The sequence below is a fragment of the Xyrauchen texanus genome, chromosome 4 (genome assembly GCF_025860055.1).
Source record: "Xyrauchen texanus isolate HMW12.3.18 chromosome 4, RBS_HiC_50CHRs, whole genome shotgun sequence".
NCBI lineage: Eukaryota > Metazoa > Chordata > Actinopteri > Cypriniformes > Catostomidae > Xyrauchen > Xyrauchen texanus.
Genome location: NC_068279.1, coordinates 18809641 through 18912089, shown reverse-complemented (window position 1 = coordinate 18912089; position 102449 = coordinate 18809641). Strand labels below are relative to the sequence as shown.

Sequence of the window (102449 nt, the reverse complement as noted above, 5' to 3'; positions counted from 1 at the left end):
AATGTTCGCTTAAAATGAATAAAAATCCTTTTAAGGCAACACAGAGAATAGTTTGTGGGATACAAATAATAAACGTTTTACTGTTATGCTGTTTTAGTGTTATAAGGGTTTATTGTGCTTGGCGGTGATGGTTTCATGTGCCACTGAGTTTTGATGCTTCAGTAAGGTTGAATATTCTCAGCAGAACAAAATATATGTATATGGCTAACAGAGTGTAAAATGTAGGACAAGGGAGAGAAAGAGGGGACAGGTCGCATATAGAACAACTTTGAAGGAGTTTACAAGCACATTACTGAAATACTAGCCACATATACCATTTATGAGGCATAAGTAAGGCCACTTTACATTAAAGTGCATTTTTGTAAAATGTTACGACATATTTGGGCAGTAGATTTTAAATATAAACATAAAAAAGAGGTAAAATCCATTATGTTAATAGAAAATAAAAATAATTGGGATTAAGTATAGAACTGTTTATCATTTTGAGGCATACAGTGGTGTCCAAATGTCCAAGACTACAAGTGAAAATGCTTTCATTCTGCATTTTTCATATTTAACACAAGTTTTCCCATCACAAATTATATCCTCAGCATAATGAGTGAAAAGTTGAAAACAATTCAACAGAAATTTTAATATTTGCTTTACTGTCAGCATGTACTTGAGCTGACATGGACTCAACTGGTTTGTGCAAAACTTGATGATCCACATAATCCCAACTTGATTTGAGAATGTTCCAGTGAGCATCTTGTGTGCTTTAAATGAAATCTTTTGCACAAAATAATGTGACCTAGAAATTGTGCAGAATCTTCTCCTTTATTTTATATCATAACATTTTGTTTTGAAATTGACAACATCCTCATGTTTTTTTTACTTTATTTCCTGGTTAAAATAGTATTTTAGATGTTCAGTCTAGTCTCTTACATTTGGACACCATGCAGTAACTCTTTGGTGTTTTGGTCTTTTGTCACAGAAACACTTATCTACATTACATTTACATTTAGCAGATGCTTTTATCCAAAGCGACTTACAGTGCAATTATTACACTGTAACAACCTGGAGTTAAGTGCCTTGCTCAAGGACACAATGGTGGTGGCCGTGGGGTTAGAACCTGTGACCTTCTGATTAACAGCCCTGTGCTTTAGCCACTAAACTTATCAAGTGTAACATTAAGATATGACATCATATACACTTTCCACTCCTTGAAATATTTATGTTAATGTATCAAACAATTCACACGTCATTCTCATGTATTCAGTTGTAGCCTATACCTGAGCGTGATGTTAAGTTCCTGACCTGAAGTGATGATTTCACGTCGGAGCTTGTCGATCCGTCTCTTAAAGTTGACCACATTTATATTCACATCAGCGATTTAGGTAATTATCTGGTTAAGACTTAATTCAGAAAAAAGTTAAAATGCTCCATAAAGGTTTAAATGCTCCATAGAGTAGGCCTATTCATCTATTAGGAATATTCCTCCTTATGTAAAACGAAGAAACGTAAACATGTTTCGTCTTTTTCTTCTTCTTTAAACTGTGCTGCCTCTGGTAAGGCGCTATATAAATGTAACATTATTATTATTAATATTATTATATTTTGTTTATATTTCATCTTATCGTAAAAATTCCTGATAGATTTACAGGACTTTCACCTGTTTGCAGGCTATATTGATTTTATTTTCACTTCTTTTAATGTTTGAATTTGTATTTATCATTCACTGCAAAATGTGTGCTTGACATTTCACATTTTGCTTGACACCTTCCGCCTTTAGAATAATGTTGATATACATGCAGACAAACGAACATTCTGTTTCATCCAGATATTGATATCAGAAATCTCCTGACAGTTTAAACGGCCTGGATCGCCTGCTTGGATTGTCACAGACTGACCGTCATGATTTGTGAATCAGAACTTTTGATCCTGATACTGAAGTTTCGATACTGGCTGATCAGTTCTATCGATATTTAGAAGATGTTTTTATCATTAGACAAGACAGTTAAATGTTACAGGGAACTGATGAGGAGAGAGAGAGAATGAATGAAACAGGCAAGCACTTTAGCATAATGAGCTCAAACGCGTCTGCTGCGGCTCTGATATGTGGACCGTTTTCATGAGACTGTGTTGCACACCAGTCTATTATTGTAGTAACACGATGGCCCGTAACATCAAAAAAATTGTGACTGGTCATTTATATGTCTCAGTCGCTTCACATGCAAGCAGGTGATTCTCAGAGCCCTCAAGAAACAAATCGGCCAAACAGGAAAATGTATCGGCCGATGACGATTATAAAAAAATTGTGAGGTAATGGTTTGATCAGTTGTTTTTTCCAATTTAAGCAGATTAATAGATCTGTGTTAAATATGTAAAGCTTTTTTTAACCTCTGTGTTGGTGTGCAGTCAACAAACTGTAGGGTAAAGATAGATCTGCTGTATTCTTAAAACACTCAGGCATTTTACTGAAGTGAATAGACATGTAGACACGCTTTTGTATACATGAAAATGTACGGATGTTATTGAAACTCATAATTATAATAAGAATATTATTGTCTTTTGATAAAAGTCATGCTCAGCAGCTCATAAACTGTAGAGAAATTATAGATTTGCTTTGTTCTTATAATGCTTAAAACCTCTACTAAATCTCTTTGTAGGTCAGTAGACATACACATTTTAAAAGGATTAAAAATGTCTTTTGATTGTTGATTCATTGACTAACTAATTTCACACAAGACACTCATTTTTCACTACCTTCTGGGATTACCCGAAATAGTTGCTGAATCATTAAATGGATCTGAATGAATTTTGGTGAACTTAATCAAAACTCTTAAGCCACTTGGATACATTTAAATATCACAATGCACAATTGTCATTATTGTCGTTATTGTAATTGATTAAATGGCTTATTCAGGAACAGTTTGCGCTCAGTCTTTTATTGTCATGTGTAAAACAGAAGCAAGTGCTCCACAAGATGTCCTTTAATTTGCAGCTAATTTAGCAAAATTATGCAATTATTTTGCAATACATTAATCTTTAAAATATTACAAATATTAAAAGTAAATAATACGTATATATTAATATAATACTTACATCATACTTGTATATTAATATATACTGTAATATATTAATACGGCACTGTAAGTGTTGGGTCTGTGCGAGCCACTTACTGACAGCTGTGTCCCCCCCTCTTTTAAAGTGACTGCTATGCCCCTGATTTTAATGTTTGCATTCCATAACAAACTACATTTACATGCTTGTTTGGATGCAGTCAAATTGCACAGTAGCTGAACTGATAGAGCATTGAACTTGCAATGCTAAGGACCACTGTACGAATCCTAAAGACTAAACAAGTCGACATGTGATCCGAAAGTGTCATAAAAGCACCATAAAATGGCTTGATTGCTTCAAAAATTGTGTTTCTCTTTACACATATGCTTTTTCTGACACTGTTACTTAATTCTAAGGTTTAGGTAGGTTGATTCAAAAATCAATACAGCCTTAACATTAAAAATGTAAAAAAAATTAGGAGACATTTCTGTCTTTCATTGCCACTTAGTGGGCATTTCACCTTAGTACTGCTGTGATAGGTCTTAGGAAACCCATGATAACATTTAGCAAAAATGTTGCCATAGTCATGTCATTTTCATAAGTCTATTTATAAGGGTCTTAAGACTTGTAAAATCCATTGCAATGGTCTTGACCCAGGTTTCAGCACCATTCGCAATTTCATTAGAATGTGCCTTTGTTCAGAAAACAACCTTACATCCCCACTTAGCAAATTGTGTAGTGACATATTTTCGAGACATTAGCAGAAGAGCTTATTCATTTCTTCACTTAAAATTGACCTCCAATGCTGACCACATAATTCATAGGTCTTGCTGTATCACAGATCCTTAGCAAACACTAATTTGTATTCTGGGATGGCTCTCTGGTGCTTTATGTAGGCATAAATTGGGCTGTACATTACGATTCTTTTCTGTAATTGAAGTGCAGATGTCAGTGGATTTACGGCTATGCCAATAGCAGGTGTTTGGAGGTAGATCAGAGCTGGTGGCCCCCAGTAAATTATGTTGGTCTCAATGAAAGGGCCATTTATTATATGATGATCACAGGTCTAGTTCTCAAAAGGGTTTAGAGTAAAATGTGAGCAATGTGGACACAGTAAAAATATTTCATAAAGAGAGTCAGTGCTTAGGAATGATTTAGGGAGACTTTTAAGGTACTATTGCCAGATAGTTCATTAGTGGGTCCCACTAAGGTCCTCTTTGGTAAACATTTGTCCTGGGCCCTGTGAATTCTTGTGAACACCCTTATGACATCCCAACATACATGCACACTACAGGTGCAATGTGACCAATGTGAAAACTGAAGGCTTGAATATGTTGTGGACAGTTTTTTTAGCACTAAGTGTTGCCCTGTGATCAGATCTAAATTAACAGTGAGGAGAGAGGGGGAAAAGAGAGCAGGAATCTGGGTCAGTGATAAGAAAATGGACAGTGGCACTCAAAGAAAGAGGATCAGTGCATGAATGGAACTCTACTATTTATGCATTGAAAATGTGCCAGGTCAAGATGGAGGATAGTCGGACGAAGGACACAGAAATAGATTGATCAAGAATCATGAAAGTTCCGTCTCTGTCACGACACTCATTGTATGCTCTTGTTTATAAGTTGAGGATGCAATAGGCCAAGGCCGGAGCTAAAATAACCAGTACCCCCCAGAGAGAATGTGATGAAGACTAGGACAGCAATCTTTCTTAGCACTGATACCCAAAAATTCACACAGGAAAGGTACACTTCCAGATTCTCTCAGTTCTTTAAGAGCTTGTGGGGGTGTTGATAAGAGGTTCCGGCTGTTTTTGTTGTAGTCATGCTTTTAACACCAAAATCAATTTAACATAAGGTCTCAGGGCTCCAAAAGCATCGGAAAGCTTCAGAATTTCACATGACATCTTTTGCAACACTCACTTTACAAGCACATTCAGTTTAAATTTAGTTTTTGATAGACAAAAGAGATGGTTTGTGTTTAGTTATCCCACTTTTCTCCTTCTTAATAATAAAAGCGGAAGAGTGTCACTTCTGTGCCACTAGTGTCACCAAACAGAATTGCAAAAGAAATTGTAAGTACATTTTTTAAAAACAAATACGAGTGGTCCTTGCAGTGGCAAATCTCGCTGCCACAATATCTTACCAAGAGCCTCAGTACACTCTCCAAGTCAAAAGAGCCCACCCCCATGTCTCCATTATGTTTTGGTGCTAAGATATAGTTGTGGCCCCTAGAGGCCCTCAAGGGCCTCATTACACTGCCCAAAGTCCAAAAAGCTCATGCCATGTCTTTACAATCTTATGGTACAGAGATATGGTGATCTTGGTGGTTGCAAGGGCATTGCTAGGTGGTTGAAAGAAAGCAGATTGTCCCAGTTCAAAATCACTCCATTGGTTGAGCCAATGTTGGTGTTTCAGGCTGGTCAGGATGCTCAAACCAACTGCATAACGTTTTGATTGTGCCACAGAGACACATTTTTTACACTTTTTAGCAAAATGTACCTATGAATATAGCTTACTTATAGTTTTGTCTGCATATGAAGATGGGATAAGAGAAAGTATTTTTACATAAACTTTATGTAAAATTTTTCTTTTAATGTTTTTCCTACAAAATATTTAACACTTCAGCTTCAAAGGGGTCATGGCACGAGGAATAAAATTATCCTTGATCTTTCGGCATATTAGAGGTCATTGTTCTATAAATACATACTGTACGTTTCAGAACTGAAAACTTTGTTTGATAGTTGCTGTTCTTAAGTGAACATTTTGAAACATTCGGATGAAATGTGTTGGCTGTACATTGTTAACCCTGAAATATAGTTTTATAAATTGTAATGAAAAGTTTATTCATTTTTTTTTTCATTTCACTTAACCAATCAGAACAGTGGGCATTTACGTTTAAGGGTCAGATACCTTTAAACCGAACTTTTAAAACATTAACTAGCATAGATCAAGAAAGTCTCATTGGACCAAAGAAATGGATGAAAAATTGTGGAACATTAGTAGGAGCACCAGTGCCTATTTGATGTTTCATCTGAACTGTACCACAACCAGGTGGGGAAAGAGAAGAGTTGAAGAGAAATTGCCAATTCTCTTGGACAGTCAGGTAAGCAAATAGGTAGATTTTTCAGTAGGAGGTACTTTTTCATATTGTAACCAATAAAATATATGATGCCTTTAGGCGATAGCTAAGCGGGAACGTGATCGTGGCTGAGCAAAAACTAGAGTGAAAATCGGCAGGGCATTTGATTCCTGGAGAGAACTTAGTTCGGTTTTGGGGATCAAAACTGACCCTGAATTAGAATTCTTCTTATTGGACAGGTAAGCTTACATAACTGCAAAGCATGTGAAATATAGTGCAATAAAAATGTATCTGTGTAATTTTAGCTAACTTGATTTCGCCTTCTAATGCTGATGAATTGCAAGCTACCTTGCTTCGTAACTTTCAAATAATTTCAACAATGTTCTCTTCATACAAAAAGTCAGGTATACAGGATAAATTTAAGCAAATACTCTGGTTTCTTATTCGTAGTACAACATATGACATTCAAAACATACAATAGTGCAACAGTAAACTATCTGGTATTGTTTGGTAGTATGTAGCTGTACAGTATGTGTGTATCAGTATGCTATGTTAGCTTATAAGTAGTTTTAGTTCATCTGACAGCAGGATGCTGGTGAATCTCGTTCAGCCTCTTTGTACGTTACGTTATTGTTTTGGTCGATGCTTGCTCGCATCGCTATGGAGTGTGTGCACGAGCAACAGGTAGCTGGCTGCAGTTCACTTAACGTCCACAGGTATCATTAATAACAAGAGTTTCTGAATCTTACATACCGCACCTTTAATTTAACTGATCTATTTATACTTTATCCTTACTTTTAACTGTAAAGAATTTGTATAGCTTTATGCCCAAGGCTGTTTCCCAGTAATGTTGCAATTTTATGATTTAAAGATCATCTTACATTATAGGCTACATTATTTTACGATACAGTGTTTAGACCTGAAACCAGAAGATCAATGAATGAATGAAGTATCTCAATATGGAGATATGTAGTTCAATACAATGTCGAGGCCTGTCGTAGTATAGGCTATCTGTGTGCATCTGTTTTCAACCAAAGGAGTGGTTCCTGAAGTGCCAAGTCAAGTCATTTATATTTGAATAACGCTTTTCACAACACACATCGTTTCAAAGCAGCATTACAGAAAATTATGCTGTAACACAAAATTAAGCTGTAATGTTTGTAATGTCTTAAAGTCTTCATTCTGCGATTTGATAAAAAAAGAGCCCACTATAATAATAAAATCATTACACTCTAAATGCATTCATCTCGGGCCACTTTTATAAATCCCTAAGAAGCTGAGCATCAGTACTTCTGAAACCTGTTCTTCACAAAGCCATAATTTTTTCCCTTATTAAATAAATGTTCTATAACTTTAATAGATGTGTAGACAAGATGACATGCAATTTTCACATTTGCCAGCATTTTTCATATTATTTTTGTGTTAAAAGATTTGTCTGTATTTCAGCACCTGTACGGTCGCACCAGGCCCCGTGCTGCGGTGGGGCCCCGTGGCGATCGGTTCTACCTCCCTCACCCCCCGCTAACTGGTGCGGTCCCACTGGAGATCATTACTGACATGGAGATGGCTATCACGGGGTACCCCGGCCCACGAACACTACCGACAGGGACAAGACATTTTACCTCGTTATTAGTAGAAAATGTCTAATTTTTACCGGATCAGCAAAAAATATAAAACATGAGGATAATCTCGTTGTTTTTTTACTCGAAAATATTGTTATTTATTACATATTTTGTTATTACCAGAAAGGATCAAATGTTTTGGTCAAAAATAAGTCATTTTTACCATATAATAGTAACAACACAAATGAGTGAAAGTATGTGGCAGCACTGTTTAAAATCTGCTGTTTAAAAAGAGGACGTGGCTCAGCACATTTGTGAAAAAATCATTAATGCATTTTTTAGAAAATCAGGATTGTGGTTCAGAAAATTGTGCCAAAAGTCACGTGACTCACTCGTGGTATGTATATCTTCACATCGGTTTTTGTATTTGTTCAACAATCCTGAAGCATCTGTAGAATGGATTGGATTTATTTGTGAAATATGATGTAGGCTCATATGAAACAAATTTTTCATATTTGTAAAACACAGTGAATTTGTTTGTTAAGCCAGTGGTACATGACAACTACTCATCATTTTCTCTCAAATGGCCTTTTGTATTTGCAAATCACTTTCTGTTTGTTTGAGAGTCGAGTTTTTCTTTGCAATACAGTTTGTGTTTGTTTGAAAAACGTTCTATTTGTTTGTTTACGTTTGGCAGAAATCTGGCTCCATAGGGCTCCACATGCTAATTATATATTTATCTCATAAAAACACAGCTTTTGCTGTTAAATAATCTCACTAGGACATGTCATAATATTATTTTAATTTGTGTGCTGAATGTTTACAAAGTGACATTTGAATGTCCAGTGGTATTGGTTTTTGGGGTTGGAGCATTTTTATGAGCACATTTTTGCAAGTACATGAGTGCGGTATCAGACCTGATTCCGATACCAGTATCGGGACATCCCTAATTAGGCCTATGTTTTTGTTGTTGTTTTTTACATTTACCATGGTACTTAATTTTGACAGTATCATGGTAATGCTTAGTATGTGTGTAACATGTTATTTAATTTTTTTACATGGTATTTTTAGCTGAAGTATGTAATTTCTGCACCACTAAAGCAGCATTCTGAATACACCCCTCAGCTCGATTGAACAAACAAACAGCCCCGCCCCAACTAAAGCCAAAGTTATGTTGTTTGGGGCAGATCTAAGCTGGTCAGTCAACAAACTCAGGATTTGTTATAATGCCACAGAGATAATTAACCTATAAATGGCTTACTTATAATTGTCTCTGCACATGAAGCTTTAAATAACTTGGGGCACCATGTAAATACCATGGTAAATTAATTTCAGTACCATGGTAAATGTCAGAGTATCATGTTATTATTATCTGCATAATTGCACCATCATACTGTAACATAACTTTTTTTTGCAGGAGGAATTACCCAGAGTTCCATTACTCTTTAAATTGATTCTTCGAAATACATATCCGCTGCCAACAAACCTGTATAATCCTCAAAGGAGAGAAATAATTTGTCACTGATGGAATGACTCATGAAGCTAGCCAGCCAGCAAAGTGCAGACATCTCTCCATAATAGCTCTACAATACTGTGTCTTGACCTTTCACCAGAAGGCCAGGCGAATTCTTGTCCTGGTGTTCTATTACCCTTGTAGTGTTCAGAAAAACAGTCACTGTCATGCTTTATTAGTCTTCCAATAGAGAAAAGCTACAGGCATACATAACCCTAAAGATTTTAGATTTATAAGATTACAAAACACCTCATTTTGCTCCAATCTGCTAATTAAATTGAGTTTGACAGCTAAGCTCAGGCATTGACAATCACAGTCATCTGTGGCAAGAGCTGAAACAGCTTGATACAAAGTGGCCTAGAACAGATGTGAGCATGCAACTTCTCTTCTCTCTCCTGATTCTTTGCCCATGGGGACTCAAATTAGGTTCCTTGAACAAACTGAGAATGAGTGGAGACTATCACTCAAAAACAATAAATAGATCATGTATTAAACAGCACAACCCATTTACAGTAAATGCATATCTGTAGCAACTCTTAAGTATTGGAAGGCTGATTTCAGTTTACACTTCATCAATGATATTGAGAGGGAAAATTCATTAATAATCATGCAGCAGTTAAAGCTGGATAGCTTTGCTTGAATAAGATGGATCGTCCTCTAATTGCCAAAAAAAATCTTATCAACAGTGCGCATTAGATACTGTGAATAAACCTGTTGATAAGAAATGAGAGAGGTAAGAAGTGAGACAGACACACAAAGAAAGGAAGAGAGGGAGTCAGAGAATAGACCTACCATTTGAGAAAGGGCATGCCGTCTGGGCAAATACTGGACTTGTATTCATTGAGACAGGCACAGGCTTTCACCCTTTTTGACAGGCCATGTCTGGGTCAAGATATCCAGGCCTTTCTTTTCCTGGCATTCAGCGGAACGAATACCACTAGCAGTCAGAACTGTGACATGTCTGCTACACTTTAAGACACAATAGCCACATACACACTAAAAAGTGTGTCTAAATTGTCTTTGGAGAGAAACAATCACAATTAAATATGGGAGTAAATCCTCTAAATTATAGTTCCATGGATGTAAAAAACACAGGAGTCACTCCTACTACTCCAAACTTTTGATGGATTACATAGTGATACTATGTCAATATTTTGGCATATTGCAGTTGTTAACACAAGACAGGAATGCAGTTTGGTGTTAGCTATTTTTAACAAAAGACATATTTGCAATCAGAGACGTAATGTCCAGCAATTATTTTTAGCAAACAGCCGTCAACAGAGACGCCATGTTTTGTTCAAGTTTTTTAAGCTGCTGTTTTTAAACAGCATGCACTATTTGGACTGTAATGTTTGAGTTACTCCTTACAGTTGAGTCTTGTCACTTATCTCCATCTTTGTAATTTACATAATGAGAATCAGAATGGGATTTGGATATCAAATCACTTTATTGTCACGCGACCTTATGCACAAGTGCAACAGTGGGTGAAAGTCTTGTGTGCAGTTCCGAGCAACATAGCAGTCATGACAGTGGCAAGACATATACCAATTTACAATAAACAACATATTTATACAACACAATAATAATATACAATGTACAGTAAACAATACACACAATATAGAATGCACATACAATAAAAAATAAAGAGTATATGAAAAATATATATACAGTAGTTATATTGTGGAGAATATATTTGACAGTCCAGTGTAAGATATAAAATAAATAAAGTGCAGTGCTGATTATTGATCGTGAGAGATCAAGAGTTCAAAAGTCTGATTGCTTGGGGGAAGAAGCTGTCATGTAGTCGGCTGGTGCGGGTCCTGATGCTGCGATACCGCCTGCCTGATGGTAGCAGTGAGAGTAGCCCATGACTCGGGTGGCTGGAGTCTCTGATGATCCTCTGAGCTTTTTTCACACACCGCCTGTTATATATGTCTGGAGGGAGGGAAGCTCACCTCCGATGATGTGTCTGGCAGTTTGCACCACCCTTTGCAGGGCTTTGCGGTTGTTGGCGTTGCTATTGCTGTACCAGGCGGTGATGCAGCCAGTCAGGATGCTCTCTCCAGTGCTGGTGTAGAACCGTGTTAGGATGTGGTGGTTCATTCCAAATACTTCACTCCTCAGAATATTGACAACCGTATTTAGCCTACATGATCACACAGTAGTCGCATGTTTTTTTACTAGAGTTCTGGTACTCTAGGATGTGCCACATTATGCCGACTCACAAACAAGCAGCATCTCCTATCAGACATTTTTGCATTGGCTCCACTGTGTTTATCTCTGGCACAACTGTAAGCATGTTGCGTCAGCAGCGTGGGAGACCACAGTTTGGATCCCTTGTTGAAACAAGAAAGTAATCATGTTTGTTTAATCAGTGACAAGCATAATTCAGAGGTTGCATTTTTCCCTTAAATCTAAATGTTTTACTCCACTAATGGCTACATTAAGGTTTGGGGTGAAGGGTACAGTTTAGAAAATATGCATTTCTCTTCACTGAATTACAGCCTGCACAGCTCAAAACAACTTTTGTTTTCTCACTTTTGGTGCCTCTCTGTAGACATTATATCTGGAAAATGGAGCTAACGTGTGCCCATATGCCCAACAACACTTAGCACTTTGGCAACAGGGCCACAGTATCTCACATTTTGTTAAGTGTATGTATCTAATAGGTGGTCCGCGTTCTAAATCACTAAATCAACATTGTATAGTTTGTCTTTTTATGTTAATGATGAGAGGATTGTTTTTTCTTCTGCAATAATTAAAGGAATAAAGCATCCAAAAAAAATTAAAAATCTTTACTTACTCCCCCCATGCCTTTGCAACCCCACATACTTTTCTTTCTCACAGAGGACTTGAGAGTATGAGAATAATATATAGTTCCCTGTTCTTAGCCTTGTCCTACGGTTCAGTGTTTGGATTTTTGTTGGAACTGCCAGATCGTGCCGAAAGAAGATGATGGCAATGAAGAGTAGCTTCCCCTTATGGCTAGACGGGATCTAAACTGGTGGTGATGGGGTGGTGAGGGTGAAAATAACTGTGGTATAAGGAAGCGATGAAGGACAGCTGTTCAGAGCTTCTAAGGTAGATGCTGGATTGTGATTGGATGAGATGGCTGAATTGAATAAAAGGATGCGATAGTGCTTACTATGATCCATCTGCCAGAACTACTGCATAGGTTTCCATTTCTTCCATTAAACCAAAGAAGGAGATTCTGAGCAGCTATTTTCTATGCAATGCAAGTGTAAAGTGATTTTAAATCCCAAGCACCATAAAATTATGATCAAAGTATTAGGGTTAGGTTAGGGTTAGAAAGTAGTCTGTATGACTAGTGCACTCTATTCCAGGTCTTCTGAACCTTAACCAGTTAATTCATAGATAAAAGTCCCTTCTGCCATTGTTCATTATCATTTATCATCATTTTTAAAAGTTGTGTTTGGTCATGTGACATGCTAGCAATTGCATTTGTTGTCAATGCATCAAACCTGGAGCAGCACGAATGATATGAGAAAAATGGCTTGGAATATAATGCACAAGTCAAGTAGACTACTCTTTATATAGGCTACTTTTATGTTGCCTTTTGCCATGTAGAATCTTATATATCACTACATAAAATAATGCTGGATTGGAATGAGTGAAGGTGAGTAAATTATGACAAAATAATCATTTTTGGGTGAACTATTCCTTTAGTAGTACAGGTTTCTTGGAACGTGCCCACTTCTAAATAATAGATGCCCTGCCAAAAGCTGCCAGACAGTCTTTATTTCAAGTGATGAAAGTTTCTGTAAACATTCATCTCTTGACAGCAAGTCCAACTGCATTAAAAACACTCCCACTGTCAGGGTCACTCGCATTCGCCATGGCCTGATGAGAAGAGACGAGGCATAACCACGAGACAAGCGCAGGTTTGCAAGGTGATGAAAATAAACCTGAGCACAGCAGTCAGGACATGACGTCCTCGCTAGTCAGGGCTCTTTCTTTAGCATGCTGTTACTTGTTCAGGCAGACAGTAGCATGAGGCCACATCGAATAACGTGTTACACAACACCCACGCTAGATGACCAGGTTCAGAATAAGTATGTGCGCTGCGGGTACACAAAACAGCATAAACAGTGATATTTAGTACAAATACCACTTATGCAACATACTGTGCTGATTCCACTGGCATGCCTCTGTTCAACTATCCTCATTCATTTCTGACTCATTCCTGTTGTTGCCGTCAACATCTGTTTTCACATCTGGTGAGCAGCAGCATTACTTGAAAGCCCATTTGTGATAAGTGCATGAGTGTTCATTAAATCTTTTTATTTTGTTTTACTGCTGAATGCACAACGGTTTAACAAAGTGACATTTATCCAACTTGACAACCCTGACAACTCTTAGTATTTACACTTGATCCTATCACAAGTGGTCAGGTGAAACAGATCATCATTTACACCTGGTAGTAATGAAGCAGTAGTCTCCTGATACCACTTGTGATTGTATTTTGACTACACTCACTACTTCAGTGTTTTACTGTATGCTGATGAACAAGTTAACATAAAAACATCAAATTTCAGCACACATTTGCTTCCAAATACACTTCAAAAATTGTATCTCACTGCAAATGTGAATTTGTGAAATGTTTTGAATAAAATGCTCTTTTTTATTTAAATTTTAATTGAGCAACAGTATTTATTGAACTTTGAATGCGCTTCACATGATCTAAGTCACAGCATTTAGAAAAAATTCAAGTTAAGGTATGTACAGTATATGCAGGGTTTTTTTTTTCAACGGACGGCTATGTATCAGTTATCAGCTCTTTTAAATCTGCACGTAACTGGTTTAAACCCCTTGTTTTTGAGCAATGGTTGATTGGCGGCCTATAGCTGTTGTCCGGGAGAGAGCAGGACGCATTAACATTCATTTTACTTACGTTGCATTCACGCCTAACATCAGTTTGTTCTCTGGGAATTATTGGACCCACGCCCTTTGGAACTGCTAGTGCTATGCTTTCTAGTTGAGCTACAGGAACAGTAGCAGTTCTGAAAACAGAAAAGAGAGAAACACATGCAGTAAAAGTAACGCTATGAATTCAGAGAACAGCTGAGTGTGGAACACCTAAAGTGCTAAGCGCTCTTTGATGTTGAGGCTATATCCACAGATAAATGAGAAGACAGCCTCTCTAAATTGAGAGCCATTACCACACTGTGATTGCCGTAAATAAAGTAGGCCAATTATGTTGATTCTGACAAAAAAATACATTTTGACTCAGGTTACAGTGAGGCACTTAAAATGGAAGTGAATGTGGACAATTAAATTGAATGTGTCCAATTTTTGGAGGGTTTAAACACAGAAATGTGAAGCTTATAATTAAAAAAAAAAAAGCAATTGCATTAACTCTTCTGTTAAAACTTGTGTATTATTTGAAAACTTGTGTATTATTTGAGCTGTAAAGTTGTTAAAATCGTAATTTTTACAGTCGTTTTAGGGTTTGTTGACATCATCTTGGTAACCAAGTTGTAAAATTGACTAGAACTTTACACAGAAAAGGTTAGTATGTGATTTTATCACACTAAAATCATGTTGTTGCATATTAATAAAATGGCATATTGTTTATGTCTTGTGGCTATACATCTGAAACAGTGAGTATTTTACATTAATAATTTGGCCCCCATTCACTTCCATTGTAAATGCCTCACTGTAACAAAAGATTTTTGCTTTTTTTTTTAAAGAAAAGGAGGGATAAAATTCATGTTTGTGGTAATCAATATTATTCCTCAAATGCTGTCGATTGAGCTTAACATGTATTTAACCCAGATTATTCCTTTGTAAACAGCTAAATAAATACATTTAAATATAGGAAAAGGAAAAATATGTCCTGTGTGTTTTAGGAGTATTGTGGTTCATGCACAAGTAATAAGTGCTTTTTCAACACCAGGCCGAACAGTTCTGAGCACAGTGAATAACGGTTCTAGTATCATTTGCACTTCATGGTTTAGTATGGTTTGATTACAAACTCTTCCCAGCACAAAAGTCTCAGCACAGTTATCTAACTGTACCCTGTTCTAATCCTGATTTTATTGCACCACAGTGGAAACATACCCTAACCATGCCAATGAGCTCAGATTGGTACGGAACAGCACTTCTCTGCAGGCAGTTTATGATTGTCCCCTAGACTGCCAATGTAAGTATATTTCTGTCAATGCCTTTTTTTATTGTTCTCATAATCTGTGGTATGAGTTGAAATATTTTTTTCTGGTAATCGACAGCATCGTGCTGTCGATTCCCACAAAAAAATTATTTCAACTAGCAAATAGAGCTTAGCTTGTATTTAATCCAAAATATTAATTAAAAAATATTTTCCATTATTAGTATGCAGAGACTTGCGCTTACAGTAACCGCTTGGTTACCCTTACCGCTGTTTATTCTTTTATGACACATGGTACACATGGATGCGAAAATGCATTACATAACAGCAATATGTGGAAAGTCTCAGTGGAGCTTTTCTATCCATACTCCAACCTCCACATTCACCATGTGGCCTCATGGCATTAATATCACTCAGTGAAGCAGAGCGGGATGGAGAATTCCCCTGTTCCATGTAATAATGATGGATGTACTTGGGCAATGCACATAGTAGCACTTTTCTCCCATCAGCACACATTCCCCTAATCACTTCAGACACCAGGATGCTCCAGCTTGTCATGCCTAATAACCTAACTAGATATAGATGATGCAATGTTACCTCTCTTCTGTGAGTGTTAGTCAGACGTCCAGGCAGTGATTACTGTATACATCATAAATCTCAGTTTAGAGTCAGTCACCCTCTTATTTCATCCATTGGCACGATAGGTTATAGAGTATTGGCAGGTTTGCAGGATCACTTTGCTGCAGAATGTCAATATCAAAATCCAGCTGCCCCCTCTTGTCTACACTCATGCATCTGCAGCGCTCTCTCATCCTGGATTATTGATCTGATCTTTATAGTCTATATCCAAATTAAATCCAATTAACCTTTAAAAACTGCAGCAGAGAGGCAAGCAGGCAAATTAAGATGGACTTTCCATTAACCCTCATGCTGGTGTGCAGACACTTGAGGTGTAAAAATAAAAAGGGAACCCGTCCCCCCATTCCCCCAAACACAATATTTGAAGCCCCTGAAAAGAGATGTGTCAATTAAATAAAATAATCATCACTCATAATGTTTAAAATTTGTTTAGTTTCAATGTTGTATGCCTACATTATGATTATGTCCCTCTTGGAAGTTTGCTAAGACCCCCTGGTTAAGAACCACTGATCTATCACATGTTTACATAGAAAAACATGTAAAAAACATTGCATATGGACATTAATCTGATGGCTGCTCTATTTGCTAACCCAGTTTCTCTAAGTATTATCTTTGCCCTAAACCTCACACTGTGCTTGACCACTACAGATATTTTTAACTGTTATTGATTTGACCTTTTGCTCTTGCTTAATATGGCATTACAGAACATTCAAGCTACTCAAAGAGAATATAATCAGTACCCAATGCATTGCCAAGCAGCATCAGCTATTTTTAAATTTAATACACTTTTCAAACAATATGTTTTAGAAGACACAGTGCCGTATAGATACCACATACAGGAAGGTAATTGGTTTTACAGTGTATTGCATTTTTGTGTAATGATAAGACAATGACAGTGAAGCGGTGTTGTGACCTTGGTTTATGTGGGGCAAATGCCAACAGAGCACACATTCTGTTTATTTCTGGCAGTCTATATTTGTGTTGGTAGAAGATTGATCACTCCCCTCTCTCTTCCTCCTCCATGCACCCTCACACTGAAACAAACTGCTTGGCTAGCATACAGTCTATCTCCATTTTTCTCCATGTGAAACCAATGCTAACTTTTTAATGGCAAATGGTTATATATATATTTTTTTATTTATTATTGTGTTTATAATTCCTGATTGGACAATAGAATGTTATGTTGTGGTACTGACAAGCTTGTCTGACTCATTATTTTTAATGAACCATAAGTCTCCCACGACCATACATTTCACAACCTCAACAATACAGCACCAATTAAACACTGCACTTCAGGTCACTATTGGAAACATACATATATGTGTATATATATATATATATATATATATATATATATATATATATATATATATATATATATATATTTGTTTTAAACAAAATTTGAGAAAAACACTCCCAATATCTTTTAAGCATAACACAGCAATTATCAAAATTTAAAATGACATTTAAAGTGACAAATTTAAATTTAAACAGTAGAGAGCTGTATTATTGAACATGACTACAGACTGGCCAATTATCTAAAATATTTTGGCAGAACATTTATGTTCCCTTTACAAAAAGCTTCACTATGATGCTGTGCTTTTGCTAAGTGCTTTGGGAACACCTCTCAGTGTGACCAGCTGTGAATATGTATGCAACACGGCAATGAACATTGACTGGAATTTATAGCCTCTGCCGATGTAATCATTGGACGCACCTGGCGCAGTGGCTATAAATAGATGCATCAACGGTGAATCATCACACATTTCGTCTTCAGAGCCATTCTGTGTTGTGTGCTATCACAAACTGTCAAACTTTCTTTCCTCTGTTAGGAGTTAGATTCTGTTAAGCAGTGTGCAGTGAACCTTTTCCCCTTTCTGTTTCCTCTGAAAAGAAAAAAATATCTATCTGTCGTTTTAAGACAAAATGACTGAAAATCAAGGCAAACGATTTTTCCCTGTCTCTGGTCTATGACTGAGACGGACACGCATCAGTTTTGTTTTGTTTGTTTGGGGGAAGAGCATGCTGCTCTCGCGCTGGGGCGGGGCAGGTGCGAGCATTTCGATCTGTTTTTGGGCGAAATGCTTCACGCTCGCCTCGCTTACTTCCGGGAGTCAGCACCCACACTTTCATCGTGTTACTCAGGCATGTGTCTGGCTAAGGAGCAAGAGACGGGTCTACCCCTTTCGCTCGCTCTCTTCCCAGATCCAGCTGATCCTTCTCGTGAGCCTGAAGCGCGCCTCGGCGTCTCTTCATTTCACGAGGAGGGTGCTGAACCTCTCTACATTCCACAATAATAAAGTTGAGTTCATAGGCGGAAATCGGGGGTCAGGAAAATAATAAAAATGCAAACGGGGCAACAACAAAAAACCCTTGGTGTCCCCTTCAAAAATTGCTCTTGAGAATTGTTATTTTTATTGTCCCCCCAACATTTTTATGAAATTTTCGCCCCTGGTTGAGACATTACTTGAGGTGGTTACTCGGGCTGTGGCCAGACTACAGCTAGACTGGCCACGTGAATAAGAGACCCGCCCCCCCCCCTAAACGGCCAAATTATAAGGAGCGATTTCTGTCTGGTGGCCAAAAAAAAAAAGAAAAAGGAAAGGAACGCTGTATTAGTCCCTTCCTTTCTTTGATGACCTCCATGACGAGTCTTTTTCATTCATGGAGGAATCTTTTTACTTTCTGTGTCTTCATGCCCTCGATGTTCGACTATTGTAGGTGCTGAGATACGGGGCTATTATTTGATGCTGCCGGTAGAAGAGACACTTGTGGGTTATCGCTCGCCTGGCTCGACATCATCACTAAGAGACCCACTCTCCCCACAAAGCCATGCAGGACTACCTCCATACTAGTGGTGACGGCTTATCAAGCAGCGGGTCAGGCTGGTGCTGCTCTGCACACAATGGATATATTACAGGCTTACCAGGCTGACCTGATGCAGGACCTGAGTGCGGGAACTGCGCTCTACGAGCAAGCCTTTTCTGAGCTTCGTCGAGCCACGGACCTATCTCTACGCGCGACCAAACAGACAGCCCATGCTATTGGCCGGTCTATGTCCGCTTTGGTCAGCAAAGGAAGACATCTGTGGTTCAACCTATTGGGCATCAAGGACAAAGATTAAACTTTCCTCCCTGTTGCCCCGGTTTTGCCTTCTGGATTTTTCGGAGACGCCATGACTACGGTTATCTCCAGGTTCCAGGAGGCAAAAAGCCATGAGGAAGCTTTCGGACAATTCTTTCCTCGCTGCATTCAGGGGGCGGGGCTGTTGGCCACCCAATCCCGCCCCGGTCCTGCTAGAAGGGAGGCTCAAAAACAGAGCGTGGCGAGTCGTGCTCTTCCTCATAACGACTGGGGACAGGCTCGTCGCCCCCGACAGCCTCCAAAGCAAGACCTCAGGGCAGTTATTTCAAAAGGAAAAAACCCTGAGGGTCTTGCGCTCAACCCGGTGGGGGTAGCTCCCCTCGGGACGGGGTGCGTGTACCATCCACTTCGCCCCTCCCAGTACCTTCACTAATCCTCTCCTTTCCTGCCGCCTCTGGTGTTTCAGGAGGCAGAGGCTTCCAACTAAAAGTTGGGTGTACCGCTGTTTCCTGCCTTATTACAGGACGCGGAACACCCAACATCCCCTCAACAGGAAGTTTCGCAATTAGTATCCATTCTAAAAAACCTGGCAGCGTGGAAACTTCTGTCCGGTATTTCTATGTGGGCTCTAAGAACAGTAGAAAGAGGCTACAGAATTAAATTATCTCGCCATCCTCCGCGTTTCAATGGCGTGGTCGCCACTTCCGAGAAACCGGATCAGTCATGTCTACTGTAAGAAAAAACAAAAACAAAACTCCTGGTTAAAGGGGCCATAGAACATGTTCCCCTTCCTGAGAGAGAGTCAGGTTATTACACCATATACTTCCTGGTTCCCAAGGAGGGTGAGGGGTTGCGTCTGGCATTAGATCTTAAATCCTGAACAACCCAGTCTGGGTGTTCAAGTCCAAGATGCTGCCTATCAAGACGATCGTGTCACAAGCCCAACATCACCTTTGGCTGGTCACCATCGATCTTATGATGCACTTCTTCAATTAGAAGTTCTGCCGCAACACAGGAAGCTCCTGAGGTTCGCTTTCGGGGGTGAAGCCTTCCAGTATCGGGTTCTTCCATTCGGCCTAGCCCTCTTAACTCGCACATTCACAAATGCATGATGCAGCACCGGCTCCTTTGTGACTCCGGGGCATCCGCATTCTGAATTACATAGACGGCTGGCTGATCCTAGTGCAGTTCCAGCAACTGGCAGTTCAGCACAGTGATACCGTCTTAACTCATCTAGTTTCTCTGGGGTTGAGGCTCAACGCCATGAAAAGCATCCTCTCTCCCACTCAGAACACTGTCCATTGGGTATGGAGTTCGATCACTATGCGGGCACAACTGTCTCCCGCTAGAATAGAGTCCATTCAGTATACCCTGAGCAAAGTCAGGCTAGGTCAAGGTTCTACTAGGTCTCAGGGCGACTGCGTCCTCGGTGATCCCTCTGGACCTTCTGCACATGAGACCGTTTTTGTTGTGGTTCAAAGGGGATTTCTAATAAGGATTACGCACCTCAGGCTTCGTTCCCTTTCTATGTGGTTCAGACCCCGGTTTTCTACCTTGGGTCCCACTCTAGGTGCGTCTTGTTGTCGCAGGCTGCTAACGACAGACGCCTCCCTGACACGCTGGGTAGCGGCCTTAAGTGGTCGTCCAGCTTAAGGGGATAGGAGGGTTGTCAGCTCGGTTCTCACAGTCACAGTCTCAAGTTGATGGCTGTATTTCTGGCCCTGAAATACTTCCTCTTGAGGCTGCCATGTCTTGGTGATCGTGGTGGCGCATACATGGCACAAATGCACCTGTATGCGTTTCCCTCTACTAAGTTCATATTACAGAACCAGCTAACTGCCAGTTTGCTTCAGTTCTGGATTTTCTGTAGGAAGAACGGTCAGAGGGCACTTGCCTCGCCACTGCCAGGTTCTATGTGGCCTCCACTTTGGTTTGCCACACCTTGGTGGGCGGGGTGCCCTCTAAGAGGAATCCTCTGCTAGGATTAGGACCTCTTCATAGGACTGAGCAAGTAGTCCTTGAGGGTTTGATTAAGACCCCCCTTTTTAAACCTCTAGAGTTAGAGTTTTTTCTTATGGCAATTACGTCTCTAAGGAGACTTGGGTACCTACAGGCTCTGTCTCTTTTTGCCGGCCTGTTTAGAGTTAGCCCCAGGTATGACCAAAATCATTCTTTGCACCCTCACCCTGACTACCTGCCCAAGGTGCCTTTCGCGGCCCTTGACCGGTTATTCTCTAAGCCTTCTGCTCCCTGCCGTTTGTAACGCCGGAGCAGCTAAGACTTCTCAGGCTTTGTCCAGTCTGTAGCCCTCAGACTTATGTCCACCGCACTAGCCAGTGGCGTAAGTCAGGGCAACATTTTTTTGCCATGGGAGCTGCAACCGAAGGGCGGCCACCTACAAGCAGACTATGTCGCATTGGGTGAGGGACGCTACTGCCCTGGCCTTCGAGGCGCGATCAAGCTTTGCCAGTAGGTATCAGGGCTCACTCCACCAGAGGGCTCGCCTCCTCTAAAGCCTTGGCTACAGGTCTTCATCTGCAGCAAGTTTGTGATGCGGCAGGTTGGTCCTCTCCACACACATTCATTAGACTTTTACAGTTTGGATATTCTTGCCACTCCGGGCTCTTATGCCCTTAAGTTGACATCTCGAGCTTATGTCTGAACAAGTTTGTGATGCAACAGGCTGGTCCTCTCTGCACACATTCATCAAATTTTATGGTTTAGATGTTTATGCTACTCCGGGCTCTTACGCCCTTGAGTCGACATCTCAAGCTCATGTCTGAGACCTCTCACGTTCCTTTGAGCACACTTCACAACCGTAGGGTTCCGGACAGCCCCAGTGCGGCGGCGTGGGTATTGCGTTCCGAAAGCGCTTAGCAAAAGCGCAGCATCATAGTGAAGCTTTTTGTAAAGGGAACGTCTCAGGTTACATGTGTAACCCTTGTTCCCTGAAAAAAGCGGAACGAGATGCTGCGCTTCTTTGCCGCACTGGGATGTCCCAGGACTACTCTTCAGACGAAATATCTGATGATGCACCGGTGACGCATCTATTTATAACCACTGCGCCAGGTGCATCCAATGATTACATTGGCAGAGGCTATACATTCCAGTCAATGTTCATTGACGTGTTGCATACATATTCACAGCTGGTCACACTGAGACATGTTCCCAAAGCGCTTGGCAAAAGCGCAGCATCTCGTTCCGCTTTTTTCAGGGAACAAGAGTTACACATGTTAACCCGAGACGTTATATTGTGTGCATTATTTACATTTCATTTTATAGATAATTAAATATATACACACTGGCTGGAATAATGAACAAATAACGTACAAGGAAATTGGTACTTAATTCACTAAAGTTGCATTCAACTGATCACAAAGTATAGTCTGGACATTACTGATGTAAAAAACATCATCACTATTTGAAAAAAAATTCATTTTTTATCAAAGACAAGCCCCATTTCCAGCAGTCATAACTCCAACACCTTATCCTTGAGTAACCATGCTAAATTGCTAGTTTGGTACTAGAAAACTACTAGCCATTATATCAAACATTGCTGAAAGCTATTTATTTCATCAAATTAAGCTTAACATTGTCTTAGTGTTTGTTTTTGATTTGCAACAGTATGCATTTACACATTTGGCAGATGCCAAATCCAAAGCGACTTACATTGCATTTATTACAGGGACAATCCACCCAGAGCAACCTGGAGTTCAGTGCCTTGCTCAAGGACACAATGGTGGTGGCTGTGGGGATTGAACCGGCAACCTTCTGCTTACCAGTTCTGTGCTTTAGCCCACTACGCCGCCACCACCACTCCATGCAATGAATGACACACAAAAAAAGAAACAGCTTTCTCTAGAAAATAATCAGTCAATCATTGTTTTGAGGAATGAAGGTGATAAAACGCTTGAAATTGCCAAGAAACTGAAGATTTCATACAGAGGTGTACACTACAGTCCTCAAAGACAAAGAACAACTGTTTGTAACGGTGGCAGCCCCTGTACTAAATCTAAATACATTTTAATTTCAAAATTAGGGTGCCAGACAGGTTTAGGCCTTTCAAAATTAATACCTTGCCCCAGATAGCTCTAAAAGCCACCAATTACATGAAATAAAACGATAACAAAATAGTGTAACAAAGCATAAGTGTATTTAAATAAAGAAAACAGTAAACAAAAAGGCAAGGAGTCAAAGACTCAAACAAAATACCAACAATAGTCAAATACATAAAACCCAACAGAACACATAATATAAATACAACCCAACAATAATTATTACAGAGTGTGTGTGTGTGTGTGTGTGTGTGTGTGTGTGTGTGTGTGTGTGTGTGTGTGTGTGTGTAAGTAAATGCATGAGAGAGAGTTAAGGCAGGAGTTTGTGGATGGTGCACGCTGGTTTACGGAGAGTTTTGCATGCACCTGTTTGGTGACTGTGGGCAATGCTGCAGGACACAGAGCGAGAGTCCAACACAAGGGAATAAATGTAAGTCTGAAGAAATCAAGGTATTTCCTGGCGCTTCCACTATAGACCTTTATTTTACCATCACACCATGAACGTGGCTCTTCGGCAGTTGCAGATCCTACGAACCCATGCCACTCCACTTTCACTGATGAAGTGCAAACAACGGCTATGAAGTCCAGGCCTCACTCTCTGGTGATAAGCACTGTCAGATTTCTCCCCTTATGGTTTCTTCCTCTCTTCTCCGATCGTGTTCCTACTCCACATCCCAGTACACAAAACAAACTTTCTCCTTCCTCAGCTTGGCACACCTCAACTTCACATTAAACCAGTCTCAAATCTCTCTTTCTTTTTGACCTCCTCAACCATCTTCCTGGTTACCTTTTATAGTTGCCTTATTGTTGTCACCTGTTAATATGATGAGCAGCCATTTTAGTTTGTTGTGGTGGATCCTTAAAGGGGCAGTGCTCAGTTCTGCTCTGCCACATGTTATTATATATAAGTATGCACATTTTCATGTGAGCATGGGTGTTTTCATCAAACAGCGTTTGGAGATCATAATGGACAGATGCCAAAAACAATGCTGAATCTAATAAATGCCACTCATTTTTATTTCTCCTTTGTTTTCTCTTGGATGTGGCTGGCCATGTGCCTTCACATACCTGATTTTTCCCTGTAATTTACAACTTTGTTTTTATTTCAGATTTATTTTAATTTAAGGAGGAAAATCATGTTCAAGGTGAGAAAAGAAGACCAGAGACTTGATTCACTTAAATCTGGGCACATTTTACTGTAAAACAGATTATGAAACATTTTCAGTGTTCATTGCTGTGAAGAGGCTGTACAAGGAAAAACAAACCTTTTCATGAAGTACAGTTTTACAGCAAACTAACTTTTAGCAAATACTGCAAACACTGAGCTAATATAGAGATAGAAACTATGAGTTTGCACTCAGTCCTTTAAATTGCAAAATTACAAGATGAGCACTCTAATTCGCTTAAGAAATATTGACCATCTATTGGAACTAGACAATTATTTAAAATATTTGGCAATTAAGCCAAGTTAATAAATACATACATGTTTACAGTCATCATTCTTCAAGACTTTCTAGATATTGTAATACGGGCTATTTTACGTATTCTCATTGCTACTAAAACTGCTTAGAAGTAATTCGTTCTAATTCAAACTAGGCTTTGCAGAGAATAAGAGAGACATTGCAAGTCACTTTTAAAAAACCTATTTCTTTTACCATCATAAGCCAAAGAGTCTAACAATGTGCAATCATGATGCTGTCAATTATTCAGCATTTAATCTAATCAACAACTCTGTATCAAACAGCAGGATTTCACCTTAGAGCTGCAGAACAAGAATGAGTCTCAACAAAAAGCCTCTGCTTTGAAAGGTTGTAAAAAAAAATTACATTTTCAAGTATTGTGCAATCTAGATTTAATAATTATTCATATTTTGTTCTGTTGGTCAAAATCCAGATCCTATGGGTATTTTCTTTCCCTCAGGCAGGTAGCACATTAAAACCACAAAAGAACCATTTTAACATTCTGCAGATATTAGACTCCTTTATCTCAACATATCAGTCCTCCAGTTTTTGCTCCACAAACTCCACTAAGGGGACTAATAGTAATATTACTTATTCATAACACATATAATTTACCTCAATGTCATATCCATTGTTGGGGAGTAGTTTGCTAAAAGTAGCTATGCTACTATCTTATCTACATTTTTCAGTGGCATGACAGTAGTTAAGCTATTTTCACAATAGTGGAGGGCGGGGCTGGGTCGTGATTCTACACACCCGGCCCCTTATCAGGCTAATCAAGCCTCTGAGAGGGATAAAGGCTGACTGCGGACGGTGGTGCGGGAGAGCGAGAGCATTTACGGGCAGCTGTCTGACATATGTGTGTGTTTGTGTCTTTTTTGGTTTGAGTTCTTAATTAAATATAATTAATATTAATATTAATAGAACCGGCTAGACAATATAAATTATATTTAATTAAGAACTCAAACCAAAAGACACAAAATGTATTGCTTTTTTGTACTGTTTATCACAAAATTTTGATTCAGTTATAATAGTGTTAGTGTATACTACTAATAAATGTATGTTCAATTCAATGTTGTCACTCTATTTGTTTAAACCTCACACAAATTAACCATGGTTTTACTATAGTAATACTGTAAACGTGACTGTATTAATCGTGATTTTATAATAGTGATATTGTCGTGGTTTGTAGTGTAGCTAACTATTTCATAAAGTAGCTTGACTGTAATTTAACTACTTTATAGAAATATTCCGGGATCAATACAAGTTAAGCTCAATCAACAGCATTTGTAGCATAATATTGATTACCAAAAAATGTATTTCGACTCACCCCTCCATTCTTTAAAAAAAGCAAAAATTGAGTTTACATTGAGGTGCATTTACAATGAAAGTGAATGGGAACAATGAAAGTGAATGCGGCCAATATTTGGAGGGTTTAAACACAGAAATGTGAAGCTTATAATTTTATAAAAGCAATTGCATTAATTATTCTGTTAAAACCTGTATTATTTTAGTGTATATTGTTTTAGCTGTAAAGTTGTTTAAATCGTAATTTTCACAGTCATTTTAAGGTTTGTTGAAATTACATTGTCATTGTAACCAAGTTGTAAAATTGGCTATGACATTACACAGAAAAGATTAGTATGTGATTTTATCACACTAAATCATTTTTACACACATATTTTTTTTTACGTATTGTGGCTACACTTATGAAACAGTGAGTATTTTAACATAGAAAAAATGGCCCTCATTCACTTCCATTGTAAGTGCCCCTCTGGAACCAAGATTTTTGCTGTTTTTAAAGAAAAGGAGTCAAAATAAATTTTTGTGATAATCAATATTAGTCTAAAACGCTGTCGATTGAGCTTAACTTGTAGTGAGCACGGAACATTCCTTTAAGTTATGAGTAGCTTGTAGCTTGGGAAGCTATAGTTTCAAAGTAGCTTCCCAAACACTGGTCATATGTCAATAATGTAGGAGTTGTTAAAATTAGTGTGATACATTAGCGTCACAACTAACAAAGTAGTTTGACTGTTTCAAATTAGGATCATTAATTATTTGTAGACCTAATTTTAAAGTGAGAGCAAAACAGAAATGATTGCCCAAAGTGTATTGATATCCTGCTTGTCACACTCCATTGCACTGCAAAGCTAGTAGTCATGGTTAAAATAAACTTAATAAACAGCATCAAACGATATTCAGACAACAGTCTGTTCAAGAAGTAAAGCAGTACAGTCCGCCCTAGAAAGAATATAGTTAATGTTACAAAATTGTTTTGAAATGGGTGCATTATAAATGGGACCACACATGCTGTGTTAAAATGGAATAAACCAAGAGTAAATATCAAAGTGATGAGCAGCAGCTTACTTTCAACTCACCAAATTCAACCACAAAAGTGACAATGACTCCCACTGATGCAGACATGATACAATCAACACAAGGCTATACAGCATACATTAGAGTTAATAAATCTCTTATTGCAAGAGTGTGATGTGGGTCTTCAAACGTTATGTTTTACGACTGACCTGCCACAGACCTTCCTGCAATTTCAGATGGCTCCATACTGAGTCCTTATGGTTGGCATGTGCTACAATTCCTCAACAACATGTAATAACAAGCTTTCCCCTTCTGTCGCTCTCTCCACGTTGTGTCAGAGAAGCGACACTAGGGGTCTCTCTTGAGCGCCGATATTCACCTCTGGACTATGAAAAAAGGCCAATGAGAGTTGGCAACCAGTATTTGCATGTCCCGCCCCCGGACATATGGGTATTTAAGCGGCGCAAATACGGGAGTTCATTCAGAAAATTTCTTCGGAGCCGATGGTCGTGTCTGCAACTGCTGCGTGTACACACCGAGTTCCTGTTATCACTCTGCTGCATGCTGTTGGATTCTACGGCGCACAACAGCGGCTTTCTCCTGTTTGCACGGCTGTGCATTCCTGCCCCTGGGCGCATCGACAGTGCAGATTTAAAAACTCTCACGAGTTTTTTCCCTAAAAGAGTGATTTTATTTAAAAGAGTAATTTCCTCTAAAAGAGCAAAACACAGCGGCGTTGAACGTCCTTTTAAGGACGCGTCTTTATAAAGATGCCCTTCCGCCCCTGTGTTGTTTTTGGATGCGGTAGAGTGCTCTCCGCTTCCGACGGCCACAGGCGCTGTCTCGTGTGTCTGGGTAGCGATCACACCGAGGCTGCGTTTGTGGATGGTTCATGTTCTCACTGCGAGAACATGACCATGACAACGTTGCGGTCGCGGCTTGCTTACAACCGTGAGCAAGCCACTCCAGCCGCCCCCCGTGTCGCTCCTTCTTCCCATGGGATTGAGGACGATGCGGCTGGCGATGGAGGCGATTTGGGGATGGCAGCGGGTGCAGCTCCGCCGGGTATGCACCCTCGGACCACCCGCGCCCCGACACACTCGTTGATTCCCGTCCGTGCTCGAGGTAGCGGTGACTTGCCTCACAGCCAGTCGGCCGACCCTCTTGCGATGGAAGCCGATGAGCTCGCCGCGGCATCGGAGGGCCTGCATGCCCAGGCTGTGAGAGCGACAGAAGGGGAACGTCTAGGTTACGTATGTAACCTCCATTCCCCGATGGAGGGAACAAGACTTTGTGTCTCCCCTGCCACGTCGCTGAGCCGAGCCACTGTTGTGGCCGGACCATTTCCGGCTCCTCAGAAAAATCCTGAATGAACTCCCGTATTTGCGCCGCTTAAATACCCCTTATGTCCGGGGGCGGGACATGCAAATACTGGTTGCCAACTCTCATTGGCCTTTTTTCATAGTCCAGAGGTGAATATCGGCGCTCAAGAGAGACCCCTAGTGTCACTTCTCTGACACAACGTCTCGTTCCCTCCATCGGGGAACGGAGGTTACATACGTAACCTAGACGTTATATATCATGCTATGTTCTATGTCCTCATATCATCTCTATACATTTTCATATATATATACTGTAAATATCTATCTATCTATCTATCTATACTCTATATCTATACCTATATATAGTGTATATACAATCTACTTTGTTATGGTATATAATGAATTTGATATACAGTAATGAAACAAATCTCTGATTTCCTCAGAAATTGAGCTGTTGTAACACATTCCATTCCCCCTGATGGCCCTAGATACATAAATATGCTCTTGTGCTTTATTTGATTATCTGGATGTCTGCATGAGTGACCATAGATGAAAAGAGTGTGATGGATCAACATGGGGGCAAACACAGATCCATCCTTCACATCTCATTGCCATTTTGCACATCTCTCATACTCAGACACACATATACGTTTAATTCTGCACATTCTCTCTCCACAACTTGAGGGCACTTACGGACACCAGTTTATTTTGTTCTAAAAAGTGATATTGGGTATATTTTCTGATGGCTGCCACCATATATAACAATACCTTCTCATTCCACAGTTGCTAACCCAGCAAGGAGTAACCACATTGCACATTTTGTATCTGGCAGCATTCTATGTAATGCCTTGAACTTTATGTACAAGCCACTACTGTTTTGCACTTGGACAACTACTAATGGCATGATCATTAAAGTACAACTATCTTCCAATATATCTGTTTATCTATTTGAAGCATCCAAAATGCACCCACACACCAAATAGAGAGTTTTGAGAACATTTTCCTTGCCAGAGTATTGCTTTAAAGGCTAAGTGTACAATCCTATATAGTTTTTTTTAAGTGGAAAGTATGTGTGAAAATCTAATTTTTATATTTAAAACATGATCACTGTAACATTCAGTACTACTTACAATTCAAAGAAAAATATTGCAGATACAATTGCACTTTAACTCATGAAATGTATGAAAAAACCTATCAGTTGAGTTATCCTGCACATAATAATGTTGCCTGCTATATCAAAGAACAAAGAACTTGTGTATAGCTCATAACATCATAACACGTTAAATGCACACAGACGCTTATGACAAAACACAGCCAGAGAAATACAAAACAAATATGATACAATCTGAGAGAAATTCATTGTGTACTTCTGTCTATATTTAATAAGTGGTTTCCTGAATCTAATGTGTGCTTAAGATACTAGAAATTTTGAAAAGGTGTTATCTGGAGCTAAAAGTAGGAAGATACCACAAGACAAAATCTGCCGCTCTATAGCACGCTATGTCTACACGTGCCTTAATGATACACATAAATAATTTTTGACACTGGTAAAATAAAATAAACCTAAAGAAGTCTTAAAACACCTAAACACACACAAATCCCCAGATACAGATATTGTGAATGTTATTTTAACCCCTTTTAGGTAACTCAATCATTATTTTTGAAAAAAATATATATTTCTTTTTCCACTGTTTCTTCTTTCTTCTTACAGAAAGTACATTACAGAGGGAGGTCAGTGAGATTAATGAAACCTGAGTTCTTTTTCCCCCCTCTAAACAATTATAAACAGAAAACACCATAGTTTAAAAATGAAAACTGTAAAATATAATTAGGTGAAAAATAAATGACAGTAGGTATTCTATAGAGTTAGATTGGATATGTAAATACAACAAACAAGTAGTTCCAGTTTCTCCTGTACTCTTAGTGAATTAAATATTAATCTCAAGACCTGTTTAAAACATAGCCTTTGCATCACTGTCCCTGCTAGTTTACCACAAACACGGCTACTCAAATATAGAAAAAGTATCTGTCCCTACTTTTCCATTTTCTTATTACAGCTTTTTCAGCTCTCATAGAAATTGAACATTACATTCTAAACCTTCACACAGGCTAAAAGACCATGAAATCTATCAAATGTTCCTCTTTCTCTGAGAGGCTTTAAGCCTAAATGGATGGGGGTGAACACACAGCACCTAACAGTAGTGGCTGCTTCGCCTCTCTGTACATCTGAGGGCAGAGGTTTCAAGCATCTTTGCAATGTTAACCATCTTCATCCTCAACCTCATCTTCCTTAGTCTCCCTTCTCCACCTTTGGACATTTCTGCCTAGGCTTTCTTGGGAGGGAACGTTGCCACGTGGGCCCTAAAGTAAGCTACCTGCCTCTTGGGCTGCTTAAACCAACTATATAATGTCACAGAAGGTCATCGTAGTCGAGGAGTTTGGAGTGCTGACGGCTTTTCCACAAGCGGTAGAGACGGAAGTCAAAGTACATCTCGATCATCTCCTTACCTGCGAATGGAGAGTGGAAAATTTTTAGCTCTCCTAAATATAACTGACAATACAACTGCAGGCAGTATATCACTGCGCCATCTGCTGTGTGAAATATATCTAGATGACGAAGCATTTATAGGCCTTTGTGGGTGTTTTAAATACAGTTCTCTATTTAAAACAGTGGTAATTATCCTCAACAGTGTGAATCAAGCTGCATAGAGTCCATAGGGGGCACAGGAAGATGGAAGAGGAAGGAGGGAAGGAAAGGGGAGGGAATGGGCATCCTGGGTTCAATGAGATGAAAAAAAACACTGTGGGAAAATATCATGAGGTCTTCACTGGAGAATAATTACCTTTAAAATCAGTTGCTGTGGTATGGATGAGAAAATGTTGTTGGGTCAGAGGTCACTGGCAGACAGGTTGCTTTACAAATGCCTTGTGTTTGTTTGTTTGTTTGTTTATCTATCATAGCCTGATAAATTAGCACCAGTCCAGATGTATCCTAGTATACACAGTTAGTACTGATACTACTAGACATTTGAGCCACACTTAAAAGTATAAATGTAATTGCATTAAATTCAAAATGTAAAACGAATTACTGCTGTGTCGATACAATCAAATATCCATATTTAGCCATACTTTTTCTGATGATATTGTATCGATAGTTTAGACACATGTATCAATATTTATATGCAACTATGTGTGTATTCATATCACGTCCAGAATTTCAATAAAGAAGCAGGTCGTCTAAATAAGTGCAAACTCTAAGCTGTGTTCCTCAGTGCAGTCAGAGACGTTTCTATGAGGCGCAAGAGAGACCGAAATTGAGCCAGTTTCTCTCACAGACATGCTGGGCCTCTCTCATGCGTTTGGCATGAGGGCCAGGAAAAAATATTGATATTCCGCTCAAGTGTGATCTTCTTTTGAACGATCCCGATGTCGATTCTTAAAAACCCAAGATCGCTCTTTCTTTCTATCCACAACCCTCTACAATCTTATATATACAATCTTGTAAATCCCTCAGATATGTGACTAAATGGGTGTAGTTTATCACATTAAACATAGACATCTTCCATTAAGCTTGCGAACCAGAAGGTGAGTAAATACTTTAGTAGTCTTAATTTTGAACAATATATGGTATTTATTGTTCTAACAAATTAAAATCTAACAAATTTTAAGTTTTTGCATAAAAAAGTGAGCTAACTTTTTGTTATATAATACCATGACATTCATTCATTTTTCATAGTAGCTTAAGTGTCCAAATACTTTTTGGGGCCAGTGTAGTTGTATGCTCTTTTGCTAAGCCAGTGTCTGTGCTTGGTAGTTTTTAATGTGTTTTAGCATATATAAGTGGTCAACTATGTGTGAGTGTGTGTGTGTGTGTGTGTGTGTGTGTATGTGTGTGTGCGCGCGCGTGCGTGCGTGCAGTGCACATACCCTGTGCTGACAGTTCCAGAGGAGACTTAAACGCAATGGCATGAGGTTTCATCAGTCGCTTGAGGTTTTGAAAAAGCTGAGGAAGAGAGAAAGTTTTGCCGTTTCACTACTTGTAAATTTTCACAGTTATTAAAAACTAACACAGTGACACAAAGCAGAAAAAAGTTGAAATTGGCGAAAGAACTTCAATATTACACTCAATATGACTTTTCCCCAAAAAACTAAAATCTAATGATGATTTTTCAATCAACGATGGCAATATTGATATCTAGAGAGCAGGTTAGGCAATTTCCTTAATAACGCTGATATACATATATATATATATATAAAAAAAGAAAAGTTCATCCACAAATTATATTTGTCTCATCATTACTCATCCATTTGCCGTCTCATATTCATGTGACTTTCTTTCATCCGCAGAACAAAAAAAACAAGATATACTGAAGGAGATATAATGTGAATATATCCATACAATGCAAGTCAATTTCTTCAGAACAAATGGGATAAACCACTTAAGTTGTATGGATTACCTTTATGCTGCATTTATGTCCTTTTTGGAGCTTAAAAATGTGTAAATTGATTTGCATTGTATGGATATATTCAATTCATATCGCCATTAAAATACCTTCGTTTTGTGTTCTGCAGAAAAAAAGTCACATGATTTCAAGATGGCATAATGGGGAGTAAATGATGAAAGGATTATCATTCTTAGGTGAAGTATTCCTTTAATATAACTTAATGAAAGCAAATGAGATGTATACAAAATTGCTGAAAAGGATCACTTGTTTTATTATATATCTGGGCTCAACAATAAGGATTTTGTTTTCTGCTGGCCCAGCAGATTTTTATTTCCCCTGCCAACATTCTCACAGGCCCCACACATTTACAATTAAATTACTAGGTTTTTAATATTTAAATAGCTTGTTAAACTGTAGTGTAACTCTAAGACATGTCCTTTCATATACACACTTTTGCTGGAAAACAATAGCATTTAATGCAAAACATTACTGATTGGTTTGTCATTTTTAACCCATTCTTACTTATGCATCACAAGTCATAATGCTTCATAATTATGTAAATCAGCAGAATTTGTAACAATGCTCAATGTTCAATAAATCACAGAAAAAAAAAAATAATTACGTCTTCAATATTTAAAAACATATGCACAAGATCAACAATGTAAGATGTATTGACAAAGCAGTACTGGCCCAATTGCGAAAGTGACAGTTTCATCAACTAACATGAAACTCTCTGACACTGGCCAGCAGGCCATCCTTATTTTTGAGCCCTATATATTTAGCCTACTCAAAATTAAAAACTTGAAAACAGAAATTGTAAGTATCCATTGTCTAGATATGATCTATTGTGGGCAGATTTTGGATCTGATACTATCCACCTTATTTTTCAGCAAAACTAGGGCACCGCCACTATCAACCTTGAATGTGTACCACTTCTGGTATCAGCCACTTCCAGCTATTTTAGCTATACAAAAATACTGGATTATGCTGGTTTATATTACAGGCTGGCCTTTTAAGTCATCATTTTATTATCATTAATTATGATTTTCATAAATTCAAATTTTCAAGTTGGTTTTGACCGCATATACTTTAGTTTTACCCTATATCGTATTTTGCCATTGTTTTATCACACTGTTGCACAGGCAGAAAGAATGAGAGATCAGGCACTGACAGGACAGTCCTCAATGCCATCTGACACACCTTCACAAACTTTACACAACCAGCAGAGAGCAGAAAGCCACTGGGCAAATGCTGCTTTAACTTTCTTTGCTCCAAAACTACATCTTGTTTCATCTTGGCAAATTAATAAACACATTTTACTCTCCATTCTTTTCTGAGAGCATTCTCTCTTTCTTAGCAGTGCATAGTAAACAGACACGCAGATTTCACATTCAGCATGGCTTATGAAACATAACCTTTGGAAATAAACAAATAAAGTCATTGGAGGTTATGCAGTTACATATAAATAGAGGTTTACATGGAGACAAGGAACACTGCATCGTCACATTCTCGGTGAAGTAAGAAGCAGATTTTTTTACAGTCTCTTCGATACATACACAGAAACAAGTGAATGATTTACTTACTGTTTTACTGTAAATGCTGAAGTTGGAAAATTATCTGACATCAGGCCATCATTCTGCTTTACATCCTCTACAAGCTGTCACGGTTATGGGCAGATCTCCAAATGGCAAAATAATGCCCAATTAATTAGCTTGACTGATATATCTGTCTATCACTTCAAAATACTAATCAAAATCTTTTTGTTCAAACTTCAGTCCAGCTGACTGTGGTGATGGTGTGATTGCATATGTTGCTAATGGGAGTAATTTAAAAGTATACATTATGTGCATCCAGAGCAAGCTGAAAAGAAGCGAATTAAGTAGTATTAAACTGTATTCTACAATACAGTGGTCGGGTCACTGGAGGGGTTCTGGTAGTGTCAATGAGAATCCTTCATCAGGATAAAGCTTGTCAGAATGCATTAACTTCCTCCTGCTTTCCATGTCTCCATCCCTCAACTTCTGTTTCTCTGGTCACTGTCAGAATCATCTCTCTTCTGGGTGTTTGCACAATAATTTTTTTCAATTCATAGGAACTACTCTCCACCTCTCTAATCGATCATGAAAGCTACGGGAAGCTTAATCAATCTCTTTCGATAGTAGTGAAGGTAGGGATATCTGCCCTTTGGCCAGTCCATTTCTAAGCCATTACTAAACCAAAGTGCTTCCATTCATAATCATCTTTCATATGTATGAGCCAAATATAATGCAAGACAAAAAAGCAAAACATTAAAAGCAAAAAAGCATTAGCTACTTAAATTAACAACAGCACTTGAGGAAAAGTCTCAAGACTTTTCCTCAAGTGATAGTTCCCTAAGAAGATAGTTATGATGATGCAGGACAATTAGCCCCTTCCTTTTATTCTGTAGAAAGTTATGGAAGCTCAGACAATTTTTAAAGGCTTATTAGATTTCTAGTATAGAACACACAAGACATATGGCCGCCTTCTGCTGCATTGGCATGGCAAACAGAAACAAATCACAGAGACAATGTATTACTGTTATCTGACGGCAACACTACAGCAAAAGAAAAAAGGCAGGAGCTTTAAATCAAATAGAACTTGGCCTAGAGCTGTTTGGTTGCTTGCTGCACCTGGTTAGATGCTATAAATAGTAAGAATACTCCAGCTCTTTTTTTTGCCCTTCTGAAAAAGCAGGGCAGTGCTCAGAGGACCATGGGGAAAAATCGCTTAATGCACTGAAAATGCCTACACGCTTGATTTATAGAAAAATAAATTTTTCTGCCTGCAGAAAACAGTGAGATGAACTGCTCAGGTGGCAGAAATTTAGTGAGGCAAAGACTGCATGTAAGCACTACAGTTTCGTGCTTAAACGTGCACTTCAAACAGGAGATTGTGTGTACTTCAGTCAACAAAATGCATCATGATTTGATTACCCGGCATCTGTCATACAGGCACACCACAGTAAACCTGCAGCATAATGGTGTTGCAGAACATTTTTTAAACAGTGCTTGAAAATGATCTGTGTGGGAATAGTACTTTGCTAACATATCTGCACTAACAAAAAAAATCTGCTCAATATTAAATGGCTTATGAATATTAACAGTTCACATAGCTTAGTTCAGCTGGCCCATTTGGGATAGTAGCTTAAACCCCACATTCACATCCACATTCCCATTCCCATTCCCACTCTCACTCTCACCTGCGGGCAATTCTAGGGTCTCCAATTAACTTAACCTGCATGTCCTTTTGGACTGTGTGGGAAACCGGAGCATTCAACAAAAGACAATCTGAGTAAACACAAAGTATATTTTAAATGATAATGTTATTTATTGAAGAAAGAAATTATCCAATATCAACTGGGCCTGTGTGAAAAAGTATTTTCCCCCTTAGTTACTAAATCCTCAAATCTATGAAACTGAATTCATAATAGGGTTCAGCTGGAATAGACACACCCAGGCCTGATTACTGCCAGCCCTGTTTAATTAAATCAATCCCTAAATAGATATGATGGAATTTTTGAAGATTTTTCAGAATCATGAAGTTGGCTAAAAGGTCTCACCCAGTAGCACACTATGCCAAGGTCGAAAGAAATTCTAGAAATGATGAGGGAAAAGATGATTGAAATACATCGGTCTGGGAAGTGTTACAAATCTATTTAAAAAGGCTCTGGTCTGCCCAGTTGGGACTCCAAAGAACTACAGTGAGAGCCATTATCTCCAAATGGAGAAAACTTGGCATGGTAGCGAACCATCCCAGAAGTGGCCAACCTTCCAAAATTCCTCCAAGAGCACAGCGACGACTCATCCAGGAAGTTACAAAAAAGCCACGGACAACATCCAAGGAACTGCAGGACTCTCTTGCATCAATAAAGGTCACAGTTCATGACTCCACTATCAGAAAGACACTGGCCAAAAATGCCATCCATGGAAGAGTGGTGAGTCAAAAATCACTGCTAACCCATAAGAAAATTAAGGCTTGTCTGAATTTTGCCAAAATACACCTTGATGATCCTCAAACCTTTTGGGAGAACATTCCGTTGGCTGATGAGTCAAAAGTGGAACTGTTTGGAAGACAGGGGTCCCTGGTTACACCTGGCATAAATAAAAACACAGAATTCCACAAAAAGAACATCATACCTACAGACAAGCATGGTAGTGTTAGTGTGATGATGTGGGGATGCTTTGCTGTTTCAGGGCCAGGGTAACTTGCAATAATTAAGGGAAACTTGAATTATGCTCTCTACCAGAAAATCCTAAAGAAGAATATCCAGTCATCAATCCGTGAGTTGACGCTCAATCACAACTGGATGATGCAGCAAGACAATTATCCAAAGCATAGGTGCAAGTTCACCTCTGAATGGCTCAAAAGAAGCTAAATTTAAGTTTTGCAGTGGTCTAGACAAAGTCCTGACTTGAACCTGATTGAGATGCTGTGGCAGGATCTTAAACGGGCAGTTCATGCTCGAAAACCCTCAAATGTGTTTGAACTCAAGCTGTTCGTCAAAGAAGAGTGGGCCAAAATCCGACCACAGCATTGTGAAAGACTGATCTCCAGTTATTGTAAGTGTTTGGTTGCAGTTGTTGTTGCTGCTTAAGGAGGAACAACCAGCTATTAAGTTTAAGGGGGCAGTTAGTGAGGTGTTCCCTTTACAAAAAGCTTCACTACGATGTTGCGCTGCTAAGCGCTACGGGGAACAGCTTTAGCTGTGAGCCGAGCTGAATAATGTTTGGAACACGTCAATGAACATTGACCGGAATTTATAGCCTCGGCTGATGTAATCATTAGATGCACCTGAGGCCAGGCTATAAATGGATACGTCACCAGGTGTCGTCAGAAACTCTTTTTTCAGAGCGATTCTGTTTCTGTTTGTTTCACACACCCTGTCAAAACTTTCTTTCCTCTGTTAGGAGATAGATTCTGTTAGGCAGTGTGCAGTGAACGTTGTTCTATTTTTCTCTTCTGTTTAGAAAATATTATATATATATATTTCTAAAAAAAAAAAAAAAAAAAAAGAGAGAATGACTGAAAGCCGCAAACGGTGCGTGTTCCCCTCTTCTCGCTCTATAGCTGAAGACGGCACACATCAGTTTTTGCTGTTTGTTTGGGGGTAAGAGCACGCTGCTCTCGCGTTGCAGCAGGGCGGGTGCGAGCACTGCGATTTGCTTTAACAGGCAGAGTGCGTCGTGCTCGCCTCGCTTGCTTCTGGGAGTCAGCACTCACGAAAAGATCGTTCGTGGGGCTCGTGCATGGATTTGGCTGAGGAGCAAGAGACGGGTTGACCCCTTTCTCTCACTCTCTCCCCAAACCCAGCTGGTCCTTCACATGATCTCAAAGCACGTTCCGACGCTTCTTCGGATCATGAGGTGGATCGCGACTCTCTTCCCGCCTCCGAGCTTTCCGTCCGCGATAAAAAATCTACGGAGGAATTGCTCGATGTTGTTACTCGTGCGGTTGCCAGATTGGACTGGCCACGCAAAAAAGAGACCCCCAAACGCTCCAAATTAGGGGACAGATTTTATCTTCCAGTCTAAGAAAGGGAACGCCTCATGGGTCCCTTCCCTTTCTTTGATAACCTCCATGAAGAACTTTTTCGCTCATGGAGAACCCCTAAAAAAAAAAAAAAATATATAAAATATATATATATATATATATATATATATATTTTCTTCCCGTGTTCACATACCCTCGACGTCATTATATTCGACTATCGTGGGTGCTGAGGCACGGGGGTATTCAGTGATGCCACCGGTCGAAGAGACGCTTGCGGGCTATCTCTCGCCGGGCTCGGCATCGTCACTTAAGAAGCCCTCTCTCCCCTCAAAGCCTTGTAGGACAACCTCCACTTTAGTGGGAAGGGCTTATCAAGCAGCAGGTCAGGCTGGTGCTGCTCTGCACACTATGCTGTTTTTCAGGCGTACCAGGCTGACCTCCTGAACGACCTGAGTGTGGGTTCTGCGCTTGACGAGCAGGCCTCAGACCCACCTAGGTCCTGACTGAAGGGAGGCTCAAAAGCAAAGCGTGGCGAGTCGTGCTCCTCCTCCCAGGGATTGGGGACAGTCTCGCCGCCCTCGCGAGCCCCCGAAGCAAGACCTCAGGACTATAAATTCTAGTAAGAGAAAACCCTGATGGTCTTGCGCCTAGATTGGGGGGTAGCTCCCCTCGGGACGGGGCGCATGCTTCACTTCACCCCTCCCGGTACCCCCTCGAAGCCCCTCCATTCCCGCCACCTCTTGGTGTTTCGGGTTGCAGAGGCTTCCGTCAAAATTGGGTATTTTCGCTGTTCCTGCATTTTATTCAGGACGCGAAACACCCGACAACCCCTCAACAGGAAGTGTTAAAATATAATACCCATCTCAGAGATCCTGGCAGCGTGGAAACTTCTGCCGGATATATTCTTTTCTATGGGTCTTATAAGGGCGTCAGGATTTAATTCTCTCACCGCTTTTCCGTGTTTCAACGGCGTGTTCTCACTACCGTAAACCAGATTTATTTTTTTTGTAAAAAAAAAAAAAAAAAAACTCAATCTCCTGGTTAAAGGGGCCATGGTATGTGTTCCCCTTCCAGAGAGAGAGTTAGGTTATTACACTAAATACTTCCCGTTTCCCATGGAGGGTGAGGGGTGGCGTCTGTCTTAGATCTTAAAGCTTGAACTACCCGTGGGTGTTCAAGTCCAAGATGATGCCTGTCAAGACGGTCGTGTCTCAAGCCCTACAACTCGTTTGGCTGGTCACCATCGATCTTATGACGCACTTCTATACTTCATTTAGAAGTTCTGCCACAACATGGAAAGTTCCTGAGGTTCACTTCCGGGGGCGAAGTCATCCAGGGTCAGGTTTTTTTCACTCAGCCTAGCCCTTTTTACCCGCACATTCACAATGCATGATGTAGCGCTGGCTCCTTGCGACTCCGGGGCATCTGCATTCTGAATTACGTAGACGACTGGCTGATCCTAGCGCAGTTCCAGGAACTGGCAGTTCAGCACAGGGACATCATCTTAGCTCATCTGTTTCTCTGGGGTTGAGGCTCAACGCCAAGAAAAGCGTCCTCTCTCCCACTCAGAACACTGTCTATCGGGGCATCGTATGGAGTTCAATCACAATGCGGGCACAACTGTCTCCCGCTAGGATTGAGTCCATTCAGATCACCCTGAGCAAAGTCAGGCTAGGTCAAGCTTGCACTGTTATCAGTATCAATGATTTCCAGGTCTCAGGGCGAACGCGTCCACGGTGATCCCTCTGGACCTTCTGGTCATGAGACCGTTTTTGTTGTGGCCAAAAGCCAGGGGATTTCTTCCAAGGGCGAAAACCCCTGGGCTAAATAGGGTTACGCGCCTCAGGCTTCGTTCCCTTTCTATGTGGTTCAGACCCCGGTTTTCTGCCTTGGGTCCCACTCTAGGTGCGTCTTGTTGTCGCAGACTGCTAACGACAGACGCCTTCCTGACGGGCGGGGTAGCGGCCTTAAGTGGTCGTCCAGCTTAATGGGATAGGAGGGTCGTCAGCTCGGTTGTCACAGTCACTGTCTCGGGTTGATGGCTGTATTTCTGGGCCTGAAATACCTCCTCCTGAGGCTGCCATGTCTTGGTGCGGGTGGACAATACAGCGGTAGCCTCTTACATAAATCTTCAAGGAGACCCACGTTCTTGTCAGCTGTATTTCTGACACGTCGGATTCTCCTTAGGGCCCAGGGTAAGCTCCTGTCACTCAGGTCAGTTATATCCCTGGATGCCCGTATATGGGAGCAGATATACGGTCCAGACAGGAAATACCAACGGGGGAGTTAAGAACTCCACCCTAAGGTAGTAGTTGCCCAGAGTTCGCCAGCAAGGGTTTTTGCCTCTTACTGATAGCACCGCGCTGGCTGAACAGGGCTTGGTTCTCGAAGCTAATCTCTTCACTCGACGACTCGCCTTGGGCGATTCCGAACAGGAAGGATCTTCTATCTCAGGCAGAGGGCAATATTTCATCCCTGCCCCGAATTGTGGAATCTTTCATGTTTGGCCCCTAAGGGTACCAACTGAGGGACACAGGGCTTTCTCCTGAGGTTATCGAGACCTTTATAAATGCCAGGCTTTTTCCACTTGGAACAAGTTTGGGTGAGATCTTAGGGCAGAAGAGGACCTCTTCGCCTCTATGGATAGCGCAATGTCTCCTCTACTTCTCCCTGAAATCACCCAGCCCCCTTGGGTCTGGACGTTAAGACACATACATGACCCAGAATGCGTCTGTATTTATTTCTTTCCCCGGTTTATCTGCTCCCGGGAGTCTTGGCAATGTTCACCAGCAAGGGTCTTGCCCCCTATTAATGGCGCCGCGCTGGCCGAACAGGATATGTTTCTCGGAACTAATTCCTCTCCTCGACGGCTCGCCTTGGGCGATTCCGAACAGGGAGGACCTTCTCATCCTTGGCCCGAATTGTGAAACCTTTCATGTCTGGCCCCTAAGGGTACCAAATGAGGTTCACAGGGTTTTCTCTTGAGATTATCGAGACCATTTCAAGTGCTAGGGCTCCCTCCACTTGGAACTGATCTGGGTAGATTTTACAGGGCAGAAGAGGACCTCTTCGCCTCTGTTGATAGCGCAATGTCTCCTCTACTTCTCCCCGAGTCGCCCAGCCCCCCCCCTCCCCCTTGGGAGGGGCTGAACATAGTAACGCAAATGCGCCTGCATACGTTTCCTTCTACTAAAGTTCTTATTACAGAACCAGCTAACTAACAGTTTGTTTCAGTTCTGGATTTTCTGTAGAAAGAACTGTCAGCGGGTACTTGCCTCGCCACTGCCAGGTTCTGTGTGGCCACTGCGGTTTGCCATGGCTTGGTGGGCGGGGTGCCCTCAAAGAGGCATCCTCATTATTGCCCGGGCCTACGAGGCGCGCGGTCAAGCTTCGCCAGTAGGTTTCAGGGCGCACTCTACCAGAGGGCTCTCCTCCTCTAAAACCTTGGATAGAGGTCTCCCTCTGCAGCAAGTTTGTGATGTGGCAGTTGTCCTCTCCGCACACATTCATTAGATTTTTATAGTTTGGATGTTCTCCGGGCTCTTATGCCCTTGAGTCGACATCTCAGCTCATACCTGAACAAGTTTGTGATGCGGAAGGCTGGTCTTCTCCGCTCACATTCATCAGTTTTTATGACAAGTTTGTGGTGCGATAGGGTTCTCTTCGCACACACTCATCGAACTTTATGGGCTAGATACTTTGCTACTCCGGACTCTTATGTCCTTGAGTCGACATCTCAGCCCATGCCTAAACAAGTTTGTGATGCGGCAGGTTGTCCTCTCCGCACACATTCATTGGACTTTTTTAGTTTGGATGTTCTGCACTCCGGGCTCTTATGCCCTTGAGTCGACATCTCGGCTCATACCTGAACAAGTTTGTGATGCGGCAGGCTGGTCCTCTCCGCTCACATTCATCATTTATGACAAGTTTGTGGTGCGATAGGGTTCTCTTCGCACACATTCATCGAACTTTATGGGTTTGATGCTTTGTTACTCCAGGCTCTTATGTCCTTGAGTCGACATCTCAGCCCATCCCTAAACAAGTTTGTGATGCGGCAGGTTGTCCTCTCCGCACACATTCATTGGACTTTTTTAGTTTGGATGTTCTGCACTCCGGGCTCTTATGCCCTTGTGTCGACATCTCAGTTCATACCTGAACAAGTTTGTGATGCGGCAGGCTGGTCCTCTCCGCTCACATTCATCAGTTTTTATGACAAGTTTGTGTGGCGATAGGGTTCTCTTCGCACACATTCATCGAACTTTAGGGGTTAGATGCTTTTGCTTGAGTCGACATCTCAGCTCATGCCTGAAAAAGTTTGTAATGCAGCAGGCTGGTCCTCTCCGCTCACATTCATCAGTTTTTATGACAAGTTTGTGTGGCGATAGGGTACGCTTCTCACACATTCATCGAACTTTATGGGTTAGATGCTTTGCTACTCCGGGCTCTTATGCCCTTGAGTCGACATCTCAGCTCATGTCTGAACAAGTTTGTGATGCGGCAGGCTGGTCCTCTCCGCACACATTCATCAAAATTGAATGGATTAGATGTTTATGCTACTCCGGGCTCTTATGCCCTTGAGTCGACATCTGAAGCTCATGTCTGAGACCTCTCGCGTTTTTGTGAGTACACTGCACAACCGTAAGGGTACGGACAGCCCCAAGTGCGGCGGCGTGGGTATTGCGTTCCCCGTAGCGCTTAGCAGCGCAACATCGTAGTGAAGCTTTTTGTAAAGGGAACGTCTCGGGTTACATGTGTAACCCTTGTTCCCTGAAAAAAGCGGAACGAGGTGTTGCGCTGCTTTGCCGCACTGGGACGTCCCAGGACTGCTCTTCAAAAAGAAGTATCTGACGACACCTGGTGACGTATCCATTTCTAGCCTGGCCTCAGGTGCATCTAATGATTACATCAGCCGAGGCTATAAATTCCGGTCAATGTTCACTGAGGTGTTCCACACATTATTCAGCTCGGCTCACAGCTAAAGCTGTTCCCCGTAGCGCTTAGCAGCGCAACATCTCGTTCCGCTTTTTTCAGGGAACAAGGGTTACACATGTAACCCGAGACGATATAGGTGTTGGATAACTTAAAAAAAAAATAATAATAATAATATATATATATATATATATATATATATATATATATATATATATATATATATAATGTATATATGTATATATGAGAAAACTGTATTTTGAGTTTACTCAGGTTGTCTTTGTTTTATGTTATATCTCGTTTGAAGATCTAAAACAATTTAGTATGAAAAATACACAAAAATGTAAGAAAATAGGAAGGGGGAAAATACTTTTTCACAGAATTGTGTGTGTGTGTGTAGTTTGATGCTTTTTATATATATAACGTTTATATATATATATAAACGGTTAATGGGTTATATAAAAACACTTTTAAGACTAATACACATCATTTTCTCAATTCAAGAAAACCTCTTCTCTGTTTCCAAAACAAAGATAATGTCACCTTTGAACACGTTTCAATCAGCACAAAAATGGTGCTCAATACATCACTGAAATACATATGTTTGCATTTGCAAGGCATAAAAAAACACATGTACAACATCAATTAATGTACATTTTTGAGACAGTCCGGCACTGGCCCTATAGATCAAGTGGCAGCTCCATCAACTGACCTGATACTCATTTACATTGGCTCCAGAGTCATCTTTATTGAGCCCTGAATTTATGACATGCATGTGAAACAGGTCAACAGGTTTAATATACTGTCCACAATGCAGACATGACTTTTACAAACAAACCGAAAGTTGTGATTAACTTTTTAATGAATACATTTCAGTCTCTTCATCACACAATGCCTTGCTTTAGAAGGCTTAATATAGGATAGCCTACTTTTACTGTGGTTTTTTGTGTTGTTTGCCATTTTTGGAGCTTGACAGCATAGAATCTCTCTGGACTTGCATTATATGACAAAAAACTTGAAGAATTGCTTTGTGTTCGACAGAAGAAAGAAAGTTATACAGATTTTAACAGGATTACATGAACAAGCTCCTTCCGAACTTCATTTAAAACTCAATTTTTTTGGACATGTTCTATGGTAAAAGCATGTTATTCTATGATTTACCTTGGAGTATATGAGGATTTGTACATGGTGCTCTGGAATACTAGATTCTGATTGGCCAGTGGTGCCATCTAGCAGTACGATTTTTTCTGAGTAACAACCGCACATTCAGGGATTAAAGGAATTAAAGGAATTCCAGGTTCAATACAAGTTAAGCTCAATCGACAGAATTAGTAGCATAACGTTTGATTGCCACAAATATGAATTTCGACTCTTCTAAAAATCGAGGTTACAGTGAGTCACTTACAATGGAAGTGAATGGGGATAATTACATTGAATGTGTCCAGTTTTTGTAGGGTTTAAACAGAAATGTGAAGCTTATAATTTTATAAAAGCTATTGCATTTATTCTTCTGTTAAAATGTGTATATTATTTGAGCTGTAATGTTGTTTAAATTGTAATTTTTACAGTCATTTTAAGGTTTTAGGTTTTGTTGACTACATCCTCATGGTAACAAAATTGTTAAATTGGCTATAACTTTACACAGAAATGGTTTGTAAGTGATTTAATCACACTAAAATCATGATTATATGCATATCCTTCTTGTCTTGTGGCTATACTTTTGAAACAGTGAGTACTTTAGCATTAAAAAATTGGCCCCAATTCTATTCCATTGTAAGTGCCTCACTGTAACCTCGATTTTTGGAGGAACAAGTCCAAATACATCTTTGTGGTAATAAATGTAATGCCACAAAAGCTGTCGATTAAGCTTAACTTGTATTAAACCCAGAACTTTCCTTTAAGATCAGACCGGTCGTCCGGGTAATGCGAGTCATCTTTCCTGCTTGTCGGATCACTGTGCAATCTCTAACAAATAAGCTAATAAAATCATCGCAACTCAAATCAAAGTTTCATGTCCATTTATTTATTTGGCAAGTAGTCTTGTAATAGGCTGGATAATGAGGAGTCAGATGGTCATTTTCACAAAATAAACACCAACAGAACTCAGACACAAACCGGAGGTGGATTTCAGCTGCTAAGAGATTTAATTATTCTCACATTATGACATAATTTCAATGCAAATCAATATTTTAGGTCCATCTATTTATTTATTTGGTTAGGAATGTACAGTCAGCTGGTTGTTAGCGCAATATAAACCACTTCAGGGTGATTCCTGCTGACTGTACATTATTCCTTAAATTATAATTCATTACAATTGTATATATCAAAATACCATGCTATTACCATCTGATCTGATACATCACTGTACCGTGGTACCCCTATAGTACTTTTTTGTAAGGGTGTAGTAGTTACAACACCCTGTCCAACCTGACATAACTGATACATGTCCAGAGTTGTGGTGGCCAGAGGGAACTGTACTACCTGACACCAAGAGACTGCGTGTGTGTACACGTCTAAGCATGTGCGTTTGTGTGAGGCAGGGAAGTGTGGGGGCTGAAGGGTGACAGACTGTCTATCTTTCAGACACAGAGTAGTTGGTTGTCAATCTGGCACCCTCATCTCCTTCCATCTTATCACAGCCTGACCCCGAACACACTCCCATCTGTCATGCTCTTTCTCACGCACACACACCTACCACAGTGTGGAAAGGTGAGGCTGTACAGAAGAGACAGTCATTCTGTAAACACTAATAGATTTATGACAGTGTTTAGCATGGTGCTCATTTGAGAGGCATAGGTTTGATTAGCCCAATCTCTCACCCTTAATTTCCTGTCTTGTGTCTATGGCAAAAAAGCTCAAGACTAAAATTTCTGAACGCTAATGGCATTAAACATTGATTCAGAAATGGGTTGGGGAGGTGAGAATAAATTATCTACCTTTTCTCCATTAGCATTGCCAAGCACGTAGCAGCCCATGACATGGATGAGGTTAGGCTCGGGATTTAATAAACTCATGAATTTGCCAAGTCTCCTCCAGAACCTGCGCACAAAAGCTCAGCATGATTACAAAGAGAATACAATGCAGGTATTGCAGAGAGTAATTTATTTGGGCTTTGTGAGTACAAACACTCACTGTATCATGTCTTCCTCCTTCTCAACTTTAGCAAATGTGGCCACCTTGTTCTTCAATAGGTACAAATGACCTGGACCTCCCTGGAGAACACAGAGAGCCAATTTACACTGTGCAGAACTACATGCACACAAATACACCACATGCACACTTTTGAAAAAGCAAGAGATAATAACACGCACACACATATACAAACATATTTGTCAAACCTGACAGAAGATAAGCATGTTCCAGATTTTGCAGCCTTTTCTGTAGGCGGTTAGTTTCTTTTCAATCTCCTCTGAAGACGAGAGAGATGAGAGAAGACAGATACCAGAGAAGTAGAGAGAGAGGCAACAAGGGAATCATATTAATTTACAAACCACAACTTTCATAGTAAACAAACAACAGCAGCCAACATCAGACAAGCACACAAAAACCTGTGTAGCCCAATTAACACGTACCTAGTATATCATCAAAAGTGGCGTGTTCGTGATCCTGAGGGCAGAACACAGAGCATGCTTGAACGGCTTGTAAAAAAACAGTGCTAATCTGAGGTAGGAATTATCTGTTGGTAAATATTAGGTGATGTTTTTATTCGAACATACTTAAAGTGTAATATCAGCCCTAAATCATAGCCTCTGCATTTCAAAGCTGTTACCAGGGCAATATCAAATGACAGGCTAAAGAGATGATTTGCACTACTAAAACTTACATGAGAGAGCTGACTGGCAGCAATCATTTACACTGCTTAACATGAGGGGCTTTGTACTAGATAATCAAAACTTAAATTCTCTTTGATCCAGTGCGTGACTGCCTCATTGAACCATACTCACATAGAGAATAGGGATTATGGAGGGGTCGTTCCGGCGGATGATGTTGGGAACGTATTCTGCCTTTGGTACTTTCGATGAAATTAGCTGTTTAAAAACAAGGATGAATTGAATACATGCCTATTAATGACCCTGATGACCAAAAAGCTGCACAACATGATATGATGGTCTGTTGATGAGCTCATACATTTTTTTGTTACATATTGCTTAAGATTTCTTGTCAAAGTAGATGTGGGCGATCAGATTCAGGGTTTTTATTGTTTTACCATTTTTATTTAGTTTGTATTTCTACAGTTTTCAATATGTCCTTTTAATTTAGTTTCGTTTTTGTTTGTTTGTTTTCACTTCATTACTGTTAGATATTTTTATGTGCTTTCAAGCTTCAGTTTAGGTATTTTAGGACTGCCAATGCACTCATTTAAATTCTTTAATTGTCTTTAAATTGTTTTTCATTTGACATACAACGGGATTACTTTCTTCTCATTATATGGCTGTTTTCTAAAGTTTTAGATGTAGTCTAAAAAACTGACATGCTCGTTAGCTAATTACAAACCTCCGCTATGATGTAATCATCTTCGCCTGTTGGTAAATGTTGACTCTATATTTGTTTTTTATCATTTGTGATGAAATTATACCTTGAAAAAGCCTGATAACTGAAACGTTGGTAAATAAATTAGCCTATATTTTGAGTTGTGTAGTTATACTCTTCTATAAATTATTAGCATTGCCAAAAAAAAAATTTTTTCAATGACCGAGTGCACATTTAAAACACGAAAGCTGAGGTTTGTAATTTCTGCGCCACTAGCATCTCCGAAACAGAATTGCAAAAATGGTTTCAAACAAACAGATAGCCCCACCCCCAACTCACGCCATTGGCTTAATGCAATTAAAAATCTCAGCATAATCAAGTGTCATCACTATACAGGATAATGGCATTTTCATGTTTAATGATGGTGGGCTGTAAAAGTTTCAAATATTATAATAGAGTATGTATCTTAAATTAACTTAATTGGTGGTCATTTGTATTTTACTTTAGCAAGTTTTGGAGTCATTCAAATGTATTTTAGTTTAGTTTCAGTTTTTCCAGTTATGTGAGTTTTTATTTTTATTGCAGTTAACGAAATTGTTTTCATAGAAAGAATGCAAGTACCATAATTTTGGGTGGAATGAAGTCATCGCCCTCGCAAGCTGCTCTTTCCATCTCCCTTTCTTCCTCCCAGTCCACATCATCACAGTCTGCTTCATCCAGATTGCCAGACAATGTCTGGAGGTCTCCACCTAGTCACACAAACAGAAAACCACAGACATCCCCAAAACAACCAATGAGATGACAGGTCCTCAAGGCAAGGATTCTATCATCCATGTCTGTGAGGTCTGGGGTCCTAGTATGAATTATCATGCTTGCTGCTCTTTTGTTTGCAAAGAAAAGGTCTTGACAGGTCAGAAAGACAGAAAACCACACAGAGCAACACAAGACAGGGCTTCTTAGTGCTATGTTTTAAACACATGACACAAAGAGAGAGCAGTACTGTACTTGTAAGCAGTAAGATGCACACATTTATATTGTACACAGATGCTGATATTGGGAGATAAGATGCACATTGTGATACACAGTCATCCTCTTTGAAGGACAATTAGGCAAACATCTTGGTGTTTTGTGTGGGTGACCAATCACGTGCATGTGATACAATTAGAAACAGAGACTATGTATGTGTGTGTGTGTGTGTGTGTGTGTGTGTGTGTGTGTGTGTGTGTGTGTGCGTGCGTGCATGCATGAGTTAGTGAGTGAGTGAGTGAGTGAGTGTGCGTGCGTGCGTGCGTGTGTGTGGACTCACTGTCTCTGGAGTCATGGAGAGAGTCAGGCTTGACAGGAGTGGGGTCACTCCAGGAGCGGCTGAAACTCTTCGTTTTGCGATCAGCGAATGCTAATAATGAAGCGGAGGAGGAAAGCATTACACACACTGCTCATCAACACACATACTGTACTCTCGGCTCTTGTCTGACACTTTTTGAAGTATGCCAGTTTTACACTGATATGCACTAAAAATGAGAATCAATTTCACTACTCTTTACACTGAAGCCCTTTTTGATGAGAGGGAGGTGAGTTATTCAGAAATGATCAGGAAGAGTTTATGAAAAAACTAACCCTTATGACTGTGTTTCAGACAAGAGCACCGAATGGTTTTGCTTTTATTGCTTTTATCAGATACCTGGAGCATCCCCCTGAAAATAACTCATCTGACACCATGAATTATTATAAAGCAATGTTATTTTCACATATTCACACACAAATATACAGATAAAATCACTAACAACATACTCTCATTCTCACACATAACATCAGTATGGACACACATCCTCATGTCAGTACACACTCAAAAACACACATACTGTACATATATACACATATATCTACAAACAACTCACTGTGGGCCTTGACCCTCTTGCTGCCCACCATCCTCAGGTGCTTCCGGAAGTTTCTGGGATACAAAAGATTGGCAGAAGCACAGTGGATTGGAAAGAGGCATAAAGAGAAAACACACAAAAATGGCAGATGGAGGAAAAGAAGATAAAAACTGACATTTTAAATATGCTTTTAAACAGTCCATGTATACATGATAGCCTTAGCCATGCCTGATTATGGACAGGGTTGAGTATTTGAAGTTATAAAACAACCTTGGTAAAAACAGATCTCCAGTACTCCAAATTCCTCAGTATAAATAAGCATTTTCATTTCTTTGTGTGCAACGTTATGTCAGACTGTACAATACACATCGTAGCCAAAACTTTGGTCCCAATCGTCCCGATTAACAGCGTTCACTGGTTGTTACGTCATCTGGCTGCCTTAGAAGCAGTCACAGTGAGAAACACAATAACGCAAAATCGAACACTTCCAGATCTTCATAGAATAGTGCTAAATGCTATTTGCACCCCAGTGCAAATAGTGGCTGACACCATAAGCAGCCCTAATTAAATACAAATATACAGTACAGGGGCATCAGTGAAGTGTGTTTATTGTGTTTATTTAAAGTCACACAGACACCCTACAGCCATGGCCAAAAACAGTGACATAAATTTTGTTTTCTGCTAAAGTTTCCAAATGTTTTCTGCTTCAGTTGTTGTGGTGTTGATTCACATTGTTTCTAGATTATTATGCAGAGTGATCAGATGCATTTTAAATAATTGCAAAAAGCTTCATTGGCCAAAATAATTTACTTTATTGCAAAAACCCAAATTTCAAATTGTTTTGCCCCTGGCACAATATGACCAGCTAACATCATTTCACTAATCATATAAGCAGCACCAGGGAAAGTGTGAATGAGTACTAGTCAGGTGAAATCACTCCTGTCATTCTGATTGGATTATAAGAGCAGACTGATTGCTATAAAAGGAGGGAAGAAGTGCTTCCAATCATTGTGTTCTTGTTCGCAATAGTTACCTCTAAATAAAGATGTGAAGCTATCATTGTTTTGCATCAAAATGGCCTCACATACAAGGAAATTTTCAGGTGCAAGAATATTTGAAGAACTTCAAAGAGAGAGGTTCAACTGCAGTGAAGAAGGCTTCAGGACGTCCCAGAGTGTCCAGCAAGCGCCAGGGCCATCTCCTGCTGAGGAGTCAGCTACGGAATCGTGTACCAGTGCAGAGCTTGCTCAATATTGGCAGCAGGTTGGTGCGAGTGCATCTGCACACTCAACAATGGTCTGGTGTCAAGAAGGACAGCAAAGAAGCCACTTCTCTCCAAGAAAAACATCAAGGACAGACTGAAATTCTGTAGGAATTACAAGGATTGGACAGCAGAAGACTGGTGCAAAGTAATTTTCTCTGATGAAGCCCCCTTCCAACTGTAAGGGGAAATCTGGAAAATCAAAAATCCGGGACATCTGGAAAATCGATATTCCAGAGAAGAAAAGGTGAATGCAACCATGAGTCCTGTGTCGTGCCAACAGTGAAGCATCCTGAGACCATCCATGTGTGGGGTTGATTTCATCCAAGGGAGTGGGTTCTCTCACAATTCTGCCCAAAAACATGAATAAAGAATGGTATCAAAATGCCCTGAAACAGCAACTTCTCCCTACAATCCAGGAGCAATTTTGATGATGATCCTTGCATTTTCCAGCATGATAGAGCATATGAGTGATAATGAATTGGCTCGGAGGTCATTACATTTAAATTTTGGATCCGTGGCCAGGCAACTCCCTGGATCTTAATCCCATAGAGAACCTGTGGTCAATCCTCAAAAGGCGAGTGGACAAGCAGAAGCCCACACACTGTGATCAAATCTGAGCTCTAATAAGGCAAGAATGGATCGCCATCAGTCAGGATTTGGCCCAGAAGATGATATCCAGCATGCCAGAGCAAACTGCAAAGGTTATGAAGAACAAGGGTCAACATTATAAATATTGACTCTTTGCATATATTTAATGTTTTTCCAATGAAAGCCTTTAAAACTCATGAAATGCTAATCATTGTTTTCCAGTATACCATAGAAACATGTGAAAACATGCAAACTTTGCAAAACACAAAGTTTATGTCACTGCCAATTCTTTTGGCCACAGCAGTGCACCAACCCCTTCCCCTAAACCTAACCCTAACCTTCTCTTACAAACAAATGTACTACAGATACATAGTATCTCCATGGTATTTTGTAATAAAAGTATAGTAACCATAAAATTAAACATTGTTACTGTATTAACACCATATTACTCTAGTAACACAATGGTTTATTCCATTTGGTTTCTACAATATTATTATATTAATCCATGGTTAATTTTACCTGGATCAAACCTTTCCCTCCGCTCCCCGACCTTCAGAAAATCAACCTACTGTATATATAAATTTTGATTTACTATTCTAAGTACAATAAATTTTGAAAGTGGAGACAGGAAAGAGGATGAGAAATGTTGAACAAAGGGGTTATCAAACCCGGGTCATCTGCACGAAAAAAGCACTTCTACACCATCCTTACGTTCCACACCACCACAGCTACAACAGGGGGTGCAGTTTGTATTCAGTTTTGGTGTTTTCACTAGTTGTTCCCAACCCTGTTCCTGTAGCCCCCCCAACACTGCACATTTTATTTATCTCCCTTATCTGTCACACTCAATTCAGGTTGTAGAGTCTCTACTATCAAGCTGATGAGTTGAATCAGGTGTGTTTGATTAGGGAGATATTCAAAATGTGTAGTGTTGGGGGGGCTCCAGGAACAGAGTTGGGAACCACAGCACTAGACTATTTGAGTGCAAATAGCCACGCTATGTGGCTGGTGCTATTTACACCAAGCGCAAATAGTCACTCTGATAAATAAATTGTGGGTGGAAGATATGCATGTGACTAAGTTATTTCTACAAAAGTCATTCACAAAATATGTGTTAATATAAAACTACTCAGTTAGTAAAATGTACATAAAAATGTACACAGTTTAATTTGCTATAGCTACAGCTTGAGAGTTAGCCCAGTAAACTGCAATAATCGCAATATGCTTATAGTAAGTGTGAAAAGTAAAGCCATCCTTCTGAAAGACTTTGTCTCAATATTCAAAGTCTTTCACAGTGATTCTTGTCTTCATTAACACAGCTCCGGTGACTTTCTCACACTGAAATTAGCTGTCAGTGGAGTTAGCATGCAGTCACATAAAATGTACCACTACATATTCCCTCATCAAAGAATCAAAGCGAGTTCAGTTGACCCTCTCTCTTGTACACTCTCTCTCCTCTCCTCCTCTCATTAGCACTCCACACTGCATCAGGTAGCCATGGTTACACCGTAGTGTGTTCTAGTAAAGTAGGAGTGTGTGGAGAAGTTTCCTAATTTACCAACAAATAATATAGCAGCTCACACAGCCAATGCAAAGCCCTTATACAAATTACAGTTGGACCAGGAGGCATGGAATTTCTAGGTAATTTGACTTATGCAAAGTAAAGGAAAAAACTTGCACACAAAAAAATAATAATCAAAACTGATGGACAGGGTGCCCTATTTCCTACAAGTGTCAGGGCCATTTCTTATGTAGTTTCTCTGCAGGCATAATGCTGCTGCAGCACAACCCACAATTTTAGAAAGCACAACTGTGGTATAAGCCAGTAAAATATAGGAAAACTAATATTCTCCTAGTATGTAAGTGAGGCATAGCAGAGGCAATATTTTATGTGCTGAGCTGCAATGTGAGCCTCTAATCAAATCCACCAACGTGAACGTTTAACAAAACAGATAGACATTTTAATATCTTCCTCATATTTGAGACTGTTATAATGAGCACTGTGACTATGCATGTTGTCCGAATTGCTTTTATTCATACAGTATGTCTATCTCACTGACATTCTTCTAAACCACTGTCAAAGTCAATATGAAGGGTGTCAAGAAACGCTTATGATCTTACAGAAGTCCTCATATGTGAGTGTGCTTAAAATAGATAAGTCATATGTGTGACATGTTGATCCTCACAGATATGTATCATTATTCTCATGCTGTCTGTATATGCTTGTATACTCTCTTGACCCTTTACTTTTTATGCAAAGTTAATGATAGCTTTCAGGAAAAAACTAAACTCTAACATCTTCCAATGTGCAGAATAGAATGAGATCAGAATTTCTGAAAAAACGATTGGGCTGTTTTCACAATTGGATTCCACCTCCCATTCCCCTGCAGGTCTCTTTTAACATTGTAATTTTGGGTCCAAACCATAGTACATGTATTCCTTCACCACCGTGGATATAACCATGGGTACTAGCATCAGCTATTTAGACTGAAACTAAGTAACAACTCACCAGCCTAACTGGAGGAGAAGATGCCAGCTTTATTGTTTTATTAAAGTATCTTTCTCCTTTGAACCCCAAAACCTGCATGCATTCTTTATTGTTTATTTGGATCCCCATTAGCTTCCAGAAGTGGTTACTAGTCTTCCTGGGGTCCACAAAATTCATTGTTCTGTCACAGATGCACTACAAAAGATGCAAATGTGAGCAGCTCTCCAAAGGCAACTTATTTGGAGACAAGCAGTTATGAGATTATACTATAATAAATGTGGCCAGGAGTATGCAAATATGCAAATTATACATACTCAATAGAGAGATCTTGTTTTCAAAAGAATTTTCCCATACTTTTTTCCACAGGGATTTCCTTAAATCCTTCGTAATAGAGTTCTAAGCAATGAACAACAACAAACCAACTAGCTCCAAGTTGAATCACTCCATTACAAACTTGGATTTGAAGCAAAAAAAAGAAAACCAGAAAAAAGACAATGGTACAAGACTGTGTATGTCTTTCATGAGAGCATGAAATAAAACCCATGAATGATAGTGTAAGCGAATTAAAAACATATAAAAAAAAAACTGATTTAAAGTTGTTGATTATAAGTAAAGTAATAATATATTTTATTTTAATTTCAAAATATGAGATATTTGCAAATATACAATTTTGAGACTGTTATTTTGAGACTGTTGGGAGACTGACTAGTTTGCGTAATTTACAGTGCACCATAGGAGTGGGCGGTAGCTGCTGAACTTGTTCGGCGCACTTTGTTGGCAACGATTCTCAGATTGATAGATCATTCTCTACTGGATCATGGATTGTGTAGATCTTCAAGAGGAATTTTTCTTCTAAACATGATTTTCAAACAATGCATTTGAAATAAAGAGACTAATGACTACAACAAAGGCATATACCATCGATCAACAACCTTGGACAATTCACCTATGGAGAAACAAAATGTGATTTTTACTTCCGAAACCCAACGGTTGTGCTCTACAGGGGTTCACTTCAAACCCTAACCAGTGCCAGAAGGCAAACTGGGATTTAGTAATCTTTCACTTTGTTCTTCAGATAAAGAAACAGACCAGTCTCAGGATCTCACCTACATGTACACAAACCTACACTACAGTTGTTTTGAAATACCAATGGATGCAACCAATCTGCACCCATCAGGGAAAGAGGCAGACATCTACAGTAATGTTATTCAGTAGTGTTGGGAACTCTTAAAAAATACCACAATCTGCTCTTTCCATCTTTCTATTCTCCAGAACACCCTAAACGTGCCCATGTTAGCTGAACTCTTTTGTGCCTTTGCAATGAATCTTAAGATAATGTTTGTCCTTTCAATTCACTGTACCTTCAGAGAACTGTACACGGTTCCCTCTAGTCATTCAGAATAATGTTGGAAGAATTTTTGATGATATATCTAACAGCAAGTCCATTAGAACGCACCCGTGAAAAAGTATGTTTACATTATGTAAGTCAGTTCAGCCAGGCATTACTAAATTTGCTGTTGAGCTATTTACAGTATTTTGCATATGGCATTGGTGTGCTGCATGACACTCGACTAATAAGTGAAACTCGGAAGGTGTTCAGTTGTCAGCTGTATCGATGAACACACTCCAGGCACTGAACCTTGAGTTACTCGATTGGCCTATTGATCTGAACATTCAAACAGACAGCCATACACACATAAACCCAGGTGCTTAATGCGTGTGCAGTGGACTACTAAGATAAATAAATTGCTGCTTTCTTTCTGCTTTGGTAAGCCTATTATCGTGACTCCTCAACATGCCGTGTGCCTTTAGGGGAGATAAAAAAGGACAGTTCTGCAGTGTAGTGTGCTGAATTAGAGTGTAGATTTTAAAAACCACAAGAAATAGCTTGATACACGCAACCGTTGTTCCACAAATCAACAGCTGAGTATTTTGTTATAGCCATTAGGCTTTAGTTAGTAATAGCCTTAAACCATGATTTGCTACTTGCCGATTGGTTGTCGCTTCTTTTAAGACCCATCTGGTTCACCCCAACCCATGCCAAAATTTCAAACATTCTGAAGTTGTCTAATGGATTTATAAGGTTGGGAAAACATAAATCTTGATTTGCTGTCCACACTGTCCAACACCAACAAACACCAAAAGGGTTAAAACACAATCCAAAATAATCCAACAACCATTGGAATTTGGTGTAATGGTGTAGTGTTGTACAGTCCCCCGCTACCCGGGAACAAGACAACTGCTCATAGTGGGCACAGGCCGCACCAGCCCTCTTCTTTTCTTTTTTTTTCTCCCCATGGAATGGAAGATCATTCAGCTGGGGCCATATATCATGTCGGGTGTGGTGGTGTCCTTTCCCAAGGGTAAAGACACCGCGGAGACCACACCCTGCACGAAGGAGAGGTAACGTGTGGAAATACGTCACATGCTCTTATTGACCGACAGATCACATGTGGAGGAAGTCCCCATGGTAGGAAACCGTAGCACGGAAAATACATCACACAGGGTTACTCACGGGCAACCAGCACATGTGGAGCACCTACCCCAGTACAGGGAACACTAGCGCACATACTGGGCTGGCATCGAATTTCTCTGCCAAATTCGCCAGCCACAAGGCTACGGAGGACCTGAGTGTGACCTGCCGCAACAGTGCATCTGCTGCACGGTTGAGGTCACCCAGGATGTGAGTGGTCTGTAGCTACTTCAGTCTGAATCCAGAGGAATAGACTGCAGATGTAGCGACATGTGATGCAAGCGTAAACCACCTTGGCGGTTTAACTACTCTACCGTCGCCATGTTGTCCGTCCGGACCAACAAAGGCTTGCCCTTGATCAATGGCCGAAGTCTCCACAGGGCGAGCAATACCGGCAGCAACTCAAGGTAGTTGATATGCCAACGCAGTCGCGGCCCTGTCCAGGAGCCTGCGTCTGCATGCCCATTGCACATGGTGCCCCAGCCTAACTTGGAGGCATCTGTCACATCAACGGCACACCTGGACACTTTTACTAGGGGGACTCCTGCTCTCCTGTCTCATTTGCATTAACCCGAGCGGCGTGACATAACGACGGCAGTATACACCGGTTTTGTAACACAGGGAATGAGGAAATCATTCTTTCTTTGAAAATGTGGAAATCAAAATCAAATGAAACAAAGGATTCTCCTCCCGGCCCTCCACCGGGGGCTGGAGTGGCCTGTCCACCACCTCCAAGCTTACAGCGGGTCTCCACGTCCCTGGGTTGCCTGTCATAGGGGCGCTTCGAAGCCTTCCTAGAGTTCTTGTCACAGGATTATGGGATAGGATGGGTCAGCTTCCTGCGGGTGGGCTCTACATTGAGGAAACTCACCTTGTCAGCCTCCTCCATCTCGACCAGGTTCAGCCACAGGTGGCGCTCTTTGACCACCAAGGTGGACATCGCCTGCCCGAGAGCCCACGCCGTGACCTCCATCGCCTGGAGGGTGAAATCGGTCGCTGAGTGCAGCTCATGCATCAGTCCCGGGCCAGGACTATCCTCATTCAGTTCTCTCAGTGCCTTGGCCTGGTGCACCAGCAGGATGGCCATGGCGTGTAGGACGGAGGTGGTTTTGTGAGCTCCTTGTGCACCTCTGGGAAGAATGGGACTGGGGTGTGTCTGTGAGTGGCACTCAGTGCTCTCTTTGAGCACAGGAACCCAGGTGGAGGGTTCTACTAAAGCTCTACACTCGCCACCGCCCAGGCAAGCATGGTCAACAGCTCCGTGTTGATCCACGAACTCCATCTCAGCCTGGGCGTGGCCCATGCAGATGAGACAGCGATCGTGGCCGTCAAGAGGCAGAGAGGCAGCGACCGCAACTAGGAACAAAACCTTTGTGATTTTTATGGGGTCTTTAAAAAGCTGAGAAGTGAGAAATACAATTATACTACAATAACACAGGTCAGAACAGAAACCAAGCACTATCTCTCTAATGTAGGTTTTATTCTACATTTATGAGTAGGGGTCAGGCTGGGACACAGGACAGTAGGGGTAGTAGACAGTACCTCTCTATCATGGCGGTGGCCTCTTGCTCTTTTTTCCTTCTCTTTGTCTCTGCAATTCCACGGAATGCCCTGCTGGGACCGGTCATAGTGTTATAGGCTGTGGGTGTGTGTGTGTGTGTGTGTGTGAGTGTGTGTGTGTGTGTGCTTGCGTGCGTGTACAGGGAGCAGTGCAAGGGGTAAAACTAAAGTCACCACAGGTAGGTTCAACCACAACAGGTGCTTATCACCACCCACAGGTCAACTGACAACCACACACAGACGTATGTATTCACACTAAACACTACAACCACAACAACGTCAAGTGTCACAGACACTCAGTCAAAAACCAGCACAGAAGATACATTTATAGAACTATAACAGCTTTGTGTTTGTACATATGGCTGCATGGATGCATATATGTTCTATCTAATATGTATCTATTTGTATCTATGTCAGCTTGAAATCCTTCAGAAACCTGACTCGTGACAGTCTTAGAACACTGTGTGTGGATCTTAAGATGAGTGACTTTTCTGGGGTATGCTCAGGCTATATTTATATATATCATAATCAATTATTATATTTTATAATCAATTGTCAGACAAGCGCTATTTGTGTACCACAGGGAGTTGCTGCCTATGTAGTGTTCCAAATTAATCCCTTCCACACTGAGGTTTCATTTCAGTTACAATGATGCCTTAGAAGGCAGCAGCCTATGTTCACTGTAAAAAAAATCAACCCACTAAATTTGAAAACTAAGTTTCTGTTGCCTTAAATTTTAAGTTAATTCAATGTGGTTCAAAAGTTACAACCTGCAGTGATAAGTTAATTGCACATTTTCAACCACTTTAAACAAAAGGGATAGTTCACCGCAAAACATAAGCGCTATCATCATTTATCCACCCTTATATTGCTCCAAACCTGTATGTCTTTCTTCTGTGGAACACAAAAGGAGATGTTAGGCAGAATGAAAAAAGTCACGATGCACTTTGTATGGAAAAAGATGCCATGAAAGTGAATAGTGACTGAGGCTAACATTCTGCCTAATATATCTTTTTGTGTTATGTGTAGGAAATTACAAAAAATGCGCATTTGAAAAGGATAATTGTGAGCAAATGATGACAGAATTTACAGTTTGGGGTGAACTATTCCTTAAATTACTGATGAGGAAAATCCAGTTGAAACTCATAAAATTGATCAGAGATGACAGAAATTATTGTGATAAGTTAAATAGATAGAAACATAGATTTTGTTCCCATTATGATAATGTAGTGATGATTTTTATTTTTTTATTTTTTTACAGTTTAAGCAGTAGACAGCAAAGTAAATTCCCTAGGTTCTGGAGGAAAGTTTATGTGTGCTGTGTGAGTCAGAGCTCCTCCAATGCTGGTGGATTAACAGATAACACAGGACAGGAGATACTGAAGCACACAGGAGCAGAGGGTGGGGATGGAGTGGAGTTTTAAAAATGGTGGATTAATTTGAAAGTAATACTCACGATATTCTTTAGAGCCAAGGAAAGACGCATAACCAAAAAGATAAAGAGTGGAAAGAGAGAAAAGGCACTTTAACCTTCATGAGAAACTCACAAAAAAATGAAAAGATGGAAAAGAGTGTCATTCATTTGTTAACTCTAGGTCAGTTAATATGAAAGCGTCACCAGACTGCTTCATCACTACTGTTTAGTCAATTATCACTAAAATTCAATTTCTACAACAGAACATGAAAGACTGACATTTCACACAAATTTAAAATGTTCTAAAGTGAAAGTGTCAATAAGAAGTCAGCAAAGAGAAGGTGTGAGTAAGCCAGAGGAGAAAGTGAATTAAGTAGTTGAAGAGATACAGTAGCAATGGATTTGAAGACAAAGAAAGGGAGACAGTGAAGGGAAGGGAGGGGAAAAGGGAGAGAGAAGTGACATCAAATGATAAGATGGGAGGGCATCGTGTGGTTGCACATCAGCTGAGAGGAGGTGGACTGCACCCAATGGGGGGCTCAACCAGGGGGCTCTGTAATTATGACTTTAGCGAGGCAGGTGATAATTAAGCAGTCAGGCTGAGAAAATAGAAGGAAATAGATGAGAAAGAGAATAAGGAGAAGAAATAGTAGTAAAGAGTAAAGAAAAAGAAATAGAAGAATGAGGAAGACAAGAGAAAGAGTAGGAAGGGAAAGAAAAAGAGAATGGATAAATAATAAAAGAAGATGAAAGAGAAAGGTGAGAATGAGAAAAGGAAAGATATAAAGGGAGGGATAAAACAGAGGAATAAAAAATTAGGAATAGGAGGAGAAAGTTAAAGAGGAAAAGAAAAAGGTAGAGGTATAAAAAGAGGCAAAGCGTGAAGCGTGAAGAAGTGGAAAATTAAATGAAAGAGGAAGCAGAGAATATAGAGACAAAGGAGGAAATGAAGGTGGAAGATAAAAGAAAGAGAATAAGGAGAAAGAGGAGTAAACAGGAAAGAAAAAGAGGAGAGGAAAGAGGAAGAGAAAGAGGAGGAAGGGAGAGATATGGAGAATGAATAAAATAATGAAAAAGAGGAGGAGAACAAGAAAGAAAAATAGGAAAAGAATGAGGAAGAAAAAGAAAAAAGAAAGAGAAAGTTGATGAGGAAGAGGAGGAGATAAAGAAAAGAGGAAATTAAAGAGAAAGATGAGGAGATAGAGAAAAAGGAGTAAAAAGAAATTAAAGAGAGTAAGGAGGTTAAAGAGGAGTAAAACGTAAAGCAAACAAACAGGAGAAAAATTAGGAAGAAACAGAGAAAGAGTACAAAGGGAGAGATAGAGAGAAGGAAGAAAAGAATGAGGGAGAGGAGGAGGATGTGAAAGAAAAAGAGGAAAAGAAAGGGGAAGAGAAAGAGGATGAGGAAGAGGAGGACATAGAGAAAGAAAATTATGTATAGGAGAAAAAGAAGGGTGGAGGAAAGAGAAATAGGATGAAAATGAGGAAGAAGAAGCAGATGAGAAAGAGGATGAAGAAAAGGAGGAAGAATAAAGAAAAAAAGTGAAAGAGACAGAATATATCCTGCCCTCTCACATGCATGAGTCAGGATAACTTAATGATATGTCTTCTTAATATACCAAGCCCTCTCCAGAGGAAATGGAAGGACAGAACGAGAGGTTCGATGTCATGAATCCCATGTGTACTCACGCTTGCATTGTGGTGGTTGCAGTCTGGAAGCTGAACATGTTCTCTTTAGGGAACCAGCTATTGGCATGATCATCTGCAAACAAAAAGAGAAAGGGTCTTTCAGGCATTGTGTAAATCTCATGAGTAAACCAATAAACCACCATTCAGTGGCGGCGAACAGAGATGCATTATCGTCTACCCTCCTCACCTCTGTCCTCAGAGGGCACATGGTCTTCACTGTACATCCTCTCCAGCTTCTTGTGCTGCTTGCCACTATCATGAGTTGAGTTATCAAGGTCCAAAGAGCGCTGGCTCTGGCAGTGTGGCCGAATGCAGGCCACACAATCTGGGGTGCAGTCCTCCCTCGACCTGCTCCGACTTGATCCCCAGTCCCGGACGTTATGAGTGCTCCGTGAGCTCTGAAAAGGTTGTGTCACAGGGGCTTGACCATAGTGATGCTGGTGGATGTGGCCGTTGTTTCCACAGTGATGGCTTCCTCGATGCTGGCTGCCATGTAAATTGGAGGGAGCATTGGCTTGTGGTGGCTCTGTGGTTCTTTTTAGCACCTCTAGTTCCAAACTCTCTTCGCTTCCCAGCCCCCCAAGCATATCTCGTTCTCTGGTAATGGTGTAGACACGTGCTGGTTTCAAAGAGTTCTCTACACACCTGTGATGCTGCTGGTCCTCAGAGGAGAGGCTGCACTCGACTGAGAGACAACGCTTGGAACTGGTCAGAAGAGGGGCAGACTGGCAGACTGGTGGAATATTTTCTTGAAATGGCTTGACCATAAGAGTGTGATGGGAGTATGGCTGAAGGCTAATTTTGTTGTTCAGACTGCTAATGTCCGAGGACTCTTTGTCTTGACCAGTGATGGTGTCAGATAGCAAATGATCTGTAGAAGAAGGGAGAAAGTGAGCGTGAGAGAAAGGGACAGAAAAGAACAAATAAGAACACTTTGCTCGCACTTTGGCTTGTGCATTGTGTCTTGGTAACAGTAGGACTGACACAAAGGGGCCAATTAAGCTCTTTTCTAATGATTAATAAAAAGAGGCCTGGCCTGTTACAGGAGGAGAAGAGGGTAAAACTTTACTAATTAATTAATGTTGAACTTAAAATTGTGATGCTTTGGAAGACACCTACTGGAAGTACAGTACTTTTACATGCATCGCTCAGTACCTTGACGGACTGTAAAATAGGTCAATAGAAGGTAAGGGATGAGGTGGAATGTACCTAACCTGATCCGCTGTGGTTTTCTGGGTGAGTGTGAGAAAGGTATTCTCCAAATGCTCGAGCTGCTCTGCAGAGAGACAAAATCAAAGCATGGTGATAAAAAAAAACTGTCTTTCTAGACACTCTTTCACGTAAATACTGCTTTCAGACTGCGCAGAGTTCATGACCCGCTCAGTTTTTTCTATAATGATTGTCTTGCAAACAGCTTCCATAGTGATGGCCCTCTCTGTTAAAGATTGTCATAAAGACAATGTACTTACCACCTACTGACTGAAGTGTTTTTAGCAGCTCTTATTGGCCACCAATGGGCTTCAGACACTTATGGCTTCATACTCTAATATAATCCTGTTAAAACAGCTTAAGCTGGTTTGCTGGTCCTAGCTTAGGCTGATTTTGGATGGGTTTTGTTCAGCAGAGCTGTCTGCTTTATGCTTACTAAAATTACTGACTAGACTGGATGACCAGCAAACCAGTTTAGGATGGTTTAAGCCATTTAGGTTTATTTTTTTTTTGCAGAGATTTCTGCTTTATACAATTCTGACTGACCATTTTTCTCACCTGAACACTTTTTAAGCTTTTCAGTCATTGTTTTGACAAAAATTATTATCACTAACCACATCACAGAGTATATGGCTACAGACCTAGATCAATATAAAGTATTTCTCACAAACCTGATAAGCTCACAAGCGAAAATGACAAACCGTTAGAAGATAATGTTATATGATGTGGGCTCCAGTTTCAACTGGGCAGCCGTGCCTGGAGATGCTTCCAGGAAAAATAAGCAAACCTCCCCAGACCATGACTTAATGAGGTTTAAAACAGAGAATTAAATCTAACACTTATGGGAAGCTCTCAATGTCAAGTAAAATAGAGTGAGCGTCTCCATGCCAAAACCACAATGTTTTTAATAAACCTATAACAATTTACAATGGTAAAATTATTAAAAGAATATATAATATTTTGAACACAATCTTGAGATTTGTTTGAAATTAAAATATTTTAGTAGTAGTTTTTTTAAGAAAGGATAACTAAATTTGTGTTCAGTGAATTTGTGTGGATGAAAGTCTGTACATACTGTATATATATTACTGACAAACTTTGTATTACAGAATGTTCCTATCATCAAGCAATTCAAGTTTGATGTACCACCTTAAAGTTTTTTTGGAATCTGTTCTGAATTATAATAATTAGCCTATTTCATTACTCTTTTAATTGTTTCAGTATACACTAAAATATGATAATTTGGGGGCTTTTCTCAGTAAATTGTTTATTGATATATACAGTAGAGAACAGTAGAAAGATCTTTACAGAATGTGTGTGTTTGCATGTGTGTTTGTGCTTATGCTACAGGCATTAAAGTCAGTGAAGATGCCTTCCAAAATTATGCAGTTTGTTGTTTTCACCATTACATTTTTTTCAAATGCATTTCCACTCCAAAATGCCCTCATAATCAGCATGGATGATTTATACAAACAATTTATGCATTTCAAAAAGTTGTCAAATTCCATTATCAACGGCATCACTCCACCTCTGAACCATGGGAAAGATTAACACAGTATCCCTCCTGTGTGGTCCAGCAAGAAATGCAGCCTATTTACAAGACTTATATCTCTGTGGAACAACAATTGGCTTTTCCCAATCATTTGGTGTTTTTTAACCACTGAGACCCACAACTGTTCTGCAGAGACCTATACTTCCTAATTACTCACAAGCACTGAGGTAGTACATACACCAGGCATGTACAAACAAAAAATAGTACCCAAGCTGTTTCACTCTCCTTGTCTTTAAATTAGTCCCCAAACAAATGATAATGATTTCTTCCCACACAGACATTTCTCCTGGTAGCATGCACAAGCTCACATGCTCAAAGTTAAATATGTTGATTCAAACATGCATAACTACAGTGAGAGTTCACATTGAGGCCCGCCTCTAAGCTTACAGTATAATTCTGGAAACGAGCATGCTTTCTCTCCTCCCCAGAGAGACATGCAAACCTATAATCAGCATGCAGTGCACAAACAGTGCAATCTCAGCACATCCCTGATGATGCTTGAAAATGGGATTACTCAGTTGTTGGAGTAGCCATGCTTTCTTGCTACAACACTCTGAATTATTCAATCCTAGCCAGCATGTGCAGATCTCTCTCTCTTTCTATCTACCCCCTCACTATCTAAACTCATCAAACAGATGGGAAAACTGGTACAGAGTGGAATCATCCCCTCACTATATTATGATTTTCTATATCTCATTCTGCTGTGCCTGGCAAAGCAACAAAGTGTTTTAAAGTGTAATGGGCTGATAAAAAATTAGAGGGTTGGAGAGGACAAACTGCTAGAAGGCTGTAATGGTTGAATGATGAAAGTGAGGCAGAGAAATCAATACCCCACCTCACACCTTTTGGGTACCCAGTGAACCAGAGGACCAGAAAACAGCTTCTGATTATTTACACACTGTGACCATGGTGACCAACAGGTGTGACTCTTTAATTGTCCTGCTCATACTAGAGCTTTGAGGAGCAGCTCGAATGTGGTCTGTCTGAACTCAACCCCCTGTTCCACTGTTCAGTATTCTCTTGATAGCAGTTAACAACACCTGTAACCATAGTTCAGTCATGACAACTCTCAGAAAGATTTTGCATGTTAATGTGGGTATGATATTGGGTATATTGCTAGGATGTTGGTCTTGGCGGACTAAATCTGCTATGCTGCTGCTGCTGCTGCTGCACAGCAAATATGGAGACTTGTTACAGCTTGGACATACACAGACATACTAAGTTAAGCATGTGGATATGCTGCTGCTTCTGCTTCTGCTGCACAGTTAAAAAAACACAAGACATGCTGCATCAAGCATGTATTACTTGCTGCTGTACAATTAAACATAAATACAATCCCTCAACTAAGCAGGGAAGCACAAATGAATAACACAAAACTCCCCAAACAAGCAGATCCACCCTTACAAAAAATCTAGCAGCAAACAAAACTCCAATTTACTCATTATTTTCATATGCAATAAGTTTGTGATTTGCCACAAACGTTTGCCATAGGTTTGCAGCTCTTCACCGGTAGTGGTGAACCCGCAGCAAACCGTTGGTAACAATGGACAATTTGCCGCAAATTTGCTGCAAAGCTCATTTGCGTGTAAAAATTATCATTGGTGAATTTGCGGCAAGTATTCGGAAAATTAGCCATGAACTAGCAATTTTTTTAAGGGTACCTCCAAGACTTGTGTACTGCTAATGCTCTGAAGAGCCATGTGCTTGCTAGCTAGGTGTACCGTGGCCTACTTGGCTGAATGGCATAATGCTACTGAACTAAGTCTCAGTGTTTGTTTGAGCATGCTTGTCCGAATGGCTTAAACGGCTAGTGACCTGACTCATAATGTGTGCCTGAACCTGAAAAGCCAGAGCTTTAGCCTAGCTATGTGTGGATTTTTTTCAAACTAATGACTTTGACAAAGATTCGCTTCTATGTTTCATGGCCAAAAAGCAGACCTTACTGTGCTAGCTGATAGAAGAATAAGCCCCAGCACCCACCTGTGCAAATAGCATTTTCTGAGAAAACTCTTGCTGTGCGCTGCAGTGAAACCGGCTTGTTTGCTAACTGAGCAAATTTAAAGTTGATTGGCAACCGATTAAACATCAAAGGAGCTATCGGCTCACACATAAAAGACATCAGCGTGAATGGCACATCAGCGTGTGTCATTCAAAGTTTCATGCCTGAACTTAGTCAATGACTAATTACACTGGAAATTCACAATTGATACAATGTTATTTAATAAATGAGTCCAATCGATGAGTTCATACATCAAATCTCAATTAACTTACAGCAGCTTTGAATGATTTTTTGTTTACGTTGTTTTTTGTAACACAATCTCTTTCGCTCCCTTACGAAAACCTGATCAGAGCAGCATAGGTGACAAGAGGTGTCACATATGGGTAATCTTAAATTAACCAAAATATGGGATGTTTCAAACAACCAAAATGAACTTAAAAACACATTTATTTTGGACAGATTTTTTTTAAAATGATGTCACACCTGTCCTGTCTTCAATTTTACTATAATACTGGGGCCTTAACTCTCTCTGAAAATTAGCTTGTGAGTCCTGAAAATTTCCGTTTGGTTCAGTTATTGAATGCGGATTACACTCCGGTTTATAACCAAACTGTGAATGAACGTAACTGCACTCTAAACACTCTAAAACAGGACTGACAACCCTGCTACTGTGTGAACATAGGCTGTGATTCCTTTGTTCCTTTGATTTGCCTCTTTGAAATCCAATTGTTCTGCATTAATACTTTCTACCTAAGCACAAGGCACAAGCAATTATCCTGTATTAACAAGAGGATAGCTTACTGTTCCTTATTTATCTAGAAGTTGTGGGTGCAAATTTAAAAGCAAAAGTCTACTCAATCGGAGAGAATTAAAACATGAATTATACATACAGAGAAGCACTGTAGGGTATAAGTGGCCCAAATCGCTAACAAACATACTTCCACTCTCACACACACACCCTTCATCTTATGCCCTGACAGTTTATCTGAGGGTGTAGCGTGTGCATCTGGGAGCATCTCACATGTTTTCTGCCACAAAGCAGAAAGGGGAAAGGGGGATGGGGAGGAAGGAATGAAATAATGCAGAAGGATAGGATAAAGTGAATGTGGCACACATGAGGCTTAGCACAGATTGTGTGAGCAGGGAGAAGCGTATTAACCATATTACCCAAAGCAGATGCTTTAATCAAGCTGTGGACTACAAGACTACTGGACAAATCCAGGAGAAGAGATGTAAAAACAATCAATGACCATTACAAAATAAATTAAATACAAAAATTATTTGTATATAAACATCGTTTAGTTTCTCCTGGAGAAATTGTAGAGAACAATTCAGACTTTGCACATGCATTTTTAGGACATGTGAAAAGAAGGGTTGCAACGGTATGAGATTTTCACGGTATGATAACCGTCTCAAAAAATATCACGGTTTTACATATCACGGTATACGGTATTACACAATTACTATTATCAGTGAAAACAGAAGGGATATTGTGGCAGCGGGGGCGTGGTCAAGCGCCCGTCCGGGAGAGGAAAGCGGTAAGGGCGCTTACACCTGGGCTAAATTATGCCTAACACCTGTCTCTAATTCCAGTGAGCACGAGGAGAGCGGCATAAAAGCGGACTCCGAGCCTCCAGTAAGGGAGAGAGAGAAAGCCTAAAAAGCAACCCAGTGTGCTTCATGTTGTGTTGTGTTGTGTTAAGAGAAATTAAAAAAAAGCCTACCTTCAGTCCAACCCCGTTTCCTGTGTCCTCCTTGATCGCCCTTCCCGTAACTTTGTTACACTGGTGCCGAAACCCAGGAAAATTACTCTCCCAGCTGACGGAAGTCCTCCAGTCCCTCGCGACGTTACATCAAAGCCACCAGCAATCCCTGCTTGAGCTCCGCCAGGACCAAGATCGACGGTTTTCGAGATCATGCGGGCTCAGGCAGAGGACCGCTTCGCCATCCGAGCCTCCTCAGCCAGGAGACTGCGTCGGCTACAGCCGCGACCCGGACACCAGCTGCACGCAACCCCCACCCACATTACAGAAGATGGGGGCAGCAGATGATCCTGAGGCCTTCCTCGACTTGTTCGAGTGGACGGCAGAAATCTGGGGCTGGCCGCCCGAACAGTGGGCAGCCCGCCTAATTCCTCTCCTGTCCGGGGAAGCTCAACTCGCGGCACAACAACTGCCGGCGACAAACCTCCTGGCTTACTCTGACCTGAAGAGGGCCATTCTGCAATGGGTCGGTCGGAGCCCGGAAGAGAATCGCCAGCTCTTGCAGGGCATGAAGCTAGAGAAGTCTGATCGCCCGTTCGCGTTTGCTCAACGGCTCCGGGACACCTGTCGGCGGTGGCTGCTCGCGGGGGACCGCGACGTCAAGGGAGTCATCGATCAGTTGGTACTGGAGCAATTCGCGCAACGGCTGCCCAGGAGAACGGCGGAGTGGGTCCAGTGCCACCGCCCGGCGTCGCTGGAGGAAGCTGTTCGGCTGGCGGAGGACCATTTGGCGGCGATCCGGAGGGCGGACGAGCCTTCTTCTTCTCTCTCTCTCTCTCTCTCTCCTTCCCCTGTGTCTGCACCCCCTCCATTTCTCCCTCCCCAGTGTTTTCTCGTTCTGTTTCCTCCCCAGGGCCCGTTCCTGCCCCGCGCAGGTGTGGAGGGTATGTGCGACCTGCTTCCCGGCCTTGGGAGAATGCTCCTTCCCCTTCTCCGTCCTTCAGCCGCTCTCCTCCTCAGGTGGGGGTGCCCGCCAGCACAAGTGCGGGCGTAACGCCTGGGCCGGTCTGTTGGAGATGCGGGGACCCGGACCACTTCCGGGATCAGTGTCCGCTGATGGAGGTGGGGACGGTGGTGCGGGTCTCTGACGTCCCGCAGGCTGCCTGGAGGAAAGGAGATGCGCAAGCGCATGTGAGATTCTCCGTCCGGTTGCATTTTTTTCTCAATACCGTAGATAAGCAAATGTACATGGTATGATAACTGTCGATTTTCAAACCGTGGTATACTGTGAAACCGGTATACCGCTGCAACCCTAATGAAAAGCTATACTTCTGTCAAATGCAATTTCCAAAAGCCTAGCTGTTTACTTTATTTGGAGTTATGTCTATGGAACCTGACAACATATCAGAATTATATTGTTCTCCAGATATTACTTGTTGCAGCTTTGTCAGATATAACATTGGCTGAAACCCACAGTACCAACAAGTGAATCTTGGATTTATGGAAGCTCTGTGAGTTAACCCATAACTTATCAACACTACAAAGGAGGAAACTTTTGAAAAATCAAAAGGTTTATTCAGCCATGCCAATAATGCTCATGAGTGGAGGAATTGGTTGTTTTCTTTTCTTTATATGAGAAACGAATGCATATTTTCATTATTATATGGTATTGTTTACTTCTGTAAATTGACATGCAATGCATTTTTTCTTTCACTTCCGATACTGACCACAGGCACATATTGAATGGACAAGGTTATAAGTCTAAGTTTACAATGGCAGCATGGGTAAAAGAGGGTAGAGATAACTCACGTAGAACGTGAAACATGGGAGATGTTCATGCACCCTGGAGCCGTTCATGCACTGCTGTTTCATGTGTCTGTTCACACACAATGAGAAACAGAAATGAGTGCTTTTGCCTAGGGTCACTTTGACTTTAGCATACCACGCATTTCATAACAAGTACAATTTGTTTCCGAGTGCCTCTGCGTGCATTAGGCAGAATATCTATGTGAGACATGACCCCTTTCTTTCATATTCTCATTACTCATCCTCATCCTCAAGATGAACTTACAAACTAAGTGTTCTCTTTGCTGATTTGTTTGCTTAGTGTCCTGTTTATCCTCTTGAAACTCTCATCTCACACTGTTCTCACTGCCAGCTAAGAGGTTTTGACTTTTACAGTTAGACTTGAGTCATATTTTTCTCTGAAAATCTTCAACATATGCCATTGGCATTAAGTTTTAAAAATTGCATTATCAATTTATGTGGACACATGATGAGCAGGTCTCTAAATTAACCACACTAGTAAACATTGTCGTTCCAGTTCCAGTTAAGGTCATGTGGTTTCATGTCATGTTATTTCTTGTTTCCATGCCATGTTTGTTCCTGTTTCCTTGGTCATTTAATTTCGTGTTTCCCTCCATGTTCATGTGTCTTGTTTTCATTGGTTTATTGTTTTGTTACCTTTGTTATCAGTTCTGTCTTGTCATTGGTTATCATTGTCATGTTTCTCCCTTGTCCATGTATTTTAGCCTCATGTTTGCCATTGTCGTTTGTCAGGTATTGTAAGTGTAACATTGTTGGATTGTTCAAGTCAAGTCAAGTCAAGCCTGACCTTAAGAATCATAATCACACGCACAAACATACTGTACACACAAGATTTCCTATAATCTGTACTAAATCCACAACATACCGCTTTATCGTGGAGTATTGTAAAGTGTAAAATGGAAATTTTAAAGTGTCCTATTTTCTGCAGTCTAGTGCTCCGTTTTTATGACAACAATTTAGTTTGTATTATTCTGTTTCTGTATTTTATTTTACTCTAATCATACATTTTAAAGTTACTCTTGTACATTTATTAGTAATATAGTGATATTTAGGAATATAGTCTTGGATGTGGACTATTTTTCTTAACTTGCATTTGAGAATTTGAAATAATTAAGGTTATCTGTCTCTGCCTTGCTTAAAAGGTTCGAGAGTTATTGAATAAGCCCATCGGAGACAAATCTTCAGTTCACAAGTTTGGGTACAATGATGAATAAAGCATGCATTCATGTTGGAGTGCATTAACAGGTGCAAGCAGGGATTTAATGCTGCAAATTTGTATAAACATTAATACTCTTTTGAGTAAATTCTCAGTTTTAGTTTATCTCAACGGCTGATGAATACAGGCATTATATATATATATATATATATATATATATATATATATATATATATATATATATATATATATATAAAAAATTTACATTTATTTATTTATTTTTATTTTTTCTGGAATAACTTTTATAGATTGATGAGCAGCCATTCAGTGCAGAACACATGCTGGATTGCATTCAACCATGATCCAACACATTGCTTCGCATTTTATTTGATCTGATCACATCTCCAACCTTACACTACATAAGGTCAGAAATGGGAATTACATCATAAGTCATACTATGGTCATGAAGCCGTATCAAGTTATTTCAGACTCCCCTGAGGCCTGTGTACAGTCCAGTCCATTTCCAAACTGTCTGTAAATGCATCTTACACAACCATACCCCACCTGAGAACCCTATTGAAACAAGGTTACATTAGTAGCAGAGACAGAGAGGGCACTTACTGGAAGTGATCAAGCATTCCTCCTGTCCGGATCAAGAATTCCTGCAGTTTGTTTCTCTGTGGAACCGAGTTCATAGATCTGATAAGTCTGAAAGTGTCAAGCATTGACAAAGTGGCAAGAAATCGGGTCCACAGACTGTCACTGTGGCACAGTGGGAGTCTTGAGTGCTAGTAAAAAATTTGGTAGCAGCTGATTCAGAAAACAGCAGTGGTGTCATGATGAATAAAAGTTGATTTTTTGCTACTGTATAGTTGAAAAAGCTCATTGAATGTGAGTGAGTTAGTGAGTGAGTGAGTGAGTGAGTGAGTGAGTGAGTGAGTGAGTGAGTGAGTATTCACATTAACCAGTGTTTTGTTTTAGATTCACTAAAAGACATCAGTGTAAAAGACTTTAAGCCTATAATTCATGCTTCATGCTTAATTCTGAAATAATCACCCTAGAGGGAGTAGGGAGATATATGGTATAAATAATATGTATCTCAAGTGGAAAATATAAACACATCAATTAACAAACAGGCAAAAGGGTATGAGTTGATCTCACTTCTTCACAGTGGTGGACGAAGTACACATACCATGTACTTGAGTTAAAGTAGAGATAATCAAGGTAAAATATTACTCAAGTAAAAGTAGAAGTGCTGCCTTTAAACATTCACTTGAGTAAAAGTACAAAAGTATTTGCCTTCAAATGTACTTAAGTATCCAAGTACTATGATTTTTTATGGCCATAATGTCCTATTATAATTTGTCACAAGACTCTTGCTTAACTCAGTCTACATGAAGACTAATGTCACTCTTGGCACACCAATCTATTAATAAAATGACAATTAGTCAGATGTGTATATATATATATATATATATATATATATATATATATATATATATATATATATATATATATATATATATATATTTGAATTGAATACATTTTTTGTGTAATTTTGGAGGGAAGGGACTGTTCCCATAAGGTATAATACATTTACAGTATTTGCTGTATATATTTTTCTCGAGTGTCTATGGTCATAATTATTAACATCCTAATGTTATGATACATTCACATAAACCTGCACAACGCCATTAAATATATATATATACACACACACACACACACGCGCACACATACATAGAATATATATAAATATATATAGATATATTCTATGTTATGGGAGCAGCCAATTTCCCTCCAAAATTAAACACAAAAACGTATTAATGCAGTGTTTCTGCTACTCACCAGAAAAAAAATGCTATTATATGCAAGTCATTTTGGTGTCAACATAATAAGCAATGTACATTATGCGCCAATATTTATCGATAATTGCTGCAATAATAGCTGCTGCTCTCTGCCCCGCTCAAAATCATTGGCAACGCAATTTGTTTGGAACTATTGAGAGCTACACGAATCACGTGACCGCGCGGCGGCAAGTATATATATATATATATATATATATATATATATATATATATATATATATATATATATATAGTCCAAACAAAAACAATATCCTACATAGGTTACTGTGGTCACGCAGTCATTATCATCCCAAAACCATAATAAGATCTTCAAAACGTGAAATAAACGTGATTTATCACTACAAAAGCACAATGCATTTACATTTTAAATTTACCCTTCAAAGTAGTTGCCAGGCCAAACTTATATGTAGCACGCATAGTTATTGCACTTATGCATACAAAGTGCTGTCAACATTATTAAAGCAATCAAAATGTCGCCATTGTCAGTTAAGACGGGCTTTTGATTGCTTTAATAATGTTGACAGCACTTTCTTTTTAATTGATCGTTCATCAGCAACAGCAGAGGAAAATATGAGAACAGCTGCATCACACAGTCCATAACAGCATACGATAAGCAGCTCCGTCCATCAATGAGGCGCGCTGCCACTCACTCAGCCTGTGCTGAAGCAAAGAGACTCACCTAACTTTTGCGGCAACAGAAGAAATCGCATCATTCCTTAAATTCTTCTTCTTGGACACGGCAGTTCCCATGCTGCAGTGGAAACGACCAAAGTGTAAAAATAGCTCATTCCACTCGTCACATTTGCAAATGAGGAGATAACTGCTCAATACAAACAAATCATCCGCAGAATGGAGATGGAAATCACCACCTCTCTTCCTGATTCAAGCGCAACGTGGGTCTGTATGTCAGATGTTCCGTGTGTTCCTCATGTTCAGGTATTCAGAAGAATGCAACAAAATGTTGTGTACGGATTTGTCGTGCGCTACTGTAGTATTGTGATGGGTGCGCTACCAGTGTGCCCTTTCGCGTCTCTCTCGTTCTCTCTCGAAATATCTCGTACATGCACGCACTCACTCTTTCCCGTTCCTCTTATTGATTGGTGGGCATAATGTGCGCTTAGTCGTGTCCTTTTGGCGACAGATTCAAAGTGTGTAAATTTAAATATTGATGTGCTTTCATAGCAGACTTGACAAATTGAATGGATTGATGGGTAACACTTTAGAATACTGTATCTTACTTAATGCATAACTAATAAGGAATTACTGCAGAACTAATAGGTCATTCTTCATTAACACTTAAGTCACTACTATTAACTACTAAGGAAGATGTGTTAACTAATCAGTATGTAATAGCATTTTATAGTTGTGTTAAGTAACAATTAGCTAATCAATAACTATTGAATTCAGTCATGCCTCCTGATGAACTACTTTTAATTATCTACTAATTAGCTTCAGGAGAAATAACTATTGAGTAACTACTAGTGAACAGTCGATTAAATACAATTAGAATAATATCATAACAATTAGCCATTACAATATTCAGGTTGTGGCCCTTTCCTCTTCCTTACTTCTAATGTTATTATTACTATGGAAATGCAATACGCATTTAGTGGAATTACTACACTCCCAAAATTAGTCATTACAGCGAATTTAGTAGTTTTGGCCTGTAATCTGAAAATCTTAAGAAGTCTGTCTGGGTCATCCACTACGGCATCCACTACGGTTTTTATACTGTACAAACCTAAACCTAACCCTCACAGAAAAATTCTGCATTTTTACAATTTCAAAAAACATAAATTATTATGATTTATAAGCTGTTTTACACATGGGGACCGACAAATTGTCCCCACAACGTCAAAAGTTCTGGTTTTACTATCCTTAATGGGACATTTGGTCCCCACAAAGTGATATATACACGCACACACACACACACACACACACACAACACACACACACACACTTAACGATTATTTTGATAATCAATTAATCGGATAAAAATAAATTTTATTTCCTGTATTTTAGCAAAATATTATTTATTTTTAAACAGAAATGATAAAGGATAAGGATTACTGAATTCTGAAAAACAAAGCAGCCTGTACCATGAAAAGTTAAGTGTGAATGTATTATTGTCATTATTATTACTTTCAGTACATATGCAAATTACATATGCAAATCCTTTCATTACTTGTAAAACTTAGTAGGATTAAAAAGTACTGTTTATTAAAGAGTAAAATGACCCATTAGCCCAGCAGAGGGCAATGGTGACACCAGAATAGAAATATTAACAATTTATAATTCAACCCAACTGAAAAATTAATAGGCTAATTATGTTAGATACATATGCTTGTCACTGATTACATACATTTTAAGTATTTTGAATTAATATTGTATTTTTTTTTTTTTAAATAGTATTGTCACTGATTACTTTTTTCTAAACTATTCTTAAAAAAAAAACAAGTGTATGTTTATCCAGTAAAATAATATTTGACATGGTAGAAATGTACTAGTGGAATCAGACAGAACGTTTGGCATTATCAGGACAATATCAAATATCAGGAAACTTAGCATTAATATACATTATATTCAGCATTATATACAGTTTAATATAGTAAAATCATCTGTAAATGCAGTGCAGATTCACTCTCATCCAGAAAAGTCTCACCCCGGTGATCAATATATTATGTGCTCACATGATGATAAATGATTTAATTAAACTGCATATTTTGACCTCTGAGACATCAGCATGACACCAATGAAAGCTGCACAACTGATTACATTGAAACCGAAAGCACGGTATGATGTTGCAGGAGTTTAATGAAAGTGATTACACTCCCTTTCTCCATTGCAATAGGTTACATTGACACGGATGCAAGTGCTCGCTTGTGTGCTCAGTGAAGTTTAACGGTGTGGTAAAAACAAACAGTTTTGCTAAATATGCAGAAATATGTGCCTAATTTTGAATTCATAACATGTATATATTATAAAACAGAAAATAGCAGTAAAATGTATGTCATGGCTGGCAGGCACGTGCACACCTAGACATCAAAGGGGGCTTGAGCCTGCCCTTTTTTTTCTTCGAGAGAAAGTGCCCTTTTTCTAGGGTGCTTTTTTTTTATTTAAAAAAATGAATATACATATATTCCTGTTTGCTCTCAGCTTCCCTGTCGAAAAAATACATTTATTGAATAAAAAATCTAAATATCAGGTCTAGACTTTGATGAGTTTCGATGCCCTCCCTCCATTTTCTTTCCCTCTCTCTCTCTCCTTCCTCATCTCCGTGCATCAGTGCAGCACACATCGGCACACAGACAGGCAGGCAGCAGCACCTCCCAGCTCCTATCCCAGTTGTGTTTTTCTTGGCTTGTTTGGAGGTGAGTGGTGAACAAAAGACTAAGCTACCAATGCCTCAACTTCACAGCTAATTAGCCAAAAGCCAAATATAGTTAACTTGTGTCTTGCTAACATGCATGACTCATGAGCTACAACTAATGTACTAAGTTAACTAAAGTTTAGCAAAGGCAATATATCATGGCCATACATGCTAATATACTGTACTAAATGGAGACACTACAGGTGAATACAGTAAAATTTGTGTCTAATAATGTCATCACAATTGCCACATTGATATGCAAATTAGGTGTTAAAATATGCTATTTTATGAGCATAAGTCACATGCTATAAGACACTAGTAGACATCACGTTTGTATATAGCCACCAAGAACAAATGCTTTATTTAGTCAATTAAAAACTTTAGGTAATACAGTAAATTACAACAGTAGAATAACATGTCTTTGTTGGCATCCTTCTTTGCTGCTGAGGGATTGATGATCCTTTATTGAGCTATTCAGTGTTCAAATAAGGCCATCCCTCAGTTATAGCTGAGGTCAAGAGAGCAAGAGATGTGTATCTGCCTCATCAATACCACAATCCCCCTTTTCGAAAGAAGCTGAAAGCTTACTATAAAAGGCTTTTTTAAAACCTTTACTTTCTGAGAGCCATGATTTCTGAAAACAAATACCAGAAGCTACTCTAGTCTTGGTTGGCTTTGCTAGCCTTGTTGCAGAGATACCCAGCTTTTATTTCTGATATTGTTTGAAAAGTGGAAGTGTACTGGAAAGTTTGCAAGTTGAGGAAATATGGTGTATACAGGGTGTGATATGTTCCCTATAAATTATGAGAGAAGTACACAAATCAAGCAAACACATGTTAAATCATACATATGAAAAATGTTTTGTCAGATAATGTAAAAATGTGCTCCATTTGCTAATATCTACATTAAATGGAACAAAATATTATTTAATGTGACCAAATCAACATGACTACATTATATTACTCATACGAAAGTAATTGAAAGGGTCAGATCAGGTAGAATTCGCTGGTGACAACAGCCCATTTTCACTTTTAACTGTGTATAGAAAACCATTAACCCTCTACTGCACAGTGTAGCAATATGGCAACATTGTCATTGTGTTCATTTTCTTGCCACTTTCTCTTTAATAAAACATGCTAGATTTTTTTGGGGACTTTAGTTTAGCCAACGATATGCTTTGGTTAAGGCACATGACATGCAGTACTTTTCTGTGGTGCGATTTCTGATAACCTGCTGTCTTTAAATCGAAGTTGCTGAAAGCGGACTAAAACGTCAGTTAGAAAGAAAGACCAGCCGATTTCACCTCAGCAAAAAAAAAAATTAAACACCACGTCAGGTAAGCAATGATGACATATTCATCGCTCAAAAAGGTTTTAATGAAATTCGTTTTTGGTAAATCGATCAAATGTCTGTGTTGCCATGCGGCAACGCTGTGCAGAAGTGGAATGACATTACTGCAATAGTTTAGATAGATAGCAGAAATCTGTTTAGCTGTTCAAACAATAACAGCATTAATTCTAGTGATATAATGTTGGTTAGTCGTATGTTAAGGACCATCTGGCATTTGTACAATGGATACATTGAATTTAAACGGCACTTTCGTTCTCACATCACATGACATGTCATGTCACATCATTTAGCAGGAGCACAACACACACACTCACACACACACTCACACACACACACACACACACACACACACACACACACACACAAACAAACAAACAAAATACATTGTGTCTCAAAAGGGCAGGTGTAAGTATTTTGGCTGTAAGGGGTGAAGTGTACCAAAGGAGAGGTGTACCTTTGCCTCACCTCTTAAAGAAAACTGCTTTGTGAAGTTTCATAATAAATAAATTATTATGGGGGCTCCTGTTCTTAGTCTTACTAATGCATAATGTTGAATTTTCATGAACTGTAATGTTTTTGGATTTATGGTTCCCAGATATTCAATGTTTTATGATACATGATGAAACAAAGTATTTGTTTTTAACAGTATAAGTTTGAATTTAAATAATATTCAAAAAAAATTATGATATTCAAAGAAAACAAAGGATTGTTCAGCAAAAAAGTATTAAATGAATAAAATCCCAATTTGTTGAAATTTATGTTTATGGTGTAGTATGTAAGTACAGTGTTAAAGCTTATAATAAGCTATTCTAAGAAAAGAAATATATTCAAATATATTTTTCTATGTATCTATCATAATACGTGTGGTATGCATTCAATACTCCTTAATCATATACCCAATTTGCACCATAATGAGCAAACTGAAATATAGTCACATATGCACACATTTTACAGACAGAAACTAGGCGCTGCTGTGAAAATGTGTTTACTCAGTTTCATTCTGATGGGGATGTGGCTGGTCTGACTGCTTTCTGTATCCACATCTCAGCGCTCGAGCTGAAAAGGCATAAAGAAAGGGGTTCACACAACTGTTTATAAAGAAAAGAGCCCCAGTTACATTGTAGTTGACCTTTGGCTTCCATGACACTGACATTATGACCAAGTTGTTGATCATACAGGGGGTGCTGAATATGAAGAAAACCACTATGATTCTGACTGCCAGTTTAGTCAGCCTGTGACTGTTGAAAAAAGATGATTGATTTATCCGTTGATGAAGTCGAAAGTAGAAGTAGACAAGGCTGAATATAGGTATAACAAACATTACAAGAGTCTCTACAAGTAGGACAGCAATTTTTTCTTGATTACTGCTGTAAGCTTGATGACAGTGTAGGTGCCCATCCTCCTTCACCTCAACTCTTCGGTAAAAAAGAGAATAAGAAGCCAAAGCTCCACTTAATGTCCAAATGCCAAAAATCAGCCCCTTTTGTCCCCTTGCTCCGAGCTTGGCCCATCGCTGTGGATACAGCACCTGTATGTATCTCTGCACACTCAACAAGCTGACGGACAGTATACTACTGTAGAGGCTCCAGTACACAATATACGACAATACCTTGCATGGACCTTGGCCAAAAATCCAGCCATTCAGTAAGGCGTAGATCCACACAGGCAGAGTAATCAGACTCAGTAGATCGGACACAGCCAGACTCAGCATCAGTTGTGGAGTGAAGCTGCCCTCCTTTAAATGTTGGGTAAGCATCACCATCACCACTATATTACCAGGTACACCCAGCACACAGCACAATCCCAGAACAGTGCTGGCAGCTAGCATATCCGCTGAGATCCGGGCAGACAGAGAGCTGTTCGAAATGGTCAAGTTCTCCATGGCCATCTGGCAATTGCTGATGTGAGTGTGAAGTTTAAAGTTCCTCATTAATGGCAGAGGAAGTACTCTCAGGAAGTGAACTGTCATCGGAACTGTGAAGTAACATTCTGAAAGCAGATAAAAGAAAATGCAAAAGAAACAAATGGAGACAGAGCAGAATCATTTAAAAGTTCCATCAAAAAGGAACAAATCAGGGTTTTTTTCAGCTGTTAGAGCTAAGAAGGCAGACTTAAAGAATGCTGCTGATTGGGCAGTGGAGTGGGATAGGGTCTCTGTTTTGAGTCACAACACCTCACTTAGTGGAGGTGTTGCTATTCTGTTTAATAAGAGTTTCAGTCCACACTCCTATCAGGTGGAAGAAGTGGTTAAAGGTAGACTTTTAAAAGGAAGAGCTATTTTTGGAAATTTTATTTGTGTTTTTATTTGTGTGTATGTCCCAACGTTAACAACAGAAAGAATGTTGTTTTCTGTTTTAGAAAAATGCTGTGTAGAGGAATATTTATTCTTGGGTGGCGATTTTAATTGTACAGTGTCAAACTTGGACAGAAATCATGTTGAACCCCACTTGCCCTCTCGTAATCGTTTAATCCAGCTTGTCAAGACGCATGAGTTATGTGATATTTGGAAACAGTTTCATGAGACGCAAAAACAATATACCTGGACTCATGTTCGTGACAGCGTGATTTCCCTGGCAAATCTTTGTATGAACACCTTGGAGACTGACATTTTAAAACTTTAAGAATTGGCTGAGTCAACTGGTGCCCAGGGTCACTTAGATTCTCTGCTAAACAAAAAAACACAGTTGGCTGACTTACTGGGTATTAAAGCACAGGGGGCTCTGGTCAGGTCAAGGTTCCAGAGTATGGATCAGATGGATGCTTCAATTTAGAGAAAAAGAATGGTCAGAGCAGAGCCATCCATGCTCTGGTTTCTGAATCTGGAGGATTATTAACAGACCCTGTGGATATTCATAAGAGAGCAGTTGTTTTCTATGAGAGCTTGTACAAAAATGAACTTGGGGCAGGATACAGGGGTGATGGTGAATTCTTCAATGAATTACCCCAGGTATCAGAGGAAGCCAATGCTAAGATCTCTGGTGCTTTGAGCATGGGTAACTGTATAAGGCCCTCCAAGGAATGGAGTCGGGTATTGACGGTCTGCCAGTTGAGTTTTATAAGTCTTTCTGGTTAGAGTTGAGTGAAGAGGTGTTGAATGAAAGCTTGGCTGAAGGCCAGCTGCCCTTGAGCTGCCGCAGAGCAGTGTTAACCCTCCTGCCCAAGAAAGGTGACCTTAAAGACATCAAGTGTTGGCGGCCGTTTCACTACTTTGTAGTGACTAAAAACTGCTCTCTAAAACCCTGGCTAACAGGCTAGCAGGAGTGATGGATTGTGTCATCCATCCTGACCAAACCTACTGTGTTCCTGGTAGGTCAATATTTGACAATATTTCATTGGTTTGTGATGTTTTAGAAGTCTCCAAGATGCTAAATTTAGATTGTGGTTTAATCTTATTAGATCAGGAGAAAGCTTTTGACCGCGTTGAGCATTGTTATTTGTGGAGAGCTTTAGAGGCCCTTGGTTTTTGTAAAAAGTTTATTAATCATATTAAAGTTATTTATAGTGGCGTTGAGAGTATTTTAAAAGTGAACGGTGGTTTTTGTGCTCCTTTTAAAGCTCTCAGAGGTGTTAGGCAGGGGTGCTCTTTGTCTGGTATGCTCTACTCTTTAGCAATTGAGCCACTCTTACAACAAATAAGGGTCAAACTTCAAGGTATACACTTGCCAAACTGTAAAAATAATCTTATTCTGTCAGCCTATGCAGATGATTTTATAGTCATGATTAGTAGGCAAAGTGACATACAGGTTTTGTTGAGATTACTTAAAACTTTTAAAAGTTTATCTTCTGCAAGTGTTAACTGTAATAAAAGTGAAACTTTACTTTTAGGTAAATGGACAGGTGGGAAACCAGAACTTCCCGAAGATTTAGTTTGGGGAAAATCAGGTTTAAATACTTAGGAGTGTATCTGGGTGCTGATTTCGGACAGTACAAAAAAATTGGGAAGGAGTCATCGAAAAAGTCAAAGGTCATCTGGATAGATGGAAATTTTTAACTCCAAAGATGTCATACAGAGGGCTATTTTAATTATAAACAACTTAATTGTTTCCTCTTTATGGCACAGGCTTGTATGTGTTGACCCTTCCTCACATCTGTTAGCTCAAATCCAGGCTATTTTAGTGGATTTTTTCTGGGATAAACTACATTGGTTCCCACAGAATGTGCTCTTTTTGCCTAAAGAGGAGGGTGGGCATGGCTTAATACATCTCCAAAGTAGAATAGCAACCTTTCGGTTGCAGTTCGTACAAAGGTTACTAGTTGGTTCAGTTGATTTTAAATGGTGTGCAGTCGCGTATGTGATTTTAAATAATCTTGTGAGTCTGGGACTAGACAAAACCCTATTTCTAATGGACCCTACAAAATTGGGCACTTCTGGTCTACCAGTGCTTTATAAGAACATTTTTAAGGTTTGGAGTCTTTTTGTTTTTGAAAAAGTGGAGAGTTCACAGTCTCTTCATTGGCTATTGGAAGAGCCTTTAGTTCGTGGTGCACGACTGGATGTGTCTGCCAGTGGTCTGTTCCCAGGACTCAACAAGACACACATTGACTGAGTTGATTTCAAGAATGAATAGGTAACGGCTCAACGTTTTGGGAATCAGATCAACCCGTCTAGTTGCACAGCTACTAATGAAATGGCAGACAGCTCTTAAAACATCAGAAATAACTTTGCTGATGGAATATTGTGATGATCTCTGTACTCCAAATCCTGAAGACTGTTTTCATTGTCTGCTGCTTTCACTGAACCCGGAGGAGTTTTCCGGAAGTTTTCTAAAAACGGTTGAATCCTTGTGCATAGTCTTTTTTTTTTCAAGCACTGGGAAAGTTTTGTACAAGTATTGTGTACTACATTTTAACAAAAATTAAAATAAGAAAATTGACACTCCATGGCGTGATTTTTTTAAAATTGGATGAAGACCGAAAACCTGAGTGGAGAGCACTTTATAAACCACCGTTGATTAAAAAAACAGGTGATCTACAGTGGAGAATCCAGAATCCTTCATGGCGCTGTCGCCGTCAATGCTTTTATTTCAATTTTAAATCCTGTGGTTGGTGCTGCATGTCCTTTTTGCACTGAGAGAGAAACCATCTTTCATGCATTTGTGAATTGTGCCAGATTAGTGCCTTTGTTTTTATCCTTAGGAAATATTTTTCGGAGTTGTAATGACATTTTTTCTATGGTTTTATTCATTTTGGGTTTTAAATATGTGTTGAAAAGAAGATTTGTATCCCAGTTGCTCAATTTTGTTTTAGGCCAAGCAAAATTGGCTATTTATTTACGCTAAGTAGGAAAAAGAAAGTTGAACAGAATCTGGATTAAATGTAGTTACTCTGTTTTCCAACATGTTGCAAGCAAGAATATTGATTGATTTTAGTTACTACAAACATATGGATGATCTTGTCACTTTTGAAGGTATTTGGTGTTGCAATGAGGCTTTGTGTTCTGTATTTGAAGGTAAATTGGTTTTCACACACTTGTGAGTTGGGTTTGTGCTTAATGTATTTGTATATTGTAACTTAAATATACTGTGAATCATTTTTGTAATATAAGTTTGTTAAAATTCAAATTCTCTCTCTCTCTCTCTCTCTCTCTCTCTCTCTCTCTCTCTCTGTCGTGCGCATGCGTGAGCGTTTGCTGAGTGAGCGTGGAGAGTGTGTGGTGAGTTTGAGTGATTTTCTGCCCGCTGTGGCTTTTATTTCTTGCTTGAACTTTGCTATTTCTAAACGTTTAATCTGCATTGAGTAGATAAAACAATATATTGTTGTTTCACGGGTATGCCGGTGTATCACTGCAAGCGTGGATGATTGTATCTTGGCCATCAGTGAAATTGTTGAACACAAGAGTATTCTAGCAGCGTCAAGGATGAGCAATGCAGTTGTTTGTTTTTTGAAGACTGTATTGAATGCAAATGTCATAATAGAAAGAGGAATTGTAAATCATGGCCGTTTTACACCTGTGCTTCCTCTTTCAATCCCTGCTAAAAAGGTCATTTTGTCAAATGTCCCACCTTTTATCAAAGATGAGGCTTTGATCAAAGAACTGTCATGGTTAGGAAAGGTGGTTGCTCCAGTGAAAAAGATCACGATCGGGAGTAAATCTGATTGATCAAACATGTGGTGTCTTTTAGGAGATTCACCTATATGATTCTGAGTGAAAGTAGAACAGAACTGAACTTAAATCTGAAAGTCAGTTGTGATAATGACGTCAACAGTGATGGAATCCCTGTTGCATTTTACAAATTATTTTGGTCAATCATTAGAGAAGATTTGTTAATTGTTCTCAGTGATAGTTTAGCCAAAGGACTTTTGTCAGGGTTATTATACACTCTTGCAATAGAACCGCTTTTAAGTGTTTTAAGGAGAGTTTTAGAAGGGGTGCTTTTAAAAAATTAAAAAACTTCTTTATGTCTATTTTTTTGCTACACATGATACCACACAACATTTTGTATCTAAAAAAAGGAGGAGATCAAGGACTTGTACATATACAAATCAGGACTGCGGCTTTTCGACTACAATTTATACAACGTTTACTTACCAGTTCAGAGACTTTGGCTTGGAAATCAGTGGCCTGTGCTATTGTTAAATTTGTTGATGAACTCAGTTCGGACAAGCACGTATTCCTGGTAGATCCAAAAAGACTCAATACATCAAGGCTTCCTGTTTTTTATAAAAATCAGTTTAAAATATGGGACCTTTTTAAAATGAAAAAGATTGAGAGCACAGATTCTCTTTTTTGGCTACTGGAAGAACCCATAATGTATGGTGCCCATTTGGATATTTTGGATACATGTGGACTACTAAATAGCATGTGCACCAAATCCAAGATTGTAACATTGGGGAGTTTAATTAATGTGTCTGGTCAAAAGTTCAAAAATGTGGAAAATGTAGCTGCCTCTTTAGGTATTAAATCAATTCGAACTGTTGTAAAATTTCCTAATGATAAAGATGCTTTCCCAAAGTGTTTTTTGTCCCCAGATATAGAGAAACACTCTGGAATTTTTTTGGAAAATGTACCAGACATGGATTTATATGAAGTTGGGTGAAAATAAATGTACAATGTTTGTGTAAATGTTTTTAACAAAACAGGTCTGCATGAAATAGTGGATTTACCTTGGCGTACCATTTTTTCTGATAGAGATGTAAAACCAGAGTGGAGGGCACTCTATAAGCCACCATTAACAAAAAGAATTGGAGATTTACAGTGGAGAATTATACAAGGTATAATTGCTGTTAATTCTTTTATTTCTATTTTAAATCCAAATGTTAGTCATGAGTGTTTTCAGTAGTTTTGATGAAAAATTTACCATGTCAGTTTTTATTTTTGGTTCCCCTTCTGTCGCTCTCTCCACGTTGTGTCAGAGAAGTGACACTAGGGGTCTCTCTTGAGCGCCGATATTCACCTCTGGACTATGAAAAAAGGCCAATGAGAGTTGACAACCAGTATTTGCATGTCCCGCCCCCGGACATGCGGGTATTTAAGTGGCGCAAATACGGGAGTTCATTCAGAAAATTTCTTCGGAGCCGATGGTCGTGCATGCAGTCTGCTGCGAGTTACACACCAAGTTCCTGTTTAATCCTCTGATGCTCTGCGTGCTGTTGGATCTGACGGCGCACAACAGCGGCTTTCTCGGCTGTGCATTCTTGCCCCTTGGCGCTTCGACAGCGCAGACAACTCGAAAGAGTTATTCTAAAAGAGTGAATTTCGCTCTAAAAGACCCTGGACAGACCTCTGCTTTCTAAGGGCAGGAGTACCTTTGCAGCAGGTGTCCCGACGCGTTCTGGTCACAACCGACGCCTCCAAATTGGGTTGGGGCACCGTATGCAACGGGCGCGCAGCCGCAGGCCGGTGGAACCGAGGCCCGCTGCGCTGGCACATCAACTGCCTAGAGCTGCTGTCTTTTCTGGCCCTGCAGAAGTTTCTTCCGTTAATTCGGAACAAACACGTCCTAGTCAGGACAGACAGCACCACGGTCGTAGCCTACATATACCGCCAAGGCGGAGTACGCTCCCTCCACATGTCACAGCTCGCCCGTCGTCTCCTCCTTTGGAGTCAGCAGCGACTGGAGTCACTGTGCGCCACTCACATCCCCGGCAACCTCAATGTGATAGCGGATGCGCTGTCAAGACATAGCTTGCCTGGTGGAGAGTGGAGGCTCCACCCCCAGTCGGTCCAGCTGATTTGGGACCGGTTCGGCATGGCTCAGGTAGATCTGTTTGCCTCCCAAGAAACCTCCCACTGCCCGCTCTGGTATGCCCGGACAGAGGCTCCCCTCGGGGCAGATGCGTTGGCACACAGCTGGCCGGCGGGGCTGCGCAAGTACGCCTTTCCCCCAGTGAGACTTCTTGCACAGGTGCAATGCAAGGTCAGGGAGGACGAGGAGCAAGTCATTCTGGTAGCCCCTTACTGGCCCACCCGGACTTGGTTTTCGGACCTCACGCTCCTCACGACAGCCCCTCCCTGGTGAATTCCCCTGAGGAAGGACCTTCTTTCTCAGGGACGGGGCACGCTCTGGCACCCGCACCCAGACCTCTGGAACCTCCACGTCTGGCCCTTGGATGGGATGTGGAAGATCTAGCCGGCCTACCACTGACCGTCATAGATACAATCAATCAAGCCAGAGCCCCCTCTACCAGGCATCTCTACGCTCTAAAGTGGCGTCTCATCGCGGACTGGTGTTCTTCCCGAGCCGAAGACCCGCAGAAGTGCGCAGTTAGGTCAGTGCTCGTGTTTCTTCAGGAGAGGCTGGAGAGGAGGCTGTCCCCCTCCACCCTCAAGGTGTATGTCGCCGCTATCGCGGCCCACCACTGACTACGGTAGACGGCAAGTCTCTTGGTAAGCACGACTTAATCGTCAGGTTCCTAAAAGGTGCCCGGAGGATAACTCCCTCCCGGCCTAACCTGTTCCCCTCCTGGGATCTCTCGGTGGTCCTTACGGGACACCATAGAACCCCCTTTGAGCCGCTTGACTCAGCTGGACTCAGGGCCCTCTCTCAAGACTGCCCTGCTGATCGTGCTCACTTCCATCAAGAGGGTCGGGGACCTGCATGCGTTCTCTGTTAGCGACGCTTGCCTGGAGTTCGGTCCGGCAGATACTTTCGTGATCCTAAGACCGCGACCGGGCTATGTGCCCAAGGTTCCTACCACGCCCTTCAGGGATCAGGTGGTGAACCTGCAAGCGCTGCCCCGGGAGGAGGCAGACCCAGCCCTTTCACTGCTGTGTCCAGTACGTGCTTTACGTATTTATCTGGACCGCACACAGAGCACCAGGCGCTCTGAGCAGCTCTTCGTGTGCTTTGGGGACAGCAGAAAGGAACGCTGTCTCCAAGCAGAGACTCACCCACTGGGTTGTCGGCGCCATTTCCTGGCTTATCACACCCAGGCCGTGCCCCCCCCCCTTGCGGGTCCGAGCTCACGCCACCAGGAGTGTTGCGTCCTCATGGGCACTGGCTAGGGGCACTGCCCTAGCAGACATTTGTAGAGCAGCGGGCTGGGCAACACCTAACACTTTTGCGAGATTCTACAATCTCCGAGTTGAGTCAGTATCGTCCCGTGTTTTCTCAGGTACCGAGCCTGTAGAACTCGGTGGCACGCCCACGATCTGAGCAGGTGAATCGCTTGCACCTAGTGCCCTTCCCCCCAACCAGGGGAAACAGTGCGCCTTCATTCCCAGGAGATCTCAGGTTTGGGACACTGGTTGATTCCTCCCTAGCCCTCGTGGGTCGCAGTTCAGCGGAGGAACTCGCTGACCCAAGCCACTGTGGGTACCGCAAGCTACCCTGTACTGGTATACTGCCCTACAAAACAAAAAGGCAGTAACTGCATTTTTGGTCAAAAATGAGTTATTATCATTTTCATGACATTCAAGGCATCCTTTGTTATGTGACAAAACATCTTATCTCATATGTGTGTCGTTTTGGAGAAAAATGGTAGTCGTTTGTACAGTAACTGCAAAAAGCCCTAGTGAAACAAAGCAAGAGTACAGTAACATCCATTACTGTATTCTTGTTATGTTTTACCTAACAAAAAATAACGGTGTTGCTGCGCAGTGAAGTTACTGTTTCCATGGTGAACACACACAGCTGACTTCGCGGCATCCTCACGGGACGGTTTTAACATTTGCGATTTCACACTTCTAACTTCACACAAATTTTGTTTGAGATGGCACAAAGCCGGGGAAAGAAGATGGTCGAAATGGCATTGAAAAGAAAATACCCGGAGAATGGTAAGTAACAGTGACAGATTAAACATTTAGAGGCTAGGCTATCACAATATAAACACCTGTCAGCCACCAGGGCGGGACTTCCTCTCAGAGGTCCATTCAGATAGCATTATGCTAATTGACAGGCGATGTTTTATATAGCTTTGCTTACCTGCCCCTGATCCTCCCTGCTCCTAGCTGTAACTTTATCCTCTGTAACTTCACATCATCGCTGATGCCATGTCATCATTTTGTTGTTCATGTCACAAAGTTATAATCCAACCAGCGGTGGAAAAATATTCAATAACTAGAAAAGCATGTGGTCCTATTCAAAATAAATTTTCCCAATTTGGGCCTTGACACAGCTTAGCAATGTGAGACTTTAAGCAGCCGTTTCAGCATCAGAACAGCTTCTGGGTGGAAAATATTGACCTAAAATGGTCAAATTAGTTTGGGTTTGATATATCCATGTTCAGGAAAACAAATGGTTCCAATTATTTCAAATACAGTGTATAACACACCCAGAGCCCAAGTTGTGGCAAAATAGTTTTTGGAGAATCTGTAGTTACCGCCTTTTTCCTTGGTATGGTGCCACGTTTTTGGTAAGTAATACAAAGCAAGAATACAGTAACTGCAAAATAGGGGTAAAATATCAAATTAAATATGAGGATTGATATGTACAAAGAATAAGCTAATATAAAGTAACAAAACAGCCACATGTCCAATAATCTACCTACAACTACTTAGGCTGGATGACAGGATAACTTTAAAGTCATTTTTCTCAGTTCTGCACTCTGCGTAGTTACTGCCTTTTTGCTTTGTAGGGCAGTATAGGTGCTCCACAGGTAAGGCCTCCTTCGGACTCCCCCTGTGTGTAACACCACGGTTCTGTTCCCTCTGGCGAGCTGACTCCCGTGTTTCCCTTAGGCAGTCATGGCTGCCTCGGTTGCCGTGCTGTATGTTCCCCCCTGAGGCTGGATCCACCACCGCACCGACTTTTCCACATAGGCCCTAAGCAGGCCTCTGATGGTTTTGCCACTTAAACTTGCCTCCCCTCTCGGGTAGGCGTGGCCTCTGCAGGGTCTTCTCCGCCCTGATTAGGGCTAAGACCCCCTTCCCTCAATGCGTGTAAGTGCCCCGGCCTTAGTTGCTCTATGCGAGAAACATATAGAGAAAAGAGGCCCGGCCAGGCTTGGCCCGTTCCCAGGTTGGTGGCCAGCACCTTGTTCCCCCCTCCAGGGTAACGATAAGGAATCCTAATGGCTTAAATGGGGCATTGGGGAAGGGTACGTGCAGCCTGATACAGTTGGTCGTCCTGCACGTAAGAATACCTGCTTGCTCCTGTATCAGCAGTTCACGTACACGGCTCAGCGCATGGCACTTTTATAAGTGGACCCCTAGTGTCGCTTTTCTGACACAACGTGGAGAGAGCGACAGAAGGGGAACGTCTAGGTTACCTATGTAACCTCCATTCTCCGATGGAGGGAACGAGACGTTGTGTCTCCCCTGCCACGTCGCTGAGCCGAGCCACTGTTGTGGCCGGACCATTTCCGGCTCCTCAGAAAAATCCTGAATGAACTCCCGTATTTGCGCCGCTTAAATACCCGTATGTCCGGGGGCGGGACATGCAAATACTGGTTGCCAACTCTCATTGGCCTTTTTTCATAGTCCAGAGGTGAATATCAGCGCTCAAGAGAGACCCCTAGTGTCGCTTCTCTGACACAGCGTCTCGTTCCCTCCATCGGGGAACGGAGGTTACATATGTAACCTAGACGTTTTAAATATACTCGAAGAAGACAACAGGAATGTCAATTGATCAATTTTATTATAGGCACGGCAAAAATAGCAATATATGTTAGTAGAAAGAGAAAATGTTGTAATGATGTTTACAGATTAAATCAAGACTGTTAATTGACTTCTATTTTTATAAGGATATGAACTGTCTGGAAGTGTTTGCAAACACTTGGTGTTGTAGAGAAGTATTGTGGTCTGTTGTTGAAAATGGAATTAACTTTTCACATCTTTTATAAACACTATGTAATTTATATTTTAATTTAAATGTTTGTAATTTTTCTGGAATAAATGTTTGTTTAAAAAAAAAATCTCTCTCTCTCTCTCTCTCTCTCTCTCTCTCTCTCTCTCTCTCTCTCTCTCTCTCTCTCTCACATACAAACACATGCACACACTTTCTCTCTCACTTTCACACATACAAGCCAGAAAGGAAACACTTCTGCTGTTTATTGTTCTGCAAGTGTACATATAATCTTAAAGCTCTATAAGCTAGTGCAGTTTTAAATGTAGCTTATCATTAATAGTATATTGGGGGGTTACTCTGTTGTAAATCCCTCCGTGTTTTACATTTTTATTTGTTTCATGATATTCTATTCCAGACCTATCTTTATATTGGGTTTAGAAACCAATTATTTGATTCAATTGAAGAATTTAGCAGAAATGGAAAACACTGTGTATTAAATGTAAGTATCCTCACAAAGTAAAAAAAAGAATTACAAATAATAAAAACCCCTGAAGATCAACTCAAAGGTGCATATATTGGCCATTAATAAGAAGGTTAATTTCTGTCATTGATTAGCAGTTTCAGTTCATATCTGCACTGTAAAAAATTTCTGAAATAAAATGTTAATTGAATAACAAATATTAACTGTAAAATATACAGTAAAATATTGTAATATATTTTAAAAGACAATACAGTAGTTTTTACAATAAAATGATGTACAAATTTTATTATTTAAATGTAAAAAATATTTTCCTGTATAATTAATGTTAAAAAGAACAAGAGAGTACATTAACTTTTTTACAGTCAATTATTGTTAAAATGACAGTAAAAAACAGTAATCAGGTGTTCCCACAATTCCCTGCATGACCCATTACATTTCATTACATTTTATGGGAATAGTTATAGTTATATAGTTTTATCATATTTTTAATGTCATTTACGTACACTGGGGTGTTCTGTGTTATATTTGATGTATATTTAGTTAATGTTTATTGCATTATTTACATTTCAGAAGGCGTTTATAAATTTATGTTACTGTAAATTTAACAGAATTTTTTTTTTTTTACAGTGCCAGCATGTAAATTATAACCATTGTAAACTGTAAAATTTACAGGTTATTCTGTAAAGTGGTTTACATTTTAACTGTATTTTTTACATAATTATTCAGGCAACCACAGTTGCCAGAAACAACAGGATTTTTTTTACAGTGTGCAGTAGTTTCCCTGTACATTTAGTTTTCCCTAGTCCTAGTGTTTTGTCTGAGATTGTATTTATTGTTACTTTTCCATATTTTCAGACATAGAAATAAATGAATTGCCTAGAAAGCAAAGGCAAGGTGAAGAACTGCCCATATTAAGTCTGTATGTGTAAATGTGCCATAGATATTCACACAGCAATGACTTTGAACACACTGTCAGCCTTATTCTTAAACTGCACACATATTTATAAAATCAAACATCTTTGATATCATCAAATATAAAGATTGCAATGAATCTTTCATCATTGTATTAACCAAGTACATTTAAAGCATTTTAGTTTTCCAAATGATGCAAATGATCTACAAACTATTTTATCATAAATTCATAGACTTTCCAGCTTCCTAGTTGGAAAAGTGGAATGGAATGCCACTTTAAGTCAGAGTTTTTTGTTTTTTCTTATTTACATCATAATGTAATGTGTTATATTACAACAGAGATTTACAGGTAACAGACCTTTCCATTATAAGGGAAATATGGAAGAAATACAAATATGAAGTGTTAGTATTCATGGTGAAGTTGAAATCAGTAGAAAAAGTAATTCATATCAGAACAAGGTTACAATAACTCATTAATAAGAACATGCAATCACACATTACCCCCATTTCAGAGGTGTACATCAGACCTGTCATAATATCTTTGAGAGTGATCACCAGCATTTAAGTAAAACATCTCAACATAATCACATAAGATTGACCACAGTGAATTGCAGTAAGCAAGCTTACTCTCTTAACCTTTTCATGAGTAGGGTCTAAATCCCCGTCCATTGCCCCTGGACCCTGGAGTGAGTTATTTTTGTGACACTACACTACTGGTAGAGGGGGCAGAGTGTAAACAAGCATTTATTTTATTTATTTAAAAGTTTGATATCTTGTTATAATAAATAAATAAAATACTGTATATAATATTGTAAATATGTGAACAATTGGGTTATATCTGCTGTACTGTATTTGTTTTGTTTCAGACATTGTGTCTGTGCATGTGTGTTTGTGTGTGTGCGTGCATGTGTGTGACAAGCATTTATAGAAACAGACTTGGCTGCATGCATCAGATAATTCGATCAGAATGTTTTCACTGTGAGTATATGCGTTTTAAACTGTTATCGACAGAGGTGGGTAGAGTAGCCAAAAACTGTACTCAAGTAAAAGTAAATTACTTAAAAAAAATTACTCAATTAGAAGTAAAAGTAATAACGTAAATTATACTTGAGTAAGAGTAAGAGTGTTTCCAATTAAAAGAGTACTCAAGTTGTGAGCAACTCGTTACTACAGGGGTTCATTTTTCTCTTTTCTCACACTCCTCACAGAGAGATTGCAGAACTGAGGGTGTGTGTAATTCCTGTCCTGTCTTTAATAAACTGCAGGTATGTAATGAACAGCAACCAAGATGAACCAAGAAAATACATATTTTTGAATCAGAATGTAATCTTTTGTACTTTTGTATAATTAAAATGTCATTATATTGAGATTGTCATCTTGAATATTGTCTTTCTAGAATGTATGCGTTTATGTTTGATATTTTGTGAAAATTGAGAAGAGACATGTTTAGAGAGCTTATATGTTGATGCTAGTTTAGAACATCTATGGACTTGAGTGAGAGATTACAGAATTGAGGGTGTGTATTTGTAATCCCTATCCTGTCTTTAATAAACTGCAGATGTGGTCCACCAAACACAGTGGTGTCGGTGATTCCTTTGTGGCATGAGACAAGGTCCACTAAACAATTGGTGCTCAATCGACATCACCAGTATCAGAGCCTTGGGTTAGATAAGCAGTGTGACATAAATATGTAAAGTTACAGGATTACACACAACAAAACACAAGAACAAATATCAGATGCAAATGTTAATACTGCAAATGAAACACCTGTTTGATTAGTGGGGGGCATTTCTAGTTCACCTGGGTATTCTAATGGAATGGGGAGGGGGGCACAGTTGAATAGTATGCAAGAGCAAAGTGCGGCAGATACTCCTGTATGCCCTTCGACTAGCAGCAGAAATATACAAGAAATAATAGCTACATGCCGATGCCCCATACTGAACGAGTATGCAACGAGTGAAGAGGTGAATCAGATGCAAACAATGGCAGATCTAATGAAGCAGCTGAAGCAGGGAATCAGATTGCTGCAAGCCTGGCATCTGGACCTGGCAAGGACTGCCATGGTCAGCGAGCCAGAGCCCACGCTTGCCACAGTCAGTGAGCCAGAGCCCACGCCAGCCACGGACAGCGAACCAGAGCCCACGCCTGCCACGGTCAGTGAGCCAGAGCCCACGCCAGCCACTGTCAGCGAGCCAGAGCCCACGCCAGCAACTGTCAGCGAGCCAAATCCCACGCCAGCCACGGTCAGCGAACCAGAGCCCACGCCTGCCACGGTCAGCAACCCAGCGTTGTCAGCCTCGTCCGCCCGGAGGAGGAGGAGAAGAGGCAAGGCTTCTGCTCTCCATCCTCTGCCTTCCACGGCTCCGTTCACAGAACCTCCCATGGCTCTGCCTTCTATGTTCAGCGAACCAGAGCTCACGCATACCACGGTCAACAAATCAGCGCCAGCAGCCCCGACCGTCAGTGAGCCACTGCCTGCATCCCCGACCATCAGTGATCCAGTGCCTGTAGCCTGTAGCCTCGACCGTCCCAGAGCCAGGGACAGTCGAGGCTACATCTCATTGTGTCCTGAGCTGTGTTCTTCGCTGACAGAAAAAAATAATACCATCACATAGGGAGAGAGATAACGTGTGAGGCAGCTTGGTGGTGTGAGATGAGGTCTGCTACACTCCACTGGCTAATATCTAAATTAAATAGTTTTATTCAAGTAAAAAATATTCTTTAATGTGACCAAATCAACATGACTACATTAGGTTATGCAATCGAAAGTAATTTTAGGGGTCAGATCTGGTAGAAATCGCGACAACAGCCCATTTTCACTTTTTACTGTGTGTAGAATACCATACAATGCACTCAATACTCTTTAATCACATACACGATTTACAACATAATGCGCAAACTGAAATATAGTCACATATGCACACATTTTACAGACAGAAACTAGGTGCTGATGTGAAAATGTGTTTTCTCAGTTTCATTCTGATGGGGATGTGGCTGGTCTGACTGCTTTCTGTATCCACATCTCAGCGCTCGAGCTGAAAAGGCATAAAGAAAGGGGTTCACACAACTGTTGATAAAGAAAAGAGCCCCAGTTACATTATAGTTGACCTTTGGCTTTCATGACACAGACAGTATGACCAAGTTGTTGATCGTACAGGGGATGCTGAATATGAAGAAATCAATACGATTCTGACTGCCAGTTTAGTCAGCCTGTGACTGTTGAAAAAAGATGATTGACTTATCCATTGATGAAGTCGAAAGTAGAAGCAGACAAGGCTGAATATAGGTATAACAAACATTACAAGATTCTCTACAAATAGTTTAATAGAAAATACATTTTCTCTAGATTACTGCTGAAAGCTTGATGACAGTGTAGGTGCCCATCCTTCTTCACCTCAACTCTTTGGTAAAAAAGAGAATAAGAAGCCAAAGCTCCACTTAATGTCCAAATGCCAAAAATCAGCCCCTTTTGTCCCCTTGCTCCGAGCCTGGCCCATCGCTGTGGATACAGCACCTGAAGGTGTCTGCTAAGTTGACAAAATGGAAATGGCTTTTGCCACAATTGTCTTATAGGGTGAGAGCTCTGGTTGTTAATAATCTTCATCAATGTTGTGGCACAGGACTATAGATATGGAGCCACCCGAGGAACTTATTTATAACATACAAAGTACATTTGTTCATTTTTTTTTTGGAGTGGACAGCACTGGATCCGTGCAGCTGTACTTTATTTACCAGTTCAAGAGGGTGTCAAGGCTTGGTGGATGTGAGAAGTCAGATCTGGGCCTTTAGAATACAAGCTGTACAGAGATTTCTTTACAACAAGGTGTGGTATGGGCCAAAATGGCAAGTGCATTTTTGAAGCGGGCAGGAGGATATGGACTGATAAACACCTGTTTTTAATTAAATTAGAGGAAGTAAGACTGTCAGAGCTTCCACCTTTTTACAAGTCTATTTTGCAGATATGGAGAACTGTTTTTAGAGTGGAGCGAGACATGGATGATAAAGGACATTGGACTCAAGAGGAACCATTGTTTTTCAACCCAATGATCCAGACCAGATTGCTATCCTCTGTAAGTGTGAGGAGATGTTTGCTGAGGAATGGTGATCAGAAAGATGGACATCTCTTGGATGAGAGGGGTTGGAAATCTTCCAAAAAAAATGAGGCACTTCAAGAAATTACGGGTTTAAAGTCATTATGCCTTGATTCACAGTTGAAGCAAGAAATCTGTAATGCATTACCAAGTGGTTGCAGGACTTGGATAGGACTGAGACATAAATGAGGAAGATGACGGTGAAGATGTGGAGTCGAATTTCACTTTCAAGACCCCTCAGTTAGTCAATTTTAAAGATGTGTCTAAGAAAGCAAAATATTGCATTTCAGTTAAAATCACACATCGAGATTCATTGAAGAGACAAAAAGCTTCTAGATGGTCAGAACTGTTACAACCAGACTTTCTCGTGCGGGACAGGTAAACCCCCTGTGGAGAAGTGAACTGCTGATCTACAGTGGATGATTATTCACGGGGCCATAGCTACAGACCGACATGTGGCACACCTAAAACAGGTTGTAGTAGGGGAATGTCGATTTAGTGGGGAGCAGGAAGATCTAGAACATTTGTTGTTAAGGTGTAACATTAAAATAAACTTGGTATAGGAGATTTAATGAGGAATTTTGTGATAAAGTGTTTATTGGAGGAATGAAATACAATTTTCAATGTGGAGGAAAATGTGTCTATTGAATTATTTGACTGGAACAGCTAAATTAGCAATTTGGAAAACAAGAAAGAACAAAGGTGTATAACTTGATAAAATATATCCTGAAATTATGTTTAGATGGTTGGTAGAGGTAAGACTGAAAATTGAATTTGCTTATTATAGACTTACAAATAATACAAACAATTTTTAAGAATAGTTTTTTTGTCATTAATGTAATGTGATGTAAGTTTTATAGAGTAATAAAGTGCTTACTCTATATGTATTTTCATGTGGCCTCAGAGTGAATTTGACTCTTAACCATCCGAGAAACCAGGATGCCTGTTTTGTTTCTTTATTTCCTAGTTCTGCCGAGCAGCAGGAACTTGTTTTGTGGAATAACACTACTTCAGGACAGTTGTGAATGAATCTGTTCGTTCCTTGTGCTGATGCCTCCTGTTGGCTGGAGTTTGATTTGTGGAGTATTTTTGCAGGACATTGGAATGATTACTTCATCTGCTGCACTCATAAATAGCCAGCTCACTGAACATTTGTTTGACTGTCAGAGGAACAGCTTTATATCAGCTGGAATTTGTTTTGTAGAGGAACACACCTTCGAGACAGTCCTGTGAATGAATATACATGTTCTTTGTGTTTACTCTGCATATTGGCTGGGTTTGTTTTACAAAGTATTTTCTGTTATGTAATTTTGCCTTACAATTTGTGAGGCAAAATTGAGCAATCCGATGGCAAAGTTGTCATGGGGCAACCTTTTGAGTTTAGAGGGATTGACGCTGGTTGGTGCTGTCGTGCGCGGGGTTAATGCACACGTTTTTATTTTTTCCATATTTTGTTTGGTTCTGGGTTTGATTGTGGCACTAATGCTGAAATGTGGTCATTATAATATTGTTTTTGACACACAATTTATTTTTTCTACTATATCAAAATGTCAAATGTTAATATGAGTGGGTTATCTCTCTCCACATGTAATGTGAATGGGTTGGGGCACCCCATAAAAAGAAAGGTTATTTCTTTTCTTAAACATAAGAAATATAATATAGTGTATTTCTTCAAGAAACACATCTTTCTCCGCAGGAAGCTGGAAAATTTGGGAAGATATGGGGTGGACATATTTTCTTTAGAGCTGGCTCAAGTAAGAGTAGGGGGGTCATTATACTGATAAATAAACATCAACAATTCAAATTTCTCAATCAGATTAATGATACATTTGGAAGAGTCATTATTGTTTTAGCTGAAATTCAAGGGCAAAGGCTGATTTTGGCTAATATTTATGCACCTAATGCTGATGATCAGGGCTTTTTTATAGATCTTGAAGGGATGTTTCAAGCCACTGGCACCTCTCATAATATAATATTCGGAGGACACTTTAATCTATTGATGATTCAGTCCTTGATCATAGTGAAGCAAAAGTGTGTATACCCCCTAGAGCAACATTGATACTTCACAGGATGTGTAAAACACTTGTTCTTACAGATATTTGGAGACTTTTGAACCCATCTTGTAGGGACTAAAAAAAATTTTCATCAGTAAGATATATTCTAGAATATTATTTTTTATATATATCTAAGTCCCTCATTTCATCTTTTGTGGATTGTTCAGTTCGAAACATCTTAGTCTCAGATCACACCCTGATGAGTTTAGAGGTGCTGCCATATACAGAGAAAAATTAATAACTTAGTTGGCACCTTAATGTATCCCTTTTGCAAAATCCTGATTTCCAACAAATGTTAAAGACTGAAATCAATGTTTATATGGAGACCAACTGGTCCTCATTATCCTCTGTGGGCGTGTCTTGGGAGGCACTTAAAGCGGTTCTTAGGGGCCAGATCATACAGTATGCCTCATATATTAAAAAATCCAAAACATGAGAACTTGTAGAGTTGGGAGGAAATATTAAAAGTGCAGAGGCAGAGCTGAAGCGCTGTATGTTGCCTGATGGCCTCAGAGAATTGATTGAAATACAGACATAATACTATTTTGTCACAGAAAGTGGAGTTTTGGTTATTCAGGGCAAGACAGTCATACTTTGAGTCGGGGGACAAAGCAGGAAAACTTTTGGCCAGATATATAAAGCAGAGAGAGTCTTGTTCTACCATGAATTGAAAATCTGCCGGTGTTGAAATTTTTACCTCTGCCATTGACATTATTAATAATGCTTTTAAAGAATTATATCTTGATCTTTAAAGTTCCATGTCTTTGTCTACTGAAGAGGATATTAGAAACTTTGTGGAACCATTAGAACTCCCTTAATTGACGACTGGGCAAAAAAAATTCTCTTGATACTGGGATAACCTTGGAGGAGCTTGATGAGGTAATTAAGGGCTGACCTACATGCAAAGCTCCTGTTTTTTTCATTGTTCTGTTGGGGCCAGCTTTGTGCCAGCGCATCTGTGCCGAGGGGAGCCTTGGTCAGGGCGTACCAGAGCAGGCAGTGGGAGGATTCCCGAGAAGCAAACAGGTCTACCTGCGCTTGACCGAATTGACTCCAAATCAGCTGGACCACCTGGGGGTGGAGTCTCCACTCTCCCCTGAGCGTGACCTGTCATGACAGCGTGTCTGCCGCGCTATTGAGGTTGCCCTAGATGTGAGTGTCTCGCAACGACTTGAGTCACTGCTGGCTCCAGAGGAGGAGATGACTGCATCAACCTGAGTGCCGTGACTGTCGCCGAGGATGCCATATGCCCCAGGAGCCTCTGAAATTGCTTCAGTGGGACTGCCATTCTCTGCCTGAACAACTTTAGGCAGTTCACCGCTGACTGCGTGCACTTGCTCGTGATGCATGCATCATAGAGACTAAGTCTAAATCCAACCCGAGAAAAGAGATGGTCTGTACCGGGGAGAGGTACAAGCTCCGGGTGAGGGGGACCAAGGGGACAATCATGTCGGACGTACCAGCGGGTTGAGGGGCTTGAGCCTCGAGCTCATGGCTGTGCTAAGCCGGGAGATAATGAAGCACTTACCTGGCTCTGGGTACCCACCATAGGACTGGTTAGTGACGGGGGAGGAGGGGAACCGTCCTCATAATCCATCACAACCACCCAGGTGTGGGTGTGTTTTTGCCCCAGCTGGGCACACAGGGGCGGGGGGCCTGCCTCCACAGCACCATGCCTGCCGTAAATATGCGGTTTCTGGCGATCGTGACAACGACGACCAGAAACTCATGGAGTGAGGAAACTGCTCTTTTTATGAGAATGTGGGTACCACAGCCCCTTGGGCATGCGGCAAAATTAGTAGAAAAGGGAACAAAAGATTCTCCTCCTGGCCCTTCACCGGGGGATGGAGTGGTCTTCTTACCAGCTCCAAGTCTGCAGCAGGTGTCCACATCCCTGGGTCGCCCATCAGGGGTGCTTAGAAGCCTCTCAGGCCGTGAGACGGGGGGTCTGCTTCCTGTGGGTGGCTCTATGCTGGGGCCTGGGCCAGCTGGCGGGATCTTGATTCGCGCCGGGGCAGGATATGCTGAATAGCCTCCGTCTGCTTCTTAACCACCGAGAACTGCTGGGCAAAGTCCTCAATGTTGTTGATGAATAGGCCAACCTGGGAGATGGGGGCATCAAGGAACAGTACTTTGTCAGCCTCCCTCATCTCAACCAAGTTGAGCTATAGGTGGTGTTCCTGGACCACCAGGGTAGACATCGCCTGCCTGAGTGTCCGTGCCATGACCTTCGTCACCTGGTGGATGAGATCGGTCGCCGAGCGCAGCTCCTGCATCAATCCCAGGTTGGAACTATCCCTCATGCAGTTCTCTAAGTGCCTTGGCACCTGCAGGAGAGCCATGGCATGCAGGGTGGAGGCAGCCTGTCCAGCGGCACTGTATGCCTTAGAACTATCCCTTTAAGGGCTCTTGTCAGATCTGGATGAATTTGTCAGTAAGAAGAGAGGTTTGGAAACATGCTTTATTATTGCCTACTTTCGCTATTTCATAGCTTTTATTTCTTAGTTCAGTGTAGTTACAGTTTTCAGTTCTGAAAGAATTTAGATAATTATTCCTGTACAGCAGTACTAAACGCAGGCACCGACCTCGGTTACGGAGCACTCTCATCGCCATACGATCACCTGCTGTCCGCACGTCCAATGTGTGGTCGATACGCAATTCCACAATCTCCCGATGCGGGGCTCAATTGGGGTGCGATCAGTCCAGCGGACGGAAGCAACAGGGCAAGGCGAAAACCCTGCGTCAACAAGAATAAAGGGTAAAGCAGAAGGGGAAGCCGGGCTGCGGTCCCAATTGTCAATCCACGAGAACACCCGGACATCATACAACCTGCGCCGCTTCAGCTGGGATAAGAGGGAAACTCATATAAACAGCAGCTTCTTTACAGAGGTTAGTGCATACAAAACAATTGCTTACCAACCTGATTGTTAGCACGTTGGTCATTTCCACATCAGCTACTCATTTGAAAAACACAGCGCTGGGTGCCCTAAAATAACAATAACATAAAAGTGTACAGCCAACAGCTCACCGACAATAAAGCACGATTACACATACATGCTAATTGACCCACAGCCAAACACTAGACCCGTACATCTCCGATGTTTACTTCAAGGGAAAATCTGCCAGTGTCCGAATTTACATCAGCCGGCCACCAGTCAACGCGCTTCCAAAGACCAACCAGAAACCTTTTATATATACACACACAACCTCACCTGGTACCAATTAGGTGATTAACATTACGCATATCCCGAGGGCATGGCCAAATCAAACGGACACAACTATTCCGGTTACATGGCACATTAAAAATCAACAAGGGTGATGAATACAAGATCTTGCCAACCATAATCTCTGAATAACTTTTATAATTATTAGAATTATATAATAATTAACATAGTTTTAATCAGATAATTGTTTGTAGTTGTGTCCCAAATGTTTTTAGTTTTGAGACGTGCTAAAGCTATATGATGAACATGTGCAGCAATGACAGCTTTGGAGATCCTTGGCATTCTAGCTGTCAGTTTGTCCAGTTACTCAGGTGACATTTCACCCCACGCTTCCTGTAGCACTTGCCATAGATGTGGCTGTCTTGTCGGGAACTTCTCACGCATTTCATAATCTAGCTGATCCCACAAAAACACTCTTTTCCAATTATCTGCTGTCCAATGTCTGTGTTTCTTTGCCCACTCTGTTTCAAAAGTGTCTCTTTCTTTGTGATTCTTCACGTAAGGCCTGCACCCCTGAGTCTTCTCTTTATTCTTGTACATGAAACTGGTGTTGAGCGGGTAGAATTCAATGAAGCTGTCAGCTGAGGACATGTGAGGCATCTATTTCTTAAACTAGAAACTCTGATGTACTTATCCTCTTGTTTAGTTGTACATCTGGCATTCCACATCTCTTTCTGTCCTTGTTAGAGCCAGTTGTCCTTTGTCTTTGAAGACTGTAGTGTACACCTTTGTATGAAATCTTCAGTTTTATAGCAATTTTAAGCATTGTATAGCCTTCATTCCTCAAAACAATGATTGACTGATGAGTTTCTAGAGAAAGCTGTTTCTTTTATTTGTTGCCATTTTTGACCTACATTGACCTTAATACATGCCAGTCTATTGCATACTGTGGCAACTCAAAAACAAACGCAAAGACAATGTTAAGCTTCATTTAACATACATGTGTTTTATATAATGGCAAGTGATTTTCTAGTACCTAATTAGTAATTTTGTGATTTCTCAAGGATAAGGTGTTGGAGTGACGGCTGCTTGAAATGGGGCCTGTCTAGATCAAAAATGACTTTTTTCAAATATTTTTTTTTTTTTACATTAGTAATATCCTGACTAGGGTTGCAGCGGTATACCGGTTTCACGGTTATAATACCATGTACATTTGCTTATCTACGGTATTGAGGAAAAAAATGCAACCAGACAGAGAATCTCAAATGGCAATCTCCTTTCCTCCTTGTCTGACTGTCAGACTCGTCAACTTGCTTCACACACACACACACACACACAAATGGAGCGGAGAAAATGTCAGAGAGAAGCGAGGAGGTCTGACATGAGTGTGTGTGTGAGTTAAAGCAGTGTTTCTCAACTGGTTTATTTGGACTGGGACGCGTGGACAGCAGGGAAAGAGCAATGCCATGATTCTCCCATTGAAGATATTTCGGCAGCCGCCCAAGTGATAGACTATTTAGGACTGCCGAGGCAGATTTAATGATAATCTTGCAAACAGCTAAAGCAGACATGGGCAATTTACAGCCCGCGGGCTGGATCAGGCCCTCCACATTGTTTAATGTGGCCCGCATGTTAATCTAACTCTTGCAGTATTCATTTATCATAGTCAAGCAGTCTGTGTTATTCAGTTGTGTGCTGAAAGTCAAACGTTGGCATCAACAACAAAAATAATGTCACTTCATGCATGTCCTTGTATTAGAAAACCATGAACAAAACTATGCAACATAAAAGGAAATGCAATCCAAGATATATTAAATACAGGTTATGTTTAATCTACGGCAGGTCGACACGATGTCCAATTTAAAATCTGCGTCCTGAAGCGAAACCAGTTGAGAACCACTGAGTTAAAGGGACAGGCAAGAGCAGTCCTCACTGGCATACACCTACAGTATAAGTTAACTGTTAATAATCATAGGACATTACTTCAAAAGCTCACACAGCTGATGTTAATTTTCATTTTGTAGTTAATTTAACATATAAACTAACATGCATTACTTTTATAACATGTTATAGTTACATGCTATTTTTTATCATCTTTATATTCTTAATTCTGTTAGCTTTCTTATTTTTTCTATTTATTTTATTTTCAAAAGGGAGACTTTTTTTTCCACATCAATTAAATAAATGGTTTCAAGTTTCAATTATAATAAAGTGTTTGCTCAAAAATAAATAAAATAACCCTTCTGTTTTCACTGATAATAGTAATTGTGTAATACCGTATACCGTGATACCGTGAAACCGAGATGTTATCATACCGTGAAAATCTCATACCGTTGCAGCCCTAATCCTGACTATAATTTGTGATCAGATGAATGCCACTTTGGTAAATTAAAGTACCAATTTCCTTCCGAAACAACAAAATTTGTACATTACTCCAAATTTTTTGGCCGCCAGTGCTTATACAGTGCATTCGGAAAGTATTCACAGCGCTTCACTTTTTCCACATTTTGTTATGATACAGCCTTATTCCAAAATTGATTAAATTCATTATTTTCCTCAAAATTCTACAAACGGTACCCCATAATGACAAAGTGAAAGTAGTTTGTTTGAAATATTTGTATTAAAAATAATGTATTAAAAATA

The 102449-nt window shown here is 40.3% G+C and overlaps 2 protein-coding genes and 1 pseudogene across 2 annotated transcripts; all 3 read right to left on the bottom strand.

Annotated features, from left to right (window-relative positions):
* Positions 1 to 28461: 28461 nt before the first annotated feature.
* Positions 28462 to 73236, bottom strand: LOC127643232 (NMDA receptor synaptonuclear signaling and neuronal migration factor-like). Its single transcript, XM_052125877.1, has 14 exons — positions 72897 to 73236; positions 62118 to 62179; positions 61091 to 61774; positions 60904 to 60976; positions 49449 to 49501; positions 48857 to 48946; positions 48172 to 48299; positions 47025 to 47108; positions 46653 to 46686; positions 46419 to 46489; positions 46213 to 46292; positions 46017 to 46119; positions 32123 to 32198; positions 28462 to 30703 (listed from the first exon to the last, which is right to left on the bottom strand). The coding sequence occupies exons 1-14, from the start codon at positions 72965 to 72967 to the stop codon at positions 30606 to 30608; spliced, it is 1707 nt and encodes a 568-aa protein (XP_051981837.1). The 5' UTR covers positions 72968 to 73236; the 3' UTR covers positions 28462 to 30605.
* Positions 73237 to 77900: 4664 nt separating this feature from the next.
* LOC127637411 (C-C chemokine receptor type 1-like) lies at positions 77901 to 78825 on the bottom strand. Its single transcript, XM_052118451.1, has 2 exons — positions 78547 to 78825; positions 77901 to 77993 (listed from the first exon to the last, which is right to left on the bottom strand). Exons 1-2 carry the CDS (start codon positions 78823 to 78825, stop codon positions 77982 to 77984), a joined length of 291 nt encoding a protein of 96 aa, XP_051974411.1. The 3' UTR covers positions 77901 to 77981.
* Positions 78826 to 93437: 14612 nt separating this feature from the next.
* On the bottom strand, positions 93438 to 97991 carry LOC127637403 (C-X-C chemokine receptor type 1-like; annotated as a pseudogene).
* Positions 97992 to 102449: the final 4458 nt, after the last annotated feature.

Bases quoted from the DNA above. Each gene is read 5' to 3' on its own strand.
- LOC127643232 (XM_052125877.1), bottom strand. From the start codon at position 72,967: ATGGGAACTGCCGTGTCCAAGAAGAAGAATTTAAGGAATGATGCGATT. The intron at 62,180-72,896 runs GTGAGTCTCTTT...GTCTCTCTGCAG, and splicing joins TCTGTTGCCGCAAAAGTTAG to AGCAGCTCGAGCATTTGGAG. The intron at 30,704-32,122 runs GTATGTGCACTG...CTCCATTCGCAG, and splicing joins TCTGGAACTGTCAGCACAGG to GTAAGGAGATGATCGAGATG.
- LOC127637411 (XM_052118451.1), bottom strand. From the start codon at position 78,825: ATGGCCATGGAGAACTTGACCATTTCGAACAGCTCTCTGTCTGCCCGG.